Source organism: Zonotrichia leucophrys, chromosome 7, assembly GCF_028769735.1.
Source record: "Zonotrichia leucophrys gambelii isolate GWCS_2022_RI chromosome 7, RI_Zleu_2.0, whole genome shotgun sequence".
Lineage (NCBI taxonomy): Eukaryota > Metazoa > Chordata > Aves > Passeriformes > Passerellidae > Zonotrichia > Zonotrichia leucophrys.
The window spans coordinates 27,711,038-27,855,216 of NC_088177.1; the positions used below are offsets into that span (position 1 = coordinate 27,711,038).

At 36.6% G+C, this 144,179-nt stretch overlaps 1 long non-coding RNA gene across 1 annotated transcript; it reads left to right on the top strand.

Moving 5' to 3' along the window:
* The first annotated feature begins 1,677 nt into the window (after positions 1-1,677).
* LOC135450620 (uncharacterized) lies at positions 1,678-84,854 on the top strand. The gene is made up of 4 exons (XR_010441118.1): positions 1,678-1,696; positions 37,416-37,558; positions 84,033-84,117; positions 84,219-84,854. It is a non-coding gene; the product is annotated as an uncharacterized LOC135450620 (long non-coding RNA).
* The last annotated feature ends 59,325 nt before the right edge of the window (positions 84,855-144,179 follow it).

Below are 144,179 nucleotides of genomic sequence, written 5' to 3' on the forward strand. Positions count from 1 at the left end.
TTAATGAATCTGACTTTACAGCACGCTTTACAGCCTGGCTCACATATGTGAACAGTATTGACTGTTGGCCTCTGGATGTCAGCAGTGTATCACGAAATTCCTGCAATCAGCCACTGTTTTCATGCTTCCTCCCAGAAATATCTGTGACTTGTGGTCTCTGCACACCTCCAGAACACCCAGTGCTTTTTCCTCTTATAAATTATTCACTTACTCTGTACCAATTAGTTCTACCAGTTGCTAGGTTTGTTATCAAGTTAAGCTTCAAGACAAGAACCTGAACTCAATGAGTGATTAAAAATTTATTAGCAGAGATGATTAAATATGCAGATAGTCTGTGAAGCTTGTTCTTGAAACCATTATATTACCTTTTTAATACTAATGATTTGTATAATTAATTTTATAAAAGCCTGAAAGTCTTTTAAAAAAATTCAGAGTAGGACATAAAAGGGAAGAGATTAAATGCAGAGGAGGCAGTGAACCTGAGCATTAAAACAGCTCATTCACATGTATAGGCAATAAAGTGATTTCCTTACAGGAATAGTTTGTGGTTTTTCTTCCCCTCTGCTAAGTTGATTATTTTATTAATCTTTTAAGCAATTTGGGAAAACTCTTTGCAACTAGTGAGTCATATTTTCAAAATAGAACTTGATGTGATGAACACTGATAATACAGATGATTCACAATAACTTTACAATTACAACATTTAAGCACATGTTGGATTTAGGCATGTGAGGAGCCCCAGGGCTTCCTCGGGAAGGAATGCCCATAGTGCCACTGGCAGCGTGGCCAGCGCCAGGCGAGGCTCCTGAGGGATGGCAGCCCTCACGCCATGTTCTGCGGGGTGGGAGGTGCGCAGGGCCCTGTGGCTGTGCCTGTGCCAGGCCTGGCTGGGATGGGCATCAGGGACTCCCCAGAGCCCGCTGGCAGGGGGAACAGCCTGCTGCTGGTGAACCTGCAGGGCTGGCTCAGGTGGTGGGCCTGTCCTCCTTTCCAAGGGGGAAAGAAAACAAATGGCTTTACTGCCCCTTAAGGGAGTAGCTGGAGCAGAAGCCTGTCCTGGGGCCAGGCCTCTTGCCTTCCACGTTCCTGAGAGAAGCGAGCCCTCGCGGCGGTAGATGTGGCTGTGGGGAGCTGATGCCAGCCAAGTGTGCTGACATGACACAGCTTTTGGCATCTGCTGGTTTGTGCAGTGAGCAGGGTGTGAGTTGGTTTGTGTCACCTCTGTGAGAGGGCTCAGGAGGTAATGAGACCTGGCCACACGCTGGGAGCTGAAGCATGCCGGGGCCGTGAGGGAGGCTTTGGGGCGAGCTGTGAGCTGCCATGCTAGCAGGGTGGGCAGTGCTGGGTGAGGAGCACAACTCAACACCCAGTTCTCTGTTCTCTCCCTCTCCTTCCATCTCTGCCTGGTGCAGTGCCACCAAAGGCCAGAGCTGATGGCCCAGGCACACCATAGGGGTAAGGTGCTGCGGATGAGGCTTGAAGGAAGGTAAGGGCCTGCCCCAGCTTCTCCTGGAGGGCCTGAACAAGGGGGGGGTGAGAGCTGCCCAACCTCCTGCAACCCCAGTAGCTGCCCCTCAGTGAGGCTGATGAGCCCCACCAGCTGGAAATTGTCAGAGTTAATGAGTTGCCCTTAAAAAAATATGTGCCAGTGGTGCTTGAGCAGTAGGTGTGTGTGGGGTTGAGGCTGCTATGAAAAGTAAGTAAAATTGTTTATTTTTATTTTTTAAAGACTGTGGCTTTGGGGTGGAAAGGAAAATAATGACTGGAGGTTGTCATGCATTTGTTGTGTTGCCGCTTTTTGGTTTTCTCTCCTTTTTCTGAAGTAGGGTGCCTTTATTCTCAAGTGCTAAGCTCTGTATAGCAGTACTTAGGCCTGAGTTCCACGAAGTGCTGTTTGTGTTTCTAAGCCTGGCTGCAGAAGGCAGCACAACTGCAGCAAAGCCTTTACTGGAGTAAGACCCAACAATAGCGTTTGCGTTGCTGTCCCCACTGAGCTTGCATAGCTAGGAGCTCACTGGGGATGATAATTCTAAGTAAAAATTGTTGTTCTTTGGGTAAAATGGAAGGTGTGCCTCTTTGAGAGTGAGACATTAAGACTGTGGCCTAGGGACTTTAGAAGAAGGCAGTCTTTGGAAAGCATTTCTGCAGTGCTCCCAGAGACGCATTGTACATGGATGTCCTTGCTCTGAACTAACTCCAAACAGCCACTTTTGACAAAGGTACTTCAGCTTCCCCTTCTAGTGTACCAGTCACCTTCTTGGGGATAGGGAAGGAGCAGATGAAAAAGGATTTGCTAGAGAAAGAATGTTGGTAGAAAAATGTTGAGAGCAAGTTGACTGAAGTGCTTCCTGCTTTTCTCCTTGTGGCTGAAGCTGAACAAAGAATGAATGTTTAGTTCCCCATTCCTCAATATGGCATAGAATGCTGTGTTGCTGTGTGAGGTCATGAGTTTAGACTGGTTTTTAGTGTCAGTGAAAACTTTCTAAAAGGAAAAAGTCCTTAAAATGAAGGAAATGAAATATATAATTTTAAATCCCTTTACAATGTGGGAGAAAAAAGACATGAAGCGTTCACATTTTGTGAGTTTGTTTTATTTTGTTGCTAATTTTTAGCTTGATGTGGTAAGTTTTTAACAAAAAAACTTGTTCCACTAAATAGTGTGGAACTTTGCAATTGCCAAATCTGCAGCCTAAACTAAATGTTCAAGTTCTGGGAAATAACTCATGGAAAAATGTCTTCTGATGATGGATGTGAGGTCAGCTATGCAAACTAAAATATTTTTTTCCCCAGCTATATGGTATAGGGCTGTGGTGCTCAGACCATATGCATAGCTAGTTATTTTTAGGCATTTAAGGAGAATGTAAAGGAGGTGATATGTGTAGGAGGATGGAAGGGTACTGAGAGAATTTTAAGAGATGCTAACGCTTGGAACAACAATAGATATGCTATTGGAGTGATTTTTCCTAACCTGTACACATCACGTCTGGAAGGGTTTACTTCGGTACTAAACAATTAGAAGTCCTCATTTTTTAAATGATGCATGTACATCTTTGTGTGCTGTGCCTAATGCTACAGATTTCTGTATGCTTAAGATAATGTGTGTAAGTGTTGGCAGGATCAGAGTCAAAGATGTCAAAAATAACTTGGAGGGCTTGTGGAAATTTACAAAGTGTAATAAGGTGATACTTCAATTGCTGCTGAAGTGGAAATTGTAGCTGATATTATATTTAATGATGGACTGTGGTCACTGGGTTCACTGTGACTGAACCATATCTAGCTCTATTTTTGAAGTAAATGAAGAGCAGTATATGAGGTTGAACTAAAAATTAAGAATGTTTTTCTCTTGTACATTGGTATTGCTCTTTATGCTTATTATCCTGCACTGTGTGTGCATCAGAAAAAGAAACACTGAAAAACCCCAACCAAACCTCTCTCATGATGGCCCTGAGCATCCCATAAGGAAGGAATTTGCAGTAGGAATCTATATTTGAAGTGGCCTTGGCCTTGTGAAAGTGTAAGATGTGTGACACTTTTAAACAACAAGTTCTTCATTCCTCATCACTGTAAAGGAATGATCTAATTTTTTCTGTTGCTTTGCTAGAAATAAAACTAATGAGCTGGTTCAGAGTACCAGCAGTACAGGTGGGGCTTAAAGGTTTTCCCATGGAAAAGAGGTACAGCTCAATTGTGTTACTCCTTGGTAAAGGGAGTTGGCAACAAACAAATTCTAGATTGCTCTGTGGTGAAGTGAAATGCTTATTTGTCTGCAGGAATGTGTGCTCCACTTCTGCTTCTACTTCCACTTGAAATCAGGCCATATCACTCAGCATGGATTTAGAAACACAGGGAAGAATGAATTTGCTTTTGCCATTACACTTATCCAAGAAGTTGCAATAGTGTTAACTATTGATGCTCTTCTCAGCTTTCAACTTATGTCTTCTTGTGTATAAAATTCTTTCTAATTACATTTTATTAGCTGCAGAAATTAATTTCTTGAGTATTTTTTGTCATGTATCTTGCTAGATATTTTTCGTTAGAAAAGAGGTTTTTTTGTTCTCTGAACAAATTTTTGATGTAATCTGGAAACAGCATTGGTTCTGTAGTTGCTGAATCTAGTGCTGAAAGAGTGATATTTAATGGATTAATGCATATGTACTGTTCAGGATGTTTTCAAAGTTGTAACTGTAGGAGAAATGTGTATTTGGTCTAATACCGACTCTTCACAAGTAAGTGTGATGGTGGAGAAACTCTGCTATGTTAGGTTATACAGATAAAACAAAACAAAAAAATATTTCCGCTGACCGTCTTTATAGTGGAATGGTTTGCCTTTATAGTATATAAGAGTGGTTGTGGGCAGAACAAGAGAAGAAAAACAAAACAAATAGGGATCTCTCAAAGAAGAGAACAGTGATGATGGATCTAGAGGAAACAATCTCCAGGCAAAAGCTACAGAACCATGGCTGTTTAGCCAAGTGATCTGTAGCAGTTCGAACCTGAAAAGGAGAAAAGTGAATGAGAAGATGCAATGGAATACATTAGAGAAGAACAACTACTTCAGCTGCTTGGGGTGGGAGAGGAGTCTTAATCTGTTTGACCCATAATTGAGACATTCTTGAAGGGATGGGTATGGATCTGAAATCCATTCTGTCAGCGACTTGTGGAGTCTCATGGAGCAATTCTGAATTAGTGAAGCACTGGTGTTTTTACTGGATAATTCTCAATCATCGCTTGGCAGCCTGATGTTGTTGGAGAGGTTTTGTTCTGAAGGGGTTGTGTGGATTATCTGAATCTAAACATCTTATGCTCTGCCTAACAAAAACAGTATAAACTGGAGACAGGTGGAAAGATGGGGAGACAGAAGTGAGGTGTACACATCCCATGGGTTGCAATTGTGAGGCCTGAGCAAAGAGGAAGAGACTAGTAGGAAGTCTTCTATTTACTCTTTTGGCATCATTTGGTATGATGCTATGTAATTGTAATTAAAATGTGGCTGTCTTGTACTCTATTCTGGCTTAGATTTCTGGCTGAAGATATGGATCTATGCTTGCTAGGAGTTAGCTTTGACAATTGTTACTTGAAAGTTTTATTGGAAGCTGACTTTGAAGTGTTGAAGTATTTGAATGGGCTGTGAAGTTTACTTTTAAACTTTGCTATGGTATCTCTGTTGAAGAGTAGCTTAGATATTTAAAAAAAGTAGAAAGGTGGAAACCACATATGTAAGCATGTTAACTTTTTATTAAAATAAATCATTCCAGGAGACCTCATTAAGCCAGGATGTTATTCTAAAAGTGAATATACATGTTGACAGCTACACCCATAAATTTGAAAACTGCAAACATGTTCAGCATAAAAGCCATTTTTGAAAAAAAGCTGTTGCTCTGCCCTTGTACTAATTTAAGAATTGTTCATTCATTCTGATTTTTATAGTTTCTTTTCACATATATAACTGGGACAGTTTAAAAAGTGCATTATAGAATCATTCATGATGAGACAAACTTCATAATGCAGATGATTATTTTTAAAAATGCATAATTTGTCTACAGGCTCAAAATAGCAAATAAACTCAATAATTCCAGTATTTTCTTTTTTAAACAAATGTAATGACCTGTCCATAAACTGTACCTCTCTACAGTATTCTTGTGAAGAATTTCTGTTCCCCAGATTCATGATGTGAGTTTAAATTGTTTGGCTCTAGCGGTAGGTTTAGTGAAGAGGTTCTCTTGTTCTATTCCTGCTCTATCTGGACGTGTAATAATCTTCACAGGCAGCACAAGATCATCTCAGGCAGTCTCTTCTTTTGGTGCCTTTCTGCCAGAGGACATTTAAGGTACCCATATTTAAGATGATTTCATTAAAGTAGAGACTTGATATAAATGTAGTTTGTGGAAGTCTAATTGGTACAAAGGGAGATGAGTATTCTGTCTGTGGATGCAGATTCTGAGGCAAAGTAAACAATCAGTCCTGACCTCAGGTTTGTTTTCTCACTGGTGTGGGAGGAAGGAGGAGGAACGAATCACTTGTCTGCTCTGTGTGGGTGGAACCAAGATGGTATTTAGAAGATAGAATAATTTTAAGTGAAGATCAGTAATGAGAAATCCCACCAGAAAGAGCACAGGAAGATGGCAAAAAGTCATCAGGTGATGGAGAGGATCTGAGCAAGGGACAAGACCATGGGTTGAAATGGTTCTTTGGCATTAAGAAACACAAAGTATGTTTTTGTTTGTTTGTGTTCGTTTTTTTTGAGGGGAGGTGGGTCCTTTTTTTTGAGTAGGTAGATATTTTTGTGGTTACTTTTAATATGTAAAATGTTTGTGTACAATCTAATTACTTGAATTTTGTCATACTTAGCAAATGGCTTCTAGGTTCTACATGATAGTACTTTATTTGGGAAGGATTTGCTATATATGCTTAAATGTATGTTACCTTAGACATTTGGCCAGGGCTGTGTTGTTTTCCCCACTACTTGAATTAAAATATTTTTCATAGAAAATATTTCCTTCTGGGCAATGATGTAATAAGGAACAGGAGAGACAGAGGAAGGGTGCCAAAATAATCTGATGACACTTGAGATGATTTAGTACAGTGCCAACAGAAACAGTGTTTATGAGAGAGCTTTTGATACATTAACTGACCTGTCACAGTGTAGTTGTTCAAAACTTTTGATAGGTGGATAATATGTTTACATTGATGACAAATGAAAGACAGAGGTAATACTATCCTCAAGGGTTCACATTAATATGTGTGTGTTTGGTATATTAACAGGGACTCCAGTTCAGACTGTCTTCACAGCCAAAATCCCCAGTTTTGCTACAGAAAGGCTGTTAGGTATGTGCACTGCAGAAAATAAATCTGCATGGAGTAAAGGAAATCATAAAACCTACGAAGTTCCTGGACAGTACTGACACAGATTCTTTCTAATGAAATTAATTGCAGACGTAGTTGTGCTGTTTCTTGCCTCCTCCAATCTAACTGAATGCAAGCACCTCAAACAGGCTTTTATTAGTAAATACTAGTGGAAACCATCTGCTAAAGGAGAACCTGTGCAAAGCACTTCCTTATCTCTAATTAGTCTCAAACAGATTTTCATCTCTCATTATACTATATGTTATTTGTGGGTAGTGGGAAGAGGAATGAGTAAATTGATTATTTCAATTTACAGCAGCAGTTCTCAGTGAATCCCAGCATATTACTACTTTCCTATGTATTGAGTTAATCTGCTGCCTCAGTTTTATTATTTGTAGCACATTCTGGTATCTTTGATATGAGCAGGGCAAGGAAACAACCCTCAGTCTGAGTGGGTTGTGTTTGCTGTTTTTGTTTTTTGAGGTTTTCTTGTGTTTGTTTTGTTTTTTTTTTTTTTTTTTTTCTGGTGTTGAGTAATAAAAAGTCAAAACCTAAATTTATGCATCCAAATTACAATGTCCAAAGGAGGGCCATGAAAATGTGTGAAGGATCTGGAGGGCAAGCCTTATAAGGAGCAGCTGAGGTAAACCTGGAGAAGGGGAGACTTGATTGCAATCTTCAATGTCCTCATGAGGGAAGCTGGAGGGACAAATGGTGACTGCTCTTGTAACCAGTGGTGGGACCTGAGGGAATGGCATGAACCTGTGTCAGGGGAGATTTAGGCTGGATATCAGGAAAAGGTTCTTCACCTTGGGGGTGGATGGGCACTGGGATGGGCTTCCCATGGAAGTGATTGCAGTACCAAAGCTGACAGAGTTCAAGAAGGCTTTGGACAATGCTCAGGGTGTGACTCTTAGGGAGTGCTCTGTGCAGGGCTAAGAGTTGGGCTTGATGATCTTCATGGGTCCCTTCCATGAAGTTTTTCCAACTTAGCTTTTTCTGTCATATTATGCATGGGAGATTCTTTATGTAGTAGACACCCAAGAGAAAGTGAGGCTTCAAAGAGTAGTGGCTCTTGCACATTGCCCTCAGCTGACATGTCCAAAATCATATAATGATTACACTGTGGAATTCAAGTAGTAACATTCAAGATTTCCTATCCAAGTTTTAGAGCTTGGGATAGAGGCAATGACAGATCTAGACAAGGGCAACTAACAGGTTAGGAAAAACAGTTGTGGCAGAGAAAGGTCTAGAGTGATGCTGTATGAGGATAAACAGCACTGGCGCTGAAGAAGGGAAATAAAACACTGTAGCCTACAGCTAGTAACACATTAGTCTGACCTAAACATTTCTGTGTTGTCTGGTGTTTGTGCTGGAAAAACATCTTTAGAAGGAAGAACAATGAAGGCTCATCATGTCAAGTTGATGAATGTGGAATAAATATAGTGATTACAATTTTCTGTGGAAGATTTTCAGTTTTTCTCTGCTAACCAAAAAAGACTAGAGTTTTCTGCAAAGGAAATAGTGAGCAGGAGTACATGAAACTGAAAAAGAGCACCAAAGAAGTAGGTGTCTGCCACTTCAAAATTGTAGCCACTGAGATGTCTTCCACTTAAAAATTGAGATATCTGCCAATTCATTTACTGCTGGTCCTGGTGATGGATGGAAACAAATCATGCTGGTGTGGTACACTGAAGTCAGAGAGGGAAGTGTGCTTACAGTTGTTTGTTTTCCACTGAACCTTAAACTATTTTTAAGACAGCAGACTCAAAAATAATTCCATGAACATGTTCAGGTGTTAGACTCTTGGTACCCAGCAAGATATATTCTGAAGTACAACCTATGTACTGTGACAATACTAACAGAGTATAGCAGTGTACCAAATGTGTGCTGTGAGTACTTTTAATGGCGTTTAGCTGTGACTATTATGTGCAGACTCTTTCATTATTTGTAATGCAAAAGATGGTATGTCTTTGGGCAAGCATTCATTTTGTTTTTTTCTCCTGCCATGTACAGGAGTTATCAGTCAAATAAGTAAAGTGATATTTTTATATAGGCCAACAGGTCTTTAGGTGATGCATTATACCTAGACTAATATCTTTTCATGTAATGGTTTGTAGGTTTGGTTTTGTTGCTGTTGGGGTTTGTTTGTTTTGTTCTTTGGGTTTTCTGTTGTGTGTGGGGGTTGTGTTTTGTTTTTGGCATTTTTTATTGTTTAGTTTTGATTTAGGTTTTTTTTTTTTTTTTTTTTTTTGTGCAACTCAAGCTGCCCTTGTAAGGGAGAAGAAAATAGATGGAACTGGGGAACTGAGCAAATATGACCATATGGCAGCATATCCTAGCGTATTGTTCCAGATTCTGCTGTGGAAATAGTAACAGTAAGACTTCTATCCTATAGCTAGTATTCTATCTATAGCTAGGCCCATTTTCTTAAGTGTGGTTTAAAAAAACTGTAAACCTTTAGTATTAATTTCATGTCTAGTCTAAACTACCTAGGTGTTTACAGTTCCTTGTTAAACTTAGTTTTCCAGTTAGCTTACTTTAATTTTTCAATACTTTGGCTTATAACTGGAGGTAATTTAACTGAGTTAGACTATTTTTTCCTTTGGGTCAAAGAATTATTTTGATGTATCCTCTCTCCTGTGAAACCTTCTGCCCCAAACTCCTGCATCTGGGAAACTGTTGATGATTGTCACAGGTAGAAATGCAAGCTGACTGGTTCTGCAGGAGAGATGAAGAAAGCATAATGGAGCACTGAAGAGATGAGATTAAACAAATTGAAAATGAGTACCTGTTTCTTTTAGGAACAGCTACTTTGAGAAGAAAGGTTTCTCACCTCATTCCCAAAATGCTGGGTCTCCTTTTGTAACCAGTCAGTCATTAGAGACCTTCTTTCAGCAGGCTATGCCTTGTCTGTTCTTAATTAGTTATTACTGGACTATGAACTATTGGCAGCTATTTGGTCCCACTTAGACTCTTGAATTTCACTCCCTCTCAGGCAAAGAGTTGCAGTTCTTGTTATGTGGAGAAAGTTCTTTGTGTCTTTTTAAACATGCTTCTCAATATGTTGATAAGCAACAAGTAGAGCAGGTGATGTGCTTTACTTCAGCAACTGTTACTTCATAGATATGGGTGGAATTCTGCTGGAAAAGGGAGCAGTTGAAGAGTTGAACTGTCTCCCTTTTGAATACTTTCTGTATTCCTCTTGGCTCTTTTATGAGGTAGTCCGAGCTACATTTAAAAGAAAAGGCTTGTGAGTATTTCGATTAAAAAAATAATGTAATATATTTTTTTTGTTGTTTTCCCTTTTTTTTTTTTTTTTTTTTTTAGTTTTTAATACTGTTTATTTTTTGTGACCTCTGAGAATTGAACTGGTGTTTTTGTTGTGGTAGTATCTAACTGCTGCCTAATCATTGCATATGCATGCCTCAGGGTTATTCTTCCCCAATACTTTGAATTCAAATTCACTTTATTTCCCATTTAAAACAAAAAAATGGTTAGTGTAGAAATAGATTATTGGTATACACGAGAGAGGATGTCATCCTGCCTGGTGTGTTGTCCTGTGTCATCCTTGGTGTTGTCTGATATAACAAGTATTTTAGAAGAGAAGATGTAAAATTGGGGTTGTCAGTGCTCAGAAAAAATCCAGCGAGGCAGCAGAGACTGTTGGATATCAAGAAAAAGGTTTAAATAAATAGTATTTTTTTGAGACAAGTGGCTGGGCTGGCTTTCTAAATCAAGAAAGGTACTGATCCTGAAAAGAAAAGCTGACAAATCTAGGACTCTAATGAAGTGAGTGGATGAATGAAGCAGCATGAACTTTGTCTGGAAAGAAAGTGGAGAAAGAGATGGCTTGATTACAGAGAAGTTTGAAAGTAGAAATTTTTTTTTTCTAATTTGGTTCATTGAGTCATTTGTGTACACTTTTACAAATGACCAGTAAATTAAACTTCTGAAAATTGCCATTTGTAACTATTCCAAACTGCCAGTTTGAATGGTCTGTGAAGATATCTTTCCATCCACACCACTTCCCCTGCCACTTTCAGTTAAGATTGGATCCTGATGGATAGCATCATTTTGTCACATTGTGGCACTTTATAAATAACATAATGCAGTGATGTACAGTGCACTGGCAATTGCAGTTTTAGTAGCTATTGGGAAAGCTAAAAATGAACATTTTCCATAATCTAGATCGTTTACTTAGGCAGCTGGGCTTTCTGCACATCTCCAGTATGTATTCCCTTAAGATATTAAAAAAGATGTATATGCTTTTATTATATTGTGTATACACTTTGGTAGGTGTAAAACAAGTTTACATTTTAAATGCATTTGTGCTACTATCAGAGAAAAGCAAAACAAAATAAATTGATGCCAGGGGAAATGTCAGGCATGCAACACAGATTTGTTAAATAAACATTACTGTGTGGCATTAGCTAATGTTATCACTTTGTTTCCCTAGTGGCTCTTTTTTTTGATTATCTGCATTTCTAAAGACTGTGCACATTTCAGACACACTAAGAACAGGCTACAGGGATTCTACTTATACTAAGAGCCTTGCAAAAATACAGAATATGATGGTATTTCTTTATTTATAGGTATGATAAAAGCATAGGAGTACTTTAGTAATTTTTGTTGTGGAAGGGATGATGTGAAGAAATTTCATTATGGAACTTTTTGAAACTCTGTGGGAACTGTATGTAGTAAAACTTACAAAGAAAAATGGAATTTCAGGGATATAAATGAGAGTAAAAAGTATATCATGCTTTTTCTGAATATCTTTCAGGTTAGAAACCAAGATAAAAATGTTTATTTAGAATTTGTTTAAAATTCTGTCCAAAGGATAGCACAGATAGGCTTGTAACTTTTGAAGGCGATTTCATAGCTTTCACTTGGATGTAAATTCTGCTTATTCATAGAACAGTGCTGTAGAAGCCAATGTGCAGTGTAGGTAATGCTTTTAAATGGTGTAAATTTAGGAAATCTTGTGAAGAATTCTGTATATGGGAAATCCCTCCTCCTCTAGGCAATTCACACCCAACACTAGAGACTTGAGTACCTGCACATCCACTGCACAACTTGTTCAAACAAGCTGGATTTATTAGCAACAATTCATAGTAATACCAGCTAGGAGTTGGCCTGGTTATGTATTTGCTGTTGCAATATTAGATTGCATAATGTATGTATGTTTATCTGAAGAGTATAAGGCTTATTTTCAGGGTTTGCATAATCAGCATATTTCAAGCAAGTCTGATGCAGAAAAGTGACCAGGATAAAAAAGAATATCAAAGCTGAATGTTCTTACCATCTGTTCAGTTTATTTCATATACCATGTTGCTGGTCTTAATCCAAGTCCAAATAATCTTGTATCCATATTACAGCTGACATCAGCTGGCCTGTCTTTTGGCTGTTGGTAGAGAAGAGGGAAGTCTGAGGCAAGAGAACTGATCCTGACACATTATCTAGAGCACCTGGAGGGGAAAGTTTGCACAGATGTTACCTTTCCCAGGAAGAGAACTTAATTTGAACTCAAATCAGTAGTCTGTCATGCCTGCGTAATTGTCAGGAGTTTTTTATGCATGATTTCCTCCCTTGGTAAATGTTGACTTGGATGCAGGACTCAAAGGTATAGTAAGTTTGCTGATGATGCTAAATTAGGAGGAGCTGTTGACTCCCTTGAGGGCAAAGGGGCTCTAACAGGAAATCTTCACAAACTGGAGAGATGGGTGACTACCAGCCTCACTGAAGTTTAGAACAGGGGTGAATGCTGGATTCTGTAGTGCTGGACCTGGGATGGGGCAGCCCTTGCAGACTGGGGTTGGATAGCAGCTCTATGGAATGGGACCTGGGGATCCTGGTCAATGGCAAGTGGAATATGAGTTGGCAGGGCCTTGGCAGCCAAAGTCAGCCCTGTCCTGGAGTGCATCAAGCACTGCATTTCCAGCTGGATAAGGGAGGGGATTGTCCTGCTCTGCTCTGGGGCAGCCTCACCTTGAATATTGTGTGCAGTGCAGGGTGCCACAATATAAGAATAATAATAAAGCTATTAGAGGGTGCTCAGAAGAGGGCCATGAGGATGGTCAAGGGGGAGTTGGATGAGAAGCAGCTGAAGTTGCTTGGTTTTTCAGCTTGGACGTGGAGAGTTCATTGCAGTCTTTAGCTTCCTCATGAGGGCCAGTGCCAGAGCAGGAGCTGATCTCTCCCTGGTAACCAACACTAGGACCCAGGGGAATGGTTGGAAGTTGTGTCAGGGAAGGTTTAAGTTGGATGTTAGTGCAAAGCTCTCCATGCAGAGGGTGGTTGAATGCTGGAACAGGCTCGCCAGGGAGGTGGTCACAGCACTAAGCCTGACAGGTCAAGATCTTGGACAATGTTCTCAGGTGTATGGTATCATTTTTGGCGATGTGCAGAACTCAAGTCAAACTTGATGATCATTGTTGGTCTCTACTAACTCAGGGTATTCTGTGACTTTGCCACCTAAAGGTTATTTGGGTATAATTAATTGATTTCGATTATTAAGTAGGGAACAAGAAAAAAATTATATGTAAGGAAAAATTGACTTCTCTCTTGACCAATCCATCAGGTATAGCCTACAACAGGAATCTTCAGTTGATTTAATGAAGCAGTTTGCAGAAGTGGCAAAGAGAAATAGCTTACAAGATTTCTATTAATCTCTTGATGAACAAGAATGTAGAAGCAGGGGTTTGTGGATTTTTAGGTTGTGTTTTTGATGTATGTGTGGTCTGACTTTCAATTTTATCTATCAGACTCAATCTTGTGGCCTTTGCTACTCTCCCTTTCTGAACAGAGGTCTGGCAAGGCATTAGTCACTCCTCTTACTCCTGTTTTTTGATTTTTGAACAATGCATTGTTTCCTTCCCTAATATCATCATATCTTCTATGGGTGAAAAGAAAAAATGGTTTTTCTGGTTTCTGATGCCGAATTTTGCCCCAAAAGGTGAGAATAACTGCCTAAGAGACTCAAGTAAGTCAGCATAGACAGGAGGTATTTTATTACGACGCGTTGGAGAAATCACAAAAGGGATTTCTAGCTATCTCATAACAGAAGCAAGCTTTTATACAGTCTTGGGTGCAGGGTTACATCATATTCATAAGAGGCGTGGTGTAGGCGGAGCGTGGGCGGAGACATCTATTTTGAGGATTATTCTTGGTGGTCCTTCGGTGCCTTCCTCATGGGCAAGGGTCTTCTGATGAGTCTTCCTCTTTAAACTTTTGAACTCTTATCCTAATATGGTCAATTCCCGGTGTACTTGGCTTGGTTCCCATAGCTTGGCACGGCTCTTAGGGTCAGTTTGACATTGGCACGGCTCTTAGGGTCAGTTTGACATTATTAGCTCTGATCGTGCTTAGCTCGACAATTCCCTTATCCCTATCTCTCTTTATTGTTTGCCCTGCTTACCAAACTTCAAACAGAAGGATCCACCAGGATTGCTTCTGGATTAATGAATAACCTATCATACAGCATTATCAATAATTCCAGGATTGCTTCCGGATTAATGAATAACCTACCATACAGCATCATAAGCAATTCCTGAGTGTGGATGGGGGCGAATCCCCTTGTACCTAACATGAGACCACCTTCCAGTGATATGGGATATGGCTCTAGTGTTAGGGGTCGCGTGAGTAGCTAATGGGATGGGAATGGGATAGGACTGCTCAGGGTTGATTTTCAGTCTGTGGCTCTGCCTAAGCATTTTGATAACAAAATTATGTTCTTGCGCAGTAGTAAAATGCTGATCGGATGGGCAGTTTGGGGCTTCATTTCTTTCCTAGTGCCTGCCACACCTGAGGGATCTGCTGCTCCCAAGGAAATGGTGTGGCTTGGGTCTGACTTCTCCAGATCCTGGTGTGTTCAGAGCAGACATGTTTTCTGAGGACTTCAACCAAAATATGGCAGTGATAATTTCAGTATGTGCAAATTAAATATAAACAGAAACCTTGTAACTTTAACTGAACAGGTGGCATTTCTGTGTAGGTTAGTATAAATCACTTTCCCAAATTTCGTGTTTATTTCCTGTTCTCCAGGACAGACATTGATTGCTTGCCTCATTTTTCTCCCATGAATTAAAAACATTGAAGCAAGAAGTTATCTCTGGAGAAAAACATAATTTCAGAAGAGTTCTGTTCTGGTGAAGGCATGATTTTGTGAAATATTCTGTATCTTTATTGACCATGTTCTATGGTGTATATATGCTAGGAATGTACTGAACAGAAACCCTGTGTTCTTGGGGCATGTGTCAGGCTAGATGCACAGCTGTGTCAGAGGTTCATAGTACATCATACTGAATATGTACTGGGTTATTTTTAAATGAAAAACTCCGAGTCCTGAGCCTTATCCAGATGAAGAGGAGTTGGTGTATTGCTCATTAATTTAGGAGATGGATCAGCTCCTGAATTTCTTCCTTTGTTGCATAAAACTGACAGAGGAGAAATTCAATACTGTAGGTTTTGCTGTAGGTATAAAACTAATTGCCACCACTGTAATTTCTAGGCTGGAATTCAACTCTCTTTTTAAAAATGAACTCTAAAAATAACCTTTCTTTTTTGTTATTGTTAACCCTATTAATGGACTCTATCACCTAGTGGAGGGACTTTAATCCTGTCATCCACCTTTTCTCATATTTTTCCTGAAATCTATCATTTGCAGTGTGTGGCTATGGAGACTCTTAAATAGTCACATATATTTATCCTTAAGAAGCAGGTTTTGCTGGGGTTCATGCTTGAGTCCGTTTTTCTTATCTTCCTCAAATGGCCAAAGTTAACTGATTTGAAAGGGCCTCATTTTAAATTACATTCATTCAGTGAAAACAGAAATTAACACTCAGAGACATCTATATGCTAATGATTGTAGCTCAGGGAATACCCTTCTAACCTTTTCAAAAGGAGTTGGTAAAAAGCCATTTCACTTGAAAGCAACTTAGTAAAAATGGTAGATTAATTAAATACAATAAAATTTCCCTAAAATCTTTATCCCATTTATCACTTATCATTATTTTTCCTTTTCACACATGGTACCTTAGCTCCAAACTGAATGTTCCAGGATGCATTTATTAAAACTGTTTTTCTACTGACATGTATTAGATGCTGAAAAACAGAGGTTAATAATGTCATGAGTTTTAGGGATGGCATGCAAACAGAGGTGAAAAAAAAGCCTCATCTATCAGGGTGCATAAGATACTAAGTGTATGAATTTTAGCGAAAGGGTAAAAAATGTGCAGAGGAAAGATTTCTTATAGCCCTTCCAGATGCTAAGAAATAAACTGAATGCAAAGATCCCAAGCCTTCAGGTCTTTTAAGGGCTCCACATCCATTAGTGAGTTTCCTGTAAATGCAGAATAGGACTATATTGCTTCTTATAGGCAAATTTATTCTAAATGCAGTTTTTGTTTGTTCTTGACTCAGTTTGTAGGAGGTTAGAATTCCTGAAGAGGATAAACAGAGCATTGCACATATTAAGTGCCTTGTGCACACTGGTATTCTGCCTCGTAATACCTGCGTTACTGCCTTACGTGCAACATTGCTTAGATAAGGTCACTGCTGTAGGGGCCTTGCAGGTCCTTGAATCCCTCTCCTATCTGGGAGAAAAGGAAGAGTTTGTGGAAACAGTCTTTGTTGTTCTTAAACTGACTAGTGTTCATGTTGTGCTTGTTCTTAGAGGAAAAATTTCTAAGGAAAGGGCCTAAAAAGCTGATGCCTGGTGCTTCTTTGAAGCTACCCATCTGATTAGTCTTGTAGATCCTGATATGAAGTCAAACTAGGGTCAAATAAAGTATTAAACCCTGGAGTAAGATGTGTCTGCCCTAGGCTAGAAGCAATTTGCAACTCATATTTGGTTTAAATTTAATAGCAGTAAAAATCCTATTGAAACAAAATGTGGCAATTATCACGGTTGAAATTCCAGTGAGGGAAACAATGGAGGAAGGTCATGGATCTGTACTTGGTTTACTGATGAAAAAGTGATGCGAAGATGCAAAAGGATCACAAGCTTTAGTAATACTTAGTTAAGCAGGTGTTACAGAACAGCTTTCTTTCCACCCAAAAGAGAGGCCTAGAAACCTTCCCAGATGGCTAAGGAGTGCATCCACAAGCCCAAAGGAGGCAGCTCTAAAAAACTGCATCCATATCTCAAGAGAGAATCAAATATGCTGGGCAACCAGACAAGAGAAGATAGGTGGAGATGGTCTTTGAGCAGAGAGGGACATTTGGGACTTGGGGATTGGAGGGTGAGATTTTTCTGCAGGAATTGATGGAGGAGGTAAACGACTGGGTGATAACTACCTCCTATACAGAAAAGTGAGTAGCAATCTTTTGATTAAGAATTGCTAATAGGTAATATACGATTAAAAAGGAGTAACTGCCTTGAGCACATACCAGAAGAATATCCAAGGTGTGAGAGAATGTCTTGTGCAGAGTTTGTTAGCAGCTCAACTGTACCCTAGGTTTTTTAGTGTTATCAGAAAAGTAATGATCTATACTGCTGTGTTGTTCTCCCCCTGGTCTGCAGAAAGACAGTTTTAAAGCAGCTGTTGCTTAATGCCACGAAAAGCTAACATGACCTGGGATCAGAGCAGTTATGAACAACAGGATCTTTGTTTTTCACTGTTCTGAGCAGGAGCTGTTCTCTGCTCTCATGACTTCAACTTTCCCCTGGGTTTTAATCAAAATGATGTCTCTTTTAAAATTCCTTGAAAAGGGGAAAAACATCTCGCTTAAGCTGGCAGGTTTTAGTGTGTGTGCAATAAGGTGCATATTTACAATGCTAAATTGTCTTTTAGTCTGTTGCTCCTCCACCTCACACCAAAAGCCAAAACAACTGTTAAAATTGCCATTCTGCACCTAATCAATTTTGGAAGCAGTATTTAATTCAGTGGCTGCCAGGAAGAAATGCTTTTCTGCGCTGTTTTGGCTCTGGATAAAACACAATAATTCAAACAATTTCCTTTGCTAATATGAGACTGTCTTTTTTTGGGCAGTTGGTACTGTGGGTTCTAGGCTGATCTAGCTAAATAAAACCCCAAGGTGCCAGACTGGGTTTATTTCTTGGAGGTCTCAGATATTGATTTTTCTCAGTTTACGGTTTATGAAAGTAAACTAACATCTAAGTCCCTCTGGCACAATAATAGGGATTTGCAGGAGTTTAACAAGCTAAAGCAGATTCTGCAAATTGAGCAGATACATATTTAAAGCCATGTAAAAATTTGACTAGGGGAATTTCATAAATCCTGTTTGCTGAATGTTTCAGTAAGCCAGTTATTTGGTTTGCTGGGGAATGAAAATATAGTTAGCTGAGAGAGTTATCTGTCATTTGAAGGTTGTATTCCCTACAGAAAGATAAAAAATGTCTGAAGTTGATACTATTTATGTTAATTAAGATTTTTTTTAAATGGATAGCTATATTATAGTTATGAATTGTCATGGTTACAACAACTGAAAGAAAAAGCCTATCAAAAACCTCCTGCATAAAGATAATATTGTAAAATTTCAATCATTTAAAAGTTTATAATAAAAACAAACCAAGCCTCTTTTGCAGAAGTCCTATTTTCAGTTGGTGATACTGTGTTTTACTGTACTTGCACAAGTTGTAGTGTAGTCCTCTAGATCCAGAACACATATAGACCAAATCATGATAGGGAGAAAAATGCTGTTGTGGCTTGCTATAACTACCAGCTGATGTTGGTTTTTAATGAGATGATGAATTTAACTGGAATGCTATTTTTCAGCTTTATTTGAATGGTGTTAGTAGTATAAGATTGTGTTGTCTGTGTCACTGACAGTGCCTAAAAGAAAGTCTTCATAGTACTCCAACATTTCCCTTTATCATTTTGGAGCAATATTCAAATTGGTATTTGAGTTGTAATGTGTTAATTTGGTATGCTATGGTAGTTCAGCTCTTGAAAAAATATACCAATGCCTTTAATCACCTGTTCTAGATGCAGTACTTAAGCACTTATGCATCCTTTTAAAAATCAAGCATTAATGATGTGATAAATTTTTTCATCGCCTGAATGAATATAGATATGAATGAAAAATTGATGGTTATGTTTAACGGTATATAATAATAGTGCAAATGTCACTTGCACAGCATTTAATCCACATTCAAAGAAACAAAGATAACCCCACCACACCAAAACCTCAATTTTTCTTGGGTATTCTCACCCTTCATTGAGATTGTAATTGGAGTTGAAAGTAATTTCCCTGCTTTCATACTTTTTTGTGTGAAATTTGTGTAGAATTTTCTATTGTAAATGCTTCTGTATTTTTAAAAAAATGTTTCTTTACAATATAAACACAGCTTTTTGTTGTCAGTAGTAGCAGACTCCTGATACTGCTTCTAAGCAAGTATAAGCATCTACTTTTTTTCTCCTCATCTTGGTTAAAGAAACATCCATGTTAAATTGCACCTAATTTTAGCGGATCCACTTGAAAATAAAAACCATTAGTTCTCTTTGATCACTGTATGTAAAACTATAAAATGCAAGAAGTTGCTTGCTATAAGCCAGTCATTTAGAATATTAGTAGAACAGAAATCAGCTGGGACAGGGTGCTGTGTGTTGGAACCAAAATGGAGCATGCTGTTAACAAAAAGGAGAGTGAAAAGATTTCCTTCATGCATAAGCAAAGCATGTACTTGACAAAATATAAGTGAAGGAAAATGTGAATTTAATCAACTTCTATGTTGCCTACTTAGTTCCTTTCTATTCTGTCTCTGCTGATAAAAATTTGTCTTTGCATGAGGTTTTAGGTATTCTGTTCCTATAATAAGAGCATAGCAAAGCCATGTAAGGACAAGGAGAAACTCTCTCGGGAGGAAAGAAGGACACAAGGCCAGCTTTGAAGGTTTGGGTCTCCCATGCTGCAGCCAGGCACAGAGCCAAACATCCAACTGATCCTGTGCATCACATGTAGAGGTGACATTGGGTTTGTAATCCAGCAACACCAACATTAGTTAATGGCATACTGAATTAGAGTGATCTGTAATTTTAATAAGTGTTTTATGGAAATAGACCCTTTAGTGAAGTTCAAGGGATTTAGTATTTTCCTACAGGAGATTGTGATGAATTACACAAGAAAAGCAAAGCAGAAGCATACCCAGGGTTTGGATTTTCACATGTGTTGTATACAGTCATGTAATTGTAAAGGTATTTGCACTAACTTTGTGTGGCTATGTATTGTGGTACTTGGCTCTTGAAGCTTTTTGGCCGAGCTGTAACTATTCCCTTTTGGAGCGTTCGTTCTCCCTATCCTACTTCCCCTCCCCTATCTCTAAAACAAACCAGAGTTATAATATTTACAGTTAGACTTGTGGGGGGATGTCTCTTTCTAACACTGCTGATGGGTAGAGCTTGCTAACTAGGAATCATCCATAAGGGAAAAGGTAGATTCTGGCAAACATAAATTGCCTTTTCTTCCCACCTCTTCTTTGACTCAGTTTTTAGGCTCTGCAAACCACACTGGGGTTATATTTGTGTAAAGCTTCAGAGGTTTGTGCCCACCTGTCCCTTTCCTGTTTTCCTCCAATCCTACCCTACTAAGTACTTGTGGGTGATGTGACGATTACCAAATGTAGTCCATTCAGTACGATCTCTCCAACCCCAGATAAAGGAATGGTATGTGATTAGAGGAGATATAATCCATTGGATATTTACTAACTACTTCCTGTTAACCATAGTAGCCTCCTCAAATGAATCAAAAAATCTAACTTTTCACATCATTCATTTAAATTTAATCTCAGCTGAATCAAAGGCAAACAGATAGTGTGTGCAAAAGTACTTACATCACTTAAAACCTGGCTGATATCTGCCAGTATTCTGTGTGTTCTGTGCCTCACATGATAAAGCTAAAAACTGAGCTATTCTGTGTTTTTGTTTCATGTTCCCAACCCCATCTAGGTCTTTAGCATTAGAAGAGATTTCTGACATGAATTTGCCTGTGACCAAATAAGATGAAATATGTTCCTTGTCTTTGCACTGCTAAGGTATTGAATACCAGGTATGACATTCAGGTATGGTGAAGTGAAATGCAGTGCGGGGTTGCTAACATTGTGAAGTATCACAGAATTATGCAAGGAACTTTCACATATTTTTTGAAATCTGAGGGAAAACTTGATTTTTATAATTAAAAACACAGTGGTTCTATCTCTGTAATTAATCCTATTGACATCTCATTTTATAATTCCCTGGTCCTAACCTGACAGTGCTCACTCAGAAATAATTTAACTTTGGAGTTCTGTTATCTGCCAGTGACTCTCAAGACGTCAAGTGTTCAAAGGAGGGATGCATAAAAATGCAAAATGGTTCACACAGAAACATTTGAAACAGTTTCAAACAGACCTCATTCCTTTGCAATCAATTCTAGTTTTTTTTTTTCTGTGATTCTGTCATTTATAGTGAAAGTACTTTTTGCAGTTTGGAGGATGAAGAGACTCTTTTATTTTTATAAAATGAAGGTAACTTTTAGAGCTATACATGTAGTGGGCCATGTGATACCATAATTTCCCACTTTAAACTCCAGCTTGTCTATGTTTAAAAACAAACCAGAGGCTTTTTTGAACAGCTATACACATCTTGCATCCTGTTAGACAGGAAATCCATACTAATTGTTTCCTTCAATAAGAAGGAAATTTGAATTCTTTCTCATGATGATAATGTATATAGAAAAATGGATCCTTAACACGCACACTTCTCCTGTCCTATGGATAAGCTATCTATTACTAGGTAAAAGCAGCTCTGTATTTTAGTAATATATAGTTTAGCTAATAGAGAGTTGTGGATGCACTGAAATTAGAAAGTTAAGTTTATTTGGTCCTACTCTATGATTCTAACTAAGGTTTAATGTCTCTCTTGAATGGTGTTTGTAGCATTAGACAGGATGTAGTGTAGTATAACTTTATGTACTAATGCAGAGTGCTTGTTTGCAAGCCATTCAGGATACAGAAGTGAACATATACACAGAAAAATAAGCATATCCATTTTAAAATATGCAGTGTATATTTTACAGCTAATACACTTGCTGTAACTATATGGGGGAACACTTACACTACTTTGCACATCAAGTAGTGGAGCATACTCTGTTGACAACGTGGAATTTCTCCCCCATGGCATATCTTGGGAATATTGTTGAAGTTGTGACCTAAGGTGTTACTGTCATTCTGAATCTGCCCTGGCATTGTGCTGAGATGGTGCAACCTATCCCAACATATGCATACAGCAACCAGCATTCCTGCACTTGGAGACAAGAGAAGGGAAACTGAGCTGGAATAGCCAGGAGAACAGTTTGTAAATACTCTGGGGCTTGTGGAATGTGCTCCTGACCATTCAGACATTTCGTACTCATTTACCATTAGTTATAACCATCACCTTGTGTGGTGATAAAAAAATCTGCTCTAATTACAGTAGGAAAATAATTGTTCTTCAACGTCTTAGGTCTATATTTTGGAAATTTCTTTGTGTGTTTTAGTATAAGTGTAAATGGTAAATTTCTCATCTTGCTGGAGAAATAAGAAAATATAGCAATAGCTTTTTGCAAGTGATATCTCTGGCAAAGAGACTACTATTAAACATATAGGATGAAAATATTTTCAGTTGTTTAAAGCTCTGTTGCTGTGTAGCAGTCTTGAACTTTTGGTGGCCTTGTATCATTTTGCAAAGTGTGGGAACTGACAGCATAACGCAGACACTTGCAAAACGATAATATGCTTTCTAACTTAAAAACCATGTAAAAAATAGAATTTTTTTCTTGGGAGGGGGTAGAGTGTGGGAGCAAAGCAGGGTTTGTTTTGTATTGCTTACTGTCTGTGGTATGAATATTAGCTGCTCATGGCATTAAAATTGGGACCTAAAGTGTTGTTATTAGTCTCAACAGAAAGGCCAAAGTATTACTTTTCTTGTGCTAACCCTCAGCCCTCTAGATTATACTTAAGGTGTTATCTTAACATTGGTTCTCCCTTTTTGTGTTTTAGGAAAACTTTTCCTTCATTCAGCTGTAAGGCTTTCTTAAGGGGGGAACATGGTAGTCTTCCCACTTATCTCAGACATGTTTCTGTATTACAGCAGGTAACAAATCAAGCACTGAGTTCCAAAAGGTGAAAATCATATCATAGGAAAAAAATCATATGTATTTGTAACACAAACAATACACTTTTTTTTTTTTTTCACTAAACTCAACAGAAATTCTTTGGAAAATGCTCTCTTATTCTGCCTATGATAGTTTGGACAGAGAACTTTAATTAGTTTGCAAGGATTTTAATTATTTTATCTCTGTTCATTATTTTTTCTCAGTCTGTGAATGTACTCTATTTTCACCATAAAATAGCTTGCTGGCTATTTTTGTCAAACAAGAACCCTGAAACCATTGCACTGGAGTGCTGAGCCTATCTGCCCATTCTGTCAACAGGATGAAAGCGATTCTCAAGCTTTTTTAATTACAAGGATAACATGTTCGCTCATCTAATAATGAAGATGGTTAGCAATTTTAAATTTTAATAATCAATTACTGAAAGTAATTCTCCATTAAACCACAAGAGAGCCATTAAATCTCAAAAGATGGAACATGCTGTATGTAACAGTAGCAAAATTTCTATTTTTAAATATCATTAGGGAATATCTGATTTTCATTTCTCTGCTTTTCTTTTACCTTTTTCCTCATGCAGACCATCTCATTTTCAGCAGGAAGACAGCACATGATCTTATAAATAATAAAAGAAAATCCTTGCAAGACTTGAGCCAATGTCTGAAATATGTGCTAAAAATCTAATTTGTTTCAATCCAGCATATTTTGATGGAATAATAAGTAAAGTGACTAATTAACATCTTAATACACTGAGGACTAGGTGGCATGGTAGACTTGGTACACTCTCTCCTCAGGAAACCTGAGTTTGATCTTAGTGGCATTGCAGGTGCTGAACAGAGGTTGGTGGTTTCTCTTTTACTGCTGGTAAAACTGCTACCTAAAACCATAACGTTAAATACCACTGGCAGCTTCAAATATGTTTCAAATAGAAGTATGATACTACAGCACTCAGGCAGCTTGGTTTCCTTCTGTGAGGATGCCTATCCAGTGACAAGCAAGTTGGCAAACATAAATCAGTTGTTGCTTCCAGCAGAAATAAAATAACCCCAAAGTACTGGGGAGGGAAGCAATAGGTGTGGCTTGTCTAATCTGGGAAAAAAAAAGTCATTTCTGGAGTTTTTAAAATTACAAGCTACAGATGTGGTTTGACATAATTTATTGATATTGGACTAGATTTAAAAACATATTGTGCTTTAGTATGCATGGTAAAGCATCATAAACTTATACATTCATTTACTTGGTATGGGGAAAGAACCCAAAACCCTTTGAGGGAAAAACAATAATGCAACTTCAGATGATACTTAGTCTCCTGGTATAGTAGATAAGCATTGATATCCTGGAGTGCATGCACCTTTTTAGAAGACAGTAGTGCATATTAAGACTTAAAATGTTCCACTTGATTCTTTGAACCTTATCACTCAATTATGCTGTCTCAATGTGTCCGATGGCCAACACTGGAGCAATATGTGCTGTTGAGAGGCTCTTAATATCAGTTGGCATCGGTTCCCTGTACTCAGCAGGGAAGGTCTGTATCTCTGATGGCTTGGCTTAAATCAGAATGTGATCACATCTGCAGAAAATCTATCAGCCTTTTCAAAGGAGCTAAGTTACTTTAGCAGACTGTCTTTTTGGAAGTAAGGTGGAAGAAGGTTTAAGTTTTGTTTGGTTTGGGGTTTTTTGGTGGTTTTGTTTTTCTTTGCTGGTTATTTTCTCTTTGTTTGTTTTGGTTGGTTTTTCTTTTTCCTTTTTCGTGTGTGTGTGTTTGGTTTTTAACCCATACTTGTGTACCACCAAAACTTGGAAAAAATTTGTTTTGCTTGTCATAAATCCTGCTGCTGAAGCTGTTATAAGTGTGGTTTAGTGATTGTGGAGGAAGGGATTGTTTTAACATAGAACTCTGCATCAGTCTTAGGGCTATTATCATTCTCTGAGATTCACCTTGCTCTTTACTTGTGTTTTTGTTATTATGGGAAAAATAATTACAGAAGACTGGTGTTCTCCTATGTCTTCTTCCAGAACTTCAGGTTACAAATATAAATTGAATCTTGAGGTAACATTTCCATATATCTGAACACTAAGTAATGTAATAATGGTGTCATGTTCAGCTTTTTAGTTAGTTTTAACAAATTTCCCCATCTCAAACTTTTCAATAAGACTGCATCTGTATCAGCTTATTTCTTATCAGGTTCCTAGGGGAGGGACAAACAAGCTTTTGAACACAAAGCCAGTCTCAGTGTCTGAAATAGAAGCAAAAACCCTTCAACATTAAATATAGGTGGAGAACAATTGCTCTGAGCTTAACTTGATTATGTTCATCAGTTAGGCAATTTGAAAGAAAAGGTGATTGGACCTGTGGAGCGAAGGGGAAGTATTAACAAGGAGAGGAGTGACAAGGTCACTAACCTTCATGCCACAGGGAGAGAGACTGATAATTAGCATTTTTGAAACATTAAGGCAATGTTTGGGGGTAGAGGGTTAGTGAATAAACTGTAATATTCCCAAAATGCTCTTGTCACCATAGAGCAATGAATGCTAGTTCTGGTCTTGTCTCTTACTTCTTTCTTCAGCTCTTTCTCAGTTCAGGGCTGAGAAGTTACACATGGAATGGTTCTTTTGTTAAAAAATACTCGACAGTAATTAGCAATATTTCTATTTCTTTTATCAGTTCTTGGTTCACAGGAGTTAGGAATTAGCTGAACCTGTGGATAGCTTTGTTGGGGTATAAATTATCAAATAATTTCAGGTGTAGTTATGGCAATTAATGGGAATCTTCTGTCTTGACTGCTCTGTGATTGCTGGCTTCCATTAGGTAAAGGATGACTTGTGGGATATTTCATTCCAGTAATGGGTTTTACTTTAAAAGTGAGTGAATTTCTTGACATGTGATCTTCTAGTCTAAGATGTAACATCTTCATGAAATTTTAAGGAAGTCTGGTTGATGACAATTTAGGATATAGCTGCACTGGACACCCCTTAAATGTTGTGTATGTACACAGTACTTTTTGGAGAAGCCATGTGTCTTCTGAAGAGTTAGGAAAGTCCCAAGTGTATGTGAGAAAGGAATATCTGCAAGGTGCCCTTAGTTTTCTCAAGGTGTTCTGAAAACAAGGCTCTCAGTGTCTGAGAGCCTCTTTGCCCACATTTTGGATGTGTTTGAAGGCCTGGGGCTTTTGTGGAGTAGGTCTAAAGGGCCTCTTAGATTTTTTGGAGCTTGGGTGGATTGTCTTTTTAGTGGCATTGTTTTAGAAACCATTAGAGGGATTAGATAATCCTCTCCTTCTAAATTAATCAAATTAAGATTTGATAGCTCTCAACTTAAAAGTTTTGAAGAACGGAAGTCCTCCTTCAGTTTTGACTGGGTTCTGGCTTCTCACCTTTGTTAAAAATTCAAGCCTATGTAGTTGATTCAAGTGAAATTTCCAAGAAGAGTCATCTCTTCTACTTACAACTGTGGAATATCATGAGTACAGAAGCACCACTGTCAGTGCGCACGATTGTATAAATATATTTGGGCACAATGGATTTCAGTCCTTTCTCAAGAGTCCCCTTTCCAGGTCCTGGGGCAAGTGCCTGTTGGTCAGCAGGGTGCAGTGGTTTATCATTTAGAGGTTGAGTGGACATTGCAACAGTGTATTGTATTCAATGAATGTGATTTATGGAATAAGGCAACTAAAAAATCCCACAGCTTTTCTCTGCTGTGTTTCCAAGGGAAGGGCTTTGAATATAAACATAAATTTTTATCAGTACCATCCACTGCCTTCCTCTTTGGCCCTCATAGTATATGTTCAAGTGCGCATACTAGTGTTTCATCATGTTCTGTCTTTTTCTCTACATCCTTTTTTCTTCTCCCACCCCAAAATCCTGCACGTAATAAATTGCAGCTTTTTTTTTTTTTTAATTCAAAGGTCTAACCTGCAGTGAAGACATGCAGAATTTCTGTACCATAAATTTAAAACGTCTAAAATTGTTATTTCTTTTAGTCACTCATTGAAAAGTGCCTATTGAGTTTGAGTCCAGGGATCAGACTGTAAGATTTTTTCCTGTCTTCATCAATATTTAAATTAAGCTATAATAATTACCCCTTTGTCAGTGCAAGATTTTCTTTTTATTCATGTATACTTGCATAACAATCTTCAGGTCTTTGAGACAAGTTGTGAATTCAAGGTCCTTTTCCATCTGTGATCACCAAAGTCTTCATGGAACTCTTTGCTAGAGGAAGAGAGTTAAGGCCAATGCCCTGGCCAGATGGCTTCAGTGGCTACACTTTATCTTTCTGAAAGTATCTTTGCTGTTTACAAATGCAAAATCTGTGCTTCATGTTCTTTGCAAAATTACTGCTTGGAGGTGATGAGTACTATAATAACATTCAGCATGGACCAGAGAGGGTTAAGCAGAGACTCAGGCAGAAACCTTTGACTTCTCTCTATAGAGCAGTCCACCTTGTGCTAAACGTGCACAGGCACAAATAGCTGACAGGAGTTCTGTGTGATTCATAGTTCCAGTTTGAATATCAGCATTTATTGTTTCATGATGAAAACATTGCGTATCTTTGAGGATTTTTGCTGTTTGTCTCATGTTTAAGAAGAGCTCAAATACTTTAAAAAAATGTTTGCTACTACCTTCTGTAAATTTTTTTCTTCGTTATTGCCATAAGAGGAAGAAAAAATGTTCAGGAAATATTTATATATCTTCTGCTGTTACTCAGTCTGTTTCCTTTGGTCCTTTTTCATGTGAACTACCATCAAAATAGAATAATGGAGAAGCAAATGCCATTCTTGTGTGACTCTTCTATTTAATAATGCTAAAATAAAAATTGCTCAATGTTCATTTGCTCACATGTTGCACTGCCTTCTACCAGCTTGTTGCTGTTTAGTACACATGTATTTGGATAAAACATTTCCTGGAGGCTTACACTTGTGGGTAGGCAAAGGATGGGAATATATGGAAGGTGATTAAATTACTTAATTCAGCACAGCTTTGCATTTTAAGGCATGCCTAAGTAAACAGCAGGTTATATTAATTTAAAGCTAAATTTGTATATTGAATATCTTTTGAGCTGTGTAGCTATGGTTAAGCACTTGCACAAGAATGTAGCTGTGTAGTGCTCAGGAGCAGAATTGGGCAGAAGTTTGTGTGCTGGGATGTGCCAAGGGAGTACAGCTCATCTGAAGAACTTGATAAATGTTTTAGAACTTCTCTAACCCAGCTGGTCCAGTTTGTTTTCCCGTTTTGCTAATGAATTCCCTGTACGCTGTAGCCTTATAAATAAAACCAACTTCACTATAAGCTGAAACTAGCTTTCTCTTTAAAACCCCATACTACAATAAAAATTGAATGTCATAGACCAGGAATAATACCAAAGTTTTTACCCCATGTGTATAATCAGTGGAGACTACTGAAATGTGTTTCACTGTATTAAAATTAAATGTTATCTAAAACAAAAAAAGAATAAGAAAATTGTAATATGCTACAATGCTGGCATAATGATTACTACACATATGTAATATAGAAGACACATGACATTTTTCAGTCTGATTGTGATAAGACATAATGTTTTACTGCCAGATTGCAGTTTTGTTAAGTAAAACTTGCAAATCACACCACCACAAACTTTGGAAATGCAGCTTTAGCATTGTTCTGTGTTCAATAATTAAATACAAAATGCAAGGAGTTGCCTTCTTGACTTTCAAATCATACTTTTGCCACATCCAAAATGAAACACAACTGCAGGGTACTAATAAAAGTAGGCATGACTAGGCAAGGTAATTTCCTCCAGCATTAATCTTGAAATCTTTAAGAGTCATCAGAGTTTTATTTCACTGGTTCTGGTTTAAATAGCTGAGTTTAACAGCACATTAAAACTTGCACTGGGGGATCAATTTCAAACAAATGCTCCCTTTGCAGTTGTGCCTGTATAGAGAAAAAAGAGTCTGTTGATCAGAAATTCAGTGTGTTTTAAACAGCTTTCAAAGTGATTCTCATGCAAGTTTGAAGTGGGTTGGGTGCTTCATGTCCCCACATTTGTTAAGGAGCTGTTTAACTATAAGTACTCAGGACAATGTTTGCCTCTGCTCTGAGACTGCCTGAGCACAGAAGTGGTGAGTAGCTCTCAGGGAGCAGGTTGTAAGTAACCACAACCAAAATCCTGCTGCGAAGTAGATCACTCCTAGCAATTTTCTTTTCTTCTGAGTGACAGTGGCTAGCTCAGATTCCTAAGGAATCAAACACTTCTGATTTGCAAATTTACTGTTTGTCTCTTACAGGCTCCCTTTTGCTGGAGGGTGGTGGAATATAAAGGACCTGATTTAATTTCCTGAGTTAAGGAAAACTCCGAATGTTTAGTTTTTGTCTTAGAGAGGAGATGGCCTCATTTATGCTACAGCTGAAAACAGAATAAGGCAAGGAGAGATTGTCATGCAGCTCTTGTTCATTTCTGTAATCCTAGTATGGATAACTGCATATCCTAGTCAGTGGAAAGGAGAGCAAGACCATTCTGTTGTAGGATTGTAGATGTCATCTTCTGCCTTCACATTTGGAGATTACCAAGGCAATGAAATCAATAGATAAGAATTAATTATTATGACAGCAGCCACACTTCTATATAAAATAGTTCTAGTGAAATATTTGCAACTATATATGTGGGGTAAATATAATCACAGTCTAAACTTATTTCTGAATTGTGTTATCTGATGTCTGGAAGCAATATTTGAACCAAGAGGTCAAGCATAATTAAATTTGACTTCTGCTGCTTGGTAGTATGTATATAATTTCAAGTTTATGTTTAATTTTAAGTGAATTTTAGCTGACATCACTGCAGAAGCACTCAAGTATTTTTGGAGGGAGATTAAAACAGCTGTTGCTAAGACTTGCATTGCCTTTTAGTATTGATTAAGCTAATTTGGTGACTTGTGATGCTTGTGTGGCACTGCGAAAACAATATAAATACCTTTATTAGAGCTATTTCTCATAAAAAATAATGGGAGAAAATGTATACAGCTCCTTTCCCTGTGAGGAACTTGCAGTCTGATCTGGCGTGCTTTTTCAAACTTTCTGGTTTGTATCTCATGGATTAGTCTCTCTGCTCCAAGGCTTCCAAGTGTTGTATCTTTTATCAATCGCAAGCATCCCTGCTCACCTCATGCATGCAGCTGACTCCAGGCAAAGTCCATTTATTTTTACTATTTTCTCGTAGGTTAGTAAAGGGTCAATTTTGTGAGCAGCAAGCAGGTGGCTTAATATTTATCTTCTAGATTTTTCACTACATTAGACATGGCTTTTTCTTTCTGACTTGGAAGTAACAGGATTATTAGAAGGAAGAAGAGAAATTTCTTTGAGGTCTACTACCTACTATTTGTGGGTATTGCCTTCTATCAGAAATATTTATGCACCATCTGCACCAGTTACCTTAGCAATAATGATACCCTAGTTAGCCAAAATGTGGCACTGTCAATACCAGCTTCCTCCTTTGTTCTGACTGCAGCAAGCATTGCCTCTGCTACCCTCTGGCATCCTTAGCAATGGAGCTGTTAATTTTTCACTACAATAAGTCGTCAGTGATTATTTTCAGACAACTTTCAAACATGCATATTAGATAATTAAATTTGCAATAAATGTCACTCTGTTATGCAACCCTTTCCTTGTCCTTCTGTATTAAGCCTTTTCTAAACTGATGTGTCAATAACTAATTTTTTCCAGCTGTCCTTGATCAACAGTTATTTTCTGAGCTGTGAGGTAAAAAAACCCAAACTCACCTCATTTATACTCTTTGTAGCATCTGCAGAAGTAATTTACTTGTATTCAGGTGTAATAACCTAGCCTCTAATATTACTTTTCTCCTTTGTTACTGCTTAGAGGTATACGCTTATGTTTCTTCTCTTTTGGGCCTTTTGAATGTATCATGATGCAAGACTGACAAATTTTTAATGTTGAAAAGAGTCTTAAATTAAGAGACTATCTTGTGCCCAGAAAGTGTAATTGAAAACAATAAACGTTTCAAAAATATAGAAATATTTCCTTTTAAGTGTCAGTTTTTCCCCTTCAAATATTGTTTTGACAAGGAAGTTGTTCTTATTGGGGTTGGGGCAGGTCAGAGCTCAGTCCATTCAAAAGGCTGTTTCTGAGGGCTTTTTCTCTTTAGGTTTCCTGGTATAAGACTGACATTACTGTTAGTATTACTTAATTCATAAGTCTTATGTCATAAATGCTAGACTTCAATAGTTGTTCAAAGAGAATCAAACAATATATATATTGTCATTTTTAATGGTGGATGTGATAGTGTAAGGTTAACAGTTGAACTCTATGTTCTTAAATGGTTTTTTCCAACCTAATTCATAAGATGGCTTGGATTAGAAGAGATGTTAAAAATCATCTTGATCACCTAAAGGAGTCTCTGATTCATCAGGGTTCTACCAAGTCCTGCCTGTTTCTGCCATTCCACCTTAAATTGCTTCTTAGAAGCAGTGACATGATGTTGAGGAAAAAAAAAAGCCTTTCTTATTACAGAATGGACAAAATTCTGAGTCAGGTGAAAAACTTTCTTTGCTAAGAGGATGATTGTGGGATCTCAGGATCTGAGTCCTGAGGTGCCGAGCCACCGAGACCACCCTTGGGGGGCTCGGGAGTCCTGGAATGTTGCCAGAAGTGTCTGGTGGCTGGACTTTGACCCTACACGGGAGACGACACCTGTATGAGGATAGGAGGACTTCACCGGGGTGAATGGTGAAGGGATTAGTTAATTAGAGGGTGAAACACAGGGTTTAGGATTTATGTACAGGGGGGTTTAGAGAAGTAAGATGGAGGAATTGGGGCGTGTCCTGTCCTTCTTCTTCTTCTTCTTCTTCTCCTCCATCTTCTGTGGTGATGGTGGCACTTTTGGATTGGTCATTACTAAAAGTGCACCGGACAATAAGAATAAATGGTATTGGGGAAAAATGATAAATATTGTACACGTAACCATGGGTATAAAGATAGGTGTCTGTATGGAGGGCGGCTCAGTGTGCTCATGGCTGGCTGCTGAGCAGACCTCTGTCGGGCTGAAAGAAAATCTTTTAAACAATTAATAAACATAAAAACTGAAAGAACTGAAGCCTCTTCTCGTCCTTCGATACGCGGGCTGTCCCAAGGCCACCCCGGGCCTTTCCAGACCCCTCAAACAGCCGAAAAACCGACAGATGATAATTAATAATTTTCAGGCACTATGGAGTTCAGCTGGACCTAAATAATATGCAAAGAATTTTTTCTGTTTCGTGCATTTTCTTGTCCCAAAAAATGAAAGTGAAAAATTGTTCTTCCTCTTGACTAAGACTATTCCTGAAAAGCAAACTTTAGCCCACAGCTCCTAAAACAGTACCTACTAACACATTTGATAAAGCCCGGTCATAATAACATATTTTTGGTAGTGGTATTCCCTGAAGATATGAGTTTTTCTGTGCCCTGGTACAAACCATGGAACAAATTTTTTTTCAGCTGTCAGTGAGGGCTCCCTTAAGCACCACAAAACAGTGGTGGGAGTAGGTAAATAGGCATTTGGGAGAATGAAAGCATAAGAGTTGCTGTGCTTGTTTTTCTGTTTTCTAAGATGGCATTCTGTATTTTACATGTACATTTGGGATGTTCTAGCAGACTTTCTTTGCCTGGAATATGCAGGTGTAAGATGCTACACTTGTTTTCCTATAGAAAGTACACATTATGTACTTAGAGAAAAGAAAGCAACCATGTATTTCAAAACTGTGCTGTAATACATATGCATCAGGGTGCAGAGCTCATGTAGGGTGTGAAATACCAAGGCTTTCCATTCCTGATTGTGAGCTCTTTCCATCACAGCTGTAATGGCAAGAGCTGCAGCCCTGCCAGTTTCAACTTGCTTATCCAAATATGCTGACACCTTTCATGCAGCCCTTTTGATGTAGTCTTGTATAAGGTGATCCCTATGATCCTGCTTTTTAAAACAAAGCAACTTTAAAACTAATATAGCAGCAGAGCCACTTTCTTTAAGAAAATCAACGTCTTGACTTGGGGAATGAAATATCAAATGTCTAAACCCCTCTTCTGGAAGTTTACAGCATGAGTCTTTACTGCATTTAAACTGGAAAAGTGACAAGGTGATTGCATGCTGTCTTGATGTCTTTCTCAGGATTGCAAATAGAACATTATAGGCTTTTGTGAAGAAAGATGCTGAATATCCTAGTTTTCATGTTAATATCATTTGGGGATAGGATGTGCAGACAACTAATCCCAAAGGAAAAATTCTTTATGAAGATAGTTTGCTTTGTTGTATGCATTTAATATGCAGAGGAAGAAATGTTGTTCACCTACCAGCTAAAAAACAAGAAAACCAAAACTCTAGAGTGATTTCATAAAAAAACACTGTTGTTAGATTTACCCAACCTTATAAGATGAGCTTATAAAGAAAGCATTAGGTAGCAGTGCTATAGAATTTTATTGGTTAAAAACCCCACAAAAACCCATAAAAACAAAAGAAAGCTCACATCTTTTACTTTCCTTGTTATAATTGTTTTAGTGTTTGCCTTACTTTGAAGTATTACAAAAATTTGTATGAGGACATGAGTCCTCATTTCCAAAGGCTCCCATAGGAAGATATGTGACATAAGAGAATTAATATGAAGTCAGTCACGCGGGATTTGAGGTGAGGTTTAACGTGCTTCTAAGTCTTTCTACGTTTGGACCTGCAGTTATATACACCCCTAAAGGGCACACAGGACAGCTGTTATGACACTGGATGTGGAAATACCTGATGTTTAGGGGTCTCATTTGTGACATAAGACCTCTTTGACATCTGACTGATAGAGATTTACTGATAGCATGAACCATCAGATCTGATTTCTTTTATTTAAAGATTCCTATAAGGTGACTATCTAAATCAGTCAGTAAGAAATCCTGATTGCAAGCAGTATTGAAGCACTGCATTAATTTTTCAGAGCTTGAACATATACCTTTATGTGATATTTATAGGCTTAAGTTTTCTCTTGGTGTTCGATCCTGGGAGCTGTTTTTTTACAGAAAGCAAACATGATATTCTTTTCTTGAGAAGAATTTCTTTCCATCGGTGTGAGGTGCTCAGCAGAAGCAGCAGCAGTTTGACTGCCAGAGACTTGAACTTAGATCAGACCTCGTGTCTCTTTTTTCAGCAAGTGGCCTCACTGTTATACTGTGCCTAGGTTGCTGTTCCTTTCCTTCTTTGCAGAAGAAAACTGTTAGCAGGAAAGGAATAAGCAGGATTCCTGATGAGGTATTCTGCCAGGAATGGGAAATCTGTGCTCTGCTCCTTGTTCCAGATTCTGCTTGTGTTTTATGCATTAACTGTTTCGGATGAAGACTGTGAAATCTCATTCATAAAAGCAGCTTCCCAGCGATCTGTATAAATATATGGTTGTTTGGTGCTCAAGAATGAGATGCTTCTGGGTGTACTTAGAAACAGAACAAGTGTCCAAGTCTCCATAGTCCAATGAATGTTGTGAAAAAATACCTGAACTGCAGACTAAAAAAGTGAAATCATAATGTCTGTGGCTACTCTGGCTGTACTAATCATCACATCTCAAGAAAGTTAATGGGATCAAATTGCTTCTAATATTTGAGATGCCCTGAGATGATGGGCTGCTGCCAGTGTGTAAACCGTGTAAAAATGTAGATACTTGGAGTTGTTTCAGTCTTGGAGCTTTTGACGTATCTGCATTTGGCCAGAAGATACACTAAGGGAAATCTACATGTTTCTGAAGTGACAGCTGGAGAGCAGATAAAATATTCTAGAATTTCTGCAAAAATACCTGTAATGAAAGGGCTAGAACTGAATCTTATTGCTGGGTGAGTTTTGGACACCTATGGAATTAAGCAAACATCTAAAGGTAGGTACTGCTGGGTTTCTGAACATAAATCTGTCCTGTCCCACATCAGCCAGCAAGTATGTGAGCATGCTTTACTGAAATGGAAGGCAAAGGATAGGCTGGGCTTACTGGCAGATGGCTTAGCTGTGCCCTGGGGAGGTAAGAGGTATGAATTTGAACTTTGTCAGACAGAAGAGAAAATTGATACCTCGCCACAACCAAATAACACACTTGAGTGTCTGCTCAAAAGCTCCTGTTGTGAGTGTCTGAGTTCAGAGTGGATGCTCTCCATGGTGCAACTTGCATTCTTGCTCCCTGAATGTCAATGGAGTCCTTCTGCATTTACTGTGGATTTAAGGTTCTCTCCAAGGGAACCCTGCCGAAGACCTCCCTCCTATCTGCAATCAGAATACAGCTATGTGGGACTGGGTTCCAGTAGGAAGAGGAGATGATTGATGGGCTGAGGTTGTCTCACTAGGTTACACCATGGTGTTGATAATGCCAAGGTTGCAGGTTTGATCACTGCAGTGCAATGATCCTTGTGGGTCCTTTCTGACTCTGAATACTCTGATGCTGTGACTTGCAGTGCATGAACAGCTAAAATGCTTGAATACTTATGAAGTCCTGTTGTGTTTTGCACATATATATTTTTGTCTGTGAATATGCATAGCTAAATGATGTACAGACCGATCAGATTTTTTTAACATACCTTATGCTCAGCATCCACTAAAATATTTTTCTGAGCAGGGGTGCAGGCTTTTATCCTTTAATGATTTTGTGTAACAATCATAATTATCTTCTCTTCATAGAACAGAGTGTTATTTTCACCATGTGTGTTTTGCTCCGAACTACTCAACTTTGAGCTCTTTGGAGAAGAGTCAAACCTTTGCTATCTGTATGAAAGGCTTTAGATGGCTAAGACTCCCGTGTTCCTGGTGTTTGGAGGCTAGTCTGAAATAAAAAATAATATTGCAGTGGTAGTTTTACAATGAGAATGGGAGGGAATAACAATAAAACTTCTTTGTAGAATCATGGTAAAATTAATACTAAATATTTAATTGTAAGAAATTTAAATCTTCTACTATGCTTTTGTATTGCAGTAACATGTAGTTTTCTCAAGGTGAAGACACATAGCTTCATCTATTCAGGATGATGCCTTTATTTTTTTTTTTTTTTTGTTAAATCAAAGCTAGAAATTATGATTAAATAAGCTTCAAATGTCTTTTTTTCTGTTTAACTCCCTAGTATGGTATGAACAGCTCATTTGGGCAATAGCTATAAATACATAGTGACAGACAAACTGTACAAATGAACTTGGAGCTAAATATATGTGAGAGTGTTTTGCACAGGTTAAAGGAGAAAAAGAAACATTTTCCTGTGATATCAAAATACAGCTTGATTGAATATATGCACAGACGTACAAGCACACATGATTATTGCTTGAGCTTATGAAAATGGAGCTCTTAATATCTGTTCTAACCTCCATTAGGAATATTATAGATCTGCAGTCTGCATCTATATTGGTTATTTAACAGTGATAGTGCATATTGTAATTGATCTAGATAAATTTGTTAGTGTAAAGTAGGCAGATGTGCTTAAACCTTATGTCCCAGTGTAGTCATATTGGCCAGTGATGGCTTAATCTTTGAGATAAAGTGTGCAGATCCTCATTGTGGCTTAGTATAACTTTTAAGTGCAAAATTCCTAAGCATCTTTATTTAAAGTGACAGAGCTTTTATCAAATACTGCAGATAATTAAGTGCTGAAACTGAAAACCATGTCCAAGCGAAGAATTCTGCTGATTTTGTGTGTGTGATTGTTTACAGATTTCCTTCTCCATTTGCTCCCAAAGAATACACTTAAACACTCAATCAATGAATAACCTACAGCAGTTTGTTGTAGATTCAATAATGGGGAATGGTTCATTGTACCAGGATAGTCAGATATACCCATAGGAAGTGTCAGTGGTCAAAATGCTTCCATTGCCAGAAGGTAGTCTGAAAATGGTCTAGAAATTCAATACAGCATTGACCCTACGTTGTGTACACAATCTGCAGTCTGTTCCTCAATGTTATTTGAACTTTAAAACCAGCCATTTTAATCTGAGGATTTATAATATGTTTATACATATTTATATTCTGGACTAAAACTGTTTTTCATTGTCTATAGCTAGAAGTTTGAGGTATTAATGTTTGTTTTTCCCTCTATTTCTCTATACAGCCTTCTTGATCTTTTTTTAGCATTAATATATTTAATGACAATGAATTTTCTGAAACTACAGTCTTATAAAATTTATACAAACTCTTCTTCATTTTCAGGTATCTCTTCCTGATAACAAATGTTTTTGAAATGCATGGCAATATGAAATTATAGAAAATGTTTCTAGACTTTCTGAAAAGCTTCAGCTCCTGTTGATATGAGAAACTGTCTTGATTTGAGAAACCTTTCTGCCTTTTTATATAGACACTTTTAAAATATTTCAAATTTAAACAAAAAGTGTACATGAAGTTTTAAAAATATAAATTGAAGATATAGGATTATAGGTCTTACACAGGATTATAAATTCATTTTGTTATATAAAACTAAATGTGTTTTAATCTATGCAATTTTTTTCCTCTTTTTTAAATTTAATTTTTATTTTTTTAGTGTGGCAGTGTTAATTTTCTTAATAATCCCACCTGGGACCCTGCCTACTCCCTATGCCCAAAGGGATCCTGTGCTGCAACTTGGATGCAACAGAACTCTGCTAATTGACACATCACCTTCCTCCTGTCTGCTGCCTGTTCTAGGTAAGTGAGACACTTTTATTGTGCAGTGTTTCTTGTTTTCTAAGTTGCCAGTGAAAGTCTTGCTAAATGTGTGCTGCTGTGCCCTGTGCTTCAGACTGATGCATATTAAAGTGAGCACTGCTAATAAATACTTGGAAAAAGTCATTGCACTGAGTGCCTTGAGTTATGCATACGACCATAGTGAGATTACACCACTTGCGATTTTTAATGTACAGTGTCACAGGCTGCTTTTCAAAAATGAGCACACAGCTCTAGCATTTGCCTCTTAAATAAAAGTCTACTTGTCCTATTAAAATATCATACATCAACTTTTTGGTTTAATTCAGATTTTTAAGAAGACCTTCCTCCCTTGAGGTTGTGTGTATGATGAAATATTTTAACTGTATCTTATTTAAGAGATGCAAATAAAACCTTTCAGCTTTTTCTGAAGCCTAGAAGTGTTTTGTTTTGCCAGCTGTCTGAAAGTTCAGTGCTTAAAATGTTAGTAGCCTGACTCTCTTCTGTCTTGTAGATCTTTGAAAAATTGGTTTATGGCATGTCATACATCATGTATCTAAGACATATGGGAATAGTTAGAGATTAAGGTAAATAGACAAATTGAACTGCTTTAAACCATTTTTCCCTGTTTCACTTTTATGAAAGAGTTTATGAACAAAAGTTGACATTAAGCAATCACAATAGGCTATTCTATATGTTTTAGACAGTGGTAAAGACTTTAGTGTCAGAAAGTGTTGCATCACTGATGCTTATATCAATTTGATTGGTGTCCAAGTTTTAAAAATGTTACTTTGTCAAGTCATAACCTTTTCTGAGTCTTTCATTTGTCATTGTTTTGATGATTATATCTTAAGAAAAAAACAAAAAGAAAAATGTTCTGTGCATCGGGAATCATATCATGGCTCATAAGGCTTATCAATTTTTTGGATAAAATTAGCATTTTTTGTTTTATGTAATATGATTGTGTAGATATTTTGGTGTAAAGGTTTCAATTTAAAGACAAAGATTAGCAATTTTGCTCAAGACAAGTTTGTTAGAAATACATTTTAATGAAACGTCAGCATGACTTGCAAAGTCTTCAATGAGAACACTTATTCACACATAGCCACCATACCCTGGCTGTTATTGTTCATAACAGTGCAGCAAACTGGGGGCTTCCAGACCAAAGGAAAAAATGTCAGGTGGACAAGCAAGGTAAGTCTGAGTATGAATTTCATATAAGCAGACAGGGACGTTTTTTCCTAGTCTTCATCAGTTTAACAGAATGGAGCTGTTCTGTAGACACCAAATAACTAAGAGGGAATGGACCTGTTTTGCCTATTTGTGTTATTTGAATCTCTGCAGGAATTTAAGAAATTATAAACAAAAGGTAATGTGCACTAAGAATACCACCCATGGTTTAAAGTGCTGCTTGCTTCACTTTGCAATCTCAGGGCAATTATTTATGTTGTCATTCTGAAGGGGTGGGAGCTGGGCTGAGTGTTCAAGATGTTGCTAAGGTATCTTGACCATATCTAAATATTTCTGTGTACTTATAGGAAGCTTTAGGGGAGAAACAAGAAAGTTACAATATTTTATCTAATTCAGATCCTTTGGAGCAACTTGCTCAACTGATCTTAAATTAAAAAACCATTTCTTCTGACTGTCTATTAAATATAGTGATTATTATGTGTTTGCAAGTTTTGTGCTTACATCTTTACAGTATTTACTTGTTATTTGATTGTAGGGAGATTCATCCTAATAATTTATAGGTCTTATATTTTTATAGGTTTAGTACTAGTCTTGTAACTAGTAGCAAATTTGGTTTATTCTTGCTGGATGCACTAATTGGCTATACATCAGTGATTTCTCTGATCATGCTAGAAAACAATGTTTTCTGTCAATCTGCTTGTAAACCAAAAGAGTTCTGGAATATCTATTCATTTGCAAAAGGTAATTTTATTCTTAATACAGATCAGGGACAAAAACATAGAAACAAAATAAGATTTAATGTTGGGAAAGTTCTTTTCTGTAGCAAGGTAAAAAAATGTTGCTTTTTAGCAATTTGTAGTGGGTCACTGATTGTTTTGAATTAGAGGATGTATTTAGGACTGCTTTTTTGCACTATGTAAAAACCAGGCACTGATTATTTTCAGTTCTATAGGTGCAAGTACAGCTTTTAGTCTCTTTGGTGGGAACATGCATCTCTTTGGTGGGAAACATTTGTTTCCTGAAATCAATTGCTATCTTCCCTGTCTGTCAAATTAGCTATAAAAATAAAGTAACTGAATAAACCCCTACAAAAAAAGACTATTAAAAGAATTTTTAGGTGAATTATATTCTTTAAATTAGTGGAGAAATGACTCTACTTTGCTTGATTAAATTTGTATAATAAACGATTATTCAACTGAATTGTAATGTTTTATATAAAAAAGATATATTAGCACTATTTCCAGCTAAGGCTACGTCTTTTTCTCTCTTTTTCTTGGTATTGTGTGTATAAAGAGCGCCGGTAAACAGCCTGACACCCAAATGTTGCTCCGTTTAAGCGAGGGAGCTTTGGCGCTTCAGTCGCAAGAGGGAGCTGTTGGAGCTCAAACTGCTGGGGCTGCGCACCTACGTATTGCCGTTTTAATCGATACCGCTCAGCTCTAAATATTTAATGAAATACATTAACAATTATTAGTTTCCACCATCACACTCTCTGAATACCACTGACATGCATTTTCTGAGAGAAGTATGAAAACAATAATTAAAGTGAATAAACCTATACATTTACAGTAATATATTTCGTGTGTGTGTGTGGGAACAACACCCAATCTTTTCTCCTTGTGTTGGTGACAAGCTTAAATCTGCTTCAAAGCAAATAGTCTTGTCAAGCAGTGAAACATGACTTTGGTTATAGAAACCTTTGTTATTCATTTTTGTTGTGTATCAAAAGTCTGAGGCTACAACTTTTCTAGTGTCTCTCCTAGGAAATTAAGTGTACACATGAATGTCATATGGGGAAGAATGTCAGTTTATATGAAAATTGAAGAATTATCGGTGTTTCCCCTGCAGTTATGCACAAAGGCATCATTGTCAGTTGCCTTTCTTAGGCCTTCCCTGCAGGCATGATCAGACTCAAGCAGACAGCTATTTTCCTTTAATTTTCCACAGCAAGGCAGTAATGCTTATGATTATTGTGAAGTCAGGAAAAGTTTAGTTTCATCAAGTGACATGTAGTGTTGCAATTAGTTACTTAAGCACTTCTTATAAAATTTTCTACTACAGTATCTGGCTTGTCAGATGCAGCTAAATATTAGCATCTTGTATTAAACAGGAGGGTGAAAACTCCTAGCAGAAAGCCCAGCTGACAGCTCTCAACATGAGCTGAATGATCACTCACAATTGTAATCGATTCTGTAAGTACTGAACACAAACCCCCAGGCAATTGAGGAAAATAGGATGATGAAGGACTGCAAACTAATACGTTACACATCTTCATTGATTAGTCATTGATTAACCATTATTTTTCTGAATGACAAACAGCTAGTGGTAAAGTAACTGAAGCTGATGATTTATTTACATGTTAGACAGAAGATGACTTCTTTATTCAGCTGATTGTGAGCTAATGTGAAATGAGAGTACAGCAACAGTTTAAGAATAAAGAAAGGTTTATAATATTATTTTTCTTTTTTGACAACATTCCTAGACTCAAAAATGTTTTTACTAGAAAGAAATTTAACTAGACTTTAAGCAGCACATAAAATTCAAATGCAGATAATCTACATGGTACCTGTAGTATAACTACATTTAAAGAGATCATTTTATAGACTTGGTATTTACAAGAATATTGATCTGTGTTTATTGAACTTTTAATTTAATTCTGTTTTGTCCAGTGCCTTATTGGCAATTAAACAGCTGCAGAAATGGCAGAATAATGGTTTGCAATATGCCCACTATCTTTGTTATTCTGAAAATATCTCTAAACCTTAGCTTTGAACACCCCATGGTAGGAATCACATAATTAGGAAACAGTCCTAGCATTTGAGATCAGGGTTTTTAAAAATATATATCAAACACCTAATTATTATCAGGTCCTACCAATATAGTATGAAGCAGAACTGATTGCAGTGGTGTGTGTGTGGGGGGGGGGGTTTGTCTAAGGTTTCTGCCAGTCCAGAGGACTTGTGTTGAGGGTCCAGATGAAATTTCCCCCTTCTGGTGTGGCTTTGCGGTTGTGTGGGGTGGTTTTGTGTGTGTTTTGGGTTTTTTTGTGATGGTGGTTTTTTGGGGGTGATTTTTTTTTTTTGGTGTTTTGGTTTTTTCTTTTAAAAAATTTTCCTCCCTGAAAGGGCAATAAATCTATTCAATCAGTTAGGAAAAGAGGCTTAGGATACTGTCTGTTTGAGGTTCCCTGATACAGTCTACTCCAGCTATGAAAGTGTTGTGGACAATGCCTGTTATTTATTAGTGACAAATCATTAGAAATCTTCACTTTGGTCTATCACAGCATTAATTTTGATGAACTTTGAGTAAGCATGTGGGTATGTGTCTTCATAGGAATTATGTTCCAAGTTAACAGTAATTAATGTGCACTTAATCTAGAGTGCTGGTTATCTGTGATGTGTATTAAGCACTTATCAGAGAGAATTTCAGTGAAAGATGTATGCTTTCAGGAAATATGGATGTAGAATAACTATTTAAGGGAAATTCATCACCGTTGCAAGATTTAAGGGTAGATTTTTGTATCACAAACTAAGTAAAGAAAGATGGCAGCATACCATAGTATGCTACTGCAGTTGAGGTGCAGATGAACTTGATAATATCTTTAGTAACTGTCTGCTATTAGAAAAAAAGTGTGCAATTTTGTTGTCTTTGGTTTTGTAATTTAATACAGCTACTTAAACATCAAATTCCTTCCCCCATTTTATGGTGGGAACTTACTGTAGGTTCTTATGTTCTGTGTGTGACTTTGAGAGGCATGCTTACAAGTGGATAGCTAGGGATGCCCAGCTGGTGTCTTCTGAGCACATTTAGTGTGAGCCTCTGCCAAAGTGAGCTTCATGTTGAAATGCTTGTCAGCTGGAGCTAAGCATGATCTTATTTCAGGGTCTGAGCATTTTTCACATTAAAAAAATAAACCTCTGTGCTCTTTGTGTTCAGGTTTGTAACTTGCTTACAAAAGATCTCCAGGACAGTGATGAATTTATGCTATTATTACTTTTGACTGTCTGCCAAGGAAGTTGAACCAGTTTGCCTCCTGGCACATCCCTATTTTCAGGACTGGGTTGTACTAGGCAGCAGAAGCATTTCACCAGGCACCAAGTTGCTGCTAGCTAGGCAGTTCCAAGTTATGTGCCCTGAAATGATGGTGCATATCCATTTGACACATCTTAATTGTAAATCTCCACCTCCTCATGACTGCTCAGCCCTGTGCATTTCCAAGGAACCTGCAGAGCTCCTGCCCTCCACAGAACAGCCTTGTGCTGCATGATGAGCATTCATAACTGAACACTGCTGATTGCTTTAACAAGTCTGCAAAATAACAAACGAAACATTATTTTGCAGTAAAACTACAGGGAAAAGCCTCCAGGACAAAGCTTGAAAATACTTACCTCCATTGCTCCTATGTGCACTTTCAGTATGTTTTTCTGGTTCTTGTATAAAAGTGAGAAAGAAATCCAAAGAATCCTTATGGAATTTTGTGTGTCATACTCTGTTTGTGTTACCCATTTAAATTGCCAATTAAGGGCACTATTCACATGAGCAAGAGTTTGACGTGGCCCTCTATGTAAAGCTGGCAAATACTTTGTAATTGAAGAAAAGAAAGAAATGTCTTGGATTTTGCATCTCATTCTGATTATCACAACTACACATGGGGTACAATATGTCTCAGTGTCTTCAAGCATATTTAATATCTTTAAATTTTTAAATGAAAATGTAGCTGTCAATTTTAAACTAATTTGGATGGACAGCAATAAAATGCAAACCTCACTTCAAATTAGAATTTTCAGTGAGGATTTCTAATGGAAAGTAATTGCTGACAATAGGAAATGACAAATTACTAATTACTTAGTTCAATTAGACTTTTGTGCCTTTGGTCCTAAGTGGCAAGCATACAGCAAATCTTGCACTTTTATAACAATTAATGACACTAAAACTATTTAAACTGCCAACAGATGTGAGTAAGAAGACATGAATTGAAACTTACTTAATTTACATACTATCCCAATTTTATACCAAGTAAATGGTGTTTAATTTTTATGTTACAACTAAATATCACTGGCCTAGTGTGATTTCTGCAGAACTTCTCAGAATAAAATAGTTGTACTGAAATGCTAGTGCTAATGCTTTTTTTCCTCTTATCACAGCACTATTTATCTTAAAGTGACTCTAAAAAATATAGTGGCAGTGAATGGAATATAATTTTTTGTGGAGTTTGTGCTTCTGAAGGAGTTTTTCTAAAATGGGCTGTAGAATTGCATCAACCTGACCACTGTGATGCAAGATGTAAAATTCTTCTTCTAATTTATAGGTGATTGTAAAAATTAATCTAGCTCATACCATTCAGAAGAAGTCAGAGTCAATGTATTTAATTATCATTCTTTAATGAAAAGCTTCCAGTATATGTGTGTTAGACATTGTTTCTCAGTTCATGCTATGCTGGCTTAATCTATTTGTTAGCAAAGACTGGAGTCCTCATTCTTTCTCACATTTTGCAGTTTCTGTTCTGAATTGCTTTCAGCTATGTTTTTACTGAAGAGTCGTAAACCTATTTTGACTGTAATGGTTCTTGTGTGGTCATTAATGTATTTATACACATATAGGTCTTCTTTGTGAACTTTACCATAATTTCTACACTTCAAAACTTCTAACATTGGATGCTTAGAGTTAGATAGTCAAATTAGCTTTTTATGCCTTGGGAACAGGTAGCTGCCTTCAAAGGATTCCATGTGGTAGTAATGACCTCTTAAGGTGTTTAACAATTTGGAGAACATTACACTTATGTTTGAATATATGAATGCCTACCTAATGTTAGCCAGTAACATATTTTTAGTCAACCAAAGAAGAAAATTATACCAAGTAGTGGAGTGATTAATCCAACAAAACTCTGTTTGACTTTACAGATTATTTTGTAAAAGCCTATTTCTAAACTTCTTCCCTTAGCTTTCTTTTTGTTTTGCCTAAAGGCAACATTTAAAAGAATTCATTAATCTAATAGTGATTTATGGTAACTTAATTTGCCAGAGAAATAATCTTGTCTTTTTTTTTTTTTAGCAAGATAGAAGGAAATAGAGGATTTTGTATCAATGGATGTTCTGCAGAAAAGATGTACAGAGAGAAGATAATATGCTTAATACAGGAATAGAAATAGGAATGGCTTTATAAAATATAAATGAGAAGGCTACAAGAAAAAATGTAGTACCCAAATCAGAAAAGATTTATAGAAGTGCCCACATTTAGTTGCAGAGAAAAGAAGGTGTTTAGTAAGGTGCATTGTACAGGTGTGTAATTTTGTCTTACAAAAGAGTGTAAGTACTGATAATGTTATAAGAACCTTAATGCAATGTACTTCAAGACAGACCAAGTATGAGACAGAATATACAATTATGGCATTTCTTCCTTGCTGTGCTTTTATCGAAGGTCTTGGCAAATGACTGCCAATTGATCATGCCTTTATTTAGTCTTTTTACACTTTATGGAGTGTTGCAAACAAAAAAATATAATGAAATTCTCCTAGATTTGGAATATTAGGTGTCAGAAAAGCTGAACTGAATAGATGTAGAGGGTGTGTGTTACACAAGAGTGTTATATCATACAACTATATACTTGAAGAGCTAGCTCTTCACTTGGATTATGTTAGTGCAGTTTTGCTGTTAGCAGAGATGCTTCAGTACAGATCACTTAAGTCTAGCAATTTCTGTTGAGTTGTACTGTACTATAATCCTCTAAAAAGCAACCACGTGGCATAAGCAGTCAGTGAAATTTCTGGCAAAAGGATTTCTCTAATAGTATTTCCCCAGGAGATTGTCATTTTGTGGTGTTTGGTTTGGCGTTTTTGATTGGCTTTTGTTTTGATTTGGGGGAGTTTTTGGGTTGTTTTTTGTCAGTGTTTTTATTTTATTTGGTTTCTAATTTTCCATTAATTAGGGCAATTATATTATTACTTCTGAATAAAGGTTCTGACTGAATTGAATTGACAGCAGTAGTTCTGGACTAACCTATGTTGTTTCACTACAGCTGTAGTTTTCTCTTCCCAAAAGCTCAGTGAACTTTAGAGTTTGAAATAGAAGAGAGACCATACCTCATAATAGAGGAGAAAGGAAAAGCACAGGCTTTTCCCCATAGGGGGTAGGAAGCCTGGGCAGGGACAGAGGAAAGAATGAGTTTCACAAATCAGAAAGGAAAAAATTTGTGACATTGGTATTGTACTTAGAAAGAGATAATGTGGAAAAGAGGTGAGAGCAGGGACAGAAGTATACCTGGAGCAAGAAGGACAGGAAAAAAGAGAAAAACCCAGAAGTGGCCTAATTAGAAGAAAAAAGGAGAGAGACAGATGATAGGGGGTAGGGTGGGGGAGAGCAAAAGAAGGGTCAAAAGTACCAGGCAAAAAAAAAAATAATGAAGCTAAGGAAAATTAGCAGGACAGATATAAGGCTGAGAATATGGTGTCTTCATTCATGCCACAATGAATCATGAGAGTAGAATGTTTAGGCTGATTTAATCATCTGCAGAGTGTATAATTTCCTTTATAGCTCCATCATAATTATTGAGGCACTGCAACAGATGAAATATGCAAGTCTCAATTGTTTGGTCTACTGAGAAAAATGAGGAAGAAAAGGATGAAAGGCTGGAATACAAACCTAGTCGTGTTTAAGCATAGTTTGAATGAAATGTAGGACTGTATGGGTACATGCAACTGCAAAGATGCCTGTGTGTCTAGTGATACATTAATGTGGAAGCTACATGGTTAATGACAGTGTTGGGTTGAATAAATGTACTGAGAAAATGATAATATACTCCACGGGCAATATGTTGATTTAGTAGTACAATGTACTGGGTTGAGCTGAGTTTCTAAAATGGATTAATATCATTATCACTGTACACATTTTCTTTAGTAAAATATTAATTTCTTCATATTAAAAAATATTTTTGTAGGAATTGGGAAATATAAGAACCAAAAGTCTTTTAGGATTTAATAAGAAAATACAGAATGTCCAAAATTGCCATAATCTCTTAGCACCTCTGGCCCAGAATATTTCAAAATTGCATTTGTCATTATAGAAACTCTTAGTTGTCTGACATGATTATTCTGATGTACTTTTCTCTAAAGTGACAAACAATATGAATGGATTTGTACTGAGCCATTTTGCAGATAATTTTCTATTATCATAGCAGTGAAAATTAACAATACAGGATGATGCTGTAAATATTTTCTAGCGTATGAAAGTAAGTATGCTGCTAATGTATTAGTTGGCTTATTATTCTTCATCATGTAAATTATACATTTCCATTTTATTTGTAAAACTAATGACTCTTAACAAGAGGAACTCTACTGAAAATTTCTGATAAAGGCAGATTTTTTTTTTTTATTAAATGACAAAGGGTCTAATATCCTGGTGTTTCTGAACAGGTAAACAAATTGCCTTAACATCACAACCACCCCCTCCTATTTTTTTAAAGAGGAAATCAGAAGTCCAAAAAGAAAAATTGGTATAATTTAGAGATAAGACCCTGATTCAGCAAAAATCAGCTTGTCTTATCCACTGGGCAAGGCCACTGAAGTCCTGAACAATAGCTGTTCTTAGCTACATGTGCAGTGGAAGACAGATAGCTGTTTTGCCAAATGGGTCCAGTCATTTTAAATATGCTTAAATAAACTGATTTTAAGAGAAAATTTCATCTAATAGCATGTAATAGCATTAAATAATGGTTCATTATTAAGAACAGATTTTTTTTTTTCCTGGATTAGCAGTTGTCTTATATTTGTATTTGTGAGATCTAGTGGTTGTATTTTTTAATGAATTAACAATTTGTGAGACTTCATGCATTTGTTTAAAAAATTGCCATGAAGGATGACGCTTCTCAGAGAATAAACAACTACAGAATAAAAATATGAAAATAAGGCAAAATGTGGCATATTTTACAACTATATTAAGAATAAAGCACTGCCATAAGTACAAGTGAAAACTGAATATAAACCCTGTAGGAAAGCATCTGCTCCTTTGAAGGTATAGCTGTATAGAAAAATAGTAAAGAGAACAACAATCTTTTAGAACAAACGTGGTTAGGAGGAGATGGTTTTAGAATCGATAGATTTTTAGAGGGATGCTTTTTTCTTTTCTAGCTAAGGTAGAGGCTAATGGCTGGAAGCTGGTGTACCAATACAATCAGAAAAATTGCAGATCATGGATATGGATTTCGATATTGCCTTTTAGAGGATCTGCTGTTGCTGTAGACTAAGTGTGTAAGGCCAAATGCCTTGTTAAGAAAACAGTGTATAGGATATATTGGTGCATGCAAAAATTGTAGCTGTCTTCATATGTACATCTTCACTGAACAGGCTGTAGTTGAGAGTTAAGATGGGGATACCTAATTTTTGGCCTGCCACAAAGCATTGACCCTTGGAAATAGAGTACTTATGTGCCAATTGTATTGGCAGTATTGTATTGTATCTGGAGTGGTTGTGAGTAAAAGTTTACCTCCATACTGCAGTACTGGGGAAAGAAGCTAATGACTGATGTTAAAGCAGACTAAGAAAATGCTGTTTGTAGTCAGTCATCCACAAAAGTTAAGGCTGACTTTCTTCTTGACAATTCCCATTTTTGAAAAGTAAAGCAAAACTAAAAGTCACATGTTTTTTCTTCATAATTTTTTCCATTAATTATGAGGGGGCATACAGACATGAATAGAAAATTATCTCCCTCATGTTAGGTTTTCAAATAGCTGTTATTGCCAGAGTAAATATGTCAAAAATCATTTATTTCCACAACCATGAACTTGTCTAGTCTCATGGCTTTTGGGGTTGCGTGGGCTTATATTACCCAGTATTTTTATTTTTCCTCCTTTTTTCATTTTAAAGCAAAAATGGAGTTTAGAAGAAGGAGCTTTATAATAAAAAATCCCGGGTCTTTTTTAGGAGCTAATACTAGGAGCACTGGACATGGCAATGCTGCAAGTCTTTGCCTCTTGCTGTGGCACATACTGTAATTCATCATGAGGAAGTAAGAGTGTGTAAAGCTTCTTAAGTCCAGGCTGTGCTTTTCTAAAGAGCATTGCCTACTGACATCCCAGAGAGGTGGAATCAGCTGTCAGGCTGTCTCAGAGCCTTCTGGCCCTACCAGAAAAATGGATTTGTGTGGCATTAAGTTGCTCTTGCCCCCATTAGGTTGCATCAGTACTGCAGCCAAAACCTGCTTTTAAACTTCTCTTGTGTTTGATCCCCTGACTTACGTTCTCTCACTGTTGTAAATTGCTTCTTTGGGGGAAGGAGAGGGGCTGGCCGTCTGTGTTTGTAGCTCCTAGTAACAGGTATGTTGCTCTTCCTTCAGTGATTATTTGGTTTTTTTCTTAACAACTCTCATAAGCATCTTTGTTTTGTTGCAGAGAAATACCAATTAATAGATTTAGAAATGACCGGTAACTTTAATAGCAGAGAGTGTCTGAGCTTTTGTTTTTTAACTTGCGAAAGTCCAATCTAGTGTCATTGGCAGATGGGTGTGTTAGTTTGCCTTGACTGTATTTGCTACAATTTGATGTTGGGTTCTGCTCCTCATTATGCTAAAGTCTAATACAAGTCTTCTGGCATTCATTGTCCCTGGGGATTTACTACCAGAGCAGCAACAGAATAGAAGAAGAATTAAACTCCCACCCAAAATAGTGAGTGCATGATATATGGCCGTGTTCTGCTACTTGCCGAGTCTGATGGGCCTTCAAAGAAAGAAGCAGCTTTTGGATCCCAAGTTTCTGTCTTTTCCTTCTATTTCCTCCTTCATCTTCTTTTCCAAAAATCTACACATTCTTTCATTAAAAATACTCACAACTTAGAGATAGCCCTTAATTGCTTTTTGTCGTGTTATTTTCCCTAACTGTATTCAATTGTTTTTTTTTTTGTTGTTGTTGTTTTTTTGTTTTTGTTTTTTGTTTTGTTTTGGTTTTGGGGTTTTATTTTGGCTGGAAAGAGTTGGGTCATGCAGTGTATTGTATATTCCAACCTAAATGATTCTCTTAGTCTATGAAAAGACTAGAAAGTCGTGAGGTGACAAGGACTTATACTGGGCTGTGGAGAGTAGGATCTGTCATGGTCCTGCATTCCAGAAGAATAATTTTGTTAAATATTTTTTTCCTCTCGAAGACGAGATAGCTTTAGGACCCACATTGTCACTACAATCTCCCTTTTGTACCAGGGGAGTGTGAGTGCTGGTATACACCAAGCCTGGGGGAAAGCAGCTCTTGTGGTGCAAGCAGTCTTTTCAGTTTTTCTGTATTCTTGCTTAGTCATGAAAGGCAACTTAACACTGACTTTAGTATGATCCACAGGGTTTTGGCAGTAGTTTATTGATTTTTGTGTTTTATTTTTATTTACTTCTCTGAATTCCATATGGCTTTCGATTTAGCTGTACAGGAAAAGGACAAAGAAAAAATCCCACTATCTGGTATGTCAAAAACTATACTTTGACTCAGTAGGGAATGATAAGGTAAAGGGCGAAAGACTTTTTTCTATAGACCTACAGAACACTGTAGCTGTTTCAATAATTCACAAAACCACTGGTTATTATAAACCATTGTCTTGCACCAGGATGTGGACTGTATACAACAGCAATGAAAGGACAGACCCTGCTTTCATAAGTGATTGTTCCCCATTTACCTACTACAGTTAGAGAGTTCCTTTGTTTATTGATCAGTTCATTCATCCTAGCTTATATTAATGTTAGCACTAAAAAAGAAAAGTGGATTTTTTCTGTCCTTCTTCCTGAGAAGGCTAATTTTCTTTCAGGACTTGTTGTCCTCCCTCTGTTACTAAAACAGCTTTCAGTTTCCAGGCTACCTAGCTGAAAGACTGTTTGTGGCTATAAAAGAGCCAACCTGGGGCTCAGTACATGGATCTGAGGAGGATTACTAAGGATTCTAGGGCATTTTGCCTCTGTCCAAAATTACTTTAAGGCATTGGTGTCAGATAGCTTGGCTGTGTCTGATGGATCAAGGGGACGGAGTGAGAGTGAGAAAGAGAGGTGAAAGGGATAAGGAAAGGATTGAGGACAAAAGGAAGATCAGAAAGCAGTCTGGGTAGTGAAGGGAGAGACAGGAACAATATCTTACTTGTGAACTTCTATTTCTAACTCTTTGAATACCAAAGGCGATTGAGAGCATTTCTTCAGACATATTGACACAAGCTGGAGGCAGGTGACTGGCTTTAAAATTCATTGCTGATCGAGAAGCATCTATGTAATTTTAAGATTTCTATATTTGACAATCTTTAAAAGTAGGAAGGTGTATATTCTTATTGTGAGTCATAAATAAAAATGAATCAAGTGTTTTTCACTGTGGGACTATTTCCTTTCGATTTCATTCATTTTGACAATTCTTGGCAGTAGCTGTTCAAGAAACATTCAAACCCACAATAAGCAGTGTTGGAGGTCAGGACTGCAGTGTGTTTGCAGAGATGCATGTTAAGAGAAGCATCCTGACCGTGGTCTGTGTGGCTGTGGGTGCTGGACAGGCTGCTTGCCGTGAGCCCCAGTGCCTGCTGCCGGGAGCTTGTGCTCAACTCATCTGGGGGTGCCATCAGTGCACCTGCGCTGTGATGCTGATGCCGGAGTCTCACTTGCTGCCTTCACTACTGTCTAGTGCTGTGACCTTCGGGACAAGGTGCATAATTCCCTGTGGTTTTTTTTCAGAAATACAACTTAGAGTAATTTGAACAAAGCCCAAATAGGAGCCCCAGAGTTGCGGAGTTTTCCCCAGCCCCTCTTCTTTTGAACAAAACCAAGACATAATTGTTCTAATGTAAGTGTATGAGGGCTGGTTTATGACCAGTTTCCTTATCTTGCAGCCCACCTATGGATATACAGCCAGAAAAGAATGTAAATTTTACCAGGCACAAGAATATCTTTCTATGAATGTACAGGTCCTTCTTATGATATCTGATTCACCTGGGACAGAATGAGGGTTGGTAATGGAAAAGCCACAGTTATATCTAATTATTTTTAGTGCTTAGACACCAGGGTCACTTAGAAATACCTACAAGGGCTTGTTGACTGAGTCAACAAGAAACAGTCTCTTTGGAGCATTTGCAGCTCACTGGGGAGGAGAATGTGAACTTTGATATTGTGGGCCAAATTTTTTCATCATGTATTTTGGATTTTTTCTGTGTATTTATTGTTCTCAGTGTATTTTGCTAATTGACTTAATACATGTAGATTTTCCCCCCTCTGCCTGTAATTGTAGCCTTCCTTAATCTTCTATAACAAAAAGCATGGTAAAGAAATTGGTATTGTAGGAGTTTTACTTCATTCTGCAACTTTCAGTGCTTTTCCTGAAATATATGAAATATTGTGCAATTCAGAATTTTTGTTTGCAGCAGGTGAAGATAAAAAACAGTTCAAACTCTTGAAAAACAGTTCAGAGTTTTGAAAAACACATGAAATAAGATCGGGGGAATCAGCAACCCATACAAACCAGGAGACTGAAATTTTTTTATTTACATTTATAATAATGTATAAAGTGATAAATACATCCTGGTGGTAAAATAACAAAAATACCATTAGGCTTACTTTCAGAAGTAAATGATTATTTCCAGTGAAGGCCTGACGATCCAACTTTGGGTCACATTTGGCGCATAGATACAGAAAATGTCTATGAATCTATACATATACAGAAAATATCTATGAATTAGATTTGGGTGGAGGGGAAAAAACCCACATTGGTATCTGAGACCTTGAGAAACTCTCTCCTGAGATAGAAATATGTCTAAGTACAAACTACATATGTACACATACTTATGATTTCTTGTGTTTGATTTACTAGCAAAGAATTGGGAACCAAGTAATAAACAAAGCTGTGCGTAGGGTTTTTTAAAGATTTTTTGTTGTTGTTGTTTAATCCCCTATATCTTGTCAAACTGCAGTTTCATTGCTGGATAATATTGTAAAAAGATTCATTGTAAGGCTTATCTAACATTGGTGGTGTTGATGAATAGTTGCAATTAATACATTCCCTTAATTAGTCTGATACGCAGAAGATGCACCTGGCAGGTCATTTTAATACTACAATTGATTTATTGCTGCAAGAAATGATTTTACCAGCTATCTTCAGAGAGCACAATTAGAGAGGATTTCATTTTTTTAAATGCATTTTCACTGAGGAATAAACATAAAAGGTCTATGTAATTCAGAACAAAGCAGCTATAATGTACTAATGGTTTATGGATTTTATTAACATTCAACTAACATTAGAGTCAGTTTTACAGAACAGCAACCTATTTTCTATATGAAGTATCCATTTTTAGTATGAGAGTTTTTATTTAAAAAACAATAATCCATTATATTTTAGATTAATTACTATTATCAGAAATCTTAAAAATGGTCTAACAGCAAAAATGTATCAATAGATGCTGCATGTGATGTATGTGTCAGATGCACTGAGATTTAGGGAAAACTATATATAACTATGCATATGTATTATATTTTTGAATCCAGATGAAGTCACTTTAAACAAAGAAATATTTTTCTGAGGTTACTATAACAATGTAACAGAATCAAAGTCAGTTTTGTCTGTCATAAAAGTATCAACTTCAATTTCTAAATCTGCTGTTAAAATTTCTGTTGAAATTAGCTTGTTTTGCCTTTTTTCCCCTTCACCTTACTGTATTTTCTCCATTTTTAGTGCTGCAGCAGACAGCATGGCTGCCTTTTGTTAGCCTCTCTGTGCACTAATATCACTGACACTGTGGAAACGTCCAGCAGGCTCCCTTTCTACATCATAGGGAAAAAAGGTCGTTTCTTCAGTAACAGCCTGCTCATGCCTAAGTTTTTTAAAACCTACTTTTTCATCTGTATTCTAAATGAAAAAATGTTTTCCCTGATGGGGGGTTGTGGCAGGGGCAGTGGAAACAGACAGAACTCTTCAGGATTTGGACTCTCTGTTGTTGTATGCTCAAAGTTTTAAGTAAAATAATGGGAGATTTGTTCATGCAGTAAATGCAAGCTTGCCCTTTTTGTTTTAGGCTATTCTAGATTCACCTCAGCTTTATCTGTCTTGCAAGCATATTTTGCTCTCCCTGGGACTTGAGGGGCCATACCTGATATGCCAAGTGCATCTCCATAATCTTTAACGTGGTGTTAGGGTTTGAGGACACTAACTGTTCTCTCAGCCTTGGCATCAGGAATTGAGTGATCTGCATTTGGAAGCAAGGGCCTATTTTTTTTTTTCAAAATCTCCAGTAGAATAACTCCTGACCTTGCAATAAATGTGTGAGAAAATAATTATAGTTCAGTAATTATGGGTGGTATTTAGCCTGATGTGTTATTTTACATCACTTCATAGTGCATACAAGGTGCCATATAGAAAAAATAAGAAAACAGTCCCTTTCACCTTTGAATCTTCTGATCCATTTTCAACATGACCTGAAAAATGGCATTAAGTTATAAAATAAAATAAGAAATTGTTACTAAAAAAAGGATGTTATTTATAGCAGAGTTAAGACTTGGTTTAAGCCTGCCTGAACTCAAGATCCAAGTCTGGGATCTCTGTGTTGAAAAGATGTAGCCCAAAATGATGGTAATTCTCTGTTATTATGACTAAAATGTTCTGGGCACATACATATGTTGTTTTTCACTAGAGTTGCTGGTGATTCTGTGAGGAATGCTGGACCATGAATGTCTCAGCAGCTTTGCAGACAACCTGTCCTGAGGGCTAGGCAAATACAATTGGTGAAATGGGGAGACTTCTTGGTAGCAATGTGGGTTTGAGCAACTCCTAAGGGAAGAAAGAGGGCGGTTTGGAAGCGACAATAAAATTGTGATAGCAAGAGATTATCTGCAAGGCATGCTGTAATGTCAAGACCTTCCAGTACTGTCTTGGGGGACCTGGTGAAAACATTCAAAGTGGTACCCGTGTCGCAGCAAGATTAAAAGGACCAGCCACTGTGGTGTTTGGTTTTTTTTTTTTTTTTTGGTTTTTTTTTTTTTTTTTGGGGGGGGTTTATTTGAGATCGGGGATGAGGGAATGCTCAGCTTTCATCAAGAGTAGATGAAGATGCAGCAATCAGTGATAATGAATGACTTTAAGGAGTTTTGACTAAACAGAAATCACTTCCTGACATTTTAGATGAAAGGGAAGCTGATGGACATTAGAAACACTCTGAATAATAGGGCCAGGATATGGGTGCTGTACACAGGAGGCATAGGTTGAAAAATAATAAAAAAATTAGTTAAGTTGTAAGGTAATGTAGCATGAAGATAATACCTCTGGATGTTTGGGTTTAGCATTTGGCTTTTTTCCACAGCAAGAAAATGCTACCGGGGCATTTGTTTTTATTTTCTTTTTACTTTTTTTAAGTTTCACTCTGGCTCAGGTTCTTGTTAGATTTGATACCAAAGGTGTAACACAAAGCCTTCAGATGCCGTGTATTCTGGAAGCTATGTGTTTAAAACTGCCTCACCAAATATTTCTGTTGTGGAAACACTGTGCAATCTTTTAATCGTTGTGGAGGATGCAGAGGTTTTTCTACACTTAGGACTTAAACCAATTAATTTGAAATAGTGTATAATAGTGTGTTAAATAATTTAGATTTAGTTTTTCAAGGTCTAAAGCTACTTAATGAAACATGTATGAAAAAATAAAAAAATAACCTTTTATTAAATTAATAAAACAATATTCAAAAATACATCAAAATATTTAATATAGAACAAAAAGAACACAAGCACTTCCAGTTTCAAAGTCAACATCAATATATATGTGGTGTGGTGTTTTATTTTTTTATTTTGTTTTGTTTAGTTTCCCAAGGATTTTAGTGAAGATTTAAAATTATCATAGGTCTCGGTGAAGTTTGTTTGCTCCCCACAAAAGCAGAGATGATTTTTATTGACCAATCTTTGATCCAAGAGATTAAAGAAAGTACTGTAAGAGCAGTGAAAAGGATAACACCGTGGGGGTCAATAGGCTTACTGCTACTTGGAAATGAAAGTGAAGCATTCTGTTGGGAGAGGGGGTAATTTAGCATTCTTACTGGGAACTTGAGAGTTTTCCCTTTCCTATTTTTTAAATTTTATTTTTTAAGGGAAGAAAAATTATTCATCTTACTTCCAGGTTTCTCCATGACTTAATACCATGGCCATAATATGAGGTCATTTAGAGGGCACTAGATGCACCCGACATAATTCTGCACAATGCTTTTTAGCCCAAATGGCCTGGCTGTCACATACTCACTTCTTGATTGAAATGTTTCTGGTAGACTTTTGGAATGCAGTCCGAGGGCTTAGTGACTCAATATTTTCAACATGAATACATTTTCTATCTCATAGAAACTTTCTATGAACTACTGCAGAATTAATGTGTCTTTCTGTTGTTTCTTGAAGCGCTGTGAACTTTACACAAATCTGGTAAAATTGTATGAGTCTAAAGGAAATGAAAGTCCTAGCTCGATACAGTTTTATTTTTTATGGCATCATCATCATCATGGCCCTTTTTATGAGGGTATCAAAATGCCTGCTGAAAAGAAAATTTTTCTTCTTGAAATAGCCATTAATATCACTTTCTTTTCCTGATGTGTGTTGTTTTGCCTCTTTTTTTTTTTCCCCTTTCTTCTCCAAGCAGTATGATTTTTGTCTTCTTTTCCACTGCAGAGAATAAGTACAGGAAGAACAACAGCTGGTGTGACTTTGATTGGGGATGCACTGAAGTGCTTTTGTTTACAGAATATTCAGAGACACATGAGGCCTGGCAGAGTGCTGGTGTCACGCTTCTTCCCATCTTTGAAAAATTGCCAAAGAAATCTGATTGAAATTGGCCAGTTGTATTTATTTTGCTGTTTGCCAGAGACAGGTTTGCAGGCTTAGACCATTTTAACAATTTGTTTAGTTTCCTGCTGGCATATAATAGATTAGTAACTGTTTTTAAGAGGAAAAAGGGCCCAGAAAGTTCTCAGAAAGCTTCTTGTGTCCTACGAATCTGTGCAAGATGTAGCTTTCGGCACATCCTATCATTTCACCCAGGAAACTGATTTGCTTTGTCACAAGGAATTTCTATAGTTAATTTAGCTGGTTACAGCTTGTGAAACTTGGCTTTTATGCTGGTGTAATGTGAAGTAAACATTCCTTTACTCCAAAATCAAAAAGCACCTGTCTCTGCTTCTAACAGTCTTCCAAAAGCACTAATGAAAATGTAATTCTACCAAGAGCAACAGCAGAATGTTCATGGACCTAACAGAAACTGTGACTCTAATTTATCAATTAATTTTTAAGAATTTCCTGCAGACTAGTGACTTTGGATATTTTTGGTAATTATATAAGAGAGTTAAACCAATTATTGAAATTCACTACATATTGAGATAAAATGCCTGATATGTTCACAATTAGGTGATTTGAGTTTTTTATAGTTCATTTATTATTTGCAAGTGGTTCGTTGCAGCATTAGCTAAATTCTTGAAACTCTAAGCTAAAACACATGTTTTTATGTACCTGGTTCATGTTAGGTTTTCTACTAAATCATCACCAGCCCTGTTCTTATTCACTGTTTGGTCATGACTGGGTGTGGGTGTTCTTGGGTTTTATTTGCTTTTTTGTGCATCCCTGACCTTGACTACTCAGGAGCTTGTAGTACTTCATTTTGTTAATAAGCACTGATGTATAAAAGAGTGTTTTCAATTAAAGCATGGTGTGAAAATCAAGCTTTCTGAAGTTTACAGTCCATATTTATTCCCTTCTCTTATTAATTTTTAGCTTCAGTGCTATAAACTTACACCTTTTTCCTAATTCTTTTTCTGCATGTTTTCCATCTCATACCTGTAGCAAAGTGAAACTAGAAGTGTATGGACTTGACTGAATTATAAAGTTTCAGAAACAAGAGGAGAAATAGAGTGAATCCTAAATGTACTATGGAAAAATAAAACCCTTTTGATATGGAAGGACCTACATTTTTGAATGCTGATATCTTGGGGTGATGTTCAGTGAATCTGGCATCGTTGCACAGCAGTATATTCAGGAGCTAGAAAGATCCCACGTGTAGCAACCAAGATTAAGGCTTTTACTGGCAATGTTAGAAGTAAAATGACTTCTGTACTCAATGCTGGCTTTTGGTATAATGGACAGCATGTGATATTAAATTTTGTGTGCCCTGAAATCACATTTTTCTGTTCAAAATTAATGGGCATGTTTTTAAGATCAGTTGTTACTTGGAGTGGATTTTGTCAATGTTAGGCATGTTCCTGAAATTCTAGTGTGATCCACAGATGTTTAAAAATGAAAAATTGAAAATAAGTAGCACAGATTTTTCTGGGTAACTTCATTATGAATCTCTGATTTGTGCAAAAATAAACAAACTTTTTTTCTTACTACATTTTGAATTTAAGACATACAAATTTTCTGCGCTGCAAAGTGTGGGGTTTTGGCTGTGAAAAAATGGAAGGATATATTGAGTGTTACCAAAAATGTCCATTTTTGTTTTCCAATTCAAAGCACCATGACTTAATTTAAGCAGCGCAAAAGTGAGCTAAGAATGTTAAATTGAGCAAACTGAATATTGTCAAGAATTGTGAAAGATATAGAAAGTAAGTGAAGGACATCACTGAAAGCTAGCAAAAATACAAGGTGGAAAATATTGACACTGGATACTTACTTCTGGGTTTTTTATTCCAGTGAAACTTTCAAGTACCTAAGGCTTGCTAGTTCTAAGTGCTGACAGCAACTGACTTAAATTTTGTCCTGGGAATATCCAGTTTAGTCAGTTTTGCTTTTTGTCTTTCAGCTTGCAGCCTTCCACTCAGGGATATGGGTTTGGTTGCCATAGTTCATTTAATCTTAAGGGTTTTTTTAATTTAATAATGAGATTGTCACCAAAATATATCCTCAAGGGAAAGAGAGATATTATAAAAAGGTCAAACCAAAGTGATTAGGACTTAGTTTAGAAATCTATACTTATTATTTCAGTTGGCATGAAACTTCACAGGCTAAGGTGGGGAGTTTGGATATTTATTAAGTTTTTCCCAGTCTCTAATTTTCGTAGGTATTTGTTTTTCAAGCAGGCTTTACTTCTAAGTTCTCCTAAGCTTTCTGGCAGGTATAGTGCTGTGTGTGTTTGGCAATTTGGTATGCATATTTCAGTATCCCATGTTCTGTCCAAGATGGTGAGGAATAAAAGGAGTATATTTTAATGATCTACAGGATTATGATTGCTTAAATTCTATCAGATTTGATACATAATATAGAAAATACTAATAAAGCAAATTTATCTTGGAGTTACCTTAGTGGAGTGGGCATGAGGTGGGGGAGGAGAGGAGTGTTGCTGCTTCGAAACTGAGCCCTTTAGGCTGTCAACTTCAACCAAATTAAAAAATGTGTGCCAGCCTTAAGTTGGCACGCTTGAGTTCACTTCACTCCAGTCAATGAGGCACCTTAGCGCAGTAAGCACAATAGAGACAAAGAGATGCCTTGCAACTGACAGAGAGAGAAAAGAGTCCTTTGAGATGAAATGTTAACATAAGAAGTGAAAATGGTTTGTGGTAGTCTCAAGCTGGCTCTTTTGGGTTCACTTTCCTATAGTTACTGAACTATAGTGCTGTAGCTTAACAGAGGAGTCTCAATAAAATTAGAAAGATATCCTAAAAAGGACAGAAGACGAGAGAGAGTAAAAGAGAGCGAGAGAGATGGAGAGTTCTTTTGATAAGGAGCTTAACAAAAGTGGAAAAAATGGTTTATGTGAATGTTAGTTTTCATGGCAGTCTCAAGCTGACACTTGGGCTCTCTTTATTACAGTCAGTAAGCTACTTTAGCAAACAAAGGCGAATGGAGAGAAGGATGTCTGGAAACAACAGAGTAAGGGAGAGAAAAAGAGACCTCTTTGACAGCATCTAACACAACATGAAATCTCTGCCTCTGTGTTTCCATTTTTGAAACATTTTCTGTAAGGCAGAGAGAAACACAAATAGTTGAATCTTTGTAAGATACTTAATAGCTAATGAAACAAATGCTGAGATTTTAAATTTGCTTAAGCATTATACAGCTTAATTGTGCTCAGTTGGGCAAGGGATGTGAATTCCCTTCTTATCTCTCTTAAAACACTTTTTTCCAGCACGCTGCTTTCAGAAATTAATAAATAACATCCAATCTAGGAAATTCTACAGTAGTGTTGAATTAATTTAAAATCCCCTTTATGTATAAAAATGCGTGGGAAAAAAGTAACTAGAATAGAGGTTGTAGATTTTTTTTTAATGTAGTACTCAGTAGTGCTGAAAACTAAATGGATGCTGGCTTATACTTGCATCAGATAGGTGATGAATGAGTCTACCTTTCTAAACAGGTGGAAGAAATTTATTTTGTTTTTCTACATTTAATCCAGTTCTTTCATTTTGGTCATCCAATATTTAGTTATCTTATATTTCAAATTTTAGGTATTGTAGTTACAACCTGTTAGTTCTCAGTCTCATTGGAAAGGAAATTTGATTAACTTCCACAAATTCAAGCTTTTCAAGGTAGATAGGAGAGTGAGGAAGATTTCAAGCCTTTTGTACCTGTTAGGAAATATATGAGGTAAACAAAACCATACCCATCAAAGCTGTAATTAAAATACCCATGAAAATTGGCATATTTTGAACATCATCTATTCACCATGAAATGGGCCGTTAGATATCTGGCTGACAAATGTTTTCATTCTGAACCTAATGTGCACTGCTCATACGTCATCTGCAAATTCTGTAGAGGCGCACTTTGGAAAGGAAGCAAAGTCACAGTTGCAAATTATTCTTGCCCTCCATTAGGCAAATTGTCAACTTGGTAGAATCAATAGAAGATTCTTTATAATAATCAAATTGGGATGTAGCCATGAGGAAAAGCAATGGGACAGCCAAGGATGAAACTTAATTAGAGAGTAGAACTTGCTTTTAACAATATTGGCTATAATGAAGATGCGGCGCTAAGCACACAATATTGAAGACTTCAACATCTTCATAATTTTGTAATGTAAAATCCATGGCACTTCAAATCTACTTCTTTTTTAATGAAATTTCTGTATGTAGAGAAAAATTGCTTTTCATAGCTCACTGTTAATCTGTTAAACAAGATGAATAAGTTTATAGGAGTATTCCATACTGACATTATACTATTTCATACTCTAGTCTGCAATAAATAAGCTCAGTATTTGCAGATGGACAGGAGAGTAGGAAAAAAGTGACTGTAAACAATTTTGTCTGTTTTGTTGTAAATTGGCCACTTGAGCCTTATGCTCTTTGGTATTGCATTATTTGTTCATTGAAGTCATGTGATAGCTTTTCTGTCGTGTAATGACTTTGAAATGTTTGAACTTCAGTTTAACAAGTAAAGAATTCCATTATTTAAGAGGATAAATTTAATTCACAATAAGGGTCATGAATCTTCTGCAATTCAAAATTTTTCATTAATAGCCTTCTGTAGATCAAATGTTTAAAAATAGCCTGAAAGATACTAGAAAATTCACTGATATTGCCAATTCTTATTGGAAAAGTATTTACTATTTTCATTAATATTCTGTTGAAACTTGTGTTTGTCCTTGACACTGGCATTTAAGTTACTTGTTCCGATGGCTCTTTGAAAGCCTCTGTTAAAGGCTGGAGATAGCTGGGGATTGAGTTCTGTGTTTAGATTATACCCAAGAATTACAACAACCTTGTATCTGGAATTTATATAATTTGGTGTCTGCAACCTGGCCAATTTTAGTGAAAACACGGAGAGCATGTGGACAAAAATTGGTAAAGAAGATAGCATTTTTTTCAGCAGGAAACTGTGTTCTTGTGTTTCAGATAACCAGTGGTTCTTTGGGCTTTAAAGATGACTGTGAAGTTCACCCAGGGCTGCCATATATCCACAGGGCTAGGCAGCAGCACTTGTGATCAGTCTTCTCTTGTTTGTTTTGTTACTAATCCCTTAAATTTTGATAATGCTCTGGACTGGCTTTGTATCAGCTCATTTATTGCTGAAAAATGGAACCATTATAACTTGTGCTAGATGAAGAAGCAAGAGTGGGATCTGTACAACTATTCAAAACCTAAAAGAATAGAATCAAAAAGGACAAAATAGGAGACCAGTGAAACAAGAAAATAGGAGATAAAGAGACTGGAGAAGGAAAGCAAAAATCTGGTTACTGCAAGATAAAGAGAAATCCTTCAGTCAAGCCTAGCAGTACTGGTCCTGCATTTTGGAGTTCCATAAATTCCTATATACATTTTTATTTATATTCATTTTGACTTGATGAATTACTCAGTCCCCTAATTTGGGTTATTTGAGAGAGCAGATTCAAAGCAATCAAGTTATTAACTACTGGTAATATGAAAACAATCAATTTTAATTGGTAATGGTAAAAACAGGTGGCAAGAGTAAACTTGTAGCATTAAATTAAATTATTCTTTTTTTTCTGCCTTGCTAATGTGGTGGAGTGTGTGTAAGAGAGAGACAGACTGACATCCATCTGCTTGGACTACAGAGACTAGTGTGAACAAACATGCAGCATACTAAATGGTCACCTCAAGAACCAGCACTTCTCTTTAGCATTATTGCATGCCATCCAGTTTTGTAAGCTATGGAAAGACGGACCTCAATAATTTACAATTCATGTAAATTTACAGTTCATGTAAATAACTTTAATGATTGCTGTCCACTTTCTGTCAAGCCTAGTACTGATAGTGCTACCTTTGCATCATGAAATCAATTCTTCCTTTGCTTCTGGTCTTTTTGCAAGGAGCCTTAAGGTGAAACCATGTCAGAAAGCAGCCTCTTACTCTCCTTCCTCTGTGTATTTTGAGTGATGATTGTTTCTGATGTGAAGGCTCTAGATCTTCAAATTGGATTTGCTGTCAATGTGTCCTTTTCCCAGAAAGTGATTGCGCTTGTCAAAGACACAGTTTTGGTGTCTAGGTAAAATGGATGAAATTCTAAGGGCTTAGGGTACCTTCTATTTTAGCTGCTTTGATTTTCATTTTATGGTCAACTGTATCTCTTAAGAGAAAGTACGTTGAGCTACTGTTGATGCATACATTATGCTGGGTGTGATGCCTAGAAAATAACATTTCTCCTACTTCTGAGGAAGGAAAGAGAGGACTATAGATAACATTCAGGAGTGATATTACTAAAAGACCCATTTTTATTCACCTAATAATGGAGAGGGAATGTCTGTCTGGTAACCCAGCTCTGCTGCATGACAGTTCATTTTTGGCTAGGACATAATCAAGCTGTCTTATGTATGCAGTTGCTTGTCTGTGTCTGTATCATGCTACTGTATAATGGCCAACCTGAATTAATTGAATTAATACAGCTGGAGCAGATGCTGAATGACTGTATCTAAGTCACTTGTGTCCTATTTTACACTTCCCTTCATGATCTGTGTGAAGCTCTGTGAACATTTGATATTCATTTTAGTGTCTCACCATATGCCCTCACATTTATAGGCTATAAATCCATAATCAACAACTCTGTCGATATTGGCATTACTTCTCTCAGCTGCATATGTGAAAGAAAGCATTTGGAAATAACCTTTATGACTAAATGTGCTTACAAGAATTACTACTAAAGAGTCTGAAATGTTGTTTCGTGTAACACTCTACCAATGTGCAGAAAAAACAAAATAGGAGGCTAACTAAAGTTTTTGGATATTTAGTGAAAACTTCAGTGAGTCTCATGCCCATGAACTCTATTTACAGGGTTTGAAACCAAATTTCCAAATGTGTGCACAAAACTCTTTTATTACTGCATAACTTTTGTAGGAAAAAGAATGATTAAAAAACCCTTTTTCAGTATAGTTTTTCTTTCAAGAAAGAGTCCTTTTGTCTGTGGTAGAAAGCAAGAAACGATGTTATTTTCTATGTATTCCCTTCCCACTGAATAGTGAAGCACCTTACACTTACCTATTCTTTATTTTGCAGTTCTTTGATAAACAACTCCTCTTCCTTTCTTGTGTCCAAAGTTCAAGGTTTGTTAGAACACTAGCTTCAGTTCTCTGTCCCCCTCCTGCTCCATTAAACACACAATATGTAATTTCAGATTATTGGAGACTCTTCATAAAGATGTTTTTCTTCATTATTAGCAATCATTGCAATAAAATGGGGATTTTATGCCTCTCTGAGCAGAATTCTGTAAGTAATACTTCAGACAGCAAGCAGTAACTTCCTTTTACTGTTTAATGTTATATGCTTTCTACAGAGGTCACCCAAAGTGAGTTTTGTATTGTGGAGTAAGGCACAGTATAAATATGAAAATATTTCTTTGCCTTTTTGTTTCTCAGAATGTTCCAAATATTGTGTTTTAATACTGGCAACCTCTCTGAAGTACTGTCAGGATTAATAGAGTGCTGAAAAATGCTATTTATGTATATAAGGTAGATCATGTTGTGCATCAAAGACCTCTTCTTGAAAGAGCATGTGAATAATCTTTACTTACATGAGTAGCTGTGCTGATAGGTTACGGTATTGGTGCATGGCAATAGTAGGTTATAGGTTATATATAACCAGTAGGTTATAGTATTGATGCATGGCAATATTCAGCTGCATATGATTAGGTCTTTTGAGACACTACTTTTCACATGAATTCTTTCTTCCTCTGTCTCTTTAAGGAACTGAATCTTCATTGACTTACAGCTGACTGTATTGGATTCATAAAATAGTCTTTCACTTCTCTCTGGGTATATGCTGTATCATGAATTGTCTCCTTAGAGACAGCAGGCCACCTCATTATGGTTACAATAGACAAATTCCTAAGCATGTGGTCTGCTTTTATGGCCTTGACTTGTGCATCTTTTACCTCAGAGACTTGCCACTCATGTTGACACAGATTTGTTGTGTGTGATGAAGTGATAAAATCAATGAAGAGGACACATGTGCTTCTCTAGCTTTCAGAAAGACTTTATTATTTATTGTTTATTGTTGTAAGTTAAATCTACTCAACAATTTTCTGCAAAGGTACATTTACTTTTTGGATATGTTTTATTCTGCCTGCAGCTTAGAAGTGGCTCTTAGGGCATACTGTATGTGTTAGCTTTGTACAAGTTCCACTGGAAAATAGAATGAATAGAAATGTATATGTCTTGGCAAGAACAATAGCCAGGGGCTGAGGGAGAAGCGTTAAATAAACAATTTAAGAAAAATAAGCAACCTGAATGCCAAGCATTCCTGTGTTATTCCTATTATATTTCTGTCCCCCAAAATACATTGCTATTTAAAAGGACAGAGAGACTAAAAAAATTCCTTTAATTAAATTTTAATTGCTGTTTTAAAACCAGGAAAATGTTACTATGTCAGGAGTTGAGGAAGATGTTTTCTGAGAAAGCTGAAAGTCAATGATACTTGTAATTTCAGGCAGTTGAGAATAGTGCACAGTTGGATTTGTCGGTGCTGAAGGTAAATTTGTTGAAAAAATGTGGAATAGGCTGAATTATAGAAACTATGCTGCAGGCAGAAGAAGTATGGCCATAGAGAATTTTGTTAATCAACTTTTCATAGAACTGAAGCTCAGCTATATGTAAGTTAAGATTTGAAAAGAACTTTTATGGAAAGTATATTTTTTTAAAAAAAATTAAATATTACACAAGTATGCTTTGGATGAGAAATCCTCATGAGGTTTCCTAGTGAGTATTAATTTTCTCAGTCCATAGTTTTTTGTTTTATGTGTTCTTTAAGTCATTTCCCCTGGCTTCGCGGACCTAAGAAACAAGGGGACAAGTTATTTGCATTTATGATCAACATACGTTGCTGAGAGTCTCACTGATTTGGTGAAACAAGAGTAGCTGTTAGCATTTTGTTGTTATTTGCAAATATTTGCAAGTTTTTTTATAGAATAAAGGCATTCTCAGCAGTTGTAGATTGCTGGACTTTTCTCAATTGTACTCCTACTTTAGCAGAAAGAGTAACATTAGACAAATTACCTGTCTTTTTCTAGTTTCTTGCATATAGCTCAGCTTAATGCATATGATCTGCAGAATCCATACAGGTATCGTTTGATGAAAGAGTGAAAAGAAATAGAAAAATCTGATTTAAGTGATTTTTGAGAATCTGAATCTGACTGACAGACCACAGTGTAGATGACTGGCTGGTGTATTTAGAAGGTTTTGTTGGTAAACATATGAGTGATTATACTTACAATAATCTCTTAAAATATAGATTGTCTGGAAGAAATAAGTGTAAGGATGAAAAACAGGCTCAAACGAGGAATCAGGAAGACAGGTGAAATAAAAAACTTGAGAGAAAAAATGAAAAAAATTCAGAATTTCTGAAAGACTGACCTCTGCCTCGATTCAGGGTTTCTGACCGCTGGATTTTAAGATGATGTTCTGCCTCACTTCCCTCTACCCTAGGACACACATGACATCTTTTTTTTATCATCTTTGATTAACCCGTAATTTTACAGTCTAGGACCTTGCTGAGGTACAAATAGAGACAACTGCAGTGCCTTGTTTTGCCATGGGCTGAATATGGTGGGGTCTCAGAAGCAGTAGCTGAGGCAGCATGCAGGACATGACTACATGAGGGAACAGCACGGGCTGGTGCTCAGAAAACTGCATTTGTCTTCTCCTTTGGTACACTTTTTTTTTTTTCAAATATATTTAAAATTAATCTTACTCTAAAGGCTGTTCTTTCCTGCCTACTGACCACATATAATTCATCAGGAGCTTTACAGTGAAAAGGTCAGTAACAAGAGTCCCATTCAGAGGGAAAGATCAGAAGTGAAATCCAGTATGTAAAGTGCTTGTAGCAGAAAACAGGGTGCAATAACTGAATGACTGTTCTTGGTCTCTGGTAAGACACGGCCATCAGAAGCTTTTCCCCCACTCTATGGAAAGACTATGCAGAGATTTTAAAAAAAAAATTGTTTTAAAATACTCATTGTCTAAGCTTTTTGATAGCAGATAAGTCCTGGTGGAGAAAGGGTGGATACAGGTTAGGAGTGAAATTAATACTCTAATGAATGAATTAACAGTAATTTTGTGAGGTTTTTGTTTTGTTTTGTTTTTTTTCATTTGCATCATGTTAGAGAATATGAAGGTCTTTACAGCACCAAGCCTTAAAATCTTGCTAGCTTTTAACTTGCTCTAGATGGCCCTGCTGAATCTAGTGAGACTCTCTGGCAGCATATGAAGTTAGGCATGTGCATACATCATTTGCGAAGTCAAGATATATTTTTAAATTAGTGACTAGAATACAGAGGCTGTGGTTCTTGGTGACCCCCTGTGCTGTACTCCAGTAAAAGAAGTTACTTTGTCTATGAATTTCTAATAAGTTCTGAGAATAGAAATCCTGAGGTGCTCAAATCCAACACACTATGAATTTCAGGACTTGCAAAATAAGGCAAAACATTTTTTAAGCAAGTCACCCCACCACCACCCCCATCCCTCAGCTGTGTGAAACATTTGAAAAGGAATATGTGCATGCTATTTAGTGTGCTCTCAGACTGTAAGAGGGATGTGGTTATTCTCCACTGATTCACTTAATTATCTACAGAATTACAAAATATTAAAATACAAATATCCTGTTTTACGTTTGTCAGGCACCATGAGGTTGTGGCGGGGCAGGGAACCCACAAAAGCAAAACCCAAATCAGCACTAAAATGGGACTAACCCTGTTCTCAGCATTGCATACCTTGGCTCTTCAGTGTTCCACAGCATTATCCAATGCTTTTAGAATGATTTACTTATCAATCTATTTTGAAATGGCATGGTTTTTTGGTTGTTTTATTTTTTTTCATTGTCTCCAGCAACAGTTTTATTTGAATACTCATGTTTACTTACTGAAGTGCATTTCACTTGGAATGGAAATGCAAAACATTAGTGCAGGCTTTGTGAAATTTACCACTTCTCTGATATATGAAAAGTACTTGAGATAAGGACATCTTTTCAATAGTAGTAGGCAGAGGCAGGGATGGGGGGGGGGATGACGACTCATAAGCTTTTCAAATAAATATAGCCTGCTTATTTTTCAGTGTTGTCTATATTTAACAGCCTCATTGATTCTGTATGCTTTTTGTTAGAGATTAATTCTACGGATTTGTTCAAAGATAATATTGTACTTGTAGCTATGATAAACTATTTTTTTTCACTCTGCTTCTTTTTTTTGTCGGTAAACAAGAATGAGAAACCAACATACCAAGGGAGCTAAGCTATGCAAAGAGCTGTGCAAAACTCAAACTGGTACAAAATTTTAGGGTTTTACTTCGTCAAAACATTATTGACATAAATCAATTGATATTTCCTCCATGTGGAGTTTGGTACAATCACACTCTGATTTTTCAATATCTCTGTAGAAATTAGCCAGGCCCTAAATCACTACATTTTGTTTAAATAGTAAACGGAAATGGCATTTAAAATCTACAAAGCATTAAAACTGCTAACGGATTACTTACATCATTGCCTTATAACCTTTTTGATTTGTTGATCCCCAAGTACTTTTCAGCAGAGGCATGTGTATCTGTGCAGCAAAAGTTAACTTACGGCAGTAGGTTTCCTTTTCACAGCAAGGTCGTGTGAACCCAAAGAGTCTGCAGACCACATGTTGAAAACTATTGATCTACATTATTTATATATGACTTGTTCTCTGCAGATGTGTTCCTGCTTTTGAGATGACTCAGTAAGACCATGCAATAGTTTTCAGGAAGGAACTGGGAGAAGAAAATGTGACCCTTAAAAGGGGAGGTTTAGATCGATAAAATGTTTCCACAATTCAGGAATTAGACCTTCTTCTTGCCACTAATGAGACATTCTCCAAAAATTAAGAGTGGATATCTGTTTAATACATGATATACTACAATATTTTGTTGGCATTATGGAATCACTGCATCTGGACACACTGGTTCAGTGCTTCTTAAGAAGGATGGGAATTCTGTCCCTTGGTGGCTGCCAGACGGTGGATTCCTTACGCACTAAGCTATTTTCAAGATATTTAGATTATGTCTTCCAGCTGACTAAAAAGGTCATGCCAAGCATGTATCACACACCCCTCTACTTTGTGCCTTGATTGAATTCTAACGCAGTAAGTTATGGATTTGATCTCTAGATAAACAAAGCAGTTTCCTGCCCCTTAAACTGAAGGCATAGAGTTTTAGGGGATAAGATCCATTCCTTTATTGTGCTCAACCACAAGCAAGTTGAAATTAAACAGCAGCATAACATAGTTGTATGTTCTATTTGCCAGTTTTTATAATGATTCTGAGCTTCCTGAAATTTCTGCTAGGCAACAGGCTGGTGTCACGTTGAAGATATGAGTTGTGGTAATGCACATATTAAATGGTAATATTTAACACATGAGATGCTTCTCATCATGGTGAATATTTAGAGCTGAAGGTGTATTGAGTAAAGGCAGGTACAGACCCTGCTGCTGGTGAGGGGCTTACACCTCCCAGGGTGACTTGGCTTCTGGTGAGCTGTTATGCAGCAGGCCGGTGATCCAGGGGTCTTTGAAAATTTCATCATTTTGTTAGTAGTCAAATAAAGAAACTATTTCTAAACATTTCAATATTAATATCAAACATATGGATGTTAAAAGAACACTTTTCTCCTTGTGATATTCATGTGAGCAAGCAGCTAATTCTCTGGTGTGATTCTCAGACTGCATTCAGTAATGTAAGAGATGGAGTTTCACGTGATAATGAAGCTGTTGTTTTTCTCGAGTATATTGCTGCTTGAGCTATTCTTATGCTCACACTTCTTAGTGTGCTGTGTTGTGACATGAAATTCTCTTAAATGTTGAGCAAACCCATTTTTTCACTTTGTTCTTTGATCACTTTCTATCAACATCAAGTTTCAGAACATGATAAAAAAGACTAGTTTTGAGGCATAATGGCTTTTTATGGAAGGGGTATGTATAAGTAAAAGGCTTATAGCTTACATATTTTTAAGTATTATTTATACTAATAAAAGTTGTATAAAATGAAAATATTTGTCCTAGAAGGGATCAGATGATTTGTTCATAACTGTAGCACATTTATGAAAAATATTTTTTTAAAATATTGAATTTCTATGTTTTATTAATATACACATAAGCTTCTCTGGGCATCTTGTTGCATAAGCTGCCTGTCTGTAGGCCACACTCTCTAGCAGAAGTGTCTGTATAAGCAGTCATTCTGAAATGCTGATTCTGTTATTTGATTTGGGATTAAACAGTCTGTTGCAAGCCATCTGTTTCCCTATGCATGTGTCCTTGAAAGGTTAGATTTCCACAGATATTGCCCCATAACTTTAGCCAGTGCTTGAAAGATCAGAATTAGGTGAGACATATGCCACTGAAATTATCTGTTTTATCCTAGAGGACTGGCTGCTTTTTGACATCAGTGCCCATGTTGGAGAAAAGTTTATTCTCTCTTATTGCTGCTGATTTAGAACCCTGCTGATTTTGGCCAAATGCTGTGAGACTTAGGAGCACATCCTCTGAGGGTATTTGAACAGTTGATGCGCAGTGAGTGCTTGAAAAGTTCCATCAGCTTTCTGAGCTGCAGGACCCGATGCCTCTGATAGATGCTGCATCACTCATGTCTAACTCAAACTGTTGCTACTACTCCAGCAGCACCATGTGGCCACTAGGGTCAGAAGACTGGTGTGGGTTCAAAGATTCTTTAGAGACTTAAAGAAGTCTTACATAAGACTGGACCTTGCTATTGTGCAATGTTGTTTGTTTTCATATTTTGTTAACCTTTTTTTTCCCATTTACATTATTTTTTTTGTGTGTCTGTTCATGCATCAGCCTGTGAGTGCTGGGTATGTGTGTGATGCACATATGACTACTAAAAGACAAGTGTCATGGTAGTGATCTAGCCCTGTCAGTTTGATTTAGGTGTTAAGAGGAGCTCAGGTTGGAGAGCAGGTCCTTAAAAGCACGGTGGAAGCTGGCTTGTGAGGAGCCTGCCTCTGGACTCTGTATACACAGCTATAACTTTTGTGGTTGCTTAAACTTGGTATTCTTAAGATGTAACTTTGTCATGAGCCATACAGGGCCTCACATATTTTAGCAGCCCTCTAAAAGCTATCTAGAAAGCCAGTCACAAAATGCTATTTGTGGATCATGAGTCCTCTTTATTTCAGCTCAGCCAGAAACCAATTCAGTTTTTCTCCAACTTTGGTATTCCAGAGGCTAAAGGATTTCAGGGCTGGTTTCATAGCATAGTCTGTAAAATTTTGTTATGCTTTGCACTACAAACCAATTATCCATTGAATGTGTTAGAGTTCAAAGGTGTTGTTCAGCCAACATGATAGGCAGTATTGTGCAGAATTATTTATTTTTGCTCTTGAATGTGTTTGGTTCAAATCCTGCTTGAGATCCTAATTTCTGAAAGTTCTGGAAGATATGGATTCACAATAGGCTACTGTTGAACTGGTAAGTCCAGTTGAACCTTATGTAATTTTTTTTGGTGAAATATTTTTTGTTCTTTAATGTTAGAGTGGTTTGAAATGTTTTTGCTTTTACTCAACAGTCTGACTACAAAACTACTGATGTTTCTGTACCTCTGGCTGGAAATTTGCCAGTTCAGGCATTGCACACATGGCAAATCTGAATTTGTACACCTAAACCAGATGATTGGTCAAATGAACATTTGCAAACTGCCCTGTTTATTTGCACAAATGTAGGTTTTATGTGTGCAAAACTGATGTGTTTGCAATTTTGAGAGTTGTATTAAGGTAAGCTCGCTATAAATATATCCCCTAAAATTTAGTTTTTGATTAAAAATACTTACTAGGCAATCCTCCTGCTAGAGTTTCCAAATTTACATTTCCAGGTGAAAAGGAGCCTTTAAAACCTTTAAAAGCAGCCATGGAAACAGAAGCTGCACAGAGCTAGGCAGTGACATAGGGCATTACATCTAAGAGGCACATTTAGGGGGGAGCTTGTCAAGAGCAGAAAATGATGCTTGCTCTCTCTCTTACTGCAGAATACTGGACTGCTGACATGATCCCTTACTAGAAAAATTAGGATATGAGAAAAATGATAAATTTTCATGGAAAATAAAAATCTTCCCTTTTTTCTCCTTTCCTTTTTAGAAGTATTAAGCAACTTCTGTAAGCAATAATTTCACCTTTGAATAATCAGTGAAAGAGTATTGAAATGTTAGTGAAATCCAAGAGAATTATTTTAAACAATGTGCAACAAAACACACAATTGTATTTGTAACACAACATACGAAATACATTTTGAATGATGCAGTCCTAGGAATTAGTAATTCCCTGTATATAGAATACTTGGGTATGAATGAACCTGTCTGCAGGTATTGGGATGAAATTCAGTCAAACCAAATAAAGCTTTTGCATTGTTGACTTGCAGAAAATATTTGTTCTTGTTTATGTCTGCTAAATCTCTATTTTAAAAATGTAGGATTTCTGTAAATACATGATTTTGGTATCCATACGTGTTGCTAATCCTTGATGGAGTACTATATTAACTGCATGATGAGTAATAGCGATGGAAATGAGCTTTCCCATTTTTTGAGAGATTAATAATTTTTCCACTTTTACAGAATTCCATTGCAAGTACTGCATCTGAGCTGCATTTAGCTGGCATTCCTGTTAGTTAAAATTGAAAAAAAGCATTCTATTAGTTGTCAGACTTTTTTCTTCAGGCTTTTTAGAATCTTGAATGCAGTATGATGCTGTTGCCTTTGTACATCACAACCTTGGGGTTAAAATGTACCTAATTTGCAGTAATTTAGATAATAGTTATCCCCAACAGCATTTTACATGAGGCAGCTAAATTGTGTAGTGTATGTTCTTAGAGAAATAGTAAAATCTAACTTTGGAGGTTCTTAAATTTTCCCTAAAACTCTGCACCTTGGTAGAGTCTGAGAACAAAAGGGACTGCTTTTCTCCACCTTCTAAACTTCCATGATGCTGTACAACAAAGGTCTTGTTCTAAACAAACCAAACCTGCCTGTAGGACCGTGAGGGAACCTTCTAAGATAGTGATGGTTTCATTCTTCTCTGAATACACATTCCCAATTGAATGCCACAGAAAGTGTATCCTGCCTAGTTGAGGTATTGGGTTTCAAGGAGTTGGATGCTCATAAGTCTGGAAAACAGCTTTGTAAATGAAAGAAGCAGGAAGTGGCTCACTACATACAGGAGATCCAGTGGCTTTTCTTGTTTTGTTGCTGATGAAAAACATCAAAATTTTTTCTTCCCACCTCACCCCCCAGTATATTAGTACACTCAAGGCTCAATTTAGGGAAGCTCGAATAATCAAGAAAAAAGGATACATTTCCAAGCAAAATCAGTACTTCCAAGAAGAAACTTATGATGTTAAAAAAGTTCTTTGAAGAGTGCTTTTGTGCTGTGTTCCAACAGAAAAATTATTCTACTCATCTTGTTTACTCTCATGATTTTTTTCTTTCATCCTGAATTCAGCGGAATAAACTATTTCACCTCCTATGCCTTAGAACAATTTATTTGTTGAATTTGATTTCTAGGATTTCAGCGCATTAGACTGGAATTTTCTCTGACTGGTATATATTTTTGCCTCTTCCTAGTTTTTTCTAAGAAATTTATTCTAATTTGGGAAAGTAAGAAGAATTAAAAAGAGACTATTTTTCTAAGTACTAGATAAATACAATTTATGTAGGAGAAATTTATATTTGTGCAGCAAGTCTACATTTAATTTCTTCCATATATATTCCTGACTTGGTGGTCCAAAATGGGAGAGAAAGCTTTTACTAGACTTTAGTGTAGGGGTTAAATCCTTCTCAAAGAATGTGCAGGCTGCTTGGGGATATCGCACTTTTAAATTTTTGTGTGTGTGAAGTAAATTTAAAATAATGATGTACCAATACCAAACTGATAACTGACTTTGAGAAAATATAAACTCATTTAATTCTTTCTTGAGTTTCATTAGCAGAGTATAACTCAAATTAAAATCATGAAGTCTTATATTTTTGTTCTTCTAATATTGCATTTTTATTCTATCTTGTTCTATTATTACTTATGTACAACACTGATACAATATTTCTAGCTAGGTTTGGTGGTAGCATCCATTTATTATAATATAAAGCACTTGCTTCCTCTCTGTTTTCTGGAGATATTTTAATCAATAGTCTTTCAAGCTTAGTCTTAATATTTTTTGTGTGTTTTCATCTCTGCACTTGATTTATTGAGTGGATGGAAGGAAATGTGACTCACCATTCTATCCTTTTGCTCATTTCTGTCAGTAGGGAGAATAAAAATGATCTTTCTAAATTCTATATTTGTTATTCTTTTTTTGTCTTTGTGAAATGATCTCTAAGAATATTAAGTAACTATCTTCAAAATTAAACAGATTAGAATATGTTGAACAGATTCTTTTATGGCACAAAGAAGCATCAAAAAGATTTTCTTTGAAAATATTCTCTCCCTTGAATTTAATTTACAATTAATTTCAAGGCAAAAGAAGAAAACTTAATTCCAGGCAGAAAACCAACAGCCTGAGACTTCTGAAATAGTTTGTAGGGGGAGTGGATTGTACGGTATCAAGAACAATTTGTTGCTACTGTTTCCACTGTGTTGGTAACCAGCCTGAAATATTTTCCTTGCATTTGTTCTGCTCCATTCTAGCAATGTCTATGGCTTAGAACTATTCCCCAACTCTTGCTCATCTGCTGGAAAGGTGACTACATATGATGGTTTGTCACTGTTTTTTTTGGTGTGTTTTAGTTTCCTCAGCCTTCATGGCCCCCTGCCTCTTGCCGTGTAGCACAAGCACTGCTGGATGAGCCAATGTTCTAACTTTCAGTCACTGGGAGCAGCTCTATGAAAAAGGCTCATAAACTGAGAGCAATCCTGTTCACTGCCATTTCCACATTCATTGGTAGCTTGCAGCTTGTTAGTGTTCTTGCAATGTTTCAGACCTACAGACACCTACACTGCTGTAGGTTTTTCTTGATATTTCTTGGGTAGGGCTGGTCTTGTATGAATGCTTGTAGTGTTTCATCTGATATAATGGAGTTAGACACGAGGGTGATTATATCAGAGCTCCTGACAGGTTTCTGCAGTATATTGAGCATGAACAGGTGCAATATATATAATATATATTTCTTTTCCTTCTGGATTAGTAGATTTACAAGCATTATTTTTGTTCCTGCTGTGGCAAGTTCTGAAGGTAAAACTCCTCATTTGCTATGAAAATAAAGTAATTATTATTATTTGTTAATTTTTTTTTCTTTCCATTGCCTGTTTTACTTATAGGTTGCTGTCTCTGTCAGCATTTTTATTCTGTTTGTGCTTTGCAGTTTGTTGAAGGGGTAGATGTATATTCTGAAAATAAACTTGAATCTATTAAAGTGGCTAACATACAGTGATGTCTCTGTTTTGTAAATTGAGTTCAGGCATAGGCTATCTATCTCTTTGGCAGCAGTGGAGGTGCCTTTTTGCTTGAATTTTACTGTTTAAGCTTTTAGAGTCGCTTTCGAAGGTGGAAGAGGGGTCAGGGTAGCATCAGATTCACACATTACTGTCTTTACTGAATTTATATGAATGACCTCCTTTGAAGATTGAAGAATGTGGCACGAGTATGCATAAAGCCTCTCAGACTTTGAGGAATGTGATCTTTTGTCTTTTGTACATGATCTTCTATTTGGCTGTTGATATGTTTTGCTATTTAGGGAAGATGAATTTGGATATATTTGATTAAAGAAAAAATTAAAATGCGATCACCTGCACTTGGCATTGCTGCACCTCTGCTTGAAGGCTCTCTAATATTGCTAAAATTTCTGTGAGGTTAACCTTGGTTTTGTTTTATTGTTTTAGCCATGTCATCCAGCTTTGGCACTGGACCAACCTACACAGGCTTCTGCCTCTTTCTCATCTGTCTCATCCTTCAGCAGGCACAGTCTCATTCAGAGTATCAGTTTATCCAGTGGGCACCAGCATAATTAAAAATATTTTGTGCTTTTCTTGAAGAGACGTAATATATAAGGGACAGTCAGCTTACTCCTGTAATTGCAGTCACCAAGGAGGGCTTAATGCAAAAGCAACTGTATTCCATAATCTCTTTCTCATTCAGCATATCACAGCTAAAGCCATGAGAAACTAAATTCTGCACTTATGGCCTAATCCAAACTAAAGTCTGGTGGGTCTTCTGATCCCTAGCATCTCCAGAGCAATGAAAACAAAGGACCAGAGTTCTCAGTTTCCTTCTTACTGGAAATCAATGACAGATATCTGAGTAGGAAATAAAGTGAGGGCACAAAGGGCAAGTGCATTTTTTCTTTACCTAATTATCCTTCTGCCTTTATTTCTGATGATTCCCCCATCCCATACAACTAAATCAAAATACCTTGCATGTGGCCTTTTCTGCAGTTGGAACAGTGGTAGCATTTTTCCCAATGGGTGAGTGACATATAGGAGTGATTTTGTTATAAATAATAAACAAGCTTTGTTTTTGTTAAGTTGTTTGTGTGGTTTGCTCTGTTTGATTTTTTTTTTTTTGACTTGTGGGATTTTTTGGGTAGGGGGAGAGAGGAGATTGCTCTGTGTGGTTTGTTTGTGGTGGGTTTTTTTGCCTTTTTTTAAATTTGAAAAGAAGACTCACAAGTTTATTGTTCAGTCTTAGAGCATTTGAGCGTACTGTTAATATCTTTCTTAAGTGCTTGCTGGTTTCTTTCAATTCTCTGTTTAACCTATCCATATTTGAATAAACAATTCACATGAAAATATTACTAAAAAAGTATAGGTTGTGCATAAAACGCACTCTATCACTCTGTGCCATAAGAATTTAAAATGAGGGAATACTTGTGATGTTTTATCGTTCTAACAAAAATGAGATATATTACTAGGCAAGTAAAATTTTGACAAGTAGCAATGATTACTGGATTTCCTGTCTCAAACAGAAATCTGGAGGAAATTAAGAGCTCCTGTTGACTCAAACATGAATTGAGCTGAAAGTTTCCATTTAGATTTGTGGGAAACCCTCTGAATTTGTATATCCTACTACCAGTGGGAAGAGTGCTGTCATTTTAAATCTATGCAAATAGTTGTTCTTCTCAACACTGTTGTATCTGGGGGAAAAAAAGGAAAATGATGCTGATCTTAGTACTCAGAAAAATATGAAAGAACCTAAGTCTAAGGAGAATTGACAAAAGACATTTCTCTGGTGTCTCTGTTTCTCCATTTCTCCTTTTCTGACTCCCACTGTCCTTGGTTGGCTTCTTCATTCAGCTGGGGAGCTCTCAGATGGAATTACTTCCTCAGCTCTAGTGCCTACCAGCCAGCCAGCATCCACATGGCTTGAATCACTGTTGCTTATACCATGGAGGAGGGCATCTTTCCATCAGACCTGTGAATCTGTGAGACTAAAATTTATTTTTCCCCTTCCAGTGAAAGCATAGGTAATTCTGAGCATTTTTCTTTTATTAAAAAAGTAAAATGAGACTAGAATAAGTATGAAAAAATAAAGGGTATTTCTTTCATTACTTTGTAAATTTCAGGGATCTTCAGAAGTTCAATTTTTTTTTTGCTTATAAGCAAACATGAAATTTTTGAGGCAGCTCCGATGCACAGCTGGCAGCTTGCAAAACATATACAATATGGGCAGCAAGATAAGGTGAAGGCTCATTAACTTAAGAAACTAATATCAGATGCCTGGAATTTAAGTAGAAAAGCACAGCAATCACTTTATTTGAACCTATGAAATATACACAAACGTATGCATATATGATATACAATTTATTTATGTATATCTCTATGTGCATTCTCATGTCTGAATATGAAAGTATTTTAAGCATTGCATTTTTATAAGCTCTTGCTATGGGTATATTGAAAATCACTATTTGATGTTTTTCCACACTTGCGTCTCTTTTTGCTTTTATGTTAAAATTAATTCTTTTTGTCTTGAGGGATAAAGATAGGACCTTTTCCTTAGTGCAGTTCCAACAGAAGATAACTTGATGCTTATAACAGCTTGTCAGTCTGAGAACAGTTAAAATAAGACTGAAAGAAAGAAAAGCTCCATTTACTGTGGAAACCCCTAGTGAGATGAAAACTATAGTTCGTTTCTTTAGATAACAAAAGACACTTCCATGTCCTCCTCACTAGCAACTTTTTTTTTTTTTTTTGACACAAAAGGCAGAATGAGGGGGCAAGCAATACCCTAATTATAACTGCTTTCCCCCAAGAATTTTACCCTACTTTTCTTGCTCTGGCTTAGCAGGACATTCAGTGCTGTTGTACTTGAGTAATAAGAAATATGAGTAAAGGGTTAATTTTTCCTGTTTGGATGAGGTGTGCATTGCTGGAAGAAGGACAGCAATATGCAATGAAACTTTGACCTTCTCATTGTTCTATAATGTCATTGGTTGGTTACTCCTGTGTGCTTTCACAGCCTCAGCAACTTGAGCTGTGGCAAGGAGGGGTCATCAGTGACCAGTCAAACACTGAATTAAAAAAGCATTAAAAAAAATTACAAGTTATTTTAGGCCTCAAAATTGATGTATTGTTCTTTTATAAAGGCAAGAAAAAGATGTGGCATTCACCTGTTTTAAACGTTTGTGTTGGGAGGAGGAGCAATGTTAACATGGATTTTACTGAGTTAGGGGTAAATCTTGCTTTACAAAAATATAAGTAGTTTGTCTATATATGTGTGTGTGTGTCTATATTGTTATCATTGTTGAAGATGTTATTTTGACATCGCCTTCAATGCTATAAAATGAAGTTAAGATCTTGAGTCTGCTGAAATAATTGTCATATTTCCTGGAGGGAAGGAAAGGTGGCCTGTTTTGTCACTTTTAACAATTTTTATATCATTAAGTTCTTCAACATTTTTGCCGCTACTGCTCCTTTTTTTGTTCTCTTTTAATGTTGGTGTCATTGCCATGAAGGGGTAGGATAAAACATACACTAAGATCAAGGCTAGAGGGTGGAGAATTTTGTTCTAACACCTCTGTTCTGAGAAATGAGCAATGATCAGGAAGGGTTTTTCTTAATCTTCTAAAAAGGGCATTATGCGCCAGAGAATGGGTGAGTACGGAGCCCAAAATGCAGCATTGGAAACAGAAGTAACCCTCCAACTTCACTTTAATAACCAGAGTATGTACAGATATAGGTTTGCCATTATATATATGTATATGCTCAAGTAATCTGTGATCTCTAATGGCAGAATCTCCAAACACAGAGTTTCTGTAAATTCTTTGTGTGGAAGGAGTTAGAAGAAAATTGAGGTTAAGGAAAACCTCAAAGGAAGAGGATAGGTTACTCCTGGTCTGATACTGAAGGACTATGTTCCACTTCAGAAATGTGAATTTTAAAGTCATCTATGTGCTTTATGTACTGTTTATTCCACAGTGTCAATAAGAGCTATGCTATCCTGAGCTGCATGTCAGTGACTGAAAGGGAATCTAGTGGTGAAGATCTGAGACAAAACCCCAAGTTCTCCAGTAACTGTCTGTAACAAATGCAAATGACATGCTCCATAGAGGAAGATGTGTGCATAGCACACGGTGTACCAGACTGGATCAGTAACCTGTTCCTCCATGAAGTAGCACTTACACGCTACAGTCTTAGGAATAATAGTGTCCTTTTTCTTTGCAAAGTTCATCTAGGTGGTTGATCACAATATGAGGCTCATTGTAAACATGCTAACTTAGTACCAACTACGGAAATCAGTTTGAAGAAAACTTTCAGCTGGGGGAAAGTTAAGGAGAATAGCAATGAAGGTTGCATTGGTTGTCATATCACAATTTTCTATTCTATTCACTTTGTGTGAATAATGCAGGAATTTGCCAAGGTATTTTGGTTATGCCTCTGAAACACTTCAGTTTATCTCTCAACTTTGCAGATTTCATGAAACCTTCATTCTTTTGGAAGGTTTTAGGCATGGTTTGTCCTGGATGGCATAAAAAAAAGATTGTGTCTTGTAAGGAAGATAATAGCTAGAAAACAATTAAGTTTTATATCCCTTTTGAAGAGTCTGTTTCTAATGTTGTTTTCAGAAAATGTTTCTTGGTCTACATCTAAAAAGCTACATTGGCACCAAGCTAGTCATAGTGTAATAGAGAGTCCAAACATATGGTCATTTGAGTTAATTTTGAAGAAGTGAGATGAAAAAAAACAAGTCAGCCACTCCCATCCCTTTGTCAACGAAATTTTTGCTGTTTGCTTGATTCAGATTTAAATGTACGAAAAGAAAAATCTTCAGTCATGGTCTTAACTACGTATCCACAAACTACTATTTTTGGGAAGTAACATATTGATGGCATGTAGTTTCATATGAATCCTTCTTTTAGCAAGCTGGTAATGACATCTTGTGCGCCATGTGTTCTGGTTTTCGGTTTATCTGAAGCATTTAGTAGTATGATGCACTGGTACAATATGTGCAAAACTGTATCTAGTAAGGGCTCCACACTAACATCCTTTCAGAAATCAGTGGTTCCATAAGCAGCTTCTAAGAAATCTTTTGCTGCTGAATCTAGGACCCAAAAAGGCAGCAACTTTGGAAATAGACTCAAAACCATGGGTATTCTCTCTGGTAATTCTTACATTCTCAATTCCTAAGTTTTATTCTAGTTTCATAAGAGTGAAGGTATTTCTTTATCAAGTCAAAGGTGTTGTAGACTCAAGGCTAATGTTATTTGTTTTTGTGCTAATAGTAATTTGAAATAAGTGTGTTCTCCCAGCCTGGAAATGTGCTTGGCACTTTACTTACAAGATTGAAGATTGATTCTTTCTGTAGACTTTTTGAGGACTTTAAGATAATACACTTTATGCAAGCAATCAAAATTTAGTTCGAAACAAAATGCATGTACTTTTAGTCTTAAAGCAGTGCTTAATTTATTAAGCTGACTAAAGATACAGTAAATGACTTTGCTGTCATATTTGATTGTAGAATTGGCTAACTTGACATTGAAGAGTAGGGACAAAAAAATCTCACCATTTACAAAATTTTTGGTCTTGCAGCCATGTCATGTCAGCAGTGGGTTACTGGTAGCTGCTGTATGGACACCTCTATCAGGTAGAATTACAATATTCCACAACATTGTCTGCTTTTAAAAAAAAATTGACAGTTTTAGGAAATAGTCCTTTATGTACACTATTTAATCCTGTCTAGAGGGCAACTTTCTTTCATGGGGTAATTGGCCTTGCATGCAATTTTATTTCACTCATGCAAGCTTAGTAAGTTAAAAATGAGTCTGCAATTATTGTGCATTTCTACCTGGTGTAGCAGAGATATGTACATTAGCCACATTTGTTCTATTTCAGAGATTTTAAATTATAATTCCCCAGAAAAATAAATATGTATTAAAAATATTTAACCTTAAATTTCATGCATTTATTGTCCATTTGATTTGTTACCTTGTGCTTTTAAATGTAGTCACAAATGTAGTCACAAATTATACAAGATCTCCCAGTATACATAAATGCTGGTGGTTGAAATGTGATCTAGAAAGTATTCACAATTATTTTGGTTATTAACATTAGTCACTTGTTAAGATACACCATTGTACAGGCTTTTATGCTGAAATTTTAAAACCAACTAATCCATGAATGAGTAGTTTGTTTATCAGAAGTGTGACTACAGGTTTGTTTGCGCAAGAGACACCTGAAATTTGTCTGTGGAATGGGAACAATTTTTTTTTTTTGCCTACCCAGCCTAGGTATCTTATTGCTTGCCAAATAGCAGTAATAGGTTTTTATCTGAAATTTTGGAGGACAGTTAAGATAAAATGGGGAAAAGGGCAGGAAAATTGAGTTTTGAAAAATGTAATGTAGGCAGAAAGCACAGTGAAATTTTTGCTTTCAATTTTAGCCATTCAATGGTGGCTTGTTTGCTGGAGAGGCACATAGCAGAAACCATTACAAGTTCCCTATAGTTGCTATAAGCATGCACACAGTGTATAAGCTGCAGAACGTGTTTCTCATGATAAAGTAGAGATTTTAATGCAAAGTAAATATTGCTGTGCTGGAGCATTGTATATTTCCTTTTTGCCATCTGATCATGGTTTTTAATGGAGTCCTATGTGTCAGAATTGCAGATAGTGTTATTGCAATCATGGTTACAATGCTTTAAAAATTGTTTTATATGTGTTGCTGGTGTGTGCTCTGTAACTATATTTTGTTTTTTTCCTATCGCTTATAACTTCATAAATTGTGGTAAGTTTTAGACGGTAATTTCTAAACTTCATAATCGTGATATTTTTATTCGTGGTAAGGAAGAGGGGGGAGGAAGGGAGGATTTTTCATACCTCTCAGATCTATTGGTCTATTCTCCAAATGACAGGTTCCTGACTGATCAACTATGCCACCTGCTACTAAAGCTCAGTAATATTAGTCTGTGCAATGGCTTCACTCTCATCTCACACCTCAGAGATCTTGAGCTCAACCCCAGGCATCCCCTGTGTGTTTAAATCAGCTTAACGGCTCACACAGCGTGCTGATTTCCTTGTAGGCCTCTGTTTTCTCAAAAAGTGATCACCTTTTGCCAATGCCCTCAGGATTAAACAGGGCAGTCTGGTTTCCCTTTTCTGCATTGGCTATACCTTTGTAGTCAATAAAAGACTAACTAGAAAAGAATCAGCTGATGAGAGAATCAATCTTCTGGAAGCCTCCCCACAGTTTTCTCATCATTTTTGTGCCGTCTGTCATCTCAGATTGTAAAATGGAAACCAAAACTCAGTATGTGGGAAGACTTTTAGTGCTCCTTGTTAACAAAAACAGTAAGACCAGGGGTTTTGATCTTATGAGTGTATAGGTAAACAGTAAGCTGTAAGTGTGCACTCTTGAAGTAGCTTTTCCATGTTTCTAATGGAGGTCTGCGAAAAATTATCAAAGAAGTATCACAAAGGTCTCATGACATACTGTAGTGTAGATATCCATTCTGAGTAGGTCAGGTTAAATCTGAAGTTCTTCTCTATAACAATACCGGGGGTATCTTACAGAACAGCTGTACCATTTATCACGGTATAAAAGCTGTATAAATAGAAAAGGTCCTGAAAATACAAGTGAAGCCTTCTTTCCGTTTCACTACTTGCTAAGCTAAAACAGTGGTCTGTCTTGATAACTAGTATTCAACTATATTTAAGCTTTTTGAATAATAGCCTACTTCAAGTTGGTTTATAATGACAGATGGACAACTTAAAAAAGAATTGGAGGTTCATCATAATCATAATTCTTTACAGTTCTAAATTTTTCATTCAAATGTATCACAGTAGTTTACAAATATTAATTCAGTGTTATAATCACCCACCCACGAAGCAGGTCAGCATCCTAGTTTTACAGAAGTTCAAAGTAGGGTATCAAAAGGTTAAGAGCTGTGAGGAATTAAGGGGTCTGTTGTTATGCACCATAAGGCTCATGCTGGGGACTCTATTTTTTTCCACATCATACTTTAAACTTCATTTGAAATCTGATTTCCTTTCCTGGACTGAAAATCCAGGGATGAGTAACACAGAATGTGCGGGTTATATTAGTGACTGGTTGACAGTCATGCTGAAAGCACTGAGAATAAGGAGTTTAACTAGAATTACATGAAGTAGCAAAGGTGACTGAATCACCACCTTCAGCAATAAATGTTCTCTTTCTCTGTCTGCAGGTGCTCTGGGCATTGCCATACTGTTCCCTACAGAAGGGGAGCTCTCAAGCTTTGCACGGTCTCCAAAAACTTGTCAAATATCACTTGCTTATGGTGAAGGACTGTGGCAGACCTTGGCTACTCTGTCTCATTTGCCTGACAAATGGGCAATGTATCTAATGTGGATGAAAAAGTTTAAATATATTAACCTATGATTCTTGTACAAAATTATGTTGTACAAAATCTATCCCAAAAAGAGGGGTAATTTCCAGAACAGAGGTGCATCCCTCTTGCAGTTTTAGTTGCCTAAATCATAGCTAGAAATTAGAGTAGTAGTATTAAATACAGTTTGTCACCAGCTGTATATACTGCAATGCTTGTATATCAAAAATTCAAAGGTGAAGAAATGGGATTTCCTTTCTAAGAAAGTTCATTTCACACTTGAACCAATATCTGAGAAATTCAGAAACAAGGTAAAGAGGTACCTGGCTCTGTTCCTCCCTTAAAAGAGGTTTGGACTATGAAATATTTAGCAGGTATTGGCTCTGTTAAAAGCAATGGGGACATAATTTCAGAGCAGAGTTGGCTCCCTGTTAAGAGATTGTCTGAAAGTTTTCAAAGTAACATTCATTTATTTCAAAGCTATAGAATTATTGATGGTTTGGGTCTGGTCTCAGCTGGGGATTCCATAAATACAGAGGCATCCCTTTGCTTGGGGCATGGTGCCGCCAAGACGAGCATAGCTGTGATGACTTTTTGTAGCAGTCATGGATTGCTTCATCCCTTGGCAATTTCAGATGGTCACTCATCCTGCAGAGTTGCTTTTATTTTTATTTCAGAGAACTTTGCTAGAAAAATTGTTCTAGAAGACTTACCTATTGAAAGACTCCAATCTTTATGGCAAGCTCTTCAAGGCTTATTTAGGTGAGGAATTTTCTTTTTTTGGCCACTGTTTTTTTTCTTACTGCCAGTATTATTTTTAAAGATAGGAGAAACAAGAAGTGTAACAATTCCATGTGTTTCAGGGGCAAGTCAACAATATAGTTTGTTCTACTGCAATTCTCGATCACAGCTTCTAAAACAGCTGCTGGGTTGATGATGCCTACTCTAAGAACATCAGCTGTCAAACCCCCTCAATCCTGGCAGATATTGAAAATGCAAGTTCCACTAATAAATATCCTTTCCCTTTTAAATTGCTACTTTTTGTTGTCCTTCAGCATATGGACAAATTTGTTTTGCAGTCATATCAGCTTGCTATCTGTCAGGCTGCTCTTTTCCTACTCCACCAAATCAAAGTTTCTCAAAGGATTGTTACAGATTTAACTGCTGGTCAAAGAATGTCTTCAGGGCCACTTCAGGTTCATGGAACTACAATTACACTCTGGAATGTTGCCTAGACCATCCAATTTTGAAGTCTGTTTGTGTTTGGTTTATGTGATTTTTTGTACACATTATGCTGGGAACTATTTTGATGAATTCCTCAGTCCAAAATTTCTTCCACTTGTTAAATGTACAGTTTGCTGGATCCATGTACTGGGAATAAATATAATCACATGCAAAATACACCCCAAAGTTTTTCAGCATGCTTTATCAATTATTTCTAATTACAGACAAATATTTTGAAGAGATATTTCAAAACAAATCAAAAGGGGCAATACAGTTTATCTAATTTTGTAACCTGTTAACTGGTATACTACCCTAAACATCAAACCACATTTTTTGGTATACAAGTAGCATGTTCTTGGATTGAGAAATAAAATCAGAATCTGTAAAGGAGTATTGCAGAATAACTCACCTACATTTCTACTGGAAATATTTTCATTCAGGAGTATACACTGATATTTTTCCTATGATTTAGTAAGCAAATGAACTTTTTAATGTTCAGATTACCAGTACATGGGTATGTCTCCTAATATTGCAAACACTTTTTGGCAATTTGCCATTGGTTTCCTTTTGCAATATCTACTAACCTCATAGGCATTCTGTGTTTTAATCAAGTCTGACAGAAGTTGGAATAGGCTCTATTTCCATATAATTGTCATATGGTGAAAACATAAAGTACTTGTTTCATTAAAATAATTGAAAATTGGGCTCTCCACATGGTATGTAAAAAGGACAGATTTTTCTTAGAGCTGCAGTTAGAATGATTGGATGAGAATACCACTAGAGCTGTTGTCTTCATAGGTTTGTTCCCATGTTGAATTTATTACATTCTTCTTTACCTGTAGAATAAAACACAACAAATCGAACTCCAAAAAGTAACAGTGGGAGGTGCAAACTATCCAGCTGGATGATGTGTGTCAGTCTGGTTTACCATTTTCAGATGCCAAAATTTAGAAATGAGCAATGGACTGTTATCCTCTACTCACCACTTTTTTGTTTGTTTGGAAATGGTTATAATGCATGTGTCTGACTTCTGCATAAACGTCCTGCTGACACGTAGAGTGAAAACTTCTTGTCACAGTTTTTGTCTTCTGTAATTGGTTAGTCTTATGCAACTTGTTAAACCTAACTTCTTCTCCCTTGTGCTACACAAAACTGATTTTCTCAGGGCAAAACCTAAGATGAAAAATATTCTCAAATCAAAATTACTTTAGACTTGCTTTTGATTGTCCCAAGGTATTTTCTTGTTGCAATTGCATTTTTTGGATAGGTTGCTCAGAATGTGCTTTCCTTTCATTGCTAATCCAACCTGACGTGCCATGGCATCAAAATCTGCCACAATTCACTCCTTGGAATACTCAGAAGCTAACATCCAATCAAATGCAGTAAAAGTCTTCCATCTCCTGAGCATGTATTTTGTGGAGGACCTAATTTAAAACAGGCTATGGTATTGGTTTATATTTTCAGTAATATTTTCTGCATGCAAAGCAGTCTTGATAAAATGAGATACCTACATAAGCACACCAAATCTCTAGGTATGTCTCAATTAATTGAAGCTAGGAGAAGTGTTCTTTGGCTTCCCAGGAGTCACAAATCATGGCTTTTACTAGCAGGCATTTGCTATGGTGGCTACCATTTCTCTAGCCTCATCAGAGAATAGTTGTCCAGGTGTGCTCATTGCAGTCTGGTGTCCATTGGCACAAAGGCACAGGATTAGGAGTGCAACAAACAAGCCATTTCTACACTGGAGGGAAAAAATGAATAATGCGAAGAAACAACTGAATGGATAAGGATTAGCATTCACTCTGTGAAACAGTCAGTCCAGATTGCAGAAATAATGGTGTACCTGTCAATCATTGGCTTAGCTAAAATGTTGCCTGCATCAACATCTGCCAGCATTGTCATGTGGAACCTTTCAGAACATTATGTAAAGAATAGAGATCATCACTAGAAGTGTCTTTATTTTTTCCTTGCTTGAATATTTCTCACATATAGTAAATATAAAAAGATAAACTGAGCAAATGGAGTGCAGTAAGGATGAGAGACAGAATATAAAAGAAAGGCTAGAGAATACAGTGTCTCTATGGCAGAAAATGAATGGTGGTTTATGAATTTGTTAAAACAATGTTACTTAGAGTTGAAATGTATTGAACTGCTCCTGTATCCAAGGTAAACAGTTTAAGCTATGTCAGATTGCATCACTGCAGCCTTTGGGAACAAAGCTTATTTTTATGGTCTGTAAGGAAGGTGGGTGTTCTGCCCTTTGGTGCCTGCAAATAATCTGCAGACACACTCTCCCTTAGCAGATAGGTAAGCTGACCTGTTGCAGAATGAACTCTTACGTGCCAAAGTGTGTGGCACTCCTCAGGGCACCTTCATCTACTCTAATAAGTAACTGTTGGAAATTAATACATGAGGTGAAGTGGTAATCAAAAAAAGAGATTTCTCGTCCAAAAATAATATTTAACATTTGCTGGGAGATCACATTTTGATGGATTCAGGCATATTTTTGACAAAGGATCAGGTGAAATGTCTTTGTCTTGTTTTAGTATGGAGAAAGTGTCTTTTTTTTGGTCAAGAATGATTTCAGTCTGGGATAAAACTTATGTATCATTTAAAAGACAAGCCAATTATAGCATTTTTTTTAAAAATTCAGATTGTTAAAACAAGGAATGTTTTGAGTACGAAAATGATTCATTTTCTTGTATTTTATGAAAATAAGTATTTTTTTGCATTTCTGCATCAGAAACAGTCTGATATAGGGAAAAAAATCTTGAAATTTCTGTCAGGATGAGAAAACAGCTTTCTTTCAACTTCTTCCTGCTATAACATGTTCTATTTTGGGGGTGAGTTTCTAGTTTTATGTCACCATTTCCACTGATAAGTGGAAAGACAGATTGTTGTTTCCCCTTTCCTTCCAGAATTAATCCCTAGTATTAATTAAAATATGGTTAACCTTTAAAACAAACTTGTGTCAGATTTCAGAGCTAGAAAAAGCTACTTAATGTAGAAAAGAAATTTTGTTCTCCAGTTGTTTCTGAAAAGAATTTCTGTCAACAGAAGATGCGATAACTTGGTGCATGTGGCAAGAATGCTAAATTACAAATATTAAGTATGGCAGCTCTTTTTCAGAATTTAAAAGAAAAAAATCCTTATCACCACATTAGGAATCTTGTCTTTCCAATCCATCTGTCCTCCTCAACCCTTGCCCTTGCTGTGACCACATGGGCTAATGCAGAGTCAGGGTGATGAGCAAAGATGTGAGAGAAGAATGCTCCCACATCTTTCCAGGTTCCTTGTTGCACTCCTCCTCCTCTCCTTCTTTGGCTTTCAAGACTGGAAAAGTTAAAGGAAGATAAATGTGGGAAAACAATATTTGCACTTAAAGCACTTTAAAATAATTATTTCTTTCTTTTTTTTAAAACTCTTGCTCAGCTGTTTAACAATATCTCTTTTTGCTCTCAGTATTTTGTCATGTCTTTTTCTCCTCTCTGTTCTTTCTGTTTCTGGTCATTGGGGTAGTTTTAATTTCATTAAATTATTTATTTTTCTCTAGAATAAGAGTATTTTTTCTGGTTTGTTCTCCTTTTTTTTCAATTTCTTTATGTTTTCATCTGACATGATTGTGAGCATGACTTTTTTGCTTTCTTGATTTCATTTTATAAATTCCCTTGTTTTTGTCTAATTTCCTTTTCTATTCAGCTCTACCTTCTGATTTTTCCCTCTGGCTTGCACATACCTGTTTCTCTTTTATCTGCACTTTTTTTCTTTAATTTGTGTGGTTTTGTTTTTTTTTTGTGTTTTATTTGCTTTTTCCTTGTCTTCTTTCTTCTCATTGCTGTGGGTGCCTTTTTGGATAGGTGAGAGAAAGGCACCCTCACCAAACACCTGTTCAGCACCCATGCACTAGCTTCAGCTCACTTTGAAAAGGACTATGAAAAAGCAGAGAAGAGTAAGGAAACATGTTGTGGCTCAGATCCCCTAAAAGGAATGGGGAAGTGGGGGAAAAGAGAAGAATGAAGAAAACAAAAATATTTGGGAAGAGAAGAGGGGAAATCGAGAGATTCTAGGGAAAGAGAAAAGAAGTGGTGGTGGGGATGAGGAAAATGGTTGGCAGTCTGGATGAATCCAGTTAGACAAAATCCTCCAGTAGAAAGTAAGGTAGAAAAGATAGGGGCTATAGATTCCCTGACATAATTTTGTTTCTCTCTTTTTCTGTGCTAATTGCAGCCTTCCAATACTTGAAGGGAGCCAACAAGAAAGATAGGGAAATATTTTTGTGGGGACACATAGTAATAGAACACAGGTGAATGGCTTTTAAACTCAAAGAGAGAAGATTAAGTGAGATATTAGGAGGAAATTGTTTACTGTGAGGGTGTGAGGCACAGCCCAGAGGAGTTGTGGACGCCCATATGTAAAAGGCCAGGCTGAATGGGCTCTGAGCAACCTGGTCAGGATGAAAGGTGTTCACATCCATGGCATGAAGGTTTGATCTAGAAGATCTTTAAGGTTCCCCCCAGCCCAAGCCATTCTATGATACTGTTGGTTAACATTAATGCAGAGGCAGGGTGATGAAGTACATACAGGCCATTCACTCACATTTGGCATGCTGGGTTTTTTTTTTTGGTCTGATTCTTTTTCTTCATTCTTTATCTCTTTTCCTGAACTTGCTCTCTGCTAGAGGAGATCTGTTCTCTAAGGTCATTTGACTGTTCTCAGAACTGCTGAATGGTGCAATGATCTCATAATTATTCAGTGACTGTAGTTACTTCTGAGGTGTTGTAACTTTGTATCAATTAATTGAAAATGTTATGAAGTACCTGATCAAAATATTGGAGAGCGTGGTGAAGCACTAAAATAGCAGAAAATGCAGCAGTATTATAGAGGTGCTTTTACAGTTGTTTTCTTCAGCCATGATTTCTCTGTCTCCTTCAAAACTAGATAGAGAGCACTTTTAGAGACTCAAGGGATGCACAAGAGTCTTCCATTGAAAGTCAAAGGAGCCTTTGAAATTGCTCCTTATATGTATAAAACATACTCTGTGTTTTTTATTGTGATAGAAATTAAAATTTATTTATTCAGTGAAGTAGATCTTATTTCTTGCAGTAAGATCTAAAATTCACTTGGTCAGAAAATTTTTTGGGGCTTTTAGAAAAAAATAAAAAATAAACAAATACAAAAAATATATAAATAAAAAAGACAATAGGAAGTGTAACTTTGTGTAGTTCACATTTTGTATCATTTATATTATAGTTGTTCTTCAGAGACTCCGTGAAAACTGAAATTTCACTGTGCTATGTGTTGCACAAATACTTGAGAAAGAGCAGTCTTTGACAAAAAGAATTTGTTATACAAATAGGTGAGGTGGACAGGAGAAGTAAGGAGTAATAAATAATGAGACCCTTTCTTTCCTAAAAATCAATCAGTAAATGAATGGTGGAAAAATCATATTATCTGTGTCTCCTTCAATCTAATAACTAGCCCTTGGATCGCATTCATTCTTCCCATGCAGTCAGTAATGCATTTTTCTAACTGCCTATTGCTTTCACATCTCTGAAGCCTCAATTTTTTTATACTTGATTCACAACACTCGACTCTTTGTGTCTACGAAGTTGGTTATTGTATTCCAAGTTTCTTAAAGCTTTTTTAGAGCCCTCTCATCATAGTACACATTTCTGTTGATGCTCCTTTAAGCCTCCCTAGCACATACCTTATGTGTAGACAGTGCTGGTGGCTTTGCTGTTCACATTGCTTCTGCCACCTGCAGCAACAACATTGATTTCAGAGTTGTGGTGACAGAAGAAGCAAAATCCTCTTATGCTAAAACTGCATATTCAGCCTATGAACTGAGAATCACTCTAATGAACTTACTTCTCTGGGAGTGGCTAGAAAATATTTTTTTCTTTATCACAATAAGGCAAAAGGTTTTTATGATTTTTTTTGTGGCTGTTAACAATAGATGAACTAAAGCAGTCTTTTAAGAAAAGTAAAAAAAACCCCAAACAACCCATATATCAGAACTTGGGGAATTCAGTAATTTTTTTAAACTAGAAAAACTGACCCACAAAACCAGAAAATCAATACTCTCTTGCCCTGAAAAAAAAAAATAAACAATTTTTCAAATAATTTTGTGTGATAGGATTTTAAAGAGCTATGTATTATTGCACATCAAAATTTTCAAGAACTTCTCACTATTTTTTAGGAATTTATTTATGAGACAACTGGAAATAAAAAAACACCGCTCACTATGCGTGCAAATATTGTTGTGGAATTACCACGTGGCAAATGTTGCAATGCTGCATATACACATATTGTTTGAGCACATAATAAGCTATTTTATGGCCTTGGTACTGGCCAGTGGTCCCCCATGGATGGGATGTCAGATCTATTTATGTATTTCATTAGGTACTGCCCTGTTAGCCTAGTGCTAGCTAGGAAAGAGGATATACCCCTATGCTGGTGTTGTAGAAGGGATGTTTCCACCGTGTAAGCAAAAAGATGCCCTGCACTGTTAGAAAAGATGGTTGTGAGCCCTGCTCTCCAAGCCACACGCAGATAAGTGGCTGCTGACCATGTATGTGTGCTTTCAGCCACCAGCTCCTATGCACCGGGAAGCTTTTCCTCCTGGAGAATTTCTTTGTTCTGTTTTTATTTCTGTAAACTTACTAATATTCCCAGAAACTCATAAGCATACACAAACCTGAGCCACTTCACCTGCTGTCAGATATGACAAGCTTATTTTCAAGTGTACAGCTCTACAGCTGCTGTACAAAAGATCATATTTATAAAGCCGATCTCTTATCTGAAGGAGTAGCTTCATTATTCTACTTCATTGCCTGATAGCCCCGACTCTGAGAGCTGTGTGAATGGTAACCACAAAGCTGTTCCATTATTTAACTCTAAGCTGCTCTCCAAGACTCTCTCTGGATTGATTTCATCATTTTCATCCATGCAGGATTTTTTTAGTTTGTTCATATTTGAAGGAAAAAATAAAGAGGTATAGAGAATAAAAAAACTGGGTAAGGCAAATTTTACCAGTCTTGGAGCCCTTGCAAAGCCATTAATTTGGTGGCCTTGATTATGGTAAAGGTGAAAGTGACCACTTTCATTCTTTTTTCATTAAAGATGCTTTGTTTTGAGTGAAAACAATGATAAAAGTCAACAGTAGCTTTCAGGTTTGAGCTGCATGGGCTGAAATTTTGACCATTTAATTTTGTGTGAAAGTATTTGAAATTCTTGCTTTTCATGGTTGAGAAGAATAAAATGTTTACAGGATATTTATAAAAAATTACTATTATTTTTTCACACATGAATAATAGGCATTTCTGGGTGGCTTGTAGCAAAAAGGCAGTTTCAATATGGCAGTTTCTTTCTGAGTTTAAAATAAGACTTGAACCTAATGTAAAAGTAAATTCCCATAATGTTAAACAGATTTTGAACAGATTTATGTTTTATTGACTGGTTTTTCTGTTCTATACAACTGCTGATATTTTACATCTTATACAAATGAACAAATTTTCAAATTTAGATGTGACATTTACAGATTGAAGCATGAAATTCATACAGTTCCTTTTGGAATCTGATTTCTGGTAAATATTATTTGTTTATTCACACAACCTGAATTCCTGTATTTATTACCAGAGTAGAGAGTTGACAGCCTTCAATACTAACAATTCATGATCAGCAATGATATCTCCTCATCAGCACTGCCCAAGGCAGGCTGGGGACTCCCCATGTGCTGCAATATTGGCTGCAGGTCTCCCCCTTTGCCAGTTTACCCTGTGACTGCTGCCATGTTCAGTGCTGCAGTCCTTTCCACATGCTTCTAAGGCAGTGACGAGGCTCAGAACCCCTCAGCAAATGGCAAAATTCCCTTTCTGGGCAGATGGCAAGCCTTCATTAAGAGGTTGTTGTCCAGTAGTTGCTAAACACTTATCACTTGATTTGTAGTTCAGGTTTTTTTCCCTCTAACCCTAATGAAGAAGGTTGAAAGCAATTTTTCAGCCCATGGCACCATTGCTTCCCCAGCTTGGCAGCCAGGCTGCTGGAGGGGGCAGTACTAGTCTGTTTTTTTAAACTTTAACAACAAAAATATGTATCTGACTGTCAGAAGTTTCACAGCCCTCCTGATGTTGTAGCCCAATGAGTAGGCAGGAAGCGTCATGAAGCAAAGCTCCTTCATTTGCAGGAACGAATCTCACAGGACCTACTAGGATGAGGAAAACTAAAAATACAGTTCCTACCAAGGGACTGGTGTGGAGGAGAGAGCTGGGGGTTTTACTGTGTTAGAGGCATCCATTCAGAATCAGAGGGAGGCAGGTAGATAGACAACGAGCTGGGTGGCACAACTGCCATGCAGATTTTCCAGGCCAGAGTATCATAGTGTAGTTTGTAAACACAGACTTGTCATGGTAATTCCCTTACATTTTTCAGCCTCTAGGCATTACTGAAATAATAATATGAAAGAATAATATTGATTGTGGACTGTTTTTTTTTTTCCCAAATAATTCCTGCTGAAAACATCTGCCTTCATCTGTGAGGTTTAGATTACAATCTTGTCAGTGAATAATTATGTTTTGTGCTGTGAGTCTCTTGGGATATAAACACATTTCCTTTGTGTGTGCACTAAGCGAACTTAGTTAAGGTGAAAACTGCTTCTCTAAAAGTTTGTTTGTAGTGTTTGGAAAATGCTGCTCGGCCTTCAAAAGAGTTTGTTTTTAATAGAGCAAAGATTCATATGCTACCTTTAAGCAAGTGAGGGGCTGTTTTTCCCTCCCCAACAGACTTCATATATGCTTAGAAATAAGTGTTTACATCTTCATAGAAGTGTTGGGGTGAGATGACAGGATGCTTTAATCTATTTCAACTGACTGATTAGTCTGAGAAATTATGCTTTTTAGAGAAGGCAACTTAAGAGATACCTTTTGTATTTAACATAATTTGTAATTAAAAAAAAAAATTCCTGAATGCCTAGACAAATGCAAAAATTCTTTTAACTTTGTAGCCTTCATCTTCTGTAACCTCATTTTGAAGTGGTCGGGTTGTTTTCCTGTGTGTTTTTTTTTTTTTTTTTGCTTTTTTTGTTTGGTTTTTTAAATTATTTTTTAAATGCTTGCATTTGCCAGTGTGCCTACAACCAGCTGTAACTGGAGAAGGGAATTAAATGGACTGTAATATCTTATGCTATGAGTGACCCACAGTTGAAAGAATTTTGTCTACCTTGTATCCAGGCTTCAGCAGCATAAGGAATGGCTGAGAGCCCAAGACTTTGCCCAGATAAAAGTGGCTGTGAGTGTAAGGGCCAGCACAATGTTGCTTTTACACCGCAAATTACTTTAGGGTATATATTAAGGAAGTTTGTAATAGCCTAATTTTTTTTGGAACTAATTAGTTTCTCTGATCTAGTGGAATACTCCTAAGCTGGCATAGGCATGTTAGAGCAGGTTATGCTGAAAGGAGCTCAATGGCTGCCAAAGGCAGTCACAGACCTTGTGAAAACCAGTGAGTGTGCCAAGCATTCCTTTAGACTCATCAGAAGAGTTTAGTGCTCCTGGGAGATTCTCCAGGAGAAGGGCTCAGTGGCAAGCTGTGTTTGGTCTTTTGGAATATAGCGAGAGTTTAATAAAAACTTTTAAAGCTCAATTAAAAATTCTCCTGGTCTGGGGATGTAACATTTGGTAAGTGTGTTATAATTGTCACAAAGGACATGATCCAGCACATGGTTGAGTCAAGGGGGCAATTTTATTGTCTACAGCAGGTGTTGGATGAAGCCCAGATTTAGGAGTTAACACTGATATTTGTAACAGTGAGTAAAATTTAGAACTTTGTTGCTGCATTAAAAAAAGCCTTGGAAGGGCTTGTTTATTTTTTGAATAATCTTCAAATTACCTTGGAGTTGTTTCTGCGATGTTTATGATGTTAAAGTGGACTTGGACTCTCTATGATATTGGATACTGGCTTGGAAAATTATTTTTGCTCTAAATGAAGCAGGGTTAGAGTCTGAAAATATTATTTAAAAGGTCAGAGGAAGTTTAAATTTTCAGGATGCATGCTAAAATTCACTAGTAAAACAGAGCTTTCATTAGCTTATTTATAGGAAAGTTAATAAAATCTATAAATTCAAACAGTAACTGTACAGAATTAAACTGTGAAAATTACTTTGCAGTAACCATACTAATATTATATTAATATCTGTCATTGTATAAAAAAAATAAATTCTATACTGTTTCCATTTTTCCTACTACTATACATTCATATCTATATATCTCTAAGTACATTTATCTGCTGATTCCTGTATCTAAGAGAGCTTTTATAATCACTTGCTACTCTGGACTTCAAAGTCTTCACAAAGTAACTAGACTGAACTTCATCAGGCTATAATTATCCCCCTCTTTTTTTTTTTTTTTTTTTTTTTCTGAGAGATTTTTAAGGAATAGGTGCAAAATCTCAGGTAGGCTTTTATCATGTCCGTTTGCTGAAGTTGGTAAAATTAAAAGCAAAACTCTCCACTACTGACTGCTTCTAGAAAGCATTGGGATTGTCCTGTTAGACTGCTTTCTACAGTTAGAGAATTTAATTAGAGCTGGAAAATGGTTTTCTTTCCAGAGATGCATCCTCACATCTTTCCTGTTACATGTTTCTGTAAGTACAGTCTTCCACTGTACCTCCTGCAACATTTATATTTGTTTTGCAACAGGACAGGTTGTAATGAGGGACTCTGCTCCAACCAACCTCTGTTTCCAACTATCATTTCTCTTCCAGAACTGGCAAATCACAGGAATCCCCTGATCAAAAGCACATTATGCTACTTCATTAGTGTTTGTCACATGAAAGGAGGCACTTTCATTTTCTGATTACTTATTATATGTTCTAGTGAGTGATCTGAATTGTACTTTAAAATTAATTTTTTATTGGGTGCTAATGAATTATTTATTTATTTTAAAATGTAGTCATCTGCAATCAAATTTTTTCCTTTCAGTTTCTATATTTGGAATCTGCTGATAGTTACTGGAAGCTGTTTGGGGATTGGAATACTCAGCACTATTGTATTGTGATCAATAATTAAACTTAGTGCTGACATGTATCTAGTTTATGCAGCAGCCTCTGACAATCCATCTTGCAAAATTAATCTTTTCCAATTTATTTAATAGGAGACTTGAACAATAAAATAATTCGAATGAGTACCAATGTGGGATTATTTCTGGTCAATATTGCTTTATTATAAATTAGGTCCACGTACTCATTAGTAAATTAACTGTCAAACCTGAAAACAGCTTTTTTTTTTAAAGGTAATTATTGGTACTGAAGACAAGAAGGCACTTAACCTTGCTGTGCAGTCGTCCTTACCACAGTGTTTTTATTCCAGGCTATAACTACCCATCAAAGCTGCAGAGGGAAAATAATTAGAGATATTAAATGAATGGAATATTAACTATTGAAAAGCTGTGTTCTTTCTGAGCTGTTCAAATTTGTTTGGATTCCCAGTGAATGAGCTGTGTGTTCCTTTGGAGGTTATTGTTTGGGGTGGTTTTTTTCCAAACACTGAGAAATGTGATTGCATCTATGAAAAAAAAAAAAAAAAAAGAAACTCAAATTTTAAAATGGCTGAAAACTGTGAAAAAATACATTAAAATTATTAGTGCAAATGAAGTATTGCTTGTAATCAAAAAGAAATATTTATGAAGGAAAGTTTAAAGAAATAGAAAGTTGATGAAATACTCAGGGTTGTTTCTTTTTAAAATTAAAATACCCTCTCTAATGAATTTAGTTTTAAATTATTACCTGCTCTGAAACTGGGCATTTCCCATTTTGCTCTTACCTCAGTTCAGTAGCTCAGTCTGTTTATTCCTGCTTAAGACATTTGGTTATGCCCAGTAGAGCATTTGTAAGAGCTGCTCCATTCAAAGCATTTGTGCTAAACAGGGTTTAGGATTTGAGAGTTCTGTTCTCAGTGTTGATAAATGACAGCCATTTAAATTTTTATAATTATTCCCTAAATCCATTTTGAATCTGTAGGAATCTCCAGAGCAATACATAAGAGAACAGGTAAAGCAGCAAATCTTATTCTAGTTTATTTAGTTATTTATTTCAAGTGAGGGGCATCAGAACTTGCACGAGCACTGAATTTGTGGGTCCTAATTTGCATTTCAGGGCTGGCCAAGAGCTTTCACCAGTGTGCACAGTTCAGAAGGGGTGGCAGCCCTCCCTTGCAACCTTGGGACAAGACTGGCATCTTGGATCCTGTCCTCAGCTGTGCATTGGGGAGAGGTTTCCTCTCTGCTTGGCCACCTTGTCCCATTCTATAAACAGGAAATCAAATTACTTTGAAATCTCTATATCTAGATTAAATTTTAAGATAGTCAGTTGACAATTTCTGAAGTTTATGAAGATTAGATATTAGAAAATCCCCCTTTAATACTGAAAGAGTGGTTAGGCATTAGAATAAGTTGCCTGGGGAGGAGGTAGAATTATCAATGTTCAGGAGGTACCTGGATATGTTGAGGATGTTGGTTAGGAGTGATTATGGTGGTGTTGGGTTGATGGTTTGACTAGATGATCTTGAAGGTCTCTTCCAACCCTGATGATTCTATTGCTTGTGGAACAGACACTCTCTAACATTTGTTTAAAATACCATTCCAAGTAATAAACCCTTGAATTTATGGTACATTTCTGAGAGTGGCTGTGCTACATGGTATAACTTGAGTACCAATAAGGATAGATTTGCTGTGTTACAAATATGGTGAAACCTCTAAGATGCATTTATTTTATCCGATACATTTTATAATTAATATATTTTATAATGCAACTGCTTACTATTATAAAGAAAATAAGATAAATTCTATGCAGATTACTTGTTAAAAAAATTCAAAGCCACTTGAGATTGAATTAATGCTTTGTTTTATCCATGGTAACATGGCAGATAAGACTGCATAGGGTGTATATTTCATGCTTAATACACTTTTCAGCTGAAAGTAACATTCACTTCTTAACTTGACTGTTTTATAATTCTCTGAAAAACCCTAGACCCAACAACAACAAAAATACCCTTAGAAAAGCCCAAAGCCTCAGGGCCCTTCAACAGTGTTGAAGTTAACTATGAAAGAAACTATGATTTTTTTTTTCTTCTTTATTAATTCTGGCCCAGGCAGATTGATGGAGCTTTAGCTGGCAAAGGAACAAGGGCAGGTGGAATTAGCCACTGCTCTGGACCAGATGAACACAGTGTGGTGTGTATTCAAAGGAGAGAGCAAGACAAATGTATACAAGCATGAAGGGGCCTTCAGTTAGCGTAGGGGGGAAATATTGTGGTATATTAAAGCTAAAGAAGGATGTATGAAAGTGGGTCACTGCACTACTATTCTTACTCCTTCTGTTCCTGTACATGCAAAAGGAAGCAAGATGGTATATATGCAGATGACTATGGAGGGCAAGTGTAAAGGTCAATGTATATAGTTCTGCCCTGGATTTCACAACAGGCCTGGCAATCACACAGTCTGTAGAGGTAAAAATGAGTTTTTCTACCAACCAAGTCGGAAATGAAAATAGAATCCTTGTGTTTTTATGGCCCATGTATTTCTGATACATAAAATGCACAATGGCTTGAGGTAAATGTAACAAAAAATTTCAGTTTTTGAGAACTGCAAAGGCCCTCCATTTGCCTTTCCTTTAGGAATACTGGAAATTTCTTGCAATCACTACATTACTCTCTTTTCTATAAAACTGTCTAATGTTCAAGTAACATATTTTGTCATTTCAATGTAAATCTACATACAGGGACCCTTTTGGCCATTATGACTTTTTCTTTTGTTTGATGAAGATTTATGTAAGATGGCTAGCTTTTTCTAGAATGCTTGGGAGTAATCATGACATGCCTTTGCACAGGCATCTCATGCATGATATTTGTCCACACATAGTGTTGGCAAAGTTGACAGAGATGTGTGTTATAACTATTTTTGTATTCTGGGCCACAGTAAGACTGAAAACAGACTTAGTCAGGATACAGCTTTTTAGCGACAATTCATAGAAATAAAATCTGCTCTTAAAGCCATAAAGATGCCACCCTGTGACAACAAGACATCCCTTAGGAAGTAGTTTCAAAGGTGCAAGATGATGCCCGCAAGTTCTGGGAAGTGATTTTTGCTTTCTGTGAAATCAATCAGTGCATGAGAGGGCCCTGAGTGATAGATGGACACTTCCTTTTATTGAGCTAAATAATTTCCTAATAAGGGTTGAGTAAATGCTACTATTAACCCCAAGAAATGTGTTAAGTACAAGAATAAGAATGCAGTGATCTACAGCGCTAAATAGTTGTTTGGAAATGGGCTCTTGTTTGTTAATAAAAAACTATAAATTGTTTAATCCAGCAACATTTTGTTTTAGACTATGACAAAAGTACTTCATATCTGAAACATGTCAATTATCATGAACTTCCTGATCATCTATTCAGTATTTTCTCTTACCTCCATTTTATAGTCCAATCAATAAAATGAAAGTATATCTTGACCCATTAGCTAGTTGACTGTTTACAATTTTTGGAGTTACAGTGCAGACTACTCTGAATTATAGGGCTATGTATTATTTACAAGTTTTTATGGCAGACTACTTTGAAGGATTGTAAAAGGTTTTTTTTTAAGTTAAGGTTAAGCATAAGAAATATATCTTAATTGGAATCAGCTATTTTATTTTGCATGTGTATTTTTAGAACTGCCATTCATAGCATTTTTCAAAAGAGTATTTTGGTTTTGAACCAACATATTTGAGACTAATTTTTTCCTCCACTTTAGCGATGAAGCTAATTTTAAAGTATTATTAGTGGTGAATGTGATTTTAGTCAGGAAATCAAGATGTGAATTTTTGAACATGTTTCTCCAAAGGTGCACTTCTCAAATTATTACTGTGAAAGTAATTTATTTCAGCCAAACACTCTTCCCACATATTGTTAACAGGAGTCTGCACTCCAACTCATTTAACAGCTTTTTAATTCAGTAGTTATTCCATTTTAATAGAGCTGTTTCTTCATCATTCTGCATTTAGTGATAAATGGTGCCAGGATATATGATAAATTAAACCACAAAGAACTGTGCTAAAGTAATCTAAAGGGTTTGGCTTGAAAGGAAGAAACACCTAGTTTGCTCAGCATAGCTGTCTGAAAATTCCTATAGAGAAAAACACTTCCTCTCAAAGCTAAACTGTGAAATAAATTTGAAAGCAAAGTTTTAAACTCTAACTGCCTTTCAAAGTTCATCCTGATAGTACCTACCAAGCTGCACAATTGCATAATGGACTCATCAGTCTGAAACAATGTCTCAAAAAGCTACATAATTTAAAAAATGTAGTAATTCAGGTGATACCTATTTAAAACTCTGATAGTAATAAAATCTCAGCTTCTGGAAGGTATGTTCTGAGTGGACAGCAAAACCTACCCCAAAAGTTACATGAACTGTGAAAATAAGTAGTTTTTGACATCTGGAATACAAGTACTTCTGTGGTTTGTTGGGTGGCTGAGCTGGTTTGGGGTATTTTGTTTGTTTTGCTTTGGGGTTTCTTGCCTTTTTTTTTTTTTTTCTCTGCTCACAGGATAAAACACCTGCAACTTTCACCTATGCATATTCAAGTGTTGGAGAATTGTGGTGTTGTAATTCAGCAATATGGACAATTTTTTTTTTTAAGAGGAAGTCTTCCATTTCCTTCTGCTCTTCTTGGTTTTCTCTGTTTTACAAAAAATATGCACCAGCCATCTATCTGCATCTTCCTTAAAAATGAACACAAGCCTTTTAGTTTCCTCCTTGATAAGTTAAGGTCTCAAATTTCTGTAGAGAATAACCAATAAAATGGTGTAGGAATTAACATATAGGCATGTTTTAAAGTAGGTCATTCATTACAATATGCATAGTGTGTGTCAGCTTTCTGCTCTTGGCATTTTTGTTACTAAACCTTCTTAATTCTGAGCTCTACTTGATATGGCAGAGGTAAATTTGATGGCAAAAGAGTGCTTAGATAAATGATCATGAGGTATGAGCCCCTTTTGAATAGGTTTGAATCTGTCTATAGAGAACTAAAGTAGCCATTAAGTAAATCTGCATGTGGTCTATGTGAAATGAGTTTGAGATCTTAGTCCAGGTTCTAGTGAATGTTTTTTAAGACCTTACTTAAGCAATTTCTTCTTGGTAGTATGAAATGGAGTATGCAAAGAATCATCAGTGTGGTGATCAACGGGAGGGAGTTAAAGGCTCAATGTTATAGAAAGACTAGTTCATTTTGTTAATTACATTTTAAATTGAACACCTTTGTTAAAGATCCCTTAAAACTGATCCAAGCATTTTTTTTTGTTAAACAAACAACAAAACAGACATGTATATGTTAAACTGTGCGTGATGTGGGTTTTATTTTTTAATAGGCAGCATATATTCACACAGCATATTTTAAGCCCTTTCCAAACAAGACCTCTCTTCAAATGACTTGTTAGCAAGCTGAGTTTCTAACCAAATTGACTTAGGAAATGAGAATATTGTGCCATCAAGGGGGTAAACTGCTGGAAGATTCAAGAAGTCTCTTCAGTGGTCTCCTGACAGCTTTGCCATTCGGAAAAATTAATGAGATAATAGACAACAACAATTTTTCAGTGCTTTGAAATGTTTAGCGAGTGCATTTTCCATTTCAAACCTTGGTGAGGTTTGTTTTGTAGTTGGTGGTTGAGAAAAATTAAGTCACTTCTCTTCAGCTTTGCCTTGTATCAAACCTGCCAGTTTGTCATTCGTTAGGGGCAAGTAATTTGCTACTGTGATGATAATGAAGGGTGTTCAATTGTAAGAACTTAAACTTTTTTTTGATGTTACATTGGAGCATATGACTTGTAAAGCACAGGCTTCATATTCTCTAAATACACAATTTTTTGGGTGGTCCTGAAATGTGGTATTTCACAGGAGATAATTTCACCTTTAACAAACAATAATTTCACTGAAGTCAGGAGCAAAGCTTGAATTTGAATGCCTATGTTGTTTCATATGGGCACAAAGGTAATTTATGGTCATTTTCCTTTTAAAATGATTATGTAAAGCTTCTACTGTAGATGTGTTTCATGCAGTGATGTTTTGGGATGACATAGTTCTATTTTAAATAAAGGCCATAAAGTACAGGTGCTTTCTTGTTAACCTGGCTTCTAGTCTAAAATTATGTTTCTGAATTGTTAGTCCTGTTTGAAAAATGTTCTCTTGAACAGATCAAGTTGTCTGATTTTAAAATCTACCAACATTATATTCAATCCCTGTATAATGCTGTCAAAAGTTAATGAAGTGGAATACTAAAATGTACTTCATTTTTTAGTTGTATAGTGAAACAAAAGAAATTCCATGGCATATGTGAGAACTTGAGAGCAGCTGTACTGTGTTAGCCCCGAAGATCTATGTACCTCAGTATCTTTTATCAGTCTCCAGAGCTGGCTATGGGAAGCTATTTAGACAAGGGGATATCACAAACAGTAGGGAAAGTGTGAACTCCACATTAATGCCTAGCTCCCAGTGTTGGAAGGCACAGTTTTTTGCATCTCAGCACAATCAGCTAGAAAGCTGCCTTGTGAAAAAAGACCTGGAGCTGCTGGGTGACAGTGGCTGAACACAAGCCAGCTGTGCCCAGGTGGCCAAGAAGGCCAATGACATCTTAGCCCATATCAGCAACAGTGTGGCCAGCAGGACCAGGGGCATAGCTGCTGCCCTGGTGAGGCTGCACCTTGAGGGCTGTGTCCAGTTCTGGACACCTCACTGCAAGAACGACGTTCAGGTGCTGGAGTCCAGGGAAGGGTCTGGGGGACAAAATCTATGAGGAGTGAATGAGGGAGCTGGGGTGGTTTAGTCTGGAGAAAAGAAGGCTTAGAGGGACCTTTCTGCTCCCTGCAGCCACCTGTAAGGAGTCATAGCCAGGCAGAAGTTGTTCTCCTTTCTCAAGTAAAAAGAAATAGGACAAGAGTAAAGGGACTCAAAGTTGTGCCTAGGGAGGTTGAATTGGATGTTTGGTAAAATCTCTTTGTGGAAATGTTTGTCAAGCACCAGAACAGACTGTTCAGGACAGTGTTTTTTACTATCCTGGGAGGTATTTAAAAGATACTGTAGTTGTGGCACCCGGGGACATGATTTGACCTGGGTCTGGTGAACCTGTCGGTGTTAGGTTAGTGGTTGGTCTTGATGACCATAGACTTTTTTTACAACCTGAATGTCTGTATGGTTGTACAGAGCTTTGGATAAAACTGAGATGTTAAAAAGACTCATCTTTGGGAGGGAGGAAACTTAGAGAAGGATCTTATATTTGGTTTTAAAACAGCTAGCATTTCCTCTTAGGTTTAAGGTAATTGTGTTTTTAGGAATCCAAAGGTGCTGTTTTGTTAGCACTTTGTGAATAGATTCTGCTAGTCTTAATCTGGGTAGTTATGGGATACCTGGGGAAATTTGCATAAAGAAAATGAGGGTTATATTCCTAACTGCAAAATTGTTTTTCCTAAAGAATATGGATGTAAAAGAATTTAAATTTTTTTACGTGTCAGTCCATAAATTGTTCCCCTTCTAAGAATGAGGAGTTCTTGGTCCCTAGTACTTTCCATCCATACCTACCATCAGCAATTAAGTTAACATGAAATGCAATTTATTCTATGATTTGTATTACATGGTGCATGGAAATATTCATATTGTGTGCATATACTTTTGAATTGCATACTCAGAATTCAAGCATTTTATCCCATTTAATTATATTTTTCCTAAAAGGGTACTAAGTGCCTTAAACTTTTGCAAAGTTGGGAGAGTTTCTAAAAATTGAGGGCAAAAAACCCTTATGGAGCTGCCATACTGCTTTAAATGGACAGTCACACCACAATATAGTTGTCCAATATTTCTTTTTGTATACAGCTTATTACAATGACTGGCCTTGGTAGGTTATTTCACTAAGGGCAGCAGTGCAGGAAAAATTTACCTTAATTCTTTTAGTGTCCAATTCCCCCCCCAGCTTAAGTTCATAACCCCTTGTACTTCTATTTAACACAAGCTCAGATAGCCTGCAGCATCTCTCCATTCTGCTCCCTTCAGGATTGTGTGTACCTTAATAGAGTTTCTTCATAATCGCCTTCACTTTTGAAAAAAGCCACAAAATTTCCTTTAGCTTTATAAATAATCAAGCTTTCCACATCCCAGTCTTACCATGTAAAGTTGCTCTTCTTTGTTGTATAGTCAACAACTCTAAACTATTCTTTCTTTTCTGACATGATGACTTACTGAAGTTATCCCAGGGCTGAAATGCTTGCTTGTTATGGAATGCTTTCCTTGACTCACCTCTGCTGCTTAACCATTTCAGAATTTATTTTGCTTTTTAACTGTGGTGAATCACAACAAAATGACCAATAATGCATATAATGCTATAGAAATTGGTGCTTTGTATTTTGTCATATCCCTATTCAGTTCTGTGAAAAGAAAATTAATTTTGATCTCCTGTTTCTCTACTCTTGCTTCATTATTTTACAATTTTTAGAATGACTTTTAGAACTCACTTTTATCCATTCAGACTCCTAGTTTGTCCTAAGACTTTCTGACCTATATTGCTTTTCACTTTTGTATTGACTCACTCCCCCAGCCCATTTTTGTGTCAGCAAAAACTGTCTCACCTTTCTTCACATTTCTTCTGCCAGGTCATAAATACAGAAAGAAGAAGAAAAAAGCCCCAAACAAACCCAACAGCATCAATTCTAATGCTCACGGCATCCCCCTTATCAACTCCCTACATCCCCACAAGTAACCTTTGTGTCAGATATCCAAGCTAGCTCTCTAACCACCTCTAGTGCTATATTTTCTTGACCTTTATAGGGCAGGATTTTCTGCAATTCTGTATAAGAAGTATTCCTTAATTCCAATGTGTTTTGTCTGAAAGTTCTCTAGTCAACACTTTTGTTACTTTAAGAAAGAACTCTGTAATTTTCCATTCCTACTAGCTTTTTCTAGAATCACTTGAGAATTTTTTTTCCTACTTGCTCCTGTTTCTGTATGGAATTGCTGTAACAGTGAGATATGGCAACAGATTTCATCTACTTTCAGCCTGTACCTGAAGATTGGGTAGTAATCTGTGCTGCTCCATGTCATAGCATGAGGACAAACCTCTTCAACCTATGCTAATATGCCTTAAAGGCAATTTGGAGGTTGAAAGCACTTGTAATTTTAGTGCCTAACAACATATCTGGATGAATAATTATTACGCATTCATTTCCCCAAGTGTTTTAAATATTTAGCTATAATTATTATCTGACTATAAATTTGATCCATTTGCAACTTTCTGTATGAAGCTATTCACAGCACTGTTTTGAGACAGAATAGTATTGGAAGAATAGTACTGCATTTTGAGAGAAACATGTCGATTCCATTCTGCAGCCTTTTAATAGACAGGTGTACCAGGTGCCACATGTCTGTGATTTACTACCAGACTGGTAAGAACCAATTATTGTACCACCTCTGGCTGAAAAAAGGATGGATCCATGTAGCTTTTTTAATTCTGCCATTTCACTAAAAAGAAGTTTTATCATTGAGTTTTCTGAATTTGCATGGTAAGCCTAGGTGTGAAAGGAAAGCTTATGGTACCAAGATTGTTTGTTTCTGTAGGAACCTCCTGTATGTTTATGCCAGAGTGTTTTGTGAGCATTTCTTGACAAAAGTGGATGAATAATACCTTCTAGTGTATAGACAAAACACATTGTGTACTATCTCTGTGGAATAATTGCTCAGATTTTTTTTCCTTGGTTTTAATAAATAATTAAGAATCTGAATTGCTGTTGTCTCCAAATTTAGTTTCATGAAATCTTTATACAGAACATTTGTGACTTTTTTTCCAAATTACTTATAGGCATTCCCAGTAGAGATTTTATTTTTGCTTGTGCAATGAGCAGGAGATTATCATCAAATTTTCTATAGGCTTGATGCCCTATTATTCTGCTAAGAGGTCACTTAAAAAACCTTGTTAATTGATGCAAGGTTACTTATGCAACAGATCACTGACAGAGCAGAAAAAACCCGTTGTGTTGAACAAGTTGGGTTTTTTCCTAAAAGACCTGTTATCTGCTTCTTGTATTGTCAAATGCAGTGGTACATTCAAAAATGACATGCAATGGATGTAATCTTTTAAAAGCTTTCTTTGCTCATCAATTTTTCATAGGTAGGGTCCAGAACATTAAAATTTGGACAGGAGAAACTCCAGTAAAAAGAATTGCATTGAGATTCTCTTGGAGGCTTTCCTCTAAAATAATACATTGATATTCAAACTATTCTTCGTTCATTTGACTAATGAGGCTTTTGTTAGTTTCATGTGCTAAAGACAGTGGCTCTTCAACTGCTTATTAAAAAGGTCTGACTGACTGACTTACACATTAATGATAGAGAGGAAAGTCTCCTTTAAAGAAATATGCCTGTGAAGCAGAGACTAGACATCAAATCCTGGTGTTAAAAAATTTTCTGAAAAGAAAAAAATAAAAATCTGTGTGAGGTTCTCTGGTGTGGTGATGGCTGCAGGCCTTTGAAAAAAAAATAGTCTAAGATCTGCAAGAATGGTGTTTCTTTTTTTTCCTTTCTTTTTTTTTTTTTTCCTCTCTTCTCTTCTTCTCCCCACTCCCACCCCCCCACCCATTTGCTGTCACAGCTTTTCTAAGGATTTTTCCAAAAGAGAACACAGAAAGGATTTGGTGGAAATGCATCAATAGGTGCAGAGTAGTAAAGCATATCACGAACACTAAAACTTATTAAATTCAAATAAATGAGGAATTATGGTAGAAACTCAATACTCCCTACATATTGTGAAGTGGAATAACAATGTAAAACATGGACAACATTCCCCCCCCCCCTTTTTTTTTCTTAAAACAGCTTCATTCAGATGATTAATTTCCTAATGTTTCTCAAAAACCCTTTAAGCCATTTGTAGAAAAAATGGCTCCTTACTTAAAGATATTTGCAGCTACTGAAGTGTCTATCACTCTTTAGAAATTACTTGTCCTTAGAAGCTTCAGTGGGTTTTCTGAGAAGATGTATGATTTGAGGTTTTGTTTTCTTAATGAAAATTTAACTCAGGCATAAAAATTTGAGACCAATTATACATCAAAAAAATTCAATTTTGAGCTTTTGCATAATTGGATTTTACTAGTTTAGTCATATTTTTTCTGCTAATTTCATGTTGTATGAAGATAATTCTAACAGCAATCTCTTGATCTCATATATGAAAAGAGAATCATTCTGCAATAAAAAATGCTGGCTAAGTAGTAGTTATATATTTTTTTTTAGCTGCTGTTGAAGGGTGTTAAGAATTTTTAGCTACCTGAGAACTAGAACCCTCATTTCATGAATGGCTTAACTTGCCGCTTTCTTTGAGACATTTTTGACAAAAAGAGCTTTTATTTGCAATAAGTAATAAAAAGTGGCTGAGTTTAATAATTCTGCCTTTGTAAAACTGATTAATGTCTGCTTCTAGAGCATCTTTATCTCTTTATCCTTTTTGGGTAGAACAAAATGCTGACTAAGACTTGGAATGACCTAACAAGCCTGTCAGATTTTTTACCTCAGGGTGTTTCTTGTAACTGTTTTGGTTGGTTTGGATTCACTTTTTGCCTCCATTTCCCTAAAAGAAGTTTTTCTTCTCTGTAGCAAAGCATTTCTTATTGGGCGTTGATGTACTCCGGGGAACCTGTGGTTTCTAGCTGTCACGTCTGTCTGTGAAACCCATCAGCTTAGTCAAACCTTAGGTAAATTAGTGTGGCAAAGAGAAGCAGTTGAGGATTTTTCTTTTTTATTAATGTGTAGGTCTTTTCCAGTGTTGCACTCTGAGTGGTGTCAATAAATCCCTTCCAAAGAATTCTGATAACCTCCTTTCATTCAAGTCTCTCCAAGTGCTCTGTCTGCTTGCAATCTGAGACTTGATGGATTGCATAGGTTTTTTTCTATAATATATTTTTACACGTTTTTGACTGCAGGTTTCAATGACAACTGCTAGATATAACCCTGAAAATATTAAGACACAGACAGGTAAAATTAGAAGACAATATCATATAATCTGGTGGTATAAAAGATATATATGATTGCTTTGTGTCCAGAATGGTTCACCAGGTCCAAAATAGTTACCTTCTATACCTGCACCTCATCTCTTTCCATAAGTAGAGAGACTGCAAATGGTTCATGGATGACAGGTGAATGGCATTGGAAGTTCTACCTTCAGAATAAGCATTTTACAGTATAAATGTAAACAAAACACAAATTAAAAAGAATAGTGTTTAATCTTGAATTTACTAGTATTGCTACCTCTTTGGAAATCACATGCAGAAGGATTTATATATTTTAAATATCTCTGAAGCCTCTGAGTTGGTGTAATCAGTGTATTGAAAATGGCAGAGAGATGGACGAGGTGAGCACAGGCTTAAAGGAAGACAATGCACAGAATATATTGCACCTTAAATGAGGTGTCAAGGGTAATCAGATGTATAATTTGATGGGAATCTGTCACACATCTGCATAGTTTACCAAAAATAAAAATTCAATCTGTAATAAATAGGCTCAGCTTCCAGAATAAGCTCTGCGAATTCCTGCAAGCGATATAAAACTATAAAATGCATAGTAGTTTTTTGTAAAAAAAACCAAAAAAAACAAAAAAACCCCCCAAAGATAGAAAGTTGGACTAGCCCTGCAGGAGACTTTTTAAAAAAAATAATTGTTCATGCTCTGAGACATGAAGCATCTTGCATTACCCTCTGTAGAGTCAAATAATGTAAACAAGACTTATATTTTCTGCTATTGTACCCGTTTGGAAGCATGCTGAATACAAGATGATGTTAATCTAAGTCTTGATTTTGGGAGGTACAGGTGTTTGGAGACTCCACAAGTTTAGTAAGAGGTATGGATGCCCAACAGATGGCTGGCAGCAGCTGCAGTCCCACTGAGTATTTTTTGTATGCAAGTCCTTTAATATCCTGTTCATTGCCACCATGTAGTCTTCATATATAATTTGCTGCAGCAATGCAGGCTTTCATTGTTCCCCTAATTTCATGGTTCTATAGTGCTGTAAAGAGCCCTGTGCCAGTGATTTGAACTATGCTGTACAAGTCCTCCAAATGTGGGTATTTTGGGCTTAAGATTGGTATGCCATTTACCTGTTAGGCAGTGATAAAGGCCAAATCAAAGATTGAACCGCTAACTGCTCCAAGGACAGGGGCTAGCAAAGGTGCTAGCACTTCAAAGTAATTGTCATGCTCTCATTCTGTAGAGATTTTTTTGAGGTGGATATTTTGTGCGTGTTTATGTGTAATTCAAGGCTTCAGCATGGCAGAGAGAGAGAGAGAAGCTGGCCTCAAAAGAGTTCTTTTAAGAACCCAAAAGAGCAAGAATTGTTATGTCTGTTTTATCTTCAAGCATCAGAAAGACTTTAATTAAGATATCCCTGGGTTCATGTGAGTTTGCTAGAGCTCACTCACCGGGAGGGTTTTCTAAGCTCTTGAAACTCATTTTTAATGATACTGCTTCCAGAGAAATATCTGAAGAGGATCACTGAAAAATGCAATATATATTGTATTATCATATCATGTACTGTTACTGTTGTAACCCATCATAGCTGATTTACGTGAAAAATAAATATGGAAAGTCTAGTGGTCTGTCCAGAGAAATAGGAGACAAGAACATCTCAGTTTTAATTAATAGTTTGATTCCCCTGTAACCTTGTTAAATTTACCTAAGTCTCTTTGTGCCAGGTTTCTTAATCTTCTTGCCAACGATGACTGAAATAACTTTGTTTTAAAAGCATTCCTATTAGCTTTTAATGTTATCATCATTACAAAATGTGCATACAGAAATTAAATCCTTTGTGCCGCTGTCTCTCATCTCTAAAATTGAGGGGGGGAGGGGGGCACACAATATTTCCTGCTTCACAGGCAGTTTGGAAGTGGAATTTTGAAATTTTTGAGAGGTGTTAGATATTATGGTAATGAGGGCAATAGAAAAACTCATTAACTTGTTAATAATTAATTAGCTAATAATTGTGAAGGTAATAGAAAATGGAAAGAGCTGCACAATGAAAATCTCAGAATTACTATCACTAAGAATGTGTCCTATTTTTGAAGACTTTTGAGCTGATTTTAAAAAAAGGAAAAAGGCTGCAAATGGAGATCACTTTTCAGGACACGAAATAATGCAGAGTATGAGTACGATAGCTTAAAAGCACCGCAGAAAACATATTAGACTGGACACTATATTCTTCTCCAAAAGGAACACCTCATTCCAGTTAGATTACTATAAACTATTTATCCTGGTATAAAGCAGGTAAGCAACAGCAATTTTAGATCAAGACACTCCCAGCTACTTTGAAGAAGATGCATGATTTGTAAAATTACATTTAAATCAGGTTCTTTGAAATTATACACGTATAGGTAAATAGATACATTTATCTATTTATTTTTTGATAAACCCCTGTTAAGGTTTCTTGAAATACTAGATTACTGTGTCAATGATTTACTTACATGGATATTATTAATGTTTTCTTCTTAACACAATCATATTAAATTTTAATGACATGGATTGTAATATCTAACTGGTATCTGGAAGCTTGTGGATAGCCCAAAGCTTTTATACAAATTTATATGTATAAAGCTCTCACTGATATACTTTGCCAGTAGATATTGTACCTTGAGTAGTCAGTTCTGCAAATCCCTCCTCACAAAAGATTAAAAACATCCTCCTATTACATCTAGAGACTTCTTTTTGTTATTCAAATACATGAATATATTTAGAAAAATGTATATGATTTTAATGCCTTAAACCAGAAAGCTACCTTGATTCCCATTAAAAATTGGAATATTTAATGTTTTTGCTGCTTCTGTGGCACTTTTTTTGATATTGTGAAGAACAAAAAATATTTCTGAGAACATATAAAACAAAAAACTGTGTTTGAAGTATTATAATAAAACAACCTTCTTCTTTTAATGCTAAGTCCCTTTTTAATGAAGATCCTCTGGCAGCTCTTGAATGTATAACTAGTTTATATCATGGGATGAAGCTGTCTGTTCTGATGATTGACATGAGCCCACATTACAATGTGATTCTGAAAATTAGTCCATAGAGGTCCTTTTCAGGTACTACTCAGACTGAGAGCTGCCCTCCAACTACAGTAGAGCCTTTTTAACCCCACTCATTGGTATTCTAATCTGGAAGTGCTGTCCTGCTTTTTAAATAACCCAGGCATTCAGGCTAGTTACCCCCCTTGACACATTACTTAGCCAAAGGATTCAAATGAGATTCAAGAAACATGCAGTACAGCACAAAGGGATTGGAATATGCACAATTAATAATCACACAGTTAATTCATTTTTAATACAAGGAGGTTTTCTGAATTTTCACATTCAAATTTGTAACACAAAGTAGTTGCTGTCTATTCCCATTATGCTGCCGAAATACTATAAGGATAAAAAATTCCTTATTTTCCCTGTCCATGTGTGCATCTGGTTGGGTAGATGGATGTACATGCTAAAAAAATAAGTCTGGATGACACTGAGATTATAAAGCAAACAGATAAAAGCTAGAGGGTTCAGAGTTAAAGATGTCTTAAGTCAACTGTGAGCAAAAATGACCCATGGCATAACTCAAAGGATGGATGACATTGAGCTTACAGTGGCAAATAGCCTAAATATTGCCAATTTTTTGTCTACACCAGAGTGTGGTTTGATCAGTCTGTGTTTTCTTTGCCCCTGTTGTTTGTTTTCTGTCAGTTCTTGCATATATTTTTTGGACAGATGAGTGCAGCATCTCTTCTGAGTGATTATACAATACTGCCTTCAGGGAAAGTTCCCAACTGACAATGTAGAAAATATGATTTTAGATGTTACCAGCCACAGAACTTGAAAATTAAAATGGGTATTTTCCTAAAAATGTCGTTTGGAGCTTATATTTTTACTGAATATCATTTTATGGGCTCCTGATATTCCTTCTGTGTTATATTGTTTGAGGCACATGAGAACTGAGCACAGAAACTTTTTAGAGAATAATAGTTACGCTGACTGAAGGCCACTGCTCAAACCTTTCTAAAAAGCTATCTGTAGATTACCAGCCATTGTCACAGGGATCTGCCAGATAAATACAGTGGCTGCACTTTATTGTCGGCAGGAAGCTGACCTTTACCAACAGTTACCATGTTGAGGCATGATTCCCTACTCCTTCCTTTTGTGTGGCCCCTACTGCCCTCTGCTCAAGTTATTCAAGCTTTCTGTTAGTAAATTTTACCCCATGAAGAGTGCCTGAAAAAAATTATGCTTAACTCCTACTTAAACAATGTTTTACAGACTTAAGTGGTATATAAAGCTTTATGTTCTCACTACACACAAGGATCAAACTCATTCTCTGTGTTTCACCAGGGTCTGTTTGAAGAGATGTGTGTAAATGCTGCTTTTGTATGCCTATGTTTATTTTTCAAAAGAAGAGACTGAACTATTTCCTTCCAGCAACTAAATCTACCTAATCATGCCTGAGATAGAAACATTTCCTAAACCTGAAAGTGACTACAATATTAAGAAAATTGATATTAAGAATAGCATAGCATGCTTAAACCAATTTTAAGAGAAACACAACTGTAGATATTTAAATAATTAGGACATGAAACAGAAGCTTACTTTGCTAAGTTAGTATCTTTAAGATAGGGCATCTGTATGCAGAAAAAGTAATTGCCATTTTCATATTAAAGTAGTCTTAAAGGTCCCCAGATGGAGTTTTACGTGTCTGTAAGTAGAAGAAATTAAGTTGGATAAAGAATACATGAAAGGGAACTGGAGATATTTTGCTTTAAACAATATGCTGATCATTTATCATGCCGAGCAGCAGATTCTGGGAGGTGGGAAAGGAGCCTGTAGCCACAGCTGTTGGATTGGAAGGCAGGTCCTGGACCCTGTACCAGTCTTGTGGCCTACAGTATTCACTTGGATTGCTTTGGTCTATAGGGTTTTTTTCCTAGCAATCATTTTGTATAGGAGATGCAAACAGAACCGATTGAAACTCAAACCTGAATTTAAAAGACAGTTTCTAATAGTGCTGAAAAATTCAGTGGTTCTGTTACTTGTTTGTAAAATAATTGCTCTAAATCAAACCAGTAGAGCTACCTCAATTTAAGTTTTTAAGCACAATTTTTCTGAAATCGCTCTGGTATCTTGTGAAACATGGCCTAAAAAGCATATTTGCAGTATTTTTGTTACTTTTTAGGTTACATAAATCAGTATTGCTTGCACTTTTTTTTTCTGAAATAGCACTGACAAGTATTCATAATCAGATACAGTTGAATGGTGTTGGATAGTGTTACATGTAAATATAGAAAATTAATACATTTCTAGAAGCATCACTACAGTTAGTGTGAAGACATCATTGCTAGAATAGGACCCCACACAAGAATGGGATGTTTTTAGACTAAATGCTCAAATATCAAAAAAGTTCTGCATAAATACTTACTGTGCACATAACTCATTAGCATTTCATTGTTAGTATGCCTTTGGGCTGGAGGGGGGAGAACTTAATTAGGGAGGTGCTTGCTAAATAGAAGAGCAGCAAAATGATCTCACAAAATCACGAGGTGAAGAGTGAAAAAATCCTTTGTTGGAGAAAGGGGACAGCGGAGGAAGTAAAATCTTAGTAGTGAGCAGTCAGGAAACAATCTTTAGATGAAACAAATGTATTTAAATCTTAAAGGCTTTCCCCCCTACCAGTGATGATCAAAAGATTCCTTCTTTTCAAGGCAACTCTTTCACAACCCTCTTTTTTACCCTCAAACAAGAATTAATATTTCTCTTCAGAAGCACTGTTGGGCAGATAGGTTGTCTTGCTGATTGCTCACATGTTTTTCTGTGTTTTGCTGGTACCTTAGCATTATCTTAAATTTGCTATGCATTCAGTATGCTCTACTACATCTTGAGAAAGCTCTGTACAGGCTTGTGTATTTGAGCTACCTGTAAGTAGTGGGTAGTAGTTCATTAAATGTGAGATTTAAGTTTATAATCTTGAACACACTTGACTCTGGAGATTCACTGAGGCACTGAAGCAATGGTTGCATTTTTTTCTTGGATTGCAAATCCCATCATAACGGCAAAGGAACGGCTTGTTAAACCCTTGTTTTATTAGGTTTCTTTCCAGTTAGGATCATATCCTTGTGTTCTTAGTGCAGAGAACGGCATTGCAGGCAGGGCAAAGAGTGCCTTCTCAAAGTACAAAAGCAAAAACGTACACAAAAACTCTCCCTTACAAGTTAGCTTGGACAAGTTTTATCCTGAAGGGAAAAAGACAAGTCAGGAGTGGTTGTGTAGTGCTGTGAATCTCACCAAGATGCTGGTTTTCCTTAGAGGGTGCTATAATCCCAGTCATGGTGTTAAAAGGGTTGAGAAGACTTTTATGGACAGGCAGCAACAAGCTAAGTCTTGTTGAGGTGAACTTTCTCTGGCCCCTTGGGACCATTCTCCTCTCTGGTGTCATTGTCTCAGCCTTGTCTATATGTGCAAAACTGAAAGCAAATCCATGATTTGACTTGCATTGTGGTAGTCATTAAACTGTGCCTCTTCCTATTGCTCTGGGCGTACTGAAGAGCAAGGTAATGTAAGTAGTAGAGAGATACATTTTTGTCTTTTAGTCTAAAATACTCTTTAGATGACCTATCATGGAATTTCTTACTGTATTGATTTTAGGTGTGTATGAACATAGGAAGGAGAAGGATTCTCAAGAAAGTCTGTACCCTCTGCACTCCCCACCCCCCCATTTTTTTTCCCTCTCATTGAATAACCTGAGAAAATCCATCAACCTTGGCACAGCAAAGTAACACTCAGGCAGACCTGTCTGATTATCCTGTAAACTGTCTTGTGGATTTAAGTTATAATTGTATTACAAATATAACAGCTTTTCTGGTGTAAAAAATCAAGAAGGCAGATCAAGAGACCATATGGTATATAATGGAAATGAAATAGTTTTTAGTTTGCTAATGTGGAGGGTAGAAGTAAAGGAATTGTTTTGGTTCAAATAGACAGTGTAACAGGAGGATGGAGTGTGAAGGCCAAGGTCATCCACCTGTTTACTACAGCACTAATTCCTTCACTTGCTCTTGAGTACCACTACTTGGGTGAAGCACTTATTTCCTCAATATGCAGAAGTTGAGGTAGTTTCAGACCTTGGCATGGCAGTAGTTCCTCTTTTTCCTTGAAGCTGGTGCAGAATGATACAGGCAGTTCTATACTGTTGCCCTTCTGAGAACCAGTAAGTTTAGTCTGAAGGAAATCCAACTGTTAGCGCCTGGATGCCATTTTTTTTTCTGGTCTTTTTCCAGGGTTTGGCTATTGAAGCTGTCAGCCTGGTGCATCTATTTGGATTTGTCTTCCTCCTGCCATTTTCCACTGGCTGTAGGAGACTTGCTTTTGCTTATTTGGCAATGAGGTCTTAAGCACTTTTTGCCTGACAAGCATATGTATGATCAAAAAGGTCCCCCTCCACCATGCTCATTTATGTTCCCACTATAAATCTGCTTTCTGGCCTTAGAGCTGATCTCATCAGGAGTAAATCCAGACCATCACTTTCAGACAGTTATATTGAGAGTGTAACCCCGTGTGTGTATTAGCCTCTCTCTTTTGTGAAGCAAGGCTTAAACGCTACATCAACAGATTTAAATGGACAGTTATTGAAATCAGCAAGATAGTCTCATGTAAGACATCCATAAATTTTCTGAGAAATATTTTTCAACTGTGAGACAGTTTCTGAGATCTAGATTGCTGTAGCAGGAAGTATTTTGGTAGGTGAACTTTTAGAGCTACTCTTTGATTTATTGTTGTTGGGGTTTTTTGGGAGGGTGGGTTGCTCTTTTTGGGGGGCGGGAGTTATCTATTTGTTTTGGTTTTATTTTGTTTTTCTGCGAATAGTGAAATGGTTAACTCTTCAGGCTAAGCTGGGTTGATTTGGAGTAGGTGCAGAAATTAGAAGAGATTTTCATTTTATATTTTGCCATTAAATTTTTGCATATCTTTACAAACAGGATTTGTCTGGTTAATAGGAACACTGTTGTTATTCATCAATAGAATTTAGGATCATAGAGTTTCTCCTTTCACTGAAGTCTTAGAGCACTTTTGAATGCATTTCTTTCTCTCTCTTATGATTAGGAAGTTGTGGGAGGGCTTTAATCCCTGAGTATTCACATCCCTCTTGCACTTCTGTGCCTTTGGTTAAGTGGAGACAGTAACTATGAGTCCCTCAGTGACTAAAATGCCAAACCACACACGACACCCTCTTTGCACTCCCTATTAAAATTTTACAGGTCAAAAATCCAAAACCCACTTAATAAAAATTGTTCTTCATCGTAAGTGACAAGAGAGAGCAGGTCAATCTATGGAATAATGGTGCAGTAATTAGAACCTTTGTAGTTGATAAAGTGTGACTGTTAATCAATGTTTGGCTAATTAATCAATATTTTAATCATTAGACCTTTTAAATTTGTTTTAATGAGCATTTCCTCTAATTCCCTTGATCCTGTTGCTTCCAACTCTTCTATTATCTCTGTTAAACAGCAAAGTTGGTGCTCATATACCCAGATTATGGTGTGGTTTTGTAAGGTTTTTGTAGTTTACAGCAGAGATACATGAGTATTTTTGAATGTGTGCAAATTCACATTCTTAAATAGAAGAATATTTTTTACAGTATATGCCCAGTTCATGTTTGCATTAAGAGCGGTGTTTGAGAGAATGAGCCTTCACAGCTTAATGGTGCACTCCATTGATAAATTTTGATATATTAATAATCTTTACCTAAGCAAAAAGTGTAAATGAGACACATGCTACTAAGGGACAGTTACTCCTCAAACATCCTTTTCTTCCCTCTAAAACCTTACCAAACACTATTAAGGTATTTAGAGTTTACAGAGAGTACTCCACCATTAGTCCAAAAATCTTATATTCAGGAATTTTTCTTTCCTTTTTCTTCTGCTGCTTGCTGCTGCAACTCAAGGGGTTTTCATACATGGTGATCTGATATACAGCATTTATGGCAATGGCCACTTGAATGTCATACGTGTCATTTTAATTTTGAATATTGCAGGAAGTATGGAATAGTTCTATCCCTCTCATATAGAACATTTGGAGAGTTTTCATGCCTTGTCTGTCCTTTCAGAAATCATAATGGTTGATAGAATGAAACTGCTTCTTTTACTAATGGGTATCAGGAATTTGCTGCCTGTCTGCTGGCAGGGAGACAGATTTTGCTGAGCTCTGCACAGCAGAGGCCTGTTACATTGACTTTGATTTCTCACTGGTCTCCTAAACAGTTGATTTTATTCTCTTTTCTGTTGTTTGTTGATCTTTCCCTCATCCTGGACTAGGTGTCAGTGAGGGACTGGGAAATAACCTGTTCCAGACATGCAGAAAATGCACGGTTACAGAACGCAGGCCGATCCTCTCTCTACTTTAACTTAATCCAAAGGTTCTCTAAATCTTTTCTTGCAAGAAAAAAGAGATTAATTTCCTCTACAAAATATAGCCTCCAGCTAATTCTAAATGATTTGGTGGTTTTATCCCCTGCAGACCAATGCAGATTTTTGGCATCCCTCCATAACATTGTCTCATGAGATTTTTTTTTTTTAGATTTAACCAAAATTTTGTCAACTAACTTGAATTTTTTAAAAAATTCAATTATAATTTAATTACCATTAATAATGCTGGCAATTTTTATGGAATCTACATTCCTAGTTAGCAGATTACTTAGTGTCAAAGCAATTAATCATATCCTCACCCATTGAGAGCTTGAATTGTCATCTGTGATTTCTGGTTTTCAACTGAATTTTGGGAATTAACATGTGTGTTTTGGAGGCATTTTTACACTGTTTACTGTACCAAGCTTCCAGCTGCATTCAAAGCTCAATTATATTCTTCTGGAATACTTAAGATAAAGCTGTTTCTTGTGACAGTGATGTTATCTATGAAGGAACATCAGAAAGGCAGTTTGCATAACGCAGTCCAAGACACATGGAACATCTGAGCACTTTGTCACCAGTTCCTGAGACTAAAACCAGTGGGAAAACCTTTAGGGTTTAACTTCAACATTTTATTTTATGGATTGTCTGACCTATTCCTGTCAGCACCAGAGGTGGAGGGCTTCAGTCTTAGCAAAACATCATATCCTGAAGCTGGTGCAAAGCTTCAGCTGGCTGTACCTGAACACAAGTCTGATGCTTTGTAGGCTGATGTGTCCAGTGTGTTATTGATCAAACAGGCGTATTCAGGCAGCTTGATCTGATGCAGGATTTGAAGAAAACATTTAAATGAGTAATCTCACCTAAAGCTGGTATTACAGAACACAAATGTATCTTCACATTTTCTATTACTGCCGATAGGCCTGGTTAATGAGGGAGACTTGCTCAAAAGAGCCCTACATTGATTTCTTGCATTTACCATGCAGGTTTGGTGGGGAAATTAGGTTTTCTTGTAAAGGAATAGATAGAGAATGAAACTTGCTTTGGGATATTTTATGGTAAAGTTTTCTCTGTTTTCTGCTCTGAGAAGTAATATTGCACATGACCATACAACTTTTGTCAGAATGAATCTAATTCACTTGATATTTATGTTAATAAACTACTCCCACTGTCTCATATACTAAATCAAGGAAATCTGAATTATGAAGAGGCACTCACTGAGGAAAACATGTTGGGCAAAAATACTATGAGGAATGTAATAAAATTAAAATAATTTCTCATGATAAGGTTATTTTTATCAAGAATTTTTATGTATTATGTTCACATAAGTTGTTAAGAAGTCTTTCATAAATTGTTATTTTTATGAAACTATTAAATTCAGGATTTTTTCAAATTCATTATATTTTATTAGTTCACTAGTAATGAACCAAGCCGAATATCATTTATTTTTATTACTACTGTAGGTTGAATCATGATGATTTATGCAGCAATATTGAAGCAGTGACTGTAATTACTTTGTTATTGTCAGCTATATATTTTTCTGAAATCAGAGATTTTAATCACATATAAACTCCATAAGTAAGAATGTTTCTAATTTTCAGGACCTGATTAACAATATTTTCAAATTTCCCTGCTGAAGTTTCATTTTCGTACTCATGAGATACACAGGTGGATGGTGTCTTCCTGATTGACTGAGTGAATAGTGTTTTTTGACTGGAATGACTTCACATTCCACATTTCTTATTCACTAGCATCTATATCCCAAAGAAAAAAACAAAGCCAACATAAGGTTTCTTTTTTATTTTTTTTTCCTCTTTTTGGTTTGTTTCCTTTCAAATTTTCTTGTCCTTTCTCACAGTGAAATGAGATTATATGTGGGGAAAATGACCAATGGAGACGTATAAAAGAAGTAAATTGCATCAAAGTAGTGGATTTTCACATAAGTCTGTGAAAATCTAAGATGGAAGTTGGGGTACTTGAAGCAAATATTAAACATAATGAATTTACAAGTTTTTTAAAACTCAACTTTTAAACAATTTTCTACTAGTAATAATCTTAATTTATGACAATTTTAATTTTTACTGCATGCATTGCAAGCTTCATTTGCTCCACTTTCTCACACACCCTTGATCCATCAGACCTTAAACAAAGCATAATAATGTACAGAGCTGAAATAAGAGCATTGTTGAACCAGGATTGATCTAGAAAAACAATTTCTGTATTGGTGAAAAAAAAATCATCTAAAACTCAGCTGAAGTCTGAGAAGAAACTTTTTTCTGTTTTTTTGTGCTGCCTTAAGACACAGAAATGCTCTTGCTAATTTGGATAATGGAGGGAAAACCGACAAAAACCCCAACACTAAACCACTCCAAAAAGCCACTGCACATGCTGTTCATCTTCCCTGATGCTTGAGGCCATGGACATTCACTGTGTCCTGTGACTCTGCTCTAACATGAATGATAACTTCTGATGCAACTATATTTCCAAGCTGTGTAGCATTCTTCCACAAGACATTTTTTAAGAGAAAACGCAGAGAATTATCTATATTTTGTTTCTGTAAAATTGGAAGTCTATCACAAGTATAATTTTTTTGAAAGAGTCTCATTGTGCATTGAAATTAAGGAGAAAATAATGCCTTGTAGCTATGTTGGTTTACTGAACCTCAGGAATGAGCAGTTTTGTCTTCAAGAAAAACTTGAAGCAATGATTTTCATAGCATGCTCAGTCTTTTAAGATATTCTCAGAAGACCAAAGCCGACATTTTGCTTCTTTCCCCATATGATGCAGTTATTACAGGGGTATTTTTGCTTAGTTTTGGTACTAGTTTTGAAGTTTTTTGGAAGCCCTTTGTCTTCCATTGCCACCTCAGAAAATATCTGGTCAAAGGCTACCAGACTAGGTTCTAAAATAGTATATCACTTGAGGGAAGTTTTCAGTCTCTTAATCTCATTTTTAAGTTGCTGCCAGTTTCCTTTCCTACTTATCTGTCCTTCCTTCTCACCCATGTGCCACTTTCCACACTCTCATTCTTCAGCATTAATAGCTGAATTATAGCATTAAAATTCCATACAAAACTGTTTGAAAGGCCTTAAGTTTATTTTTTAAGAAATCAAAGGGAGAAATGACCTTATGATAAGGCAGTTGGATGTTCAATCTGTCCATAGTGTCCGGCATGAACAGATACTCTCTGTTTTGCAGCATCAGTGACAGTAAAAAGACCTGCTCTCTGTACTCTGTGGAGTACATCAGTGTTCTGATGAGCACCGAGGCAGTGGGCTCAATAACTGTTTCTGCCCACCTGATCTGTGAGCAGCTAACAAGGAACTGAGAAGGAATTGTAGAATTACATTTCTTTTTCTGCTGGGATTCTTGTTCATAGGAAGGCTGGCACCTGAAATCCAAGGCCCAATTTTGCAATTGTGATGAGTGCAGTCAGCTGAGAGTGCTCTGTGCTGCTCAAGAAACACTGAATATCTTGCGGAATGGGATCTTTGGAAAGATTTGAGTGTGCTTTTGTGAGCATTTGCCTTTCCTCTACAGAGCCCTTAAGAGCAATTCGAAAGACAGATAACAGAATTCTTCCAAAGTTCAAATGTAAATCTCTTCAGAATTATGTTCTCTAGAGGAGAGTAAACAAATAAATATAGTAAGAACTACAGTAAAAATATTGCACTTACAGAGGGCTTTTCTTGTGTCTTACAGAGCTTTTCATCTGAGCATCTCAAAGGGCTTTAGAGATGGTACTTATCTAACCCTCATAAAACCTTTGCAAAGGTAGCACTTGGGTATCATCTTCATTTTCAGATAAGAAACCAGAAATGGAGGCACAAGAGAAGTGAGACTGGAAAATAGGACTCCTAACTCAGTATAATAACATAAGAGAGATTATTGTAAATAAATGACATTTGAAAAGTATTTTAATACCACATACTCTGCAGTTAATGGTAATCTTCTCATTTTAAATTTGTGTTTTCTTTGGCATTCTGTTTTTCAAATTTACAGAAATTTAAACCATGGTTCTTGAAATTATTATTGGTTTTAAGTTTTATTTCTTACTCCTGGAAAACAGTTGATTTACAACTGGCAATTTAAGGATTGTCGTTGTTCTAGTTCATCTTTAATTATATCATATTCTAATGATTAATTAATTAATTGTGTCATATTCATTGTTCTGTCTGGAGACTAGCCCTTTAATATCTGACCTTATTACTCTAAATTGGGATGAAGAGATAAATATCAGTGGTGGAAAAGGAGAGAAAATAATGTATATTAATTTTATGTACAGAATCAAAATGCTTTTAATAGTTCTGTTTTGTATTTTTAAAAAGCGAATGTTTTTGCATTTTCCACTACTGCAAAACATGGAATTTACATATATTGTTTATTTCAAGGTCTTTTCATCTTAAAGTACCTTGTTCATATCACATTTCACCTAAGTCTGCTGAATAAATGCACAATTCAGAGCAGAACATTTATGTCAGCATCTTTCACATGTTATTTTAAAGTTCTTATGCTAATTGTAGTTGAAATTTTTTGAAACAAAAAGGATACTATTCTATAATCTGCAAAAATGGTCCCAAATGTTCCTGAGAGAGTTCAAGGCAACAAATATGCATTGTCAGTCTGATATAAGCAATACTAAGCACAGCCATTTTAGTGGATGAAATATTCCGTAATTTCAGTTACTACTCATTTGAGTCTAAGTTATTTACATAATGCAAGTAATATGTTTAATGGCAGTATTGATTTTTTGTTGTTGGAAAATATTGTTAAGCCCTGAAGGAGAGGTGTAGAAATTGAGTCTGGGTGAAAGTTTTCCTCTCTAGATAAATGAAATTTTGTAACATATTGAGCTGTAATGCCTGAATTATTTACTGGTGTTTTTTATGTCCTCTATTCTGTATCTTCACCACCTTTGGAAGATTGGGTCTCAAGTGGCTGGTCTGCACACTGTCTTGTACAATATGCATGTTCTTGTAGAGTATTGTGGAATACTGCTCTTTTTGACAAAACTAGGTTGAAGTAAAGCATACTCAGGAGCATCTTTTCTTACATAAATTCTGGAAATTTTAGCATGAAAGAGATATGAAAAAAACTTCTCAAAATTAGGTTTCCTGTGCAGCTCATCTGAGGGCCTTTAGATAGGAAAGTTTAAACAACTAGATATTAAACTGAAAACACGAGAAGTCATTTGAGCTTTTTAAGAGCAGGCTACCTTTGAAAACAATAGTCATTACACTGAAAATAACACAAATCCAAACCCCACACCCCATTTGGAGACAAAAAAGAAGCATGGTTAATCTTTAGAATTGCTTGTTTGTAAAGTGTGTATATATTATGTACACAGTCAATAATTCAAATTTATGGGCTATCCCAGCAAATTAACAGGCATTTACAGTTAGGGCCCAAAAAAGTTATTCTGATGTTACCATCAAACAAATAGCTCAGATATATTGACCCTGCCTGGGCTCAGTTTCAAAGGAATAAGCTCAGGACCTGATGGGCCTGGCAACACAGAGTGTCTCACAAAGCCTAAGCTTTCATCCAGCATCTCAGGAAGGACTGCTGCTATTTATACTGAACAACCAAGTTGTAATCAACTGAAGCATTTCTTTATGAACAGTGTAGACATATTTTGAATCATGGGAAGTTTTAAACTGTGGCAATACTAGCCATATGGGATTCTTAACTTTGATGAAATCTGATGGATCATTTCACACATGGTCATGCTGAGTTGAAGGCTAAAAGAAAAGACTCAAACAATCTCTTTTGATAATTATTTCCAAATAACAGTTTGCAAAAAGCATGTACAGGCTGGCTTACCATACTTTCTTTGACATTAGATTTTGAAATATTAACATTTTTCCTTTCTGTGATTTTCACATTTCCTTTTAATTGTGTGACAGTTTGTTCTGAGGGAATAGCCACTGCTGAGCACTCCCAGCACATTGAGGCAAATAGTGATACTTTGACAAGGAATCTTCAGGCTCCTTTCTCCAAGACACTGCCAGGTGCTGGCGTAGGCCTAGATGAAATGTGAGCTTATGGACTGCGCCGTTCAATTATCCAGTGTTTGAAAATTCAAATCTCAAGCCAGGGTATTTCACAGACATGTGATTTACCCCAACAGAAATGCTAAAGTGAACTCTCAAGAGTTGTTGATCACAGTTACCTTGTTGAAGAAGAAACTAATATTTGTGCAGAAAGACAAAGTATTGTTATGAATCAGCAATTAACTAGAAGGTTTTCATGCTAAGGAAATGTGTAAGAGGTGCATCAAGTTTTTGAATAAAATTTAATATTTTTTTACAAGTTGGAAAAATAGGAAGATAGAGTGAGGAAAACAAAGATGCAAGCAGTAATTGTTAAAATCAAATTTTGTTGCCTGATAGAAGATTCTCTTGGTCAGTTATTTCCAGAGAATTTGTTGCAGAGAATTCCACTGGAGAAATAAAGAAATATCAAAAGAGTAGACATTGATGTACGAGATGGAATATTGCTCACAAGCCAATACCTTCTCTAAAGAGAATGATAAAAGAACTATTCATGCACACTCTAGGTAACTATCAAGGGAGAATACAGGATAAGATTGCAGGGGACTGGTCAGTCCCCTCAATCTTGTTAGGGAGCTTGTTAGGGATTCTTGTGGAATAGAATATGAGGTGCACCAAAGAGCTTAGAAATCCTTCCTAAGAATGAGCTCTCTGTCTCATTTGTCTTAGAATGCTCAGATCTGAAGTTTGGGTCTGGTGTCAACAATGAAAATAGATGGTCTGTTGAAATACACAAAGTTTAGTTGAAACCTGCTTGTGTAGAAAAAGAGAAAAACATGAGTTGTTAACTGCAGACAGAAAAAAAAAACCCACAAGAAAAGACCTGAAGGTATGTACAATACAGGTACTCTTAATTACATGTCTCTTTTAGATCATCCTTTGTGTTGCATACCTTTTTAAGGACATCTTCTGTGTTAATAAGAATGGAATATTCAATTAAAATAATCAGTGGGGAATTTAAAATAGGGGAAAATGCTAGGAAAAAAAAAGTTATGGTGCTGAGAAACTCATTGCCACTGCTAACAAGGGAATGTTGGTATACATGTACAACAGACAGCACGAGTTTATAATAGAAGACAGTGGAAGTAAAAGCTTCATGACTTAAAATCTAGAATTTACAACTAACTTGGTTTTCAGAGGAATTCTCCTAGAAATGAGATTTGTGTATTTAATCTCTCCATCAGCATATATGGGAGGTGGCATAGTGGATGGACACATACTACGGCTGTTCTTCAGTAAGAAATTCTTGTACACCTATGTGGACAGCTAGATTTTTTTATTATGGAGTGTTACAGAAGGTGTTCTGCCTCATGGACTGTGGGTTTTTGATATCTTTTCTTGTACTTGCCATTCTGCCAGCACTCTGGACTTAAAGTGAATTAATGGACAGGACCTCCCATTTTCCTCAATTCATTGGCTATAAAAGTGCTTACAGAGTTGCTTTGTTTTCATGAAATCTATCACTGAGTTATAAAGAAGAGAAAAATGAGACTATATTACCCGTCTGAAGTAAAATAATATTTTTAAGCAGAAACAGTGGCTGTTGTGTGTTTATGCCAGTGTTTGATGTCATTAGTATAAGTGCTTTCCTTCTGGGTAACTGCATCTCCATTATACAACTAAATCACTGTTTTGTTCATAGGACAGAAAATCAAAGATTAACAGCCTGCATGGTGCAGCATGTCAACCTGCTTTTGGTACAGAAACAATGTGTTACCCTCTAGGTGATGCATTGCTTGACTGGGGCTTCAAGCATGAATATCATGTTTCTGGAATGCAATGTGATGCACAGACTGGAAGAATGGACACATTTAGGAGAAATGTGAGAAAAAGGATCAATTAAAAAATTAAAAGGCAAAGGCATAGGTTAGGCTGTGGTATTCCCATCCTTCCCAGTCATCACATCTTATCATACCAGTGAATCATCCAAGTCATATGCACGTACATGAGCACTTATCCTGATGTTGGTATTTCTCTGCAGAAGCTGCATAATTTTGGAATAATCGCTTCATGTAGGGTAACAACTTTCTATGAGAGTGAAATTCTTCTAAAATCATGCTGTAACCTTCTAGCAGGGCAAAGCCATGGATCAAGGGAGAGGTCCCTTGCTGTGTCCTGGGACCTATATTGGCATAGGGGAAATGAGCACAGGTGCTGAGTTCCTTTCATACTTCTGGATCTGAATCACTTACAAATCTGCAAGGATGTAGGATAATGCAAGTAGAAGTTCACCCCAGATGCCTTTTCAATAAGTCCTCTACCTGATTTTGTGTATGCTGCTGCTGAGGATTATTGCATTATTTATTTTAAAGTAGTGTATCCTTTTTGAGAGTGCAGATTATCTGAGGTCAGTTTGCATGTGGAATTAGGGCAATTGACAAATTCATTCCTTTTTTTCTTTTAAAACTATCTACCTGTTCTATTATATCCTCAAAAAAAAAAAAAAAAAAAAGGGGTTTTTCTCATCTGATCTGTCTCTATCCTGTAAGATTTAGGAAAAGGAAGGGATTACTGGCTTTATTTCTAGTTTAAAAGAGTTTGGCTTTTGGTGAGTGTGAAGATGAGAAATATCTTCTTGAGTATGTCTGTCCTAGTTGGATATACATATTCAAGAAATGGATAATGGGCCAAATCCCCAGCATGAAGTCAAAAGAACTCTGTTAATATAGACTAGGTAAGGATTTGGCACAGACAAGTATATGAGTGCCACAGCTCACCGGGTGTTATTGCAAAAAGTCTGTCTCTTGCTGGCATTGACTTTCAAAAACAAGCTGTGCTTAGCACCTCTGAGTTTATAAAGATCACACAGCAACCTACATGCTATCAAAGCTTCAGGAACAAATAAATAAGCAGCTTATCTCTCAAGGTCTTTCCCCCTGATTTTATTCTAAGTGACAATAGAATCAAAGTTGTAAAGCAGTATAAGATCTTCAGCTCAAATATGTGTTGTATATTTTTTCACATTGTCTGAATCTGCTATTGGATTATTTTCCCTAACAAATTGTAATATTAGGGGCTTTTAGATCTGTCAGAGCTCTGAAATTAATTCTCACTTTTGTTCTACAAAAGTCTTGCAATATTTTTCACACATCTGCTTCAGGAGAAATGAACCTCCGTCACCACATGCACATTTAAAAAAAGAAATGTCAGCTTTACGAATCTCTATCTTTGTACTGTAGTCTTTGCAGAGCTATCTGTATCTACACAGAGAAAATTCTGGGAAGCTCCATTGTACTTTAACCTTTGAAGCCGATACCCTGAATGAGTGAAAAACCAAGTAATTTCACTCATCTCTTGAAAAACATAATGAAAATCTTAAGGCAAAAATATACCCATTGTCTGAGGTAGATGGGTAAAATTTCACACAGCAGAGATGACAACAACATAAGATTTCATAACTACTTTTCTACCGTTGTTCTTCATCACTTGTGAAATAAAAACAATCATGTTCTTGCTGTAATTCCCTCATTCCAGTAAAATCTATATGTAAAACTGATGGAGATGGCCGAGCAAAAACACTAGGCAGCCAGGACTTTTCAGCAGGAGGGAATCATTAGAAGTATGAATCACACAAAGCAATGTAAGCAAAAAGGCTATCTTGTCCTGGCTTTTAATTCAGTCTCCACTACCTAGTTTCAGAGTCCTCTCTTTCAGCAACCAGTCCTTCAAGACATCCTTCTCATTGTGAATGATGGAATAGTTTGTGCTATTGTCTTCTACCATGTGATGCCAGGCACTTCCAATGTAAAGTCAGCAAAGACACATGCCTGGAATAGATTGGGTCAAAAAAACTGTTTGAATTTTTTTTTTTACTTTTTAATTAACTTTTGTTCTATGTCTAAATGCCAAATGTGAGAGAGCAAAGTCATGGATTGTATTTAGATTATTAGCAATGTGGTTTGGCCACAGGCATGGCCAAGGTGCCTTTTTTGTATTTCTTTTGATTTCTTGCTGGCCTATATCATCTTTTACTCTCGTGTGCCACAAGCACATTTGGTAGCTTTACTCAGTGGCAGGGGCTGCTCCCGCTCCAGCAGCATCCATTAGATGGCTGTAGTGGGAGGCCTTGCGGGAGCTGCTGCCATCAGGCTGCTCCCACATCTTAGCTCAGCACATGTCAAATGGTGCGTAGCCACACTCTGACTGTGTGCCACACATTTCCTCCTGCCATGTCATTACTCATTAGCGTCTGGAATTGCTGCCGCTGGCTTCCACAAATGAATGCAAGAGCCCTAGGTGAGTTAAAACAAATAAAGTCTCTTGCTGGCCCCCTAATGCACTGTTGCCTGCTCCAGGAGGAGGGAAGGAATCTGTCATTACCTTGGACAGATTAGAGGCCCTACAGTTACTCACCTGAAGTAGGCCACTTATCGTCCTCTCCCTGGGCTGAATCAAACCTTACATATGTTCACCAGATGGTGGATTCCCATAATTATTATTCTGCAGGCTAGAACAACATGAGGAAAATGAAGAACTTAGCCCATATTCGCTCCTCTCCATCACATCTACTCACGTTTGAATTGATATACATTAGCACAAAATGGTACCTAAAAATTTGAAATATAGTAGCCCAACAGTAATCATAGTGTGTTATTACCAAGCATTGCATTTACTCTGTCAGAGCTTCTTGAAGAACAGAGCATCATTCTTAAATGAAAACCACTGCATCTCTGACAGTTAGGGTTGATATAGGGTTGATAGTTGTCAAGATATTTCTGGCTTTCCCTCTCCTCCACACCTGATCAACCTGTAGATTAGTGGCACATTTTTTAATGTTAAACTGTGATTTATGATACCACAATGTGTTCATCTTATTTCAAATTGCAAATTTATGGAACCCTAACAATATATGAAACTTTAGGATGAAACATCTGTATGACCTTGAGGGTTGATGCTGCGGCTGATAGAGTTCAAAGTCTTCATTAGCAAGCTGGATGATGATGTAAAACTCAGCAAATTTGCTAAGGACACTAAGTGACAAGTAGGGAATGATAATCCCATCCACTAAAGCTTCAGTTGAGTAGAAGTGAGGAGCAGGAAGGCTGGTCTGACAGAAACCTTGTAACCTTTGACAGTTCTGCACTTGAAGAAAAGTAACTCTTTGCCTTAGTACAGACTGAAACCCAACTGAATGCACAGCATCACCCTGGGAATATGAGGGACACCAACAGTGTGTGCATATGAGAAGTAATGCAAAATGCACCCTTACCTACATTAGGAGAAACACAGCTAGTGAATGAAGCAAGTTATCTACCTCTGCCTGGCCCAGGTTGGGCATTATCTAGAATACTGTGTCCAGCTGGGGCTGTCCTTGTGCAAGAAGGGCATCAAAATGTAAGACATGATCCAGTAGAGGATCCACAAGAAGTAAAGGACCTCTTGTACTTGACCTAAGATGAGAGGTTGAGGGGCTGAGTTATTTAGGCTGGCAAAGAGAGAAGTGAGAGGGGAAGCAGAAGTATCCTACAACTAGAGAAAGAATTCTTCCTTATAGTATCAAACTTGCTTGAAATGTTTTCACTAGGAGAGTATTAAAATGCTGGTGCCAGTTATGCAGAGAGGCTGAGGAATTTTCATTTGTGGAGGTTTAAAAAACTTAGCTTGTTCTGGTGTTGGTGGTGTGTCTGCTTGAGAAAGATGTTTAAGTGAAGGCCCTTCCCTGGGCCTCTCTGGCTGCATTTTAACTCACAGGTTGTCTGAGAGTGTTTCTTATACACATCCCGAGAGTGTTGTCTTGTGTGGAGCTGTGGGTTCTGCTTTGTTCATTTAAAAGGCCTCACATGGACTAGCAAAACTAAGCACTTCTGTCATAACAAAGCAAAGGGAGAATCTTACCTGTAAACTGACAGAACTGTCTGAGAAAATCTAGTCTGTGGGGAAAGCATTACAAAGTTTACTTGTGGGTACTAGACATTTTACTTCTTCTCTCTAAATGCTGTAGCTTACATTCACATCAGCATCATCACACTTGTTTGTTTCTTTTGATAAACCTACTGCCTGATTTCATCATTCTTAAAGGGTGGAAATATTCCGCCATGTTAAAACTTTACTACTTTAATGTGTGGCTAAAATGTTGAAAGATTTAATTGTATTGTAAAGAATGCTGATAATGTTCTTAAAAATCTTCAGGAATTTCTCGCTGAAGCTACTTAAAATTACTCATTAGAATAATAAAGGAAAAAAACCCAACAGAAGACACAAAACAAAAAAAAATATTTCTTTGACCTGCTCTATTGTACCTCAAATACTGGAAATTTCCAGCTGCAGATCTTTTAGAATTTCTTTGAGTACAATTTTTAAGCTTTCTGATGTTTTCTTTTGCTGTGCCAAATGTTGAAAAACAGTCCTGTCTCGTAAACATGCCAGTACCAGTGAGAAAGTGCTACAGTGTTAGTCTCATGGGACCTCACAGTAAAAGGGATGGAACTCATCTTTGAGGTTCAGCAATTAGAAATGTGCAATCACTTGGAATTTTATAGTTCTGACTGCTTCAAGTGGTTGTACAATATTCTTAACTTTTGATGCAGAGACATTAAAACTACCATGTACAGGTGTGGTAATACCTCACTTTCCTGGAAGGTAATAAAATATCATGTTAATCAGCGGTCAGTCTCTTTGTGATATGGCAGAGCCACACTGTTATGACAAATGGCTTTAAACAAGTTCAGTGCTATAATTATGGAAAAGGTTACATTGTTCTACAATTATCCTTTTAATCAATCTTGCAAGATAATCATCCTGCCGAAAAATCTGTTTCTCAATACCAATTTCATTATCTAGGTGATTCTCATCACTAATCATTAGAGTGTGATTCACTACATTCTTAACAACTCCTGTTTTAACTTTAAATGGGTGATTAGACTCAATATACAGGATATTACCTGCACTATCGTCTTTATAATACATTCTCCTTCCCAACTGTCAGGCCATCTCTCCACTAATAAATGTAAAAAAGCATTTCTTATTAACATCCTTTTCCATAGTAAATCATATTCAAATGAACATTACTAATGAAAGAGGACAAGGGAGAACAGCTCTTTCCCTGATGTTCCATCTTTCCAAACATTGCATGGGAAAATGTGGGGCAAGACTGGGAACCTCTAGGCTGTTCTGGAAGATTGATGTATCTGGAGTAAGAAGGCAGTAGTAGCTACTCTTCACATTGGAATTTTTACAGGTTCCTTAGACATTCCTTCATAGAAACAAGAAAGGTTCTTACATAGAAATAGGACTGCATTTTCTTCTGTTCTGAGAGTTGGAAAAACATTAAGAGTTGTTCTAAGTCCCTGTTTGGGACCTGAAGATTAGGGACTTTTGGTGCATGTGTTACTTATAGCAGTCATTCTCTTTCTAGCTTGTCTATAGTAGGGTTATGTCTTGACTTATGAGAACTTTAATATCTGTCTTAAACAAGAATAAAGAAATTATATTAGCAATTTAATTTTTTAAATATCACCTTTTATATCTTTTTGTTTAATATTGAGATCTTTGTCATCATAACAAGTCAAAAAAAATACTTGTTCAGCTAAGCACCTTCAGCAGCTTCTAACAGACTTCAGCTAATGATATAGAAGAGGGTTGCAACTTTTCATTTATGTAAAAACAGGTCTTAATTACTTTGAGAATATGAGAATTCTTCCCATTTAAAAGACAGCATATTGAAAATAACATATAAATGAACATTAGTAAAAAAATCTGTGAAATCATTTTTGGTGAACTGCTTTTAAAAAGTTTCAAGATCTTCCCTGTGAAAAGTAACTAGGCTTGGTTTGTTTAATTATATTGCTTAATTGTGAAGTTCCAATGTCCTGGTAAACTCCCCAGTTCTGCCTCTTTTATGCAGGCAGAAATTCAGTCCTATCCGGAGCCTGTTTAACTCTGACCGTGACAAGGCCCCTGTTGTGAGGGTAAACTGACTTTGGAGATGATTGCTTCTTGACACTCTGCCTGCCACTTCTGTGTGTAGATTTATGTACTATACATTTTCATTGAGCATTTAACCCTGAATCTTTATATGAGCCTACCATAAAGCACATGCCTATCATCCAGGAAATGCTTGGCAATGCTTTTCCTAGACAGAAATTATTTTAACATGAAGAAAAATTAATTGTACTGAATTTCTAATATCCTGGGAAATAGTTTCTGCCAGCTGTAAAAAGAAGTTTAATTAATCTGCAGTTATTAATTTTCTTATTCACTTGAAATTATTCATTAGTGTGTTTGGACTAATGTTTTACTGGGGTTTTTTGGCAATTTTTTGCTACCATCATGATGATCTGCAGAATGAAAACATGAAAAATAATAAAGCCTAAATGATGTGTAGTCAAGCAAGTCAAGATGTTGATTGAGAATATGCTTTCTACCTGTGAGAATAAACAGCGAGTGTATGTTTTCATTTAAAGCTGGACTCTGCCCAGTTGCTACTAATACAGACAAAGGCTTGTGGAAAGAGAAAAAAAATGCTCTGTCACAATGACTTATATAAGCTTAAGCAGCAGACTTCCTAAACCGAGACTTATCACTTCAGGGTTATTTCCATGTGACCTGTGGAGGATGCCCATGAATAGCAGGAGAAGACATGCAGTTTTCTCTGCTGTAGGGCTCAGCCTCTCAGTGCAAGACTAGAAGGCAGTCCTGGGTGTTGTGAAGTAATCATTAAGTTACACGCTTGTCATTTCTTGTACATTCACTCAGAACTAATGCACATCACTTTTTCCAATTATAATCATTCCACCATTTAACAAGCACAAAAGGCCTTAGATTCCAATTTGCCACTGATGCTTCACTCTCACTTGCTTATTTCTTGGCATTTAGGTCAGGCTAGGTTGTGCACAGCTCCAATAATGGGGTATATTCACCCTTCATACGGCAAACGTACAAATGATGAAGGCTAGAACAGCTGGTCTCACAATGTGAGAGCAGATCATTTCCACTGGTATGGTAATTCCTCTATTCATAGTTTTCCTTTCAGTTATTGCAAATACATTTTATCTTTTTGGCTTGCTTATTGCCAAAGCCAAACAGAAAGCACACAATGATATAGGAGATGCAGTCCTCTCCATGCTTCCTTGCTGGCTAAATCAAAGTTGCTCTCGAAAGCATGTCACATTTCATTTAGCTTTTCAAACCTTTCCACAGCTAAAAACAAACACCTGCCCTTCCCCCCTCAAAAACAAAACAAAACCAAGCCAAAAAACCCCACTACAAAAAACTACAAAAGCAAACACCAAATCACAGCTGCTGAAATGCCTTGTCTTTAATCTTGGTTACCCTCTTACTAATGATAAGTAACTGGAATGTTAATAAACAAGCTTTGGCTACACATTAGCCAGAAATTAAGAGTATTACACACCATCTAAAATGCTTTTACTCTTCTTTTTGCTGAAAATAATCTATTTTTCCTGGAGTGCTTAACAAGTTTTGAGATTTTGAGCTCAAATCTGCTTATTTCCATGACAGTATTCAGTAGGAAATGGAAGCAAGGCTGGCTGCTCATTTTTTTTACCCCAGTACAGTCCTGCTCTTCTCTTCCCCGTACGCAGGCATCAGAGGAGATCAGTGAAGATTTGCTGTTGGTAGTCAGTAGCCAGAATTGAGCCAATGATCAACCAGAACTTGAAGCTGCTGTTTTTGAGGAGTGATGTTGTCTGCTTGCCCATTCAGAAATATTAGGGGGAGGGAAGCAGTGCAAAAACTTTAACTCTTGAAGGTAAATTGTCACTGACAGACCTTCCTGCTCAACGCCTTGAAGAGATGTGTGGTCCCAAGTTTGTCCTGTATTACAAAGAACATTTTCATACATCACTTATTCACACATTTAGGATGAATGAAAGTGAGTAACACAGCCAAAATGAAACTTTGCAGCAAAAAATACTGTTGCTGTGCCTGCTCTAGTGTGTGACACGATATGAACCAGTTGTGTGGCATTTCAACAGTTTCTGTGGGTCAGCTGGTCTAGCCTTGGCCCATAGGGCTTGCAGAACAGGTACAACCTTCACTCAAATCTGGCCCTGCTGGTAGCAGTTGTGCAGAATGCTAAATTCTTAGAAATTTGGGGGTTTCTTCATCACATTTGGATGATGCAGCAGAATTTCTGAATTACCTGGAAGCTGCATGCTTTGTCTTTCCTGTGTAAGATGACAAATGTTTTCAGAAAGACCACTAGCTACTGTTTGGGGTTTTTTTTACAACAGAAAATAATATAATTTTTTTAAAGTGAAATCTAACATTATCCCTTTAAATATCAAAAGAAAAAAGTACCAAATTAAAATTTTTGTGCAGCTACAGTTAGTGAGACTATATTTTTTTTTCCAATAAAATTATAACATTTCTGTGGTTGTTCTTCTGGAACAAGTGATAAAGAAAGGAACAGGTGCTGCTTGAAAAGTGTGACTCAGATGCACAAGACATTTTCCTCTGAAACTCTCTCCCTCAGATCCTTGTTTTCACAATGTCTTAGTGAAATCTCATAAATGAAGATGTTTTTCTACTAGGAGAGGCATTTAATAACTTACATACTATAAAGTATATCATGTATCTTTAAGCTTAATTACTAGTTCTAATTTTTATGTTTTGCTTCAAAATATCCTTTCACAATTTGCTTTCTCAGAGCTGACAGCCTCTGAGAAAATACTTGCATGAGCTATACAGAGCACAAACTTTTCTCTCGAACTTAATTTTAAGACATAATTGAGTTGTTATCCACAAAGTATTTTCTTCCCGATTGCAAGAAATGCCAGTCTGTCACTGTAGATAATAAATGATGGAGATGCAAACTCTGTAATGGAATTTCCCATGTACCTCACACAGCCTGAAAGACGAGAATCCTCTAGATAATATGTGATTGCTTCAAATGCAGTGCTGCACCCTCCCCTAAGCTTTGCCTACTATCAAGTATAAGACCACACAAGTATGATTTTTTTTTTGCCCTGCTTGAATTCAACTTGCAAGTCATGATAAAACAATTAAAGGAAATACTGCAAAAAGGGCAAGATTTGGGTCTGTCCGCCAGAAAACAAGGAGTAGATAAAATCACATTTCATTTAATTCTAATAATAGCTGCAATAATTATGTAAGAGTTAATTCCTTATTTATTTTACTGTTGTCGTTTATACTATTCTGGCAAAGAGAAAGTCTAGTCTATATCAATATGTACTACATTTTTCAGAAAAACAGGATATTCTATCACTGAAATCAGTAAGAAGATTTTCACTTTTTGCAATGAAAATAGATGTAGTTAAATAACAAGAATTTGGACCATGTATAAAATCTATGTATTTGGGGTATACAGTGATACACTACAGTTTATATTTAATTAATTGAAATGTTCTATGTCTCTAATCTGGACAGGGGATCATGCATAACCTCCTATCATTAAGAAAATATCTAAAGGATATTTCATTTTGATAAAAGGCCACAACCTTAATTTTAGGTTGTGACTATGTATTTAAACATCCTGTTCTGCTGGATACAGATTCACTACTGTTTCCAATCATAAAACTGTTTTGTATTTTTTACCAACATCGCTTTTCACAGAGGCTTTTCTTTTGAGATTTCCCATCATATATTAATTGGGTCTGATGCAATTTTTTTATTGAGTTAACTGAACAGAACAGAATACTTTTATCTAAGATCACAGACATATTTTGTCTCTAATGTTTCTTTTCACTTAGTAATGAACAAACTGATTCAGATAAAAGTCTCTATCAGTAATACTTAGAGACTTAAACAAGAACATGAATTTTGAAAAGTCTGACAAGTTTTTAAAATGTTCATATATCTCCAGCCGGGAGTCAAGACTAAAAATTCTAAAATACAATAATTGAAACAAAGTAATACCATATCATTGCCAAAAGTACTTATGCAGAGGGAAATATCTTCTTGTGAAATGGCTTCAATGAGTGTTGTAATTCTTCAGATGCACAAAAAATAGATTTTTCACATGCTGATTAATCCCATTGCATCCAGTCTGACAGCTCATTTGCTGTTTCTGAAGTCTGAATCTGGAAGTTTGTAGATTTTCTAGTTACTCTGATACATGATCAAAAATAGTACTTGTACAGTTTTGGTATAATTGGTATCTATTTTTTTCCTTCCATTTAGACTTTCTAGTCAGATTCACCATGGAGTAACAGAATTATTGATCTGAAGAAAAACCCACAAGTGTTTTTGATTTACCATATCTTTATCCTTCTAGTGCATATGTGCACACTGACATGCTTTACCTTGCATGATTTTAAGCAGCTTCTTTTTAGTTTTCCCTGATCAAGCTTAGGCAAGGTAATCTCATAGTGTTATTAGTCTTCCCTTAAAATTCCTGACTGGTTGCAATATGGTATTGGCAGCCTCTTTTTTTGGTTGAAATTAATAATTAACTAAATTTTTCCTAACATTCAGATAACTTAAATTGCTATTTTACAATGTGGGATATTAATTATTTCTTCAAATTCTTCCTCTTATGGTTGTTCCTGGCAGTTAGTGGTTTCTTACAGTGGTGTTGGGTAGAGTTGTTCATCTCCTGAATTCTGGTATGCTGAGTGCAAATTTCAGAAAATCATGTATCCCTTTCCAATATGCTGTTGTGCTATATTGGGTTTCTTCCTGCCCTTGTTTTGATTGAGGTGGAAGGCAGAACATAATCCTTTCTCTCAGAGAAAGGGGAACAGAGGAGTAAAAACCCCTGCAAAGCCTTCTGGGGTTGCTGTTGCTATTGGAAGTGAGAGACTGCCTCTCCTAAAAGTAAATACAGGGAGGCAGGCCCTGCAAGAGGTTCATATACTTTAAGCAGCCAGTCAACTGGATTCTCCACTGAACTCCAACTTCAAATCTGGAAAGCTCTTCTAATCATTTGTTGAGATGCCAGTTTCTTGGATGAATGCCTATGGCCATATGGCATTGAATTGACACAGATTTTCACTGAATTAACACAGATTTTCAAATTTCATATGTTCTGATATCCAGCATTATTAGCAAAGTGGAAAACACATGCATTCAACATACAAACTTTTTAAAGTATTTATAAATTTCAGCAATGAATGCTGATTCTTAAACAAAACAAACAGTATTTGGTTTTATCCCTGTAATTTCCCTAATGTGTCTGTTGTCATATCATAGAAGAAAACTATCTTGGTGATGTTGTTTTTTATTTAGGTCAGACTGGGGAAGTCCTACTCTGCTTGATGTAGGAACAATATCAGCTGTGGGGTTTCAGTCAGCTGGGCCATGCAAGTCTGTTGATGTAAGTGAAAACTTCTTCCATGATCTTCAGTGATTTATAAATCTCGCTCATAATCTATTTTTGGTGCGAATTTCTGTTTATATTAGCTGACTCCTTATTTCTATGGTCCATCAGATTCATCTTGGTGCTTGAAAAAAACCCCTGTATATTTCTTAAATGTATAATGTTACATCAGCTACTCTACCTGTTTCATATGATCAAATATGGTTTTTACCTTTTTTTTTTGGTAAGATACATATTTGTTCTGTATTGTGATATCAGTTTAAAAGCATCACTTCCCTTGAGGAATGAGTAATTATATGTAACTCACATTTTCTTGCTACCTCTATGACAAGAATCCAGCAGCAAATCTTTGGTCACTGGTGCACTATCTTTTGTTTCCTAACAAATCGTGTCTCTGTGCTGAACTGTGCCTTTACAGTTTTAAATAAGATCCTAACATCTATGCCATTGCCCTGCATCGTATTTTCAAGGGAAATTTTTTTTCTTAATTTAAAGACATCAGGTGACAGGCATTCCGTATGGCTCTCCATTTTAACCAAGGTACTAAAGGCTATTTCAATTTGACTACAGCAGTGTTCTGCCAAATGGCTGCTCTAAGTTATATTGTGTGCATTACCCACCAGAAAGCACAACTTGATAAGAGTGCATTGAGAACTACACCACACATCGATATGGAGGTTATTTGATTTGAAATTGGATTCTAGCCTTCCTTGATGTGTTGTATAAATGGAGACATGAGTTGAGGAAATTCTCATGAAGTTTATGACGAATGGGATGTGGTTTTTGTTTTGCTTTAGAGCTTTACTTCTACTTCTTAAAGTATCAGTTCCAGGTCTGATAAATATTCAGAGATAAAAAATAAGATTTTTTTTAATGGAAAGAAAACTTGCAAAAAATATTCATTGAGTGGATTTCTACTCAGATATTAGCGAGGTGTAGGTTGCACGCTTTTGTAGCAGAGTGTCTTTTTGACCCTTCTTTAAACATTTAAGACTTAGTTCAGTAGTTCATCCAATTGATGAGACATGTTTCTTAAGCACTGTGCCTTCAAAGTACTCTAAATATATAATATTCTCTGAGAGACATGTCAGTCATTGTCAAGATGAAAATAGCTTAAATGCTAAGTTTCTTGTAAACTGTGTCCTTGTCTTAGAGGCCTATTCATAAAGCAGTGATTTACTGTATGTGTGACACTTAAGAATGCTTGAAAAATAGATGGAGGCACACAATTTCATTATAGGGCAGATGGAACTGTAGATATTGTGATGGGGCAGGGGGAAGAACTTGCTGTGCAACTTGCATGCATACAGACAGCATGTGCATGGCCCTAAGGGCAGCACACAGAACTTCACAGAAAACATATTAAATGGGCATAGGGGAAGCATCCTTTGACCTACATAAAAGAGCCTTTGTGTAGATCGCATGAGCAAAAGTTCGTGTTTTCAGACAGATAAAGGTGTGCTACTTCTTTGGAATCAAAGGTAGATTGGCAACACTTTTCAGGAAATGGCAAAATCATTTTAAGTTGTGTTTGGTATTCACTGTATTGGTATTCATCATTGTGAAGGGTTTTGGCATCAAGGAGGTTGTAATATATGATCCCACATGAATCCTGTCGTAATTTACTATTAATTGATGTTCTTTTGTTGTAAAGTGCTGCTACTAACTTAAAAGGAAACTTTTAAGAATGAAGAAGGAAACAGTGCCCTTACAAGCCATTTGTAGCCTGGCTGTATGATGGATTCAGAGATAACTGTAAAGTGATTACCTTAAGACTCTAAATTTGCCAAGGATTGGGGAACACTATGCAGAGAGAGCATGGGATGTGTAGTGCAAAACTTGGCAAGTGGGCTAAAATTAACTGTATCATTCAGAGCATTTATGAAGTTCTTTTCTGAGCTATTGTACCATATTCATCCTTTGATAAGGAACTGAAATTTGGCTTTTGGAAAGCATTCTGTACAGGTAAGGTGTTGTGAAATGTGCCAAGTAGGTTGATCTGAACCTAAAATAACCTGTGTTTGTTTTGAGGATTAGAAAGAAACTTCTCAGCAATAAAGAAGCACCTCTTGGACTTGTTAAGAACAACAGAAACCCCTTAATATTGAGAAAGAGAATATTTTACTGTGTAGTCCTAAATGTATTATGAAGTTTTTGTTTTGCTAGAAAATCAGAGGTGGTATAATATGAATAAAATTATTTACACACAAATATTTTCCGTGTGTCTGAGAGTCAAGAAATCTCAACCTGTATTGTAGTGCTGTATTAAAGTGTATTCATTAGGTATGTAAGAATAGCAGAAATTACACTTCAATTTTATCTAAAATGTTTCCCTGCTGTTCACTGTTCTTCTGTGCTGGCTGAATTGTTTTATATCCCACACAATATTGAAACTTTGGAGTTAGTGGTTCCATGCTAACTAGATGGAAATAAATCTTGAGAGGGGAAACTTGTTAAAAGATTTCTCACAATGATGTAAAACCATACAATAGGCAATTGCCCACTCATGTATTTCACTCACTCTGCTATCACAAATTTTTACTGCTGAGGGTTTTTTCCTGATTTGCACATACCTGTTTGAAAAATTCATGCACTTCCTTCTAAGTAATCTGCCTCCTATTATTATCATTCTGTAACAGTAGCATGTATAGGCCATGGATTCTCTGAGTTAAGCACTTTACAAATGTATAACAAAGACAATCACTGCACAGGAAAACCTGCAGTGTAAGTAAAAGGTTTACACTTGTACACAAAGGATGGATGAAATAAGGATAACATAAGGGAACAATGAGACAGTACTCTTCCTGAAAAACAGTGGTCAAGGCAATGCACCTGCTTAGCATCAGGCATTATGGCATGAGAGAGTGTTAGGATGGACTTAATGCTTTTGGAAAATCCCAAAGAATCCACCCCCCACCCCCAGCACTTTTCTTGGTGTAGGTTGTGTTACACTGTTTTAATCCACATCCACAGTGAAATGTAGGCATGGAGTCCCAGTCAAGCAGCCACCTCCCAGCACAGTTATAATTTGACCCAGTGCCCAAAGGAGATTGAGTTTTCACCCTGGCTGCAGGGCAGGGCTTGAATGCAGACCCAGAGAAGAGGTGGGCACCTCACACTGTTGAGTGTCCTCTTCCCACCAGTTCCCATCTGACTAGGCCTAACTCTTCCTGCCTTCTCATTTCTACCTTTACTTCTCTTGATACTGCAGAGGTGATTTTAAATGGAAGAAAAGCATAGACAATTATGATAATGGAGATAGATTTTGTTGTTTTCATTTGCGCATTGGCTTCTTGGATAACTAAGGAACAATCAGAATTGACACCAGATGTTTTACATGCAACTGCTCCTAAATTGTCCAATGATTATGTAAAGCAAGCCATGTCTGCTAAGAGGCCAGCAGACACATGATGGTGGCAGCAAAACTGTGCCCTGGTTGAGCTTTGGATGTAGTTCCAGAGTGTGTGTGATCTGGGAGACAGCCAGCTCTGTAATGGATGCTATGACCAATATCTCCCTTGTTGAAATCTCACCTTTTTCATTTATAGTGTCATCTGTTATATGGCAGTGGGCTATTCAGCACAGGAGATGAGACTTCTGTGAGCCATAATGCACACAAAAAAGTGTGACAAATTGCAATGACAAGGTTGCATTTGTACTATGAGGTACAGTCAGTTGTGATATGATGTAGTGGAATGAAATAATCCCTTCTTGAACAATGTTGGCTGTGGTATATTGTGTGCTGCCAAGAGTCAGTGCTGCAAATACAGCTTGCCATCAGAGAATTATTTCACACAAAATCAGAAAAATTCCTCTCTAATGAATGCACATGTTGCAATAAGAGAATAGGGCTGTTGATGCATCAGAAGTCTGTACATCCAGCTTCAGATACATTTTGGATCTGAAAAGATTTTAAATCTATTCCACGTTGAATTTGTACTCCCAAACATCCTATGAAACACACATGTTGTCTTTGCACCATGTGAATATGCGGTAGTATCTGCCTTTTGCTGCTAGGGCTATAGCCTGCCCAAAATAATTTAGTTTTATACTGTCCTGGAGCTTGCTAGAAAGGCATAAGCTCTAAGCTTTGCATTGCAAAACTAAAAGAAGTTCATCTTAGAATTGAACTCTGCTGTGTGAACAGTGTCTATCTAAACATGGTGAGCATTTCTGAAGATTAAGTGAATTCTAGTTTACATGCTTTTGTTTTACTACCAAGATTTTTAAGCACTTTCACAGTTGCTTAAGAGTACTGGAAAATCTTCCATTAGTCTCTCTCTTTTACGCTTTCCTTTTTCTTATACTCCTTTCTTTCACTTTTCTTTTGTGGGAAGGAACTTTGATGAATTAAAAAATTACACTTGCATTGAGAAGAGTTAATGGAAATAATAATTCATCTAAATTCTTCTACTATTAAAATGCCTGTTTTAGCCTTGATTGCTATTTAAAGCTATGAACACACCTGGAAACAAACAGACAAACCAACCTTACAAATGAGGTCTGTCTTCCCCTGAGTTGTGTCCAAAACTTGTCTTAAATTCAGTGTAGAAATATACAAAAGATAGTTATATAAATGATATTATTTCTTTTAGGGTTTTCCTCGTAGTATGCTTTCTTTGTTGACCAAACAATCAAGTGTTTAGATATAAATGCGGGGATTGTGCCTTTAATTCTCTCAAGTGAAGCCTTCGTGGCAGTTTTTAGACTTAGTAGCTCAAATTCACCACATTACCTTCAGGCTACTCCCTGAATGGCCTCTGATTTACCAGTAAGATGTATGCAACTGAAAACAGAATATGTGGGATTTTTTGTGTGTGTTATAAAACTCTTTCTATCTCATTTTATAATATTGAAATTGTATCTTGCTATCTAATTATATCTAACTTACTAAAATAAAAGCCACATTTAAGTATACACATTCTCTTATGTTGACATTTAATAATGGAGGGAAGGCCCAGACATGCCCCAGGTTGAAGCTTAAATCGTGTAAACTCAACAGAAAGTTAATGTTGTTTATAGAACATTTATGTAAATCATCTCCTGAAGACTGAAATAACATTATAATATTTTAAGGAAAATTTGAGAAGGCCTTAAAGCTAAAATGATCCCTGTCATCTTCTCCACCCTCTCTCCTCCCTTCCCCCCCAGCTTCTCTGCATTCTTTAACTGTGAAGAAGCCTGTAGGTTTGGTTTTGGATTGTGTTTTGTTGGTTGGTTGGTTTTTTTAACAGAGTAATATTTTTGAAACTGGTTTTAAAGAAGACATTTCTTTGGTGCAATTGCAATTTTTACCAACAACTGCTAAAGTCTTTGTAGCAGAGCTCCACTGGTGTAGAACTAAAATCTGGAAGTAATCAGCAACCACTGAACATCAGAAATTCTTCAAAAAACATTTAAACACAGTTGGAGTCTGCTAGTAGTTGGGATAGGATTCAGGTACCTAATCCCTTGAGGTTAGTTGTCATCCCCCATCTTCCTTGTCTTATACGTGGAACTAAAAAGCCCCAGGGTGTTGATGATTGTAAAGAAGCTGCGGCATCGCACCCCCGCTGGGAGCAATAAATAAAGCTCTGCTGCCATTGTCAGCTGCGCCTTCCCCGCCCGCTCTGCTCTGCTTTGGTCCGGGGCTGGGGAGGAGAGGGGAGCGCCGCCTGTTTAGCCATGGAAACAAACCCGAGAAGTAACAGCAATCACTGCTGAAAAGCCGGCCAGTTTTGACACGCATGCTTGACCTGTAATACAGGCGAGTCTGCCTGAGAAGTAAACAAAATTGTAACTTCATTTCAGAGAAATATTGGTGTAATTGTGTTAGAGATTACATGACTCTGAGTGTCTTTGGAACCTGCTTAGTTCACTTTAAAACAGTTCCCCCCTTTTTTTTTTTCAAATTTTTTTCTTTCCCCTGGATTGTTTCTGATTTCCATGTAATATCTAGTTCGTCTGGATAACCTCTCTGGTTTGCATTATCTCATCTGCTCATGCACTTCATAAGCAACAAATTAAAGGACATCCATCATTTTGCTTTGAAATGAACTTGTGCTTTTGCTATATACAGAAACAAACAAAAATGCCTCCCTCTCACATCACAAGCAGAAATGTTTTTTCTCTCTCATCTCCTATATATGCAAACGGTGCTGTGTGTCTAGGTGAACCGAGAGATGAGCGTGGCTGGGAGCCGGCAGTGCAGGCTTTGAGCCTGGCTCCCTGTTCCCAGTCTGCAAGGACTGGAGCAAGTGCTATGGAGTGGCTAAAGGAGAGGAGAGGACTGATATTCAATGGTCACTCATACTTCACGTTAACACTCCTACCTGTTTCTGTTCTAGAGGAAGTCTTTGAAGAGGAAAAGGTGAAGGCAAGTTACTTTGGGGATCAAACTTTATAATAGTACAGAAATTTGCTCAACAAATACTGCACTCAATTAGGAAACAAAGCTGCTTCTTTTCTTTATCCTGGCCCCTTCCCAGCCTTGTAATAATTTTCTTCATGTGACTGGGACACATGCGATTAAATGGATTTTTTTTTTCCAAAATGTAAAACTATATATAAACTTTGTAGTTACTGTAATTGCAATTTTCCCAATTAATCTGCAAGTCAGTGTTTAAAAAAGACTTGATTTCTGCTCTTCCTTTGTAATGATCCTTTGCAAAAAAGTAAATTTTACTGGCTAGATAATAGCACTAAAGTGCAGTCTTTTTTGTTTGTTTGGTTTTGGTTTTTTGTTGATTTGTTTGTTTTGAATAATGCACATCTTTGGCTTGCAGTTGTATTTAAGTATTACAAGCCTATATAACTTCTAGAACAGGGTCCAAAATCTCATCAGTGCTATAGACAACCATTGTAATAGAGTCAAGAATGTGGAAAACCACAAGAAAAGAATTACTCATCAATGAAATCCACCTTAATCACACTCTTAGCCCTTTGTAGGGCCACAAGATTTGTGATGGATTGATTTACTTATTGTTGAAAATCAAAGTGGCTTTTGGGTGGTGTGGTATTTTACATCTCAAATTTTCCAGAAAATAGAAAATTTGCTCAAAAATTTTGTCCTAAAAATTGGAGACACTATCACTGGGTGCTGAGCTAATTAGGCTTCAAGTAAGCTTAAAAGAGTAATATACATTGTTCATATTAATTTGGTTACATCCCACAAAAATTTGTTATGATCACTACCCAAAGTTTGTGTTGATTTTAATGTTCAATGACGTGCAAAGCAAAAGTCTACAATTTTCCACTGACTGCAGTGGGATTTCCCTGTATTACCTTTGAAGAATGGTGTGTATGAACATGAGAGAGAATTAAATCTTTTCCACTGCTTGCCAGTATAGGCAGCATCATAGGCCATTATGTCAGAAATAATTTAAAATCACTTAAACATTTAAAATAGTCCACACAAAACGATCCTAGAATGGAATTATGTCGCTTTAAACATTTGATTATGATTATATTTTATTATTTACATTTCAGTAGCTGAGACTATTTTCTGTTCCTTTCTACATGATATTTGCTTAAAGTAATTATACCAACTGAGAACAGTGGCAGATTGAAATTAAATGTTTGGATTAAATATTTTGTCAGCAAACATGCATCAACTGCTTTACTACTGCTTCTCTTCTTCTCTGCATACTGATTACAAAAAGATTGGCTTTTATCTTGTCATGATTTAAAAATGCCTGGATAAATGCTATTTGATATTGCAGCTTAAAAGAAAATCTAGAAAGAATCTGGATCTAAATAATAATGAACATGTGATGTGTAAGTGAAAAGGAGACTTTATATGTCTATCAGCTTAGTGCCTCACCTTCTCCTCAAACAGGCTAATTTTATTTTATTTCAAATTCATGTGTTGCAGTTGGGAT